Below are 144179 nucleotides of genomic sequence, written 5' to 3' on the forward strand. Positions count from 1 at the left end.
TTCCACTAAATTTTAAAATAAGCTTGTCAAGTTTAGGAAAAACCCTTTTTGATTGGGTTCTGTTTCATTTATCAGTTGCTTTAGGGAAGATTGATATCCTGTCAATACTGCATCTTACCCTCCATGAGCATGTAATACCTCAATATTAGTTTTGGGCTTTCTTTTTATTTCTTAATGAGTTAAAAAAAAAAACCACTAGCATATACTATATTCAAACCTTGGATATTTTTGGAAGGATTTCCATTGCAAGAGCTGTTCTGGGCTTTGATGGATCTTTAAAATGAACAAGGTAGTCTTCTGTTTTAAAAAGATCACAGTCCAGTAGGGAGGAAGGAATTTGGGAGACAAATACACCATTTATTTAATATAAATTAGACTGTCAACAGGCGCTTGGCTGGCTTAGTTGGTAGAACACAGACTCTTGATCTTAGGGTTCTGAGTTCAAGCCCCATGCTGGGCACGAAGCCTACTTAAAACAACAACAACAACAACAACAAAAAACAAATCAGTTCCTCAGTCCTGTAAGCACATCTCAAGTGCTAGTGGGCCACATGTGGCTAGTGTCTACTGTACTGTGCAGCTTTGGAAAATCATTCCTTACAGTTTTAAAAAATATTTATTTATTTGGCACACAGAGATCACAAGTAGGCAGAGAGGCAGGCGGGGTGGGGGGGCGGGAAGCAGGCTCCCCGCTGAGCAGAGAGCCCGACATGGGACTCCATCCCAGGACCCTGAGATCATGACCTGAGCTAAAGGCAGAGGCTTAACCCTCTGAGCCACCCAGATGTCCCCATTTATTACATTTTTTAACATAATTGTGTTGTTATCTACATGAGGGAAAATAGGGATGTCTGGGGGGCTCCGTCAGTTAAATGTCTGACTTATGATTAGCTCAGGTCATGATCTCGGGGTCATGGGATTGAGCCCTTTGCTGGGGTTCCATGCTCAGTGGGGAGTCTGCCTGAGAGTCTCTCTCCCTCAAATAAATAAATGTTAAAAAAAAAATGAGGGAATATATTTATAGCATAGTCTTTTTTTTTTTTTTTTAAGATTTTTAAGTAATCCCCGTATGTACTGTAAGGCTCGAACTCACAAGCTGAGATCAAGAGTCACATATTCCACCGACTGAGCCAGCTAGGTGCCCTAAAGTTGGCATCATTAAAATAGGTGTTTCTAGTCTGGCGTTTTATGAGAAATGTGTATTTTAATTGATAATATGTATTCTGATTGATGATATCTAAAATAGTCTGATATTTTTGGATTGAAGAAAATGCAATTTCAGGGGCGCCTAGGTGGTTCAATTGGTTAAGCATCTGCCTTCAGCTCAGGTCATGATCCCAGGGTCCTGGGATCCCTCTCCCTCTGCCTGTAGCTCCCCCTGCTTGTGCTCTCTCTTTCTCTTTCTGTCAAAAAAATAAAACCTTTAAAAAAAGAATTTTAAAAAATGCAATTTCATTTGCAAATGGATCAGATGGAAGTAATCAAGAAATGGGAAGAGCCTCCTCTCTCAGCAGAGCGCTGTCTAGAGAATAGTTCTGCAGTTGGAAGTGTTGGGCGCTACAGTGAAATTTATGGATTTTCTGCCTCTTTTGGTGGAGCGGAAACTCAAAATTGAGCTCTGTAAGCTCTTTGGTCTCTTCTCAGATCTTTTGTCTGTTTTTCAGCTTATTACCTCCACCTTTTAGCAGTTGAAAGGGATATCGTTGTTTTTAACTCCAGATGAGCAAACCTTGCTAATGTTTTGAAAAATCTACATGTTGTATTCCTGGTAACTTCTGATGATTCCTGTATATATGTGTGTTAAGTGCACACTGGTGTGTGTGACAGCGGGCGTGCCTGCTGCTGGGTACGCTGCGCACGCCATGAGACTATATTAGATACTTCAAATCTGGTCTCTGGTATGGCACTTTCCTCCTTTTGTGAAAGACATCCCGTAATGGGAGGAAAAAAAATCAATGGAATGTCAGAAATATTAACTGGGAGTGTATCAGCCACAGCTGATCTGGGATGAAGCAATGAGACATAGAATAATACCTTTCGAAACTGTCAGCTAGGATGGTGAGTACTTCTAAATACTTCTAAGAAATAGAACCTTCCCTTCCAAAAGGATGTAAGAACTGATTTCTCATTTCATGAAACTTGAAATGCAAAAGTGAAAATCTGGAAATGATTAAAAAAAAAAAAAAAGACAAAGAGCCTTCAGATAGGGGATATAGTCATAATGATGTCATTTTGAATTCAAAAGCCCTGTTTGTTTTCTTTCTTCAGGCAAAGAACAGGAAACAAGAGGGCTTAGAATATAGAGATCATCTTCTTGGGGTTATCAGGAATGCTGGATGTTCCTTCAACTGGTTGGGAGAAGCAGGAATATAGGTCGATCAGGGGATGGGGCAAGTCAGATTCGTATCAGTTCAATGTTAGGTGAGGAGACGTGGAACCGGGGTTTCCAGACGCAGTGAAGTTCTTTCCCATTCGTATTCTCGGCAGTGCCAGCATAGGCCTTTGGTTAAGACAGAGTTTTTGTTTAACCGATCCAATTTACAATTATCCCCATTCTGCAGGGGAGGAGACTGAAGCCTAAAAAGGTCAAATAAGTCATCCAAGGACGCACACCTCGTAAATGAATTTTGGAGTCAGATAAGCCTGGAATTTGGACTCTCCTTTTGCCATATAGTAGCTGAGGACTGTCAGTCAAATCGCATCATCTATTCAGAGGTTCTGATTGCTGCTCAGTTAAATGGGAACATGATAGCACCTACCATCAGAGGTGCTGGGCGGGCAAGGGGTTTGGCAGTAACTCAGAGCTGATACATTAAGTTCCTGGTATGGATAGAGTAGGTTAAATACATAATAGCTATTATCACTTGCTCACTCCGTACAAGATGCTGTAGAGATCCTGTCGGGAGACACAAAAGTATGGATAAAGATCGATAGTTGTCTCATTCTTATGAAGCATGGTATGGGCTTCTCTTGGTCATTTGCCCTGAACATTTGAGGGGTGGCGTAGGGTGGGGCAGAAAGTGTCAACATTTGTGATTCTTCGTATTAGGTATTCTGTTAGGCTCTGTTCAGTCATATGAGATTGCGAAAAACCCTACTTTGTAAAATGAATTAAGATAATGGGGAAAGAGCTCTGGTAAGCATTTTTATGCAGAACATGTGATCTTCAGCAGACTACTACTAATGTTAATTGGGAAATAACTACTACAATTTATTTATCCATTCTGCTGTTGACGACAATTGAGTTGTGTCCAGATGGGGACTATTACCGCGATGAACATCCTTGTTCTGGAGCCTTGTGTCCTCTAGGATATATACTGAAGAGTGGAGTGGCTGGGCCGTAGGACACACATAGCTTCAACTTGAGGAGACAATGCCAAATTGTTCTTCCAAGGGCTTGTACCCGCTTATGTTCTTGCCTCCAAAGTGTGAGAATATCTGCTTAGTCCAGATCATTGCCAGCACTGAGTGTTGCAATGCTTTTTAATTTTTGTCAGTCTGCTTTCTGGGGGGTATAATATCATTGTGTAAACATTTCCCTTTATGATTATAAATTTATACTTTATGATTATAAAGTATATTTGCAATATATGTACTGTATTTTTTGTATGTCTCATAATTTATATAATCAGCCCCTTAATTTGCATGAATGAATGTTTCATAAACAGTCCTTTAGATTGTTTCATACTTCCCAGAATGATGAAACATGGTGATGGACAATCTTTGTCTATAAAATTTTTCCTGTATTACTTCTTTAGGGTAGTTTTTGTTTTTTTTGTTTTTGTTTTTTTGTTTTTAATTATTTATTTGAGGGAGAGAGCGAGCAGGGGCAGGGGCAGAGGAAGAGGGAGAGAATCCCAAGCAGACTCCCTCCTGGGCACACAGCCCCATGTAGGCCTCCACCCCACAACCCTGAGATCATGACCTGAGCCCAAATCAAGATTCCGACGCTGAACTGACTGAGCCACCCAGGCTCCCCTCTTTAGGGTAGGTTTCTAGAGTGGAGTTATTTGGTCACAGTTTACAGGTAAAAAGAAACCATGGGAACACTTGCCTTGAGGATGAAGGGAATTGAAGATTAGTGTAAAGGGAGGAAGTTGGCCTTTAGGTCCTGCTGCTTTGCATTCCCTGGGTGGCAGCAACAGCGACTACCAGCTGCCGAAGCCAGAGGGAAGACGTCAAAGTCAGGCCCAGAACTTTCTCCCTGGTTCTGTTACCAAAATTTGTGATAACAAGGTGTGGAATTAGAAAGCAGCCTTTTCCAGGATAACAATATAAATCCTTGAAGTCTTAATGGTAAGGAGAAAAAGATTACACATGAAGACGGATTTTAGGTTCCGTTTTGTTCTCCTCAGATACTTATCGAGCTCCTGCTTGGAAGTGCTTCTGCTGATGAGTTCCTCTAAGCCTCAGCACTCCCACGAGGGGGCTTCTGGTCTCCTTCAGCTTCTGAAGGAGAGAACTGAGGCTTTGTAGCTGGGAGCTGTTGGCCCGAGATGAGAATCCAGGCATGTCCCCTCTACCCTAGCGCCCTGCTGTAACAGGGCAGGATCATTGACACTTAGTGTGTATGTGAGTGATACAAGTAGCAGATACTGGCAGTATTGAAGGGAGGGAGAAGTGAGTGTGGACTGAAGTGGCCACCAAGGTGTCAGCAAAGCAGCTTCCTTTTTTGATAGAACTGTGACACGGGCTGTTTCTAGATGTCACATGGGATTTCTCTGGCCGCTTCACCTCCCACCATCCTTATCTTGCAAAGGGAACTGATGAGACACAAAGTAAATTCTCTGGACAGTGTGTTCCTGACTTGTAGCTACTTCATCCTTCAGACTCAGTGTGTGCTTAATGAGAAAATTCTCCTGGGCCACGCATGCATAGGCTGGAGTGGAGATCTCCGGAGAGCCACTAACCCTGAGGTCAGGTGAAGGGGGAACCGTCAGCATCATGACTCCAGTAAATGACTTAGCTGAATGGAACACTGTGTGCCTCGTGCAAAGGAAGGCATTTTGTCATTGTTGTGGACCTCTGGAAAACTGCGGTGGCAGACAGCCAAGAGTCCTGTGCAGTCAGACGGGGAAACCCTTCCCTTGTGAATGGTAGGGTCCAGAGTTTAGAAATGACAAAGACTTCATGTTATAATCTGTGTGTACATGATCAAAAATGGAAGACTCAGACCAATATGGGAACCCGCAACAGAACGAAGCACCCAAATTTGTGGAATTTCCTACTCAGCTTACAATGTACATTTTTAGTAAACAACTCGGTATGAAATGAACCTGAACCAAATCTGTGAGCTATAATATATTCTTCCAGCCAAGTCAGGACTGAATTGCCATTTATTCAACAAAAACCTAATAGAATTACTGCTTTGGGGGCACCTGGGTGGCTCAGTGGGTTAAAGCCTCTGCCTTCGGCTCAGGTAGTGATCCCAGGGTCCTGGGATCAAGCCCCACATCAGGCTCTCTACTCAGTGGGGAGCCTGCTTCTCCCTCTCTCTCTGCCTGCCTCTCTGCCTACTTGTGATCTCTGTCTGTCAAATAAATGGACAAAATCTTAAAGAAAAAAAAAAAAGAATCACTGCTTTGTGCCAGTGTAGTGGTGATCAAGGATAAAGGACACTGCCCTTGGATCTCAAGTTCTTCATAGTGGACTTGAGCTTCAGACCCAGTATATGCTGTGGCCCGGTCCCAACGTTGGTGGTCACATCAATCTCTGGCAGTCTCTGCTTTGCCCTCAGTTTCTACAGCTGCTCCCCTCCTGTGATGTAACAGGGGACCCAAACCAAGAAGAACTCTGTTCCATAGGGGATTGCTCTGGAGGAAAAAGTCCCTATACCACCTCCTCCTACTTGTTTCTCCCTCCAAAACCCCAAGTTTTTCTTGTGAAATTTACCATAATTGCACCTAAATTGAAAATGATTTTTATTTTTAAAATTATATTTAATTTTATTTTTTAAATGTTTGTTTCTTTTAGAGAGAGAGAGAGAGAGCATGTGCAGGCAATTGAGGGGAGGAGGAAAGGGAGAGGGAGAGAATCTCAAGCAGACCCCCCTCCCCCCCCGCCCCGTGCACAGAGCCTCACACAGGGCTGGATCCCAGGACCCGGAGATTGTGACCTGAGCCGAAGGCTTAACTGAGCCACCCAGGTCCCCCAAGGACAAAGTCTTTTTAAAATAAAAGAAAAAGAGTGGTCATTTCCAGTTGGAAATGCATCAGGCATAGAAGCTTCTGATCCTCAACATAAATATATACATATGTCTATATATGTGTTTATATATATATACATATATATATGAGATCAGCATGCATTCACCTCAAGCTAGTTGTATAAATTTTTAAATACTGATTTATTCTTTTTTTTTTTCTCTGTCCTTAAATCCTCAGGGGAAAAAAAAATAAAGCTTACTGTACTTTTTGTCTTATGAACATTTCTCCCAGAGGGAACACTTTCTTCTACTATTAAATCAAAATAGAATAGGAAAGGAAATACATTTTCCTTTACTTTGCACAAGGCTTACATTTTTATCCCTTTTAAAGTCAGATTTGTTTTATGTCTGTTTCCTTCTTCCTGTTATAATGACACGGTAAAGCGTGGAACATGTAAGGACGCGAGATTTGTAGACAACCACTGCCTGCCTTTGCCCTCCTACTGAACCAGGGATACGGCTACCTTTACATCCAAAGCAACTTTTTTTTTTTTGACTGTCTGTCTCCCTGTCTAGATGGTTTCAGGAATTGGACCATCTCTTACTCATTTTTGTATCCCCAGCACCAAGCACAGAAGAGCCAGTCACATCATCAGCACTCAGTAAGTCACTGGAGAATTCACAAACTTCAGTAACTAGTCAGTACCTGTAAATGGGTAACAGTCATTATTCAGCAAATTTCATTCTTGTATATTATTCATTCCAACCCCTTGAGGGCAGAAGCTACCTTTTGCGTATGTGTTACTCATTTTTTAAACCCCAGTGTTTGGAAAATAGGTAGACATTTAATGAACACTGAGTTCATCTGTCGTCCAGCATGAACATACCGCAAACACAATACTAATGTTAGGGACCATCAGGAAACACGTTTATCTAAGACAGAGTCCTTTCCTTCTGATAACCTGTAATCTAGCGGTTGGGGAGGGGGAGTGCACAAATTATCACATGAAATATTGATCTGACATGATATTATAACTTCTGTGTTAAAATGAGAAATACAGACTAAGATTGATAGTCCACGAGGTCACCTGGCATAGACTGACCCAGGAAGGCTGTCCAGCTAGTGACCTGATGAAACTCTGCCCTCACTGGGGTTCCTTCTCACTCTCCTCCATTCATGCTGTCCACGCTTGTGGCCTTCTCTTGAATGCCACCCTTCTGTTTGTCTTCTTTGTACTCACAGCCAGCATCATACGCTGTGTTAGTCAGGATTCTTGAAACTGGCTTAAGCAAGAAGAGCAATGCATGTCTTCATATAACTGGAAAGGGGGTCTGGTCACGACTGGTGTGGTGATCTGTCGCCATGGGGGTAGCCAGCAACTTCTCCCACGTCTGTCTGTACACACCATTCCTTTTATCTAGAGGTGGATCCTGTTTCTCCTCCTGAGCTGGCTGGACTTTGTGTTGTTATTGTTGTTTGTTTATTTGTTTTTTGAGAGCTTGCCAGCATGAGGAGGGAGGGGCCTAGGGAGAGAGAGGGAGAATCTTTCTTTTTTTTTTTTTTAAAGATTTTATTTATTTGACGGCAAGAGATCACAAGTAGGCAGAGAGGCAAGCAGAGAGGGAGGAGGAAGCAGGCTTCCTGCCCAGCAGAGAGCCCGACACGGGACTCGATCCTGGGACCCTGAGATCATGACCTGAGCTGAAGGCAGAGGCTTAACCCACTGAGCCACCCAGGCAGCCCAAGAGAGGGAGAATCTTAAGCAGGCTCCATGCCCAGCTTGGAGATGGATGTGGGGCTCGATCTCATGACCCTGCGATCATGACCTGAACTGAGACCAGCCCACAGACACTTAACCAACTGAGCCACCCAGGCACCCCTGGAGGCTGGACTTTTGACTCATTTTAGCCAATATGGTGTGACAGAGGGACACCTGCCAGTGCCAGGCTGGGCCTTAGAGGAGGCTTGGCTGTGTTTGTTCTTCCTGTCTTGGAAGCCAGTCACCACGTGAAGATGCCCCAGCCACTCTGATGGAGAGAGGGGAACCCTGGAAAACACGTAACTACAAAATATAAAATATAGAAAATATAGCCACAGAGACCTGGCCCAGTGCCAGGCATTCCAGCTACCCCCTGGAATGAGTGAAGCCATCCTGTGCTCTAGCCCCAGGCAGCCTCATGGGGAGCCCAGAAAAGCCACTCCCCTGGGAGGCTGATCAGATGGCAGAATCCCCGGCAAATGAATGGGAGCTGTTGTCAGCTGATACTCTTCCGGGTGATTTGTCCTGCAGGACCAGATAATGGGAAGAGCTGGATCTAGTCCTCTGTAACTCAGTACTGAATCTTTCTCCTTGCATGGCTCTGCTTTCTTCTTGGGGGCTGTCTGTGTGGGGTGGCGAGGAGGCCCACCACCACAGCTGGCTTACGTGGCACCAGCTCAGGAGGGCCTGGCACGGCACAGCTTTTCCCCCAGTGGTGGTGAGAAGCCTTGGGGTAACTTCGATGGACTCCCACTGGGGCAGGTGCCTGCCTGGGCACAAGCCTTGGCGACGCCCTCACATTGGCCCAGGCCGGATGGAGTGCCTCTCCCTGGAGGCAGAAGGGGGCTGGGGTCTGCCTTACCTGAACCACCTCCTGAGGGTGGCCGTCAGGGCCGGAAAGAAAAATCCAGCCACTATTGTTGAGAATAAAGGACTGCGTGCTGGGCAGGCAAACCAACAAATACTGTGAAAGTCAAGTGTAATCCTTCCTCTTATTATAAAGCCTCTCTTGTCGTTCCAAACTTCAAACTGTTGCAACTCAGATGGCCCCAGTCCACTTCTTTGGTGCTTATTAGCCTGTGCTGCTTACCGTGCTGCTTATGCCCTGGAAGTAAATTCTTGTTTTACAACCTAGATTTTGTACCTTTGCATTCCTTATTGATATGCCTGCTTTTGTGACTTTTAAAGTGTGATTTTTTTTTTCTTTTTGTTTCTTTTCTTTTTGGCACAGAGAGATTTGGGGGAGGTATCAGAGGCATAGACAATTCCTTTTTTTTTTTTTTTTAAGATTTTATTTACTTATTTATTTGAGCAATAAAGTCAGAGAGCAGAAGCAGGGGGAAGCAACAGAGGCGGAGGGAGAAGCCGGCTCCCCAACCAAGCAGGGAGCCCCACCTGGGGCCTGATCCCAGGACCCTGGGATCATGACCTGAGTCAGAGGCTTGACTGACTGAGCCACCCAGGCGCCCCAAGGAACAGACAATTCTTACCTTGACAGGAAACATTTGTGTTTTCTCTCTCTCTCAGGGACTGACACTGCTCCTACCCATTGCCTCCAAAGGTGGAGACAGGGTCTGCCTGGGTCCTCCTTCCTAGTAGAGGAGCCAGATGGTGATCAGCTCTGCTTGTTTTCTTTTTTTGTGGGGGTGAGGTTTGCTTTTGTGCTATTTAATTTGTGTTTTTAAAAACATTATTTTCTATGAATGTCCCATAGAGCAGCTTTTGGTTTACTAATTTATGAAATAAATGACCTAAAAAAGACATCGTCTACCAATTGACATTCAGGTAAACCTAATGAAGTTTTAATTCACCATTCTCATTGAGGGTCAGTGTTTCCAGGACAGAGTACCAAGAACACCAACACGGGAATAGAAATGGAAAGTATATTGACCCATTGACCCACTGACACACCTTCTAAAGCCCAGCCTTGGTTTGTGAAGGACTTCGCTTAGGCGTGGGCTCTCTAAAGTCATGCGCACACATATACATACAAACACACCTGAGTAGTACACTTGTTATAGCCTTAAATAGCTGGGAAAAAAAATGGGTATCAGATAAATGGTGGGGGGGGGACCCAGAGTTGGACTTTGATGGATTTTCAGAATGGATCTTTGTAAGATTAAGTTGGCTTAATGACTTAATAGCAACAGACTCTCTCGCTCTTATACTAAGCTTTAACACTTACAAATCTTTTATTATATTTGTTTATATGAGCAGATACCCCAACTGGTGATGTAAATATCAGGATTAAGGATGCCATTAGCACATCTGTCCCTTGAATCTTTGTTGCCTATAAAATTTTAAATTATTTGGAAACCTTGTCTGTGTGTGTGAATGAATACGCATCCGGTGTATCAATAGTCCTTTGTTAAACAGCCTGTGCAGCATCTCTCACCTCTCTCCCCTTGAATCCTTCATCCCCCAACCAGAGATACTGCCCTGAAATTTCTGTTTTTCAAGCTCTTGAGCTTCTTAATAGTTTCAGCCATAAATCTTTGTTCTCATAAAAATGGCATTTATTCTTCATGTTTTTTTTAACTTGACACAAATGGAATCTTCATGAACTTTCACGCGGCTTGGTTTCTTTTTGTTTGTTTGTTTCTTAATAATTGTGAAATTCATCCATACTGATTCTTTCAACTTGAGTTCTGTTTGTGGCTTATCTTTATTTTATTATTATTTCTTTTCATAAGTCAAAGTTTAAAAATTTTAATGTAGTCACCTCTTTATGGTTTATGCTCTTCGTGACTTACTTCTGAGGACTTAAGATCATAGTGATATTATCCCATTTTCTTCTGGTAGTTTTAAAAGCTGTGCTTTTTCTACTTCAGGTCTTTAATGTATCTGGTGTTGATTTTTGTGTATGCTGTGAGGTAGGGATTATTTTTTTTCCCCCAAGTGAAAAGGCAGAGCATGTCACTCTACTACTCGGTTTAAAGTTATCTAAATCTTTTTGTGTACCTCAGAATTAAAGTCAAAATTCTTAAAATGGCCTAAATAATTTTCCTGTATTATCAGACCTCTGAAATGTCTCTGACTTCATCTACTCTTTCCAGTGAATACCAGCCTCCCTGCCTTTTTTGGGGGGAACACTCCCAAAATGTTCCTGCTATAGGGCCTTTGTACTTGCTGTTTCTTCTGTCTGAAATTTTCATTTATCTATATAACTGGCTCCCTTAATTCTCAGGTCGCTGCTCATATGTCACCTTATCCTTGAGGCCTTCTCTGGCCACCCTAGCTAAATTCACACACACACACACACACACACACACACACACACACACACACACACTCCATCTCTTTCTTTTCTGCTTTGGAAGGACTTGCCTGAAAAACTCTCTGGACCTAGTGTAGGTGTGTCTTCTACTGGGGGTTGGGAAGGTGGGGGGCACGTCCAGGGGTGTTTTAAACTATTGATTTCATTTCTCGAATGGTGTTAGAACTGTATGGGGTTTTCTATTTCTTCTAAAATTTTAATAAAGTTACCTTTATTTAAAAATACTTTTTAATTTTACTTTTTGAATAGTTAACATATGCACACAACTAAAGCATTCAAGTTTAAAAAGCATATAGAGTGAAAAATAAATCTCCCATTCCTTTCTTCTAGCTACCTAGGCAGGCATGTGGATTCCATTTCTTTCTTTTTTTTTTTTTTAAGATTTTATTTATTTGAGAGAGAGAGAGAATGAGAGGTCAGCGGGAGAAGCAGACTCCTGCCAAGCAGGGAGCTCGATGTGGGACTCGATTCTGGGACTCCGGGATCATGACCTGAGCCAAAGGCAGTCGCTTAACCAACTGAGCCACCCAGGAATTTTTTTAAAGATTTTATTTTTAACTACTCTCTATACCTGACATGGGGCTCAAACTTAACCCCAAGATTAAGCGTTACATGCTCTACTGATTAAGTGAGCCAGGCACCCCCAACCCAGGTTTAAATACAATAACACATGAACAAGGTCAGTTTGGTCCATGCACCTGCAGCAACTGTTCTGTTCTCCTTTGATATTCGTCTGTCTGTGGGGATCTGCTCCAGTCAGAGTCTTCCCCAGTCTCAGCGGAGCCCATGTTTTTTAGATGAACATAGACACCTATCTTTACAGTCCAGTAGCTTTTCTTTGGCTCGGTGGGGACACCCAGTCCTTTATGTTACTTTTAGTTGCGTCTGGAAATCCCTTGGGAATTTCTGCATGGTCAGTGGCTTTCTCTGACCTTATCAGAATGGCTCTTACTGCTTGCTCACTTAAGACTGTGACTCCCCTCCCCGAGAGTCAGGCTTGAGCTCTGGAGGGCTGCTCATGGGAATCATTTGTTCATCCACTGACAGGTATAAATGGAAGCACCTAGTATGTGGCCCCTCCTGCCAATAGTTTCTTGTCTGTTTCCCTCATTTCTTGTTTATCCTCTCAGAAAAATATGCTATGCATATGTCAAACATATACATATATTCTGTTTTTACATCAATGGTGGGATACTGTATGTGTTACTCTGTTCTCTTAACCATGTGTGTTAGAGCTATCTCCGTAGCCATAAAGAGCTGCTTCATTCTGTTACAGTTACTTAATCATCTACTGAATGGATGGATCATATTTTACTTATTCAGTCTCCGGAAGGACATTTAGGTGGTTCTCTAACCAGTGTCCTTTACACATCTTTAATCAGTGCTTCACATGGCTATCAGATAGATGCCCTCCAGCTTCCATCCTCAGATTGTCATTTCCCCCATTTAGAAACCTCCAGGAGCTGCCCAGCACCCACAGAATAAGGCTGAACTCCCTCTTCTGGAAAGCAGAGCCAGGCAGCACGTGGTCTCCACCTACTTTTCCTCTTGTGTCCTCCTATTCCTGAAGACACCCCCTAAACTGGCACCCTGAAGTTTTCGGAAACCGGAAACCGACCTTTGGTTTTATGCTCAGTATTTTTCTTCTGCCTGCGAGACCCCCCCCCCACACACCCCTTTGAAGAGGAGAATCATATGCTCCCTTCCTTCTAGGCTTGTTACCTGGCCCTCTAATTCGAGTTCTCTTTGGAGCAGCTGCAACTACAGTATTTTTTTTTTAACTACAGTATTTTAACTCAGTATCCCACTAGTACACCCTTCATAACCAGACGAGGGTGTTCTGAATGTTGGCTTAGGTACCATATTTAATCGTTCACCAGTCCTTTGTTTTGCAGAATACAAAAAAAAATTTTTTTTTTGAGGTGGGAGTGGGGAGGATAGGAGGAGCAGAGGGAAAGGGAGAGAATCCAGAACAGGCTCCACACCTAGTCTGTAGCCCCAGTGGGGGGCTTGATCTCACAACCCTGAGATCGTGACCTCAGTGGGACATGCTCAACCCACTGAGCCCCTAGATCCCAGATTACTTGTGGGCAGGGACTGTTCATTGGAAATAGAGAATTCTAAAATAGAACAATATATATTGAATTCCAAGTAGGAATCACGTAAAAGTGAGCCAGATATACAAAATTAAAATACATAACTCCATAGACCTTTGTTTAGATGGAAATGGGCTCTGTGCTCAGCAGGATCCTAAGAAAAACACGGGCTTTAAAACAAACAAAATAACCCAAAAAAACTCTGGTCCCCACCCCAGGGTGTGGCCCATAGTAGATGCCCAAGAAGTGCATGTTGAATTAACAAAATAGCATAAAAGAAAGCATTTAAGGCAAGCCTCAACATCTTGCCAAAAATCCATCTTTTATCATAAACATACAAATAAGCTCACAAATAGAGTAGATGTCAGTCAAATTTTGAGGAAAACGAAGCCAGCGTGGGAGAGTGCGGATTCAAGTTTCAGCAAGGGAGCGAGGGAGAGAAGTTGAACCTGGGGCAGGGTCTAGGGCCCCGGCGCGGGGGCGGGCACGGAGAGGCGGGGAGAGGGGAAGGGGGAGGAGACTCTGGCGTCCCTGCCCCGCCTCCCCCACCCCGGTCCCCAACCCCACCCCCAGCGGCGGCGGCGGCGGCGCAGGGCAGCAGCGCGGGTGTCGGCAACAGCTGCAGCAGCCCGCGCCGCCCCCTCGACCGCGGCTCCCAGGGCGAGCCTGAGCACGGTCGGCGGCTCGCGGCGTGGCGCGGCGGCCGGAGGAGACGGGAAAGTTGCCGGGGCGAGCGCCGACATGCCGGGCAGCGACACGGCGCTCACCGTGGACCGGACCTACTCCGACCCGGGCCGGCACCACCGCTGCAAGAGCCGGGTGAGAGGCGTGGGCGGGGCGGCGGTGGGGCGCCGGGCCGAGGGGCGAGGCCGGGGGGGCTTTGGCTCCGGTGTTCGCCAACTCTCGCTCCCCGCCTCTCGCCGCCTTCCTCCCTCCCTCCCCGGCTGCCACGGGTTTGCGCCGCGGGGGCTGGGAATGGGGGGCTCCGGAGCCCGGGTCGCGGTTGGGGGCCGAGCGGAGCCCGGCCCGCCGGACCCCGCCCTCCGCCGCCGCCGGCTCCCCGCGCGGCTGCCGGACCCGCGCGCCCGGTGTCCCCGACGGCCCGCGCTCCGCCACCCTCCGCCAGGGAGCGCCCGCCGCGCGGTGCCGGGACGCGAGGGAACCCCCCACCGGCCGCGGCCCGGGTGGGACGGCACGCTCGCCCTCCCGACCTCCCGTGCTGCCCGCGCCTCCCCAGCCCTCGGGCTTTCGGGCGCGGGGCGGCGGCGGACCGGCTTCCCGGTGTCGCGCGGCGGCTGCCCCGGCTCTGCCCGAGCGAAAAGTCAGCCTTCGCGCTTGCAGCCCCGGAGTTCCCAGCCGTGCCGAGCGGGCGCCCTCTCCATTGTTTGCAGTGTAATTTGCTGTTGCTGATTTTGGCTGTGGGCGAAAATAGCTCTTCAGAGCAAGCAGCAGAGACGAGGCCTGTAGTGCTTCAAAATGAAGACAGGAGGCCGCAGCTTGGGCGCCGGTCCCTCCCGGGAGCGGAGGCCCCCGCCGGCTGGGGGTCCCTTTGCCTTCTGCGCTCTTCAGTCCCTTGGCCGACTGAAGCGCCTTTGCCAAACAGCACGTCCTCCACCTGACACTTGTCTGGCAAAGCTACCTGAAGATGCTCTTTGCTAACCACTCACTTGTTGGAGATCTCAGCATTTGCTTGTCAGCCTCCCGGTGTAAAGTTCACAGCTAGGGTTTTGCGAGAATTCTGGTCTGCCATCTCCCAAGATCCAGAGGCCACTGAATGGGAAAAGTGGCCCTAGTGACAAATGCAGCTCAGCGCCTAGTGCGGCATTTGGGAGTTTAATCATAATTCGGAGAACTAATCAATTATCCCAGTGGTGAAGTAACTAGGCCCTGTTTCCCTTTTTCCTTTAGTATCTGTTAACTGAGTTTACGGAGTGGTTTAAATTTTTACAGATTAAACTTATTTGGTGGAGTTACTGCATCCCCTCCACTCTTCCCTACTCCCGGAAAGAATTCTTTTTCACACTTTTTTTTAATGACGTATTGTTGACCCACAATATTATATTTAGTTTCAAGTGTGCAGAATAGTGATTCCACAAATATGTACATTATAGAATGCTCACCATGATAAGTTTGCCATTTTCTTTATAAGTTTCAGAACAGTTTGTTATGAAAATAACCATAAACTCTTGGAAGAAAGCACTGGTGAAAGATCTTTGGTTACCTACAGTTAGAAATTTGGGGAAGGATGACTGGTTAACACAGAGTTAAGGAGGAAGCAAGGTGAAGCTCGTTTTCTAACGCATTTGTAATTGGAAGAGTCTATTAATGTTGCCGTTGACAGAAGAAATTTCAGACTTGAAAAAAGTGTGGAAGCTTGGTTTCTCTTGTCACAACTGTGATAATCTTTGTGTAAACAGGATTAGTAATCTTTGAGGGAAGGGTGGCTCACTGTGAGCTCATTTAAGTGATTTGGCGAGACTCACAGAACTTTGCAGAAGTCAGTCTTCATAATCTATGAAATGGTAGTGATAGAGTTCATACTTCAGTTACCTGGGTGGCAAGTGGCAAAGCAAACACATAATTTATCTGTAGCTTTAGTTTGTCTCTGCTGGTTCGCCCGATGTTCCATTTCTGCATCTCCCTTTTCTATGGTACAGATGTACCATAATCTTATGTGAAGGGAGTTGTTTATTTTCTTTAAAATTCTACTGACGATTTTACACATACTACCTTATTTTGTTAGAATTGAAATACCTGATTTTGGGGACGGGGGGAGATGGAGAGAGAGCACCTTAAGCAGGCTTCACATCCATCGTGGAGCCCGACCTGGGGCTGGGTCTCACCACCTGCGATCATGACCTAAGCTGAAATCAAGAGTCGGACGCTAACCACTGAGCTGCCCATGTGCCCCGAGACACCTGATTTTTTAAAATAGACTGTGTTTTAAACCCAGGTTAGACACTGTATGTACTGATTATTCTAAGTTAGTTTATTGGGTAAATGCAATCTCATGAGGACTAGATAATCTCAGATCCGAGGTGTAGAACTTTAGTGGACAGTGACAGCATGTCTTCTAGCAGCAATGCTGAGATCCCTCTTTACACTTCTTGACTGTCTGCTTTTAGGGTTTTACTGTTCAGATGGCAGGGAATGGAATTGGAGGAAATTTTGTAAACTCATGACTTTCCTCGAGGGAGGCCGATGTAATTTTGAGTCTGTCCTTGAGGCTTCCCTTCCGTGCTATAATGAAGGGAAACTACCAACAATTTTTCCTGTGCAGAAAGTATTTCTGCTTTCAGATGATTCTGCCTCCTGTTTTGTGGAACTGTTTTAGATTTAGCTATAAAGACGTGCTTTTTTCTACACTGAGAAAACATGTGATATAGAAGGAGAACATCAGGCAGTATTAGGGTTTAATTTCTTTTTTTTTTTTAAAGATTTTATTTATTTATTTGACAGAGATCACAAGTAGGCAGAGAGGCAGGCAGAGAGAGAGAGGAGGAAGTAGGCTCCCTTCTGAGCAGGCAGCCCAATGTGGGGCTCCATCCCAGGACCCTGAGATCATGACCTGAGCTGAAGGCAGAGGCTTTAACCCACTGAGCCACCCAGGCGCCCCTAGGGTTTAATTTCTTGATGTCACTGTCCCTTTGGCAATAAACCATCTAGTATAGGATTGTAAAAGGACCCTCTTGTGGGCTCACCTAAAAATACTCTGATGAGAACTAAAGATGCATTGGATGAGTTGAGTTCACCTTTCAGAGACACACAGTTTCCTCGAAGGAAGGGGCTAAGACTCCAAGAGGTCAAGTTCTTGGTTACTGAAAGGTCATTTTTTAAGTTCGAAATTGATACCTGGTTGCGATAACAGGAAAAATACACATCTCTCTTGCTGATTTTGGTTAAGCCTTTGAGACTAGAATAATAATGAGGCAGTGTACTATTTTAACGTTGCAGGAGTCTATTTTTATAGCCAGGTGGATTAACCTAGATTTCCTCCCCTTGGTGAAAATGTAATATAACTAATGAATTCCGTGATCATCTCTAAGTTGACAAGTCAGGATCATTCACGTTTTTAAATTTCATCACGGTAAAACTCAGAAATGGTGCATGTTAACTCGACACACAGAATAATATGCCCAACTTTACAAGGAAAAGCACGCAGAGTTTGAATCCTACTTTAAAGCCTGCAGGCAGTCCACTTCCTATATATTAACTAGTTTTTATTAATTATGTGTGAATCAAATTTCTGTTAGTTCTAATTTTAAATGTTCTAGAATGGCACCTTCAGCCACTTGTGGATAGTGGTCAGCATCTGGGGCTCTTGCATCAAGTGACTTGGATCGTATTCTGGCCATTCCCATTTCCTAGCCGAGGGAGCACTAGCCAAGCTCGAACTCCCTGAGGCACCAGTTTCCCGTCTGTAACAGAGGTGATAATAGTCTCTACTTCTGGGAGAGATCATGAGTCTTCAAGAAGAGAGCATTTGTTTAAAACAAACAAACAAACAAACCAACCCCAAAACCAAAAAACAGTTGTGTGCTCTCGAGGTTAGATGTTTTTATCCCTGGGTAAGGTGAATACTTTTTTTCTTATTCTGTGGGTACCACTGCTAATCAGAATCACTAGTCATCCTGAGTGTTTACCTTCTTCCCATCTCTCATCTGTCGGCCATTCCACTGGGTCTCTCTTGGACTTTTCTCTGGAATTGGTTCCTTCCTCCCTTTGGCTCCCAGTCATCTCCTACATTATTTTAGCCACTTAAGACCCCCCGGAATTGATCATGGTACGCTAGCTTCCTCATTGCTCTCCGATTTCATCAACCCTTATCCATCCTGCCCACAAGGACCGGAGTATTCCGCCTAGAGAGCCACTTTCATTATGCTAGCTCCCGAAGACAGATCCTGCACCAGTGCCCTTATGGACTCTATAATCATTCTGAGTCTCAGTTTTTAAGAACTCAGTAGATGGTAGCTGTTTTTGTTACCACCCTATAGGAAGTGGTCATAAGCTTGAGAATGGGAAGTCTGCTAATTTTGTGAACAGAATAGACTTTTTTGGGGCATTTTTAGCATTTTGTCCCTCCTCTGTCATATGTTCCTTATCACATTGACTAAACAATATTTGCATTTGTCACTTACCTGTTTATAAACTGTAGACACTGGCACTTTGAGAACAGGAGGTTTCATTCATTCAGTGAATACTTAATACTTGCTGAGCACCTTCCTGTAAGCTAGCGGCTACCTTAGGCTTCAGGAGTGTAACGGTAAATGTAGCAGGCAGCCTGCTGTCTCTGGAAGCTTAATATCTGGTGATTGTGCTTTATTTACACTTGTGGCCCAGAACTCCCCTCCTATTTTATAGGAGGAAATGGTAATAAGTACAGAGGTCTCTAACATCTGAAGTAAAACCTGTGTTGGGCATAGTGGCTACCTGTAGCTCATCATTAGGTGTTCTGTGGTTTGGAAATAGACCTTGAATTACATGACGAGTAATGGCCAACAGCAGTCGAGGGGAAGAGGATGTCATAGCCCTTCTCAGAGTGGAAATGGCTGGGCAGTGATGTAATAAGTTCATGATCGCCTGCTCACTTCCAGAGCAAACACAAGAGTGAGTGGGCACAGACTTCTGTCCTGGGGGCCCCTGACCTGCTGGAGGGCTGTGTGAATACACTTCTGATCAGTGATCGGTTTTAGTGTAAGGAGTTCATTAAAAGCATGGTGAATAATGATGAGTGTCTCTAGTCTGATTTTTCTTAAATTGCGGCTGGATGGATTGATGGGGTGTGTGTATTTTGAGCTATGCTTTGCCACGGGCTCACCGGCTCTCCCTTCAGAGGAGAACAAACTGCCAGCACACCCGCTTGTCACATCCGGGCTGAATACCAAGACAGCTGCTACCAAGTTGGATCTAAGATGTGTTTCGCTTCAGTCCCAGGGCCTGAATTTCCAGGGCTGCTCTTAAGGTCAGAAATCATCCTGATCTTTCTGGATGGAAATTGCCTATGTCTTGACTTGGGACAGGCTGCAGCTTTCAGCCCTGCTGTTTCTTTTCTGTGTTTTTATGTTTTTAGTGGAGGGGGCTGGTTGAGAGAGAAGGGAGAGAACCATGAATCACTATACCGTGAATCAGAACGAGGACTTCACATGCCTTGGAAAAGGAGTACCAGGATGTATGATCTGAGCATGAGCCAACTGCTTCCGCTACTTGGGGAGAAGGGGTTGCTGCTTGAAGGAGAACAGCTTATCTGTTGATTATTTCTCCATAAGGAGGCAAACAGAAGAATGCAGAAACAGTCTTAACAGCCAACGTGCTAATTCCTTACTGTACCCCAGGCACAATACTAAGCTCTTCGGATGCACGATCTCCTTAATCCTCATCATATCCTATTTGCAGCTGGATTTTTACAGATGAGGAAGTTGAGGCCCAGGCAGTTTATTTGTCCAAGGTCCTGTGGCTATTAGGAAATGGTCGAGCTAGGATCTGGTGAACCCAGATCTAGTTGCAGAACTTCCCTTTTACCCACTTCGCTGGCTTCTACCTCTGAGATGAATCCTGGAGAGCAGCTCAGTCTTTCGGAAACCCGTTGAGGGCTGGAGCACGGGTGTGGTCGGCTTCTGCGGGGTGCCCGGCCACACTGTGGGTTCGGGATTCTTCCCATACAGAGCTTTGCTAGTCCTTTGTATATCGTCTTATGTGCCCAGGAAACCGTTGACGAATGAATGGCTTAGAGTGATGATTTACGAAGTTTTTATAATGCCTACGATACGAGATTGTTGCCACTAAATTTGAAGAAGTCTTCAAGGCTGTTAAATAAGCTCATGATTTAAGAACATCAGTAAAGAACCATCTTCCCGCCTGGTATTTGGTCTCCAGAGCATGAACACTTGAAAGACACAACAAGGCTGGTTCTTCCTTGTGACAGTCAAGTCACAGTCTGGCCACAGCAGATCTCCCAGTAGGACTTCAGCTTCCCTGGACTGAGGACATTTGCTCAATATGTGGGGCAGAGTGCTGGAAAGTAGATTCAAGGGTTTTAACACGTTAGAACTGAAACAGGAATGTAGACATAACTCCAGACCATCCCATCTGCAGAAGAGTGACATCCAGCCAGGCTGTAACCAGTGAAATGAGCTAACTAATACTGGCTGGCCAGGACTAACCATTATGCCAGCTTCTGTTTTAAAAGAGAATTCCTTAACAGAAAACAGTCTTAAATATTTTCAGATACCAAGCTAATTGCTAAGTTATATGGAATACATAAATCAAAATTTAAATAGAATGAGAATTTGAAGTTATTTGCAATAGAGAATTGATGGACAGATTTTAAATTTTGTGAGTTTTCTAGGTGGGGAAAAAAATGAATTTGAGTGATTTAGTGTTAGGCCATCATCCTTATGAGTTTGTTAGCAGATTTTTGATGGGACTAGATGGGAAGAGGGGGTGACATTTCCTGTATCAGACTGCTTAGCTACAGGAGCTCTGTTGCCACTAGTAAAGATGATCTTTTCTGATTTTATTGTTGGTTTTTTTTTCCCCAGAATAAAGTTTTGCAAAATGAGTTCATCTTTGTCTTTACCTTCTACCTGTTGGGATTGGATATTGGGCAAAAATGTGTGCCAGATACATAAGTCATGGAGTGTATTACACACACACACACACACACACACACACACACACACACACACACGAACTTAGAATTCAGACCTGGTGTTTGTTGCCTCCGAATCTTTCCATTCCTGTGAGACTCTCATTGAGGGCATCTTCCAGCACCAAGTGTTTTCTGCATATGTAATTTTCATGCAACACACCAGAAACAACATCTGGTTCTTAGCCGTGCAAACAAACGTCTGCCCCAGTGGTAGTGGGAGGACAGGGATAGGGTCCACTAGCTCGTTCAGTGCCAGTCCCCAGTGAAGGGCCTCCCTGAGGGAAACTGAACTCTGCCTTCCACGGCCCAGGAGTAAGGTGGCTTTAGCACATAATGAAGGGCATCTTAAAGTCCATATTCTGGACTTTGTTCATTCTCTCAGATTCCCCCCACCCCCAGCCTGGAGCCTAGAATACTTGCCCTGTCCAGCATGTTCCCAAACCAGATGCCTGGTAAGCTCTCAGGGCCCCCTTCCCTGGCTTACCCACCACATCCCCTGGGTTTCCTTCTCAACCACCAGCATCACTTTCTTAGTTTTCTTCTGGATTTGAAGACGATGAAGGGTTAAGAGTATGGACTCTGGAGTCAGACTTGATCGTCCACTTCTCCACCTACCTGCCCTGCGAACAGGCATGAGAAGTGTGAGGAAACCCATTGTTCTGATGTTGAGTCACTCGTGCGCCCCAGAGTTCCCCAAACTCCAGTCATTCCCACACCTACGCACAGCTTCCTCGCACCTGTAGAACGATTTACTTAATATTTCCAAAGCCATTCACTCCTTGAAACTTAAATTTATTTTTAAAGTACTGATGTTCCTCTTGTAGTTAATATTGGCTGAGCCCCTGAGGGCTTACAGTACAACATGGCGAAGAGGAGCCCTTGCTGGAGATCAGTAGAGCTGTTAGCTCTGAACAGAGACTTTCCCGAGAATCACCTGGATGGCCTTGCGGGTGGTTTTCAAGGGAATCGTTGGCTCACAGTGATTCTGTGTTACTGCTTTCGCTTTATGTCACCAAAAATAATTCAGAATCATTTTGGAAAACACTGGGTGTTTGTATTGTATCATCTCTCATCTTTTTAGAAATACTTCTTTTAGACCCACGACTTAGAAGATGCTTGGAAATATTTTTCTTCATGGATTATGAAAATTTGAGTGTGTGGAGATGAACAGAAGCCCACTCTGGTGATTTGAAGGCATCCTTGTCCGGGTGGGACTACTTGGAAGAAGTTAGAAAAAGGGGGAATTGTACGTGTTCCGGGCCGGAGCTCCCGTCTTGTGATGACCTGAGAGAAACCGAGGCCGTGGAAGGCCTTGGGCTAAAGTGCAACACCAGAAAATAAGGACTCCTGGAATTTCAGGCAGGGACAGAAGGTGGGTGGAAAAGAAATTTCAGCTCTGTGTTCTGAAGTAAACTTGAATTTAATTAAGATGTGTATGTAGGCTTGTTGTAAGGAAATTAAATGGTAACTTGAGCTGCAGCCTTTCACAGAAACTTGAGATCGGTGCTTGTCCAAAAATAAAGTATGCCCTTGGTGAAAGCTACGCTTTAGCACCTCAACACGTTTACTCCAGTATGTGCGACCGTGCGTTGGGGCCAATGGTCCCTTTTTACCATCTTTGTGAAGAGACTGTGGTAATCCAGAAGGCGTGGAACTCGGTTTCAGTCAGTGGTATACTATTTTAATCTCACTAATTGGAGCAGGTGGCCTCTATTTGAGACTGAATCTCTTGTTGGCATAGATTTTAATTTATCTGAAAATCCGAGGCCCATTCAGCAAGAGCTGTTCGGGCTGTGTATTGGCATCAGGCGAAGTGCTTGAAAGCTTCAACCATTAAAAGCACAGAAGGCTGAGAGGAAGATCGAAGAAATGGAGCTTAATGGTTTGCTGCTTTGATTCAACTCTTCATCGTTGGGTGTAGAGCTAGTCGGGAACATGGCGGAGTGAAGCCTGTCCAGGTGCTTGAGAAGGCTACTTACAAGTATTTCTCCAGCTGAAGACGGCATCTGAAGTATCTCCTTTGAATCCATCCCACAAGATGGCAGGGTTGAGGAGGACTTCACGCAGACCTCATGTTTTTATGGGCATTAGCACGTCTTCAGGCATGAGCTGAAGGGGTGTGTCAGAGTGACTCAGCTTACCACAGGCACTCAGCTTGGGATACTTCGAGACACCTCTAATGAAGTTGGAGACGGTCTCCAGATCGTGAACTTCTTCAACTGGACCACTCCTTCTCTTCTCTTCTCTCTTAACAGTAACCATGTGCTTCGCAAGATGTCTTATGAATATCGTGCTTTAAATCCTTCATCCTTCCAGAAGACGGGATCCCAATTTCTCCCTCTGACACCCAGGGTCTCTCATCTGACCTTTGTCTCCCACCCACCCTCAGCCCTCGAACTCTGGCTTCCTTAGCAGATCCCCCGGCTCCCGTCTGTGCCTGTGGGCACCTGCTCCCTCCTTTCATATGGGGGGTTGAGGGGGGGATGGCTGTCTTTGTTCATCTACACGTGGATCCTGGTACATGGCTGGGGCTTTGTAAAAACCGTCAGAATGAGTGAATGTGGGTATGTTGTAAAATTGCACCATCTTGAGAAGCTGGAACAACCTATTCCACGCTTGAGTCCTATCAATGCAGATTAATCTAGTTTATTTTAAAATTGCTGTCCAGGATTCCAGTTTATGGGTATTCCATCATCTAATTATTATGAAAGGACACATTATTGCTTCTAGGGTTTGGTTTTACGGGCACTTCGGTGACTGCCCTCGGACAGGCTTCTTTTTGCAGGTGGGAAGAATATGTTAGTGGGCTAAATCCTTAAAAGTGCAATCGCTCTGCAAAAGAGTGTGTGTATTTCAAGTTGCAATGTTGCCAACGTAAATTATACCTACTTTGTCCAGCCCTGGGAGGTAGGGATGCAGCAGTGAATATATATAAATCGAGAGCATTTGTATAACCATCCATGTATGAATAGGCCTCGACTCACGTTTTTCTGACACTGTCTATCACAAAACTTTTTGATCCTTGCCAATCTGATAAGTGAAAACTGGTAGCTCATTTTAATAAATACTTATGATACAAATGAGATTAATCATATTTTAAAGTCTTTGTTTTGAAATAATCAAAGTCTTTGTTTTGAAATAATCTCAGACCCCCAAGAAGTTACAAAACATAGTTTGGAGATGTCTGTGTATCCCTCCCCCAGATTCTCCCAGTTGTTACATCTTATGTAACAAAAGTGCAAAAGGTTGATCTTCATGTTCACATGCTTAAACATGTGCGTTGTGACTGTTAATATATTCTGGCCATTTATCTAGTGGGTTATTAATTTTTTAAGTTGTTTTGTAGAAGTTTTGTGCTGATTGAGTAAGCTGTTTTGCACGTACATTTTCTCCAGTTCCTCATTCCCGACTGTATTTTCTACTGTCATGTAGGAAATTGCCCTAGGTTTGCACCAAAATGCCCCTGTCTCTCATCTCATGGTTTCCATGGGCCAGGGATCCCGGTGCAGCTTACCTGCTGCCTTCTTCGTGGCAGGGTCTGATTCACTGTTGACTCTGTGCAAACAGTCCTCCACTCAGAATTTCATTAGCCTAAGTAAAAGCAAGGTGTCATCTAGGACTGCAGTCTAGTCTGAGACTTGGAATCCCTTTCTGAAGTCACTGGTTGTTTATATGGAATTATGATCCTTGCAGCTCTAACTAAGACTGAGCCCCTTAGCCCCAGAAGCTGCCCACTGTTCCTTGCTGCTTGGCTCTCTCATAATGTAGTTTGAGAGAGCCCCAACTCTTGCATTTTGTCTCTTCCTCGAGACCCTCTCATAAAGGGTTTACCTGATCGGGCCTGGCACACCCAGATCAGCCCAAGTCAACTGATTAGGAACCTTAATTACATCTGCAAAATATGTTCACCTTTGCTATATAACATAACCTAATCACAGGAATGAAACCCTGTCGCGTTCAGAAGTCTTGCTCACACACAGGGGGAGGCTATCATACAGGGTATATACACCAGCAGGGAGGAAACTTGGGAACCGTCTTAGCAGTCTGCCTGCTACTGCTTTGAATGATTTGCTGTGTGTGCGGAGTATGGAGCCTAGCGTGTGGCAAACACTGAATAAATAGTAACCAGACCTTGCCATGAAGAAATTTAAAAATTTGAGGGCTTACAGGATTTATGTCATTCTTATAGTGAATCTTTGAGATTCTTTTAAACACCCAAACAGCATGTTCTTCTAATACATTTTATGATTTAATAAATTTTATCTTTGGCCCATTTTTTTATAATTTAAGTAAACTCTACCCCCAGCGTGGAGCTTGAACTCATGACCCTAAGATCAGGAGTCTCATGCTGTACTGACTGAACTAGCCACGTGCCCCAATCTTTGGCCTGTTTAGAATTTGGTTCCCCTTTAGATGTCTGCACAAGAATGACCGTTAACCCTGTAGCAATTTTCGCATTGCTAGCTGCCTCTAAAATATACTGCTGTCTACATCTGTAGTTTTATAAATGTCTAATTTTTGTCTAATTTAATCTAATTGTCTAATTTTTAAATTTCTAATTTTGTCTAATTTAAAAAAAAATTTTTTAAACTATTGAATCAGAGGTTATGGTTTTGGTACATTTTTTTTCTGGATTGATACCCACCTCGCCCCTCAAACTGGGATTTGAAGTGAACTTTTTTTTTTTTTAATATTTTATTTATTCATTTGACAGACAGAGATCACAAGTAGACAGAGAGGCAGACAGAGAGAGAGAGGGATAGGGAAGCAGGCTCTCCGCTGAGCAGAGAGCCCGATGCGGGGCTCGATCCCAGAACGCCGAGACCATGACCTGAGCCGAAGGCAGAGGCTTTAACCCACTGAGCCTCCCAGGCGCCCCTGAAGTGAACATTTTGAGAACTCTAGCTCATGCACTTAAAACTTTCAAGTAGGCACGATTCCAGTATCCCTTACAGTAAAAAAAGGCTGGAAGGTAGAGGGGAAGAGAGGGTGAAGTTCATTGTTTTTAAAAAATTTGCTTTCAGTTCTCTCTTTTGAATAGATGTTGCCTTTGAACAAGTTCTATTTAACATAGAATCCCGACCTTCCACATGTTTGCAGAAGCTGTTACAGGACGAAGAATGTGTACTGTTGCTTCCTAATCGGGCTTTGCTGCCTTGATCACCTGTAGTCCACCGTCCCAGCTAGGGAGGTGGAAGAGCAGGGACTCACCTAAGTCTGTGCTCTGCTGGGCAGAGCCCTCCTTCAAGCTTGCCCTCCTCTCGCTTAGGAAACATGTTTAGTGCCCTGTGCTGTCCTCCTACTAGAACACTGATGTTGATTTGTCACTCACGTTAGGATAGTAAATACAACAGATTTTGTATTTGTAGGTTATAAGCTGTTTCTCTGTTTGGCTTGATTATCCCTATTTGTAAGTTACCCCTGTGGCTTGCAAAGGGGGTTGTTATTAACGTGTGTTAATAACTGAGAGGCTCACCTGCCTTGTAATCTTTGTATTTGACACAGAGGGAGGTTAAAACTGTTGTCTGTGTCCAGAAACTAACACTTAACATTTCGTAACCTGACCCAAGAGCATATGAAAGGTGGAATGAATGTGCTTTTATTATGTGTGCTTTCATTTGAGAAAGGCATCATGCTTGTAAAAACCTCCTGACTTCAGCAACTACCAAGTATTAGTTGCTGGATGAAGGTTATGTCCTGTGCGGAGCAGTTGAAGCTGTTCGGTGAATTGGCATGTGTTGGGTAAGCAGGCACCAAAAGTAAAGCAAGAGTCGTCTTTTTTTCATTCTTGTCCTCTTACCACCAGGGAGCCACGAGGGCTCTTAACACCCAATCGTTATGTTTCCAGCCCTCGGAAATGCTCCCCTGTTTGGGTGAGTGGGAGCATATTAAATTCTACCATTGAGATATTTGACTGGCACTCTGGCCACTTCAAATGATCTGATGGCAAGACAGTGTTTTTACATCCTTAGGGCTCAAATTAAGCTCTTATTAAAAATTTTTGTTTGTTTATTAAGTAAACTCTCCACCCAGTGTGGGGCTCGAACTCAACCACCCTCAGATCAAGAGCTGCATGCTTCCCAGACTGAGCCAGACGGGTGCCCCTAATTTATTTTTAAAGCAAGACTTAGAGTTAAAATTTCAGCCTCGTTGCTGTTTGAGGGACAGTTTTGTAAACTGAACCCACTGTTCCAACAAGCCTTGTTTAGAGCTTTTATTTCTTTGGGCAGATAGGAAATGAATGATGCAGTTTGGTGTTTCTGTAGCTATCTTTAAATGTTCCTGCCTCCTCAGCCTTCCTTTTTGAAACAATCTGTTGCACATAGGGGGTAATTTTAATGGTAACAGATTTGCTAAATAAGAATAATGCATATAATGTTGAAAGAGACACTAAATCCATATAGGAAGATTATTTTCTGTTTTCTGATACTTTGGACATTTCTAAAATCACATTTGCGTTGTTAGTAAATGATTCTTTGCAATAACTGCTCCCAGGGCTCCTGGCTGGTGCATTCGGTTAAAGCTTCCAACTCTTGGTTTCTGCTCAGATCTGATCTGCTCAGGTCTGATCTCATCAGGACCCTGAGATTGAGCACTGTGTTCATGTCCGGCTCTGTGCTCAGAAGGGAGTCTGCTTGTGATTATCTCTGTCCCTTTCTCTCTCTCTCTCTCTCTCCCTCTGAACCTCCCTCCCCCTCTCAGATAAATAAATCTTTAAAAAAGAAAAAAAATTAAATAATTGCTCCTTAGTTTATCTACACAATAGCTTAAAGTGAGCCTGGATATTTTTCTAGGGCCACTAGCTTATTAAATTCTCAGTGGATTTTAATTTTCTGAAGTTTATGCTTGCTTTGGTTTAATTAAGGTTGAAGTTAATGTTCTCTGGAAGTAACTGCAGTGACATCAGATTCTGAGCTTATAAGGTAATGAAATGGTCCGTCAGAAACTGCAACTCACACCATACTTAGAAAGTAAACCAGATTCGCAGACGGGAGGATGTTCTGAGCATGCGGAAAATCCGTATCAAATCATTAACCGCATAGTTCTGGTTAAACAGTAGACATTTATTTTTAATTACTAAATGCGTCAGACATGGAAAAAACATTTTGAAAAATATGATACCCACATACCTACATCCTAGATTAACAGATGGCAACATTTTGCCATGTTTGCGTCAGATTTCTGCCACTTGTTTTTAAGAAATAAATGGTCCCAGATGCAGCTCTCTGGATGCTTTCTCCCTTCCTATGCCCTCAGGAGTCTCCAAAACCTAATGTATTTGGGTTTCATTCCTTTGCACGCTTTTATACATTGAATGAACTTATAAACAATATATGGTATTGTTTTTTGTATTAAATGTTTATATAAATGGCCTCTCTTTTGTGACTTGCTATTTTTTTCAGCATGCTGTTTTGATCTAGTTAAGCTTTTAGGTGTTTGGGTCTTTTAAACTTATTTAAATTTTTTTTAAACTTTATTTAAATTTATTTATGTAATTTTTACACCCATCATGGGGCCTGAACTCACGACTCTGAGATCAAGAATTGCATGCTCTTCCAACTGAGCCAGCCAGGTGCCCCCCAGCATAATGTTTTAAAAATTTATCATACTTCATTTCCATCTTTTTTTTTTAATTGCCGTATGTGATTTCAGTATCTGAATAAACCAGCGTGTTCGTAGCCATTCTCCTAGTGATGGACAAGTAGGTTGATTCAGAAGTCCGTATGCTCGTTGGAGAGTTTCTCTGGGGAAGATGCCGAGAAGTGACATTGCTGGGGCAGAGGAAGGAAGTATCTTCACCTTTACCGTCTATTCTTAAGTAGCTTTGTCAAGTCCTTGTACTTATAAGAGTGATCTGCTAAAGCCACATTTTGATGTATGTCACAGGAAATTTTCATAATGAATGCTAGATTTTCTATGGTGCTAAATAGTATTTAAGTTTGTGTGCATTTTAATTTTGCCTGAAAGGAAATATGAAGTTATTTTGAATTTGCTGGCAGGCAGGTTTTTGCACCTTGTCAAGAATTTAGCATCTCTAATATTCAGGTCTGTAAAAGTTGGTGTGTCAATATTTGTGTATTGAGATGTTGTTTACATATAGTAACCCCCTTAAGTGTAGAGTTAAATGTTGACTCAGTTTTGTAACTCTCATTCCAAATAAGATACAGAATATTCCCATCACCTCAGAAAATCCCCTTTTGTCCCTTTTTAGTCAATACTGTGCTGTCCCCCAGCAGCCATGGGTCTGATTTCTGTTCTCATGATCTTGTCTTTCCAGAATGCACTATCAATGGAATCAGATGGTATGAATGTAGCCTTTTCGAGTGTGGCTTCTTTCACTTAGTGTAATGCTTTTAAGATTCCTCAGTGTTGCCTATGTTATGCTTTATTCCTTTTCAGTGATCAGTAGCGTCAGTATGTTTTTAGGAGTACTGAAGTATGTGAGTGTGAGCAATGATGAAAAATGACTTCAATCCCATGCAGCCTGTGTGACTGAATTTATCTGTTTTTTTCATGTCACTCAGCATTAGGAGAAGTTTAGAGCATCAGCTTCCAGTTAGAAAGTACATTAATTTGTAATCCTGTTACTTCTTGAATGTTCTATTACCTCAGAATATTAAAAAAACATGCGTGAAATTGGGGCCAATGTTCTGTGTCTTAACCTGGGACTTCTGGTTTTGTATATTTGTACTTTCCTTGGCAGGGTTCTCGGTGGTGGCAGATGACCTTTAAAAGAGATGAAGAACCACAAGTCTAATGTAAGCTCTTGTTTCTGAATTAAAAACATCAATTTATAGAAGTAGATTTATTGACATGTCATTGAGTCGTGCTTTTATATTAATTGGAAACGTTTACCAAATACTGGCACAGAGAACTCGTTTTTGTTTATAAAGTGGCACGAACGGAGAGAATATTGGTAGAGTGAGCCTAAGTCCACAGTTCTGCCTGCGCTGCGACGAAGGCTTTCCAGAGGTTTCCGCAGCCTTACTGCAGTGCCGGACACGAGGTACAGCCCTCTTTGGCTTACCCACCGAGAATGGAGCCTCGGGCAGTAATGGACTTGTGCAGGGTCATACCACAAAGACGGGACAAGTGTAGGACCTGAACCCAGCTTGTTCTGCATTCTGGAGCCTTTATCCCTAACCCCTGGGCAAACTGCTTCCACACCTGAAGGGGCAGTGACCCAGACCCCCAAGTGTAGACACTTGTCAGGTGCTTTAGTTTCCTTCCTCTGGCTTTTCAGAATTTTCATGGCTTTTCTTAAACAAACATGTCTGCAATGAAATGTAGCTACCTGATGAGATTTTTTAAGATCTTTGTCCTGAAAAGATAAATCAAATCCGTGCTCTGACTTTCTGATTTAGTCTTTGTTTTGTCCTGGATCTGGGGAAGGCTCCTGAGCACCCCGATGGAAACCAGGAGCAGGGCTCGCTGTAGATACCCCAAGTGACACAGCCTAGAGCACGGATCTGGAATTCTCCCCTGGCTAGTTTCTCAGACAGGGCCTATTTGAAGCAGGTTCTGCTCAAACTCAGTACAGAGTATAAAGAGCAGCTGGCTGGCTGCCTTATCCCAGAGCCCCTGTCGCTGTCCCCACTGCTTCCTTGGGTGCCCGGCGCTACTCCAGGCCCTGAGATCAGTCAGACGCGGGCACTGCTCTTGAACAGTTCGGTCTGGGGACGGCAGTGCTGCAGGGAGCCCTGGCCTCACGGGGACCCTTCTGGGAGGAACCAATCCAGAGCCCACTCCAAGAAGGCTCTAGACCAGAAGGGGTAGGTGTCAGCTGTTCGGCTTTTCTGGCCCAGACTCGCTTCTCACACCCTGCCGCAGGGCTGCTCCTGGTAGTTGTTTACAGGACCCCACTGGCAGAGGAGGACAGATGGTACCAGTTTTGAAGGTTGCCGTTCACCTCCGATGAGCCCTTTGGTATATATTTTGTGTGTGTGTATTAGACATACGCTGTCCTCGTGCAGAGGAAGCACTAAATCCTGGGCAGGACGGAGAGCTTCGATTTGACTCAGATGAAAGAAGGATGCTGCAGGAAAGGGAGGAACGGCGATGTTCATTGTCATGGCAACCAGCAGGTTTTTATCTGGAATGTCGCCTTTGTAACCTAAACCAGTCACCTTTTCTCTCACTGAAGGAAACTGACTGATGCAAACTCAAGAAATTACAGTGCCATGGCTCAGCGGGGTTTTCTTTGCTTCTTAGAAACAGCCTTGCAAGGACTTTAGTTCCTTCATAGAATTTCAGAGCTGAAAGGCACCCTGGTGCCTTCTAGAACTTTATGAAGTCAGGTGCTCCGGGATTTCCTATTATGACGCGTCACCCCATTTCCCCCCCTACCCCCTGCCCGGTCTTGCGCACACGGCCAGGATTTTCACAGGAGGCTAGAATGAGGGTGAGTTTGGAGTCTGGCAGACAGGCGCTCCGTGACAGGGGCTCCTCCTCAGGGGACAGTGTTCCATTTGCCATCCTTCGGACGCTTCTGCAGCTCCTCCTGGAGATGCTGCCACGCTCGCTTCTCCTCCGCCCATCCACCTGGAGACTCAGCAAGCGCTGAGATGCTGAGTCCGCCTCACTCCTGCCTGTCCCCTGTAGGCGAGCTCCGAGTCTGCCCTTCGTGGTCTGAGGACTCCTGGAGCATTGAACCCCTGTGGTTTTCTTTTAGTAGCTCTGGTGAGCTACCGTGGAGCCCGGTTATAACAGGCCAATGTAAGAAAATACCCCTTGTGGGGACAGGTGGAGCTCAGCCTGGGAACATAAGGAGTTTCTTGAACACCCCAGCAGAGTGTGTTGTTGTTGTTGTTGTGTAGCACTGAGAAGGCAAAAAAATGTAAGCTGCCCTTTACTTCCCCTAATTTCTTTGTCTGAGGAGTCCCCGTCGCCCTGGGTGACATTGACAGTGCTGGGACCACTGGTCCTAATGGGCTTCCTTGGGCAGTAACGTCAAGATCGATGGTGTCTGGGTCCCCACAGCTTGTGGCACAGGAAAGGCATCACTCAGGCACCTCTTCGTGGCACTGGATTGAAGAATGAGGTCCCTTGCAAACCTTGGGTTGGCTTCTTCCCACCCCTTCTGCCCAGGTGTCTCCTGTTGCCTCCCTCCCAGTGGGTCGGGAGTGTGCTGTGTGGAGAGCCCATTCATAAACAGCCCAGGTATGAATCATGCTTGTAACCATTCTGCTCGCAGCCTAATTCAACAGATACATAGCAAGCACCTACTATGTGCCAGGCATCCCAGGAACCCAAGTAAAAATCGCCCTCATCAAGCTCATATTCTGGTACAGCAAGGTAGGCGGACCAGACCAATAGGTAAAATATACAGTGTGTTAATGGTGGTTAAGTACAGTGTTTGGATGCCAGTCGCTGCAGGGGGGCTGGGGAGACCTTGGGGTGGGGGGAGAAAGAAGCAGTTGTAAATAGGAAACTCAAGGAAAGCTCTTCTCAGAGATGTCACGGAGGGAGGACCTGAGGAAGTAGGCAGTACATTTGTCTGAGGGGAATTGCATTCCAGAGAGAGGGAACAGCAAGCAGACTCCCTGAGACAGGAACATGCCTGTGAGGCACATCAAGGAGGCAGAAGCAGAGTGAGTAAGGACACAAAGTCCAAGGGGTAGTGGGAGGCCAGTTAATGTTTTCCAAGGTTGCCTGGGCTCCCAGACTAAAGGTGGGCGCGAGCTGGTGTAGAGGGACGTGTGACAGTGACTTGGGTGGGGATGCTAGCCGTGGAGGCAATGAGAAGTGATTAGGTCTTCTGAATGCAGGCCATTGTCAAGCCCTCCTTGCGTGTGCTTAGAGCTCGGAGGGGGCAGTGTGGTACCGGCTCTCCAGGGAGGTTAGGCCTGGTTTTTAAATTCTTACACACTGCGTGAGCTCCTCTTAGACCATTTCCTCAACCCATTCAAGCCAGTGTCCTCATGTGAAAAATAAGTATGATTCTTTCCTTAGAAGGGTGTCTAAGGCTTCTAAGACAATGTACTGAAAGGGTCTTCCCTGACTCCCGTTCTCCTCTCCCACCTGACTTGGGTGCTCTCCCACCCGACCTGTGCCCAGGTCTGTTGTGAGCCTTCATATTCTTGTCACTTGTGGTTCGCTTGTCTCTCTCCCCACCAGAAAGCCGGCAGGGACTGTATCTTCTGAGCTTGGCACAGAATGCATAGTAAATGTTTGGATGGATAGAGAGGGAAGGAAATGAGGAAGAAAAGAATGAATTAAGAATTTCATGCATCGGTACTACTGTATTATTTGAGTTTATACACTTCCAACAGATAGGAGGATTGTCTTTTCTGAGTTCATTGTTTACAGACATCAAATGAGGAGTTTAAGGCACTGGCTACATTTGTTATTTAAGTAAGTCTAATTAGGAAGATGTGTACAATTGTTTTCATATTTTAAAATTTATCTTTTCCTTGCTCTTGGCTTATAGAGCAGTGTTTGTTCAGAGATACTAATTGGTGTTTTTACTTAGGTGCTCTTTAAGAATGAAGATTTCATTAGCAGATTTCCTCAACAGTCTAAGGAAATTTTCCCTGAACATTTTATTATGAAAACTTTGAAATGCATAAAAAATACAAAGTTAGTAACAATCTACGTTAACCCTCTCAATATACAGATAATCTAAATCCCTACAGGCAGGTTTTCTTTTGCATTTGGAATGCTTCTCTTACCTGTTATGATGTGGAAAGTCTCAGTCCGTTAACTCTCCTGTTAGAAAAATTCTGTATGACCCCGTGACCCCTCTCTCACTGTGAGACCCTTTGACCTTCATCTGGAATTGCTGCATCATTTACATTTAAAGTTAGGGTTATGGGTTGAATTGTGTCCCCTCAAAAAGATATGTTGAAGTCTGTGATACTGTGATTTACAATAAGAAATACAGTAGACCCTTGAAGAGTGCAGGGTTGGGGGACTGACACCCCCCTTACCACAGTGGAAAATCCACTGTGTAACTTTGGTCCTCCCCACCCCCAAAAATAACTCCAGGTACCCTACTGTTCACAGGAAGCCTTACTGATAACCTAAACAGTCGATTCACTTACTTTTTTAGGTTATATGCATCACATATTGTATTCTTCCAATAAAGCAAGTTGTGGAAAAGAAAATGCTGCTAAGAAAACCATGAGGAAGAGAAAACATAATTACAGTACTGTACTATAAAAAATCTAATATAAGTGGGGTTGAGTCCTTCCAACTCTTTGCTCAAGGGTCAACTGTATATATTTGGTCTTTGTTTCCATCTCTGACACAAAGCTCCTAAAACCTTTGGAATTTCCTAAGTGATTATAATGATAAAAGTGAAATGGTGTCTTTTGTGATTTAAATAGAAGGCCCCTTTCAAACGAGGCGCAGTTTGTTAATTAGGCGACTTTCGGGAAGCCCCTAAGGATGGGGCCTGTTGCCAGGGGAACCAACCTTGTTGAGATTGAAATTTTCCGTCCCACCTTCCACCTCTGGGGAGGGGAAAGGGGCTGGAGGTTGATGTAATCACCAGTGGTCAGTGGGTTAATCTAGCAGGACTTCATAACAAAGCCTCCATAAAAACCTGAGAGGCTGGGGTGCGGAGAGCTTCTGGGTTGGTGAACACTTGGAGATGCGGGGAGAGCGGCTCTGAGAGCGGGCACAGAACACCTGCGTCCCTTCCCTGGACCTTGCCCTGTGCTTCTCTTCCTTTCGGCTCTTCCTGAGTTCTGTCCTTTTCTAATAAACTGGTACGGGGGAAATGTCTTCATGAGTCTGTGAGCCACTCTAGAAAACTGACGGAACCCAGGGAGAGGGTCAGTTTGTAGCCAGTGCGTGAGGATCGCAGGTAACAACCTGGACCGGGGACTGGTGGCTGAAGCCAGGCCTGGCAGACTCGTAGTACTGATCCCTTCACCTGTGTGAGCCGATGCCGTCTGCAGGCGGATCGCGTCAGAGTCGAGTCATAGGCTGCCCAGCTGGTGTTGGAGGATTGTGGGGTGACCAGCAGTGTGGTGGTAGGGTGAGAGAAGATACAGGAGTGACTTTGCCCTTTACCTCAGAGTATGACCTTGCTGAGAGATGGGGTCTTTACGGAAGGAACCAAGTCAAAATGAGGTCATCAAGATGGGCTGTGACCCAGTGTGCCGGGATTTAGAGACAGGCGTGCACAGAAGAGAGATGATGTGAAGACCCGTGGCGGAGTGCCTACAGTGTGAGGACTGACTGAAGGTTGGTGTGATTTATCTGCAGGCGGAGGGATGCCTGATGAGGCTTGCAGAAGCTGGGAGACAGGCCTGGAGTGGTCCCTTCCCTAGCACCTTCAGAGGGAGCCTGGCCTTGCTGACCCCTTGATTTCAGGCTTCCAGAACCGAGACAATAAATTTCTGTTGTTCTAAGCCACCCAATTTGTGGTGTAGTCCCAGGAAACTGAGAGTCAGCCATCGTGTTTCCTGCTGACTAAAGAAGTTCTAATACCTGGGCCCAGCGTGAATAGAAGCACAGACGGTCTTGAAATCTCAGGATAGTACTTGGTTAGCAGCTGGTTATCTCTATGTTCTCCCAATACGGTTACCTTAATATTCTTTGCCATCCAAGTAAATATATCATTTAAAATTGTTCATAGCAAACCCGTAGAAGTTCCAAGAATATGCCTGTGGAGGCAGTTTGAAAACCCCTGGTGTAGGAGGAAGAGAAACAGCCCAGACTTTGGTTCTGAGTTCATATCGTCTCTCAGCCCCTTGGCCACCCGCATAGTCTTTGAGTCTTCCATACCCACAGAATGAGAACCGCCTACCTCCCCTGTGGACTGTGGGCTTGAGAACTAGAGGGCATGAACACGGTCTAGCATCAAGACTTACATATAGCAGGAGCTCAGAAATCGGTTGAGGAATGGAAACAGGTGAAGGGGAGAGGCAGACAAGGAATACTTGGAAAGATTCTGCTAGAGTAGGTGGTCTGACCCCCCTTGTTTGTACATGGAGAGGTGTTTGTGCAAATGGTTTTCCCACCTCGAAGGGGCTAGGAGAGGACTCCCGGTTCAGGCATGAGTCTTGTTTCCTGAATGAGGCACAGAGACCCCCAGAGACAATTGACTTGTCCAAGGTCAGGCAGTCTCGTGGCTTGGGCTGTTTTCTTATTTAAAAGGGCAACCAAAAACAAAACAAAAAACTGGTTGTGTTGGTTTCCCCCCCTTTTTTTTTCTTTTAAATAACAGCTTTATTGAGATACAATGCACATATCATACAAGTCGCTCATTTAAAAGTGTGTGAATTCATGGGTTTTAGTATATCTGCCGAGTTTGCAGTCACCGCAGTCCATTTCAGAACATTCTGGTCACCCCCAAAACAAACTCCAGACCCATTTAGCCATCACTCTCCATTTCCTCCCTCCAAACCCCCAGGCCACGCTGGCCCCTAATTTACTTCCTGTTCCTCTGGATTTGCCTGTCCTGGACACTTTGTGTAAATGAAATCAGATGTAATGTGGTCTTTTGTGCCTGGCTTCTTTCAGTCATCTTGAGGTTTCCAAGATTCGTCTGTGTTGTAGCCTGTCAGCACTTCAGCCCTTTTTTTGCCCGAGAACCTTCCACAGCACTGCCCTCCGGCATTTTGTCCTGTTCAGCATCTGACGCCCACTTGGGTTGGTTATTGCTGGTTTGGGGCTCTTAGGGTCACTCTGTTTCCCTAAACATCCGTGTACAAGTGTCTGGGGGGTTTACGCTTTCTTTTGTCTTGGGTCGAAGCCAAGGAGTAGAATTGCTGGCTCCCCCTGGGAGCTCTGTGCTCCACTTTTGGGAGTCTGCCAGAGTGTCTCCCAGGGGGTGCACAGGTCTGTGTTCCCACCGGGCTCTCCCTGCACTCCCTTCCCCACCGCCCCCCCCCCCCCCCCCCCTTCGTTTCCGCCCCCCCCCCCCCCCCCCGCGCTCCCCCACTCCCACTGTGCTCCCACCACAGTCCCGACACATTCCCATGTGCTCCCACTGGCAGTGGACGAGCACTCAAGTTTCTCTGCATCTTCACCAGTGCTTACTACTGTCTTCTGACTATGGCCCTCCTGGCTGGTGTGAAGTGGCATCTCTTTGTGGTCTTGGTTTTGAAATTTCTTTTAATGGAAGTAGTTGTATTTATTATATGATGAAATAAGTGGACTATCTCTAGCCGAAAAAGGTGGTGTGATTAATAATATAGCTTCTGAATTAATTTCCATGCTTTTATAGATCCCTTCTTTAAGTCTCTCTCTCTCACTTTTTTTTTTTTTTTTTAAGTAAGTTCTCCACCCAGCGTGGCACTTGAACTCAAGGCCCTGAGGTCAAGAATCCTGTGCTCTTCCCAACTAAGCCAGCCAGCACCCCCCACTCCCCATATTCCTTCTTATTAGTCATTTTTGGAAGCCAGTTCTCCCAGTCCCATGTTGGGTAGAATAACTTCTGAGTTTGCATGTAGTGGCTTTTACTTCAACACTGAAATGCACAAGACAAGGCACCTGGAACTTCTGAGTCCCCTCCCACCCCTGTAGAGTCCACGGCTGGAAGGCCTTGTCAGCAGCCAGTCTCCTGAGGGATGGTGGTAGGTGTCTGCCCCTTGTCATCTCATCTAGGAGGCCAGGGCATTTACTCAGGATTCTCCCAAGGGCTGGCTGCTGCAGGGCAGATATGGTGCTCATTCCAAATGGGTACGGCCCGAACCGGCCCCGTGGGCTGTGCACGTAGACTCCATGCCCTCTTCACAGACAGGCTTTACAGGCTGCACGTTCTGTCGTCAAGAACAAGAAGCCGAACAGGACGCACAGCACCTGTGAGGCCAGAAACACATGTTGGTCAAATGAATGAATAGCATTGGCTTTGGAAGGCAGACCGCGTTCTAGCACGGCAGCTTGAGCAAGCTTTTAAGCTCAGAGAGCCTTGGTACCTTATCTCTAGGAGAGAGATGCGGAAGTGCCTCTGTTGCCGGGGTCCCTCGATGATAGGGAAGTGCCCAGCCCGTGGTTGGCAGTCCGCACAGGTTCATTCTCTTTGCTTCAGTCCCTCTGCTAGGCTCTCCAGGTTTAGTCCAGTTCCAGACAGGACAGAACACAGGATCGATTGTACCATTTGGCTTATCTTTTCTTTACAGAGAGATAGTGAGCTTTTTGGCAAAAATTAAGTATTGGTGGAAATGAATATTGTAATTTGGTAGCTGCTGATTGACATATGTTTGCTAAAAGACTACTCAAATCTAAGGAAGCTTGCCTTGAGTTAAAAAAAAAAAAAAAAAAAAAAAAGAAATCCCAAGAACAGCTTTACCCTCTTTGCTAGGTACTTATTTATAAAATTGTCTTCTGTGGAATGTCCTAGCTGAAAATTTTTTATAAAACACTGGCTTGCTCTGTCTCCAGAGTTCAAGTTAGCCTGCATGAAAGCTTAAACTTCAATGGATGTAAAAAGGTTGGGTCTTTTTTTGGAGCCTCTTTGCCTTGGATTTTTCTTTTCTTTTCTTTTCTTTCTTTCTTTCTTTCTTTTTTTTTTTTTTAAAGAAAGGGCTGTTCTTTTGGTCACTGGCTCTTTTTTTAGACTCGCAGGGAAGTCATAGTAACAGGCTCCATGTCTGATTGGGTTCCATGGCAACAAGGGTTGTGACTTTATTAGAGAAGAGTCGAGCATGCCAAGAAAGATAAAAATCGGAGTATGGAAAATGTCCGACCAGAAGAATGTGTTTTTTGGATCGCGTGCCCTGGAACGGAACAGTTTGCCAAGTTGGCACCACTCTCTGTTACAAATTTGAATCCCACTGGGTTATCATTAGGTCATAGGGAGCAGTACTTGTTTCCGAAAGAGCTGCCTGCATCTTTGCTTTTATTATCTCATTCATTCATTCATTCACCCTTTTCTTATACGTTGGTATATTAAAAAAAGAAATCAAAACAGCAATGGTAAGAACCTAAGCAGAGATGATTCTGATTTCAAAGGTAGAAAAGAAATTTAGCTCATTCTTTGTGGCACTGATTACAGCTGTAAATTGTGAGACCGCGTGGGAGGACCAATTAGAGGCAATTATAACTCGATGGAACCCCCCCTGAATTAAAACTTACTGTGTGCATTCCAATCTGGGGGTTTTGTTTCCCTTGCCTGTTCCTCGTTGAAGCGTGTAGAGATACTGGTTCCAGGATGAGGTCGCAGTCTCCGTAGGAGACGCCCTCTTCACTCTCCCACAGCAAGGTGCAAGCTGATGCTCTCACCCAAAGTGTGATAGAGTCCTTTTTGCCAAAGGTTCTAATATTTGGAGAAGAAATAGGGAGACTTTCAAATCCTCCTCGCCGGGTTATAAACGTATAGGGCTGTCTTTACTTTTCTATCAGTTGTGCCACTTTTTTTTTTAAAGATTTTATTTATTTATTTGAGAGAGAGAGATCACGAGTAGGCAGAGAGGCAGAGAGAGAGGGGGAAGCAGGCTTCCCTGCTGAGCAGAGAGCCCGATTCGGGGCTTTATCCCAGGACCCTGAGATCATGACCTGAGCCGAAGGTAGAGGCTTAACCCACTGAGCCACCCAGGTGCCCCCCCCCCTTTTTTTAAATTTCTCCTCATCCTAATACTGAAAGTGGAAAAACTCCCAGGGCCAGATAGATGTTCTGACATGCCCTGTGGGTTCAGACTTCATTAGTCACTTACCTGCAGCCTCATGGTGATGAATCAGAAACCGCGCAGGTACTCGTGATAAACATTAGTAAGTTCCGTTGGTATAAGAGGAAGAAATGACTTCGCCAGGTTTTCGATGTCCCAGCTAATCAGGTATTAAGTCTCTCGGGGAAATTATTTAACTTTTTTGGACCGTGGTTTCTTGATCTTAAAATGAGTTTGACCTGAATTGGTGTGTCCCAAACCTCCCCATTTATAAGAGTAACCTGGGGCGCTGCTTTCACACACGAAACCTCTGTTAGAGACTTTGCTTCACTGAGTCTGGGGTGGGGCTGGGATAGCAGGAGCCTGAGATGATCTTACAGTGGGATGTTCACGAAATACCAGACTAGCTCAGCGGTTATGAAACTTCACTTGGGCATAAGAATGGTGCGGGGTGGGAGGGAGCGAGGAGGCTGTTTAATGCACATGGGCTGGTTTGGACCCCGCACTGCTGTCCAGGTCAGGAATCAGGTGGTTGCCGCCATCACTTGAAAAACACTGATCTACGTCCTTTGAACTCCCTCCCAGCCCCAAAGATGGCTCTAATGCATTACTGCCCCTGTCAGCCACAGATGAGCCGGAAGAGTTGGGTTGATGGCAGGGCCTGGAGGGTTCTGCGTACACCCACTGCTACTCCAAACACCGTATCACTTTTTTTAAAAGTTATTTGTTTTAGGGGTGTCTGGGTGGCTCAGTCGGTTAAGTGTCCTACTGTTGATTTTGGCTCAGGTCATGATCTCAGGGTCGTGAGATTGAGACCTGCATTTTGCTCTGCGCTGAGCAGGAAGCCTGTTTGAAGTTAGTTCTCTCTCTCTTTCTGTCTCTGCCCCTCGTCACTCACACACTCAAATAAATAAATAATCAGTAGTGAACACCTCTGTTGACAGAATTTTCCACTCTATGCTGTGTTTCCTTTGGATAAGACATGGTGTTTGCTAAGCGTAGTTACTTCCTGTGTGCACGGCACAGTACCAGCAACATAGGACTTACCTGGGGAGCTTGTCCAAAATACAGAGATTGGACTCCCAGACCCAAAGATTCAGTAAGTCCTATAAAGGGCCTGAGCATTCGTCTTGCTTTTTCTTTCTTTCTTTCTTTCTTTCTTTCTTTCTTTCTTTCTTTCTTTCTTTCTTTCTTCTTTTTTTTTTTTTTTAATTTGAGGGTGTGTCTGTATTTCTTTTTAAGGTTTGACAAAAGTGGGCTTCTCTTTTCCCAATCTTACTCCATTTTCCAGAGTAAAACTGATTTTAAGTGTAAACACATGTTTAGCACAAGATCCATAGTTTAATCAAGCCATTTAGATTATAGAAGAGTCTATAACACATAGAGGAGGTGCTTGAGGAAAAAACAAACTCATCTTCTGAGATGAACTCTTCAGTTCCTATAGTTGAGTGATGAAATCATTAGCTGTTAGAGCAAACACATTTTATCATGTATCTGCTCTCTTGAGTTTCCGTTTGTGCCTTGCTTGTTCTATTTCCTGTTTAACAAAGATTGAATAATACTGAATGTAGAATGTAGTAGAGCTTTAAGCCTAAATACGAAGGTTCGCTCCCCCCCCCACCATTAACCAGCTAATTTAGAGTGCAAGTTTATAGGAAAAAATCCCATAAAGGACGTAAGGTGGAAAATGTTCTAACTTATAATCTTTATACCCAGAGATAAGAACCATTGTTTCTTACGTATCCTTTACAGAAATGTTTTCTGCACAAAATGTATCCTTTATTTAACCAATCTCCTATTGATACGCAATTTAAGTTCTTTCTAGGATGATTTTCCTTCTGTGTTTATTTGCTTTGTTATACTCCACTGAATATTTTTGTACATCTTTTTTCCTGTAACTATATGTGGTTAAATTTCTAAAAGCGGCCTTGTTGGGTCAAGGGGTGTGTGTCTTTTTAAATACAGAAAGATGGGAACAGAATGTCTTTCCAGTTTTACCAATTTAACTGGTGAAATCTTTTATTTTCAAAAGATGTTCCTGGCCCGGTTTGTTCTGCTGCTGCAGGTGAGCGGCTGACTGTCCTGTCTGCTTAGCGTGAAACCCGAGACTTACCTCAGGGCTGCTGGTCGGAGGAATTAATAAATATATTTCATAAAAAAGAATTTAAAAGGTATCTAAGGAAGGGAGGGAGGGAGAAGAAAATAGAGGAGGAGCTTAGTAAAGCAAGTAAGTAACCCTGAATTTGCCTGTAGAATTCTTTGGGTCAGATGAAGTCACAGAACCTGAATTGGGTTCTGAAGAAAGGAAGACAATCTTGGAGCATAAAGTGATTGTGAGAAACTGAGGCCCTAGATTACGGTTCCCTGGGTATGAACAGCTCTCTCGGTAGATGGAGTAGGACAGTTCTGAGTGAGGCATCGCGGTGATGAGATGCTCTTCGTTATTCGTAACCTCTTATGCCTTCATGGTCTAGTTAGGGGTATGTGTGTGTTTCAAAGTGATGTTTAAATTGAAAGAATTACTTCTCAGACATCTTCTGACCCACACTGCGTGCATCTCCTGGCATCTGAGAGAGAACAGTACGGATCAGGAGCTATGTGCTCTGGGGATGCTGCTGCTGTTGCCCCAGATGCCAGATGCCAGCTGATCTCGCTGTCCACCTGCCTCTATTGTGCCTCCTACTGGCAGCAAGATGGGAGAGGATCTCTCACACACACAGAAAATGAGGTGAATCTATTCAGAGTCTGGGAAGTTCGGGTCTATTCAAGACAGCAGTAGGAGGTATCCTGGGTCTGTAGGTCAGTGAGAGTTGAAATCTTTTAGAGGCTGGCTAAGAGGGATGGCCAGGTATATTGTGAGTTTATTTTTTTTTTATTTTTTATTTTTAAAAAATTTATTTATTTATTTATTTGACAGAGAGACAGCAAGAGAGAACACAAGCAGGGGGAGCGGGTGGGGGAGAAGCAGGCTTTGCGCTGCGGGGCTCGATCGCAGGATCCTGGGATCATGACCTGAGCCGAAGGCAGACGCTTAACTGACTGAGACACGCGGGTGCCCTATATTGTAAGTTTAAGGGGAGCCATCCAGAGTCCACACAGTCTGGGAGCAGCAAGAACCTCAGGTTAGATTTGGTGTGTTGAGGAGTGGGTACTTGCTCTGTCCCATCACTCAGGGACCAGAGCGCGCTCTCAAACTGGTCATGCTTGAGGCAGGCCACATGCGGTCAGGTGGAAGACAGGAATCAAACAGGTTCTGAAAACGATAGCCCTGAATTGAATCATTCCCGGTGTTTAATCAAAATTATTAAATGAGCCAGCTACTAGAGAGCTGGGAGGTGCTTGTCACCTGTCCCTGCTGAGCAGGGGAGCCTAATGCAAGACTTGATCCCAGGACCCTGAGATCATGACCTGAGCCACTCAGGCTCTGCGGCCTGATTTTTTCATGTGACTTATGGCAATTCAAATATTTGCAAATCTGTTCATGCAAGGGAGGTCAAAAGGGATTTAAAGATAAATGACTGACAGCAGGAAAGCTTGTAATCTGTTGCAGGGTTATAATGTGAAGCAATATATGATCACAGTATATGATCACAGAAGGGCAGGAAAAAATATGAAATATCTTGTGTCTGGTATGACAGCAGGTCCTTCTTTGATTTTTCTAGGAGGAATTTCCTCAGACGAGATCAGAGTCTCAAAAAGATTAATTTATTTGCCCAAGGTCATATAGCTACTAAATGGCAGCGGGGATTTGATCAGATCTGCCTGACCTTTCAAGTCCCTGCGTAGCCCCCTCAGTAAGTTGCCCCCGGGCATTGTCGTCGTGGGCTCCAGTTTTCAGCCCCTTCCTCCCTTGGGGCTCATCTGGACACCTGTAGTTACTTGGACGTCCCACAGGAACCCCAAATCCATCCCCATCTGAAGCGGAATCCTACTCTACTCCCATGTCCTCCTCCTGCCTCTCCCTAGTTTTCTGTCTTGTGAATGATCTTATCGGCCACCATTAGGAATGAAAGAGACATGGGATTTTCCTTGACTCTCCCTTATAATCCCCACATCCAGTTTGGGGCAAATCTTTTTGACCCTGCCTCCTTGGTGTCCCTCGAGCGCACTCTCCTTCCCAGTACTGCCCTGCCCGGCGTCCGCAAACTCTCGCCCTACAGTCAGTCCTACACCAGGCGCCAGTGTGTTCCGCCGGACTGCTCCCTCACAGGGACCGGTCTGACCCCGGGATCTGGGCATCCTAATCCCGTTAGCAGCTGTCACTCGTGGCCTGTGGGGTGAAATGCAGACCCCCTAGCACGATTGCGCAGGAACCCTCCAGGTCTGATCCCCGTCATCGGCCGCTCAGTTCTGCCTTCCTCACCTGGCGCTGAGTCCCCCGGGTCCTCATCTGCTGTCCGGCTGACCAGTTCAGAACTTGCTTTACCTGAAGCACCTTCTGAGTGACAAGTTTCTTCCTGCCTTGTCTCATTCTCATCCCTTCCCCCCAGCCCTCCTCCCTGCCCCCGGGGCTGGACTCCAGGCTGTCCTGTCCTCAGAGGCTGCCATTGTTTCTCTGGCTGTGCCCCCTTGCGACACTAGCACGCCTCACTGTGCCTGACACTCAGAGGCACCAGGGAGTGTCTGCCTCGTGAATGAGGCCACAGAGCAAAGAGTCTCCCGACTCCTCTCACTTTTTCTGAGCCAATGCCTTTCCCAAGGCGTTGGGACCATTTCCCACTCGCTCTGCCATCATTCATGTTGGTGTTTCCTGTGCTCAGTTCACTGCTCTGCCCGGACTCTGCCTGACCAAAGTTTGTTGAGTTGAGCCCATTTCCTCATCAACAAACCAGGAGTGCCAGACTGAGTGTCTTCTGGGGTCCCCTGGCCATCCCAGAGTTGTGGGATAATGGGCCTCCCTTCCAGTCTGCACCCCCCCCCATAGAGAGCGTCTCGCGGCAGCACAGAAAACCCATTGGGGCAGCGCCGGGTCCCACACGGTGTCTGATGGCCGGCTGCTGTGCTGCTCACGGTGCAGGGCGTGGAGAATCTCGGAGGCAAACACGGGAATGCCCAGAGATATGCAGGCGGTATCTCCAGAGTCTGGGCTGAGTCACAAGGTAGGTGCTGTCGAAAGACGCAGCCTGCCCGCCCTGCAGACTCAGATGCCTCTCGGGCAGGAAGGCACGCTGGTCGCGGTCCGGGTCTGCCCTCTCTCCTGTTGTGCGGTTTTGGTAAGTCCCTTCACCTGCTCTCCCCTTTCAGCCGCCTGTGTAACTATGTGTTGTAGAGCTTTGTGGTCATTCAGAGTTTATGAGGTGCTTAAGAGAAATAGAGATTATTTTTGTGCTTGCCCCAAATCCTCCCTCATTGCCCCATGGGTTTCTAGGTATTTAAATGGCCTAAACTCCTGAACCACCAAAGCTTGTAATGCTGGGTCCTTTAAAAATGTCCATGCAGCTTGTGGGATTTAAGAGGTGAGCAAATACTTGGATTGGAGCGGTGCCAGCTCCTGGCTGGAAACCGAGCTGGCTCTCTGCCCGCTTCCCAGACACCTGGGAGGTAATCCCGGAGCTAAACAGGCGGAAGTGGGTCTGACCTTGTACTCTAACCCCGAGTCCTCTCAGAAGTGGGTCTCCTTGAAACCTCCCTTTCCTGGAAACTTGGGGCTGGGTAAAACAGACTGTGTGGGACAGTGTCAGCCACTGTCTCTCCACAATGAGGCAGACGGGTGTGGTGGCCGTCCCCCAGCCACAGCAGGGCTGGGAGAGGAAGCAGCAGTGGGGGAAGTGGACATCTGTATCACCCAGGGCCCCTCTTGCTGTCCAGGGACACCGCCCCTTGGTGATGGAGGCAGGGCTCCCCGCGGGGTGGCCAGTGTTCTGTTTTGCCCTGCCCCTGGGAGCTGCCTGATCTCCTGGGAATGTCTGTTCAGTTTGTGACTGTGTGTGTGTGTGTATGTGTGTGTGCGCCTGTGCCATGGACTGTTTCTGTTCATCGGTACAAAACACATACAGTCTTTCTTCCATTTCCTGGACCTGACAATACTTGAACACATTTATTCAAGTAATTTGTTTCCAGTGAGTTTGGCATCAGAGGTTGATCTAGAATATTGCAAAGGTGGGCTTACTCTTGGTAATGATTCCCAGTCTTTAGAAACAAATTATTGAGGATGGAAGAGAGGCATGGCAAATGGGAAGAATTTTCTGGTTATCATTAGATTTTTTGCATCTTGGAGATTAAATTTCTGTTACTAAAAAAAAAAAAAAAAAAATGGAGGGCCTGTTGTTCTAACAACAAACCATCTTAGTAGCCTCCCAGCATTGTGAGTGCAGTGGTTGTATACCGTTTGGGTTGGAATGAAAGGGCAAAATTACTTCCCAAACCACCGGAGAACTGGTTATAAAACTACCACTGCCTCTGTGAGGGACTCTTCAGAAGGAAGGGGTCTTTTCTTGCTGCTGGTTGACAAGACTTTTCTGGAGAAGCCTTCTCAATGTGGGCAGGCCCCTCCCAGCTCTTCTTCCTCCCGATTCCCATCCTGCAGCTGGCCCAGGAGGAGTGGGTTCCTCCAGTGCAAATGAAGGTGGTTTGCAGGCTGCCTGGGGGTTCATCTGTAGGATGAGGAAAACTGGGGGCTCTCACTGTTTTGACTACATCCTTTACCACTCCTGGATGTGACCCAGAAAGGCCAAGTCAGTCCCCACTGGAGTGGCCCAGAGGCCTTTAAGTCCAGATCACAAGTTAAGTCGGGTCCTCAGATTTAGACATTAACCAAGAGTGAAGTACAGAGCCAGACACACCAGTGGGATTAAAAGATAGATGTTACTCATCATGTAACTTAAACATATGTACACACAGTGTTTATTACACTGTGTATCTTATTCTGTGGTGTTTATTTTTAAATGTTTGTAAATTGTAAAATGCTACACCCAAAAGATATTTCATTTAAAAAATAACATGAAACATTCCTGCACCTAAAACCCTGGGTAAGAAGTTGAACTTGACCCTATGACTTTTTCCCCGATTGCATGTCCCTCCATCACAAGCCTCCCCTCCTCCAAGAGGTCATTCTGTCTTAAGGTGTGTAACCATTCCCTTGCTTTTGCTTTGTCATTTCACCACCTGTGTGTTTATACCCAAATAGGAGTTTGCCTGCGTTTGATCTTTAGAAAGAGGAATTCATACTTCATGTGGTTTTCTTTGATTCATTTGTTTAGAAAAGATTTACGTTTTAATTCTTGTAGCTATGGTTCCTCTCATTCCACTATACAAAAGCATCCAGCGCGCGCGTGCGCACGCGCGCGCGCGCGCACACACACACACACACACACACACACACACATATTCTATTGCCTGTAGACCTTTGGGTTATTTCTGGGTTGTGGTGGTGGTTTTCTGTTGTGAACCTTGCTGCTATGAATGTGTTTAATACACACTTCTTTAACATGGGCACTTGTTCCTAGAAATGGAATTTCTGGGTCTCTAGGTGTGTGCCAAATGATTTTTAGTGTTTTGAGAATTTGTAAACATTTAAAAAATATCTTGTAATCTGATTTCAGCATTGCTTTGTTTAAGTTCTGGAACCCTCAAAAAATGAAGTAGTAGTAGTCATATCCTTTTTTGGATCCCGAGAAACTTTAACCTTGAAGAGATAGGCCTTCTCAAAGGGCAAACCCAGACTTTAAAATCTGAGAATTACAAATACAAGAGACTGGCCCTTAGGAGCCACGTGCTCTGTACGCAATCAATCACCAGATAGTCTTTCTGTAAGATTCTCTTTGACTTATCATCCTGAATACTTAGGCCACTTAGTTTGCTATTTTTTTAAAAATATATATATTATTTGCTATTATTACTAAAATCATAGGGCCTAAGAGGGGACAAGGAAGTATCTGGAGTGTGCTAATGAAATTTTAAAGGTGTTTGCATATTAGTCTCACTTGGAGGGTATAAGCACCAGGAACTTTGTTAAAGATCTGAAAATAACAAAATGAGTAAAAACAAACTCTACCAAAAAAGAATATAAAACAGAATGTATTTCTGCCCCCAGATTCCCAACCCTGTTCTTCAGAGGTAACTACCGTTCACAGTTCCTGAGATATCCTTCTGGAAATTTCCATATGAGTAGAGTACACTTTATTTATATAAACCCCAACACTGTACCTCTCTTTAAGCACAAATGAGTGTGTATAGACATAGCTCTGCATCTTGCTTTCCTGCCTTAACAGTTCAGCTTGGATAGCTTTCCATGAGGGCCCATTCACATTCACTTCCCTACTTAGCAGCTGCCTTGTTTTCCATTGTACTAGAATTTTCTTAGGTGGTTCCCCATTGATAGGTATCTGTGTTGGTTCTAAAACAGGAAATAGATGATGGCAGTCGTGGTCATGGTGATGCAAGGAAAATGTCCTGTTAGGAGCAGCAAAGAATAGGAAAAGAGGCAAAGACCTGTAAATATTGGATATCACTTCTGTTCTTTAAATCTCTTGGATTTTTTTTTTTTTTTTTTTTTTTTTTTTGCCTATTGTCATCCTTTGGAGAACTGTATGGAAATGAAAGGGCTAGGTTCTTTCCTCCATGCCCTTCCTTCCTTCCTTATGGTCATTGTGGTGGAAGAGGTTGTTTCCAACGGAAAGGAATGTATTTACAAGTTACTGCCTGAAGGACTGGGGGACTCCAGCAATGTTCCCTCCACCCCCCAGCTGTAGTGCAGTCAGCACCCTATTGCAACGGGAGGGCTATACCCGATTAGCAAACATTTTTTAAAGATTTTACTTATTTTTTAGAGAGTATGCAAGCAGGGGGAGGGGCGTAGGGAGGGAGAGAAACTGAAGCAGACTCCCCGCTGAGTGCAGAGCCTGACGAGGGGCTCAACTGAATTGAAAGACCCGTATATCATGACCTGAGCCAAAACCAAGAGTCTGATGCTCATTGGACTGAGCCACCCAGGCGCCCCCTGATGAGCAGCTTTTCTTATGCTAATTCATCTCTTTGGACATTGAGGGTTCTCACTGTACATAACTTACCATTGCATTAATATTTCTCTAGCAGTTTATTTGCAAATAATAGCTTGCCTGTGCAAGCACCATTTCTTTCCATTTCTCCCTGGTTGGCTGAGCCAGCTCCTGCGATAAAGGCTGGAAGTGTCAGATCCTGCTTCCACAGACTGCTTGCAACTAGTGCATGGACAGATGACTCAGTCCTGACCAAAGGGACCTAAGGGGAAATCTGCTGGGGAGTTTCTGGAAAATGTTTCCTCCCTAATAAAATGAGAAAGAAAAAGCAGTAAACTTGTCTGCCACCAGAAATTGTCTACATGTGATTCTTAGAACCACAGTATCTCTTTCACCTCTGTGAGAGAATAGGCAGATGTCCTAGGGGTAGTGGAAGGAAAAAAGGGAAAGAGCCTGGGTCTTTGATAACATATTCAAGCTGCCAAAATTAGCCCTTTCATCTGATCTTTTCAGTTAGTGAGCTCAGAAGGGCCCTTATTATTGAACTTCTTTTGTTCAGTTGGTGAAATTAACATCCCTGATAGGGATTTCACCCATTGGAATAATATCAAAGTATAAGACAACTCTTATTATAAGAAGCTGAGTGCCTACTATGTTCAAAGGACATCGTGAGGCCCCAGGACTGCAACAAAGGGGGGGGTAGAATAAGTTATAATATGAGGTGATAAGGGAGTTATTGCTGCTGGGAGGACCCCAGAGCAGCAGGAGTTCTGAGAGAGCACTGATGCTTAGACTGGAGGTGACAGGAAGCGACTTTGTGTGGAAAGGTTAACATGAGCCAGATGGAGGGAACCCCACGGTTTTGGTAGATAAAAAGTTGGGGATGGCAGTCGAGGAAGCCTGAGTGTTTAGAACAAACACAGGCTATGGCCTCAGACCTGAGTTGGCACTCTGGCTCATCACCCACTGGTTTGTGACCTTGTTAAAGTCCTTGACTTCCTTGATACTCTTCGTGATAGACTAAACATAACCGGTAGAACCTGGGCGAGCACTGGAGACAAAATAGGTCTGATAACCTGTCCTGCCGAGAGGCGGGCACTGAGTAGATAGAGGTGGGAGGGGTGCTGAGACCATGCGTGGGGGGAGCTCGTGAGGAAAGGGGAGGTGAGCTGGTAGAAACAATGTGGACATGTCTTTTTGACTTGGTCAAAGTTCACCTGGATCAGGCCAGTTGGTCTATAGGCATCAGTGTGCAAATACTAGTGCCAGGTTTGGGTCAAGACGTAGAGGGCCTTGATTGCCAGTGGAACGAATGGAGACCGTATCCTGTGGACAGCCCATGTGCTGCCGCAGGGAGGGACAGCCTGAGACGGTAAGATGCTGTGGGAGGTGGTTGTAGTGGTCTGGGGTGAGGCATTAAAGACCCATGCCCAGCAGGGATCCAGCTTAGGAGTTGGAGAGATGATCCGGAAAGAAAGAGAATTGAGTGATGTGAGACAAGGGGGAGGAAAGAAAATTAACAAGGAGTCCTAGAGACTGAAGGCCTGGGGTGCATGGGTGGCTCAGTTGTTACTCGTCTGCCTTCAGCTTAGGTCATGATCCCAGGGTCCTGGGATCGAGCCCCACCTGGGCTGCTTGCTCAGCAGGAAGCCTGCTTCTCCCTCTCTCACTCCCCCTGCTGTGTTCCGTCTCTCGCTGTGTGTCTGTCTCTCTAATAAACAAATAAAATCCTTAAAAAAAAAAAAAAATACCGAATGCTTGTCAGTTGCTTAGTGTGAAATTCAGAGTAGACTTTGTAATACATGCAGATAATCTAATCCCCAGGTTGGGACAAGAGTACTTGGTAAGGTTTATTGAGATTTTTGATGAAAGATGTTATGTAAGTGGAAAATAAATGATGGTGCCCAAATCTGCTTGTCACTTAATTTTGCCTACTTATGTTTGTCACTTTCCCACTGTTTATATATAAAGTTTTGTTCTTCTGAAAAATATGCCTGTTAATAAGATAAACATAACCTTGCCTCTGAGACGGGACTGAGCACTTGGAGTCAGTCCTGTAATGTGAAGTGTACAGTCACCGATCGTCGAGCACACGTTGATCCAGGATGAAAAGCAGTCGGGCATTTTGTCTCTGGCACAGGGATTGTGGTACTTAGGGCTACATATTTATGTTGCCTGATTAATAGAATGTCAGTCCTAACCACAGCTGAAGTAATGAATGACATCAGAAGCCTCATCAAGTACAGCCGTCAAAGACATTTCAGGTCATCAAAAATTCAGGGAAGTATCTTGGGCTGAATGAGGTTTCATCTTGTTCTCAGTGATTATTGAACAGATGGTTCTTTAACATTCTGAGACGCTGAGTAAGGTAGGTGGGCTTAGTTGAATTAATGAAGTACGCCACACTGGAACACTCTTACATCCTTAGCAGCCCTTGGAGTCTTTGTAAGGCCATCAGCTTTCCCAGTGTTGGGCACAAAGAAAACCTCATTCAGATATCTTAGGGAACCAGGCTTGAGTAAAGTCTCTCAGGAAAGGCATTCTTCCGACTGAGCAATAAAGTAAGGTTTCCAACTGTAATTGTGCACATAGGCAGTTCTGTCCTAAGCTCGGAACAGGTGTCCTGTCTGAGAGTTCTTGTGGTCTCATTGGAAAGTCAGGGCTCTGGGCCAGATACGGACTCAGGATTTGGTTCATTACAGTAGCCAGTGAAGAGAAGTAAAGTATCTGGCATTGAAACTTTCCAAGGTAGCTTTCTTTTCTTTCTTTCTTTCTTTTTTTTTTTTTTTAAGATTTTATTTATTTATTTGACATCACAAGTAAGCAGAGAGGCAGACAGAGAGAGTGGGGGAAGCAGGCTCCCCACTGAGCAGAGAGCCCGATGTGGGGCTCGATCCCAGGACCCTGAGATCATGACCTGAGCCAAAGGCAGAGGCTTTAACCCACTGAGCCACCCAGGCGCCTGGTAGCTTTCTTTTCTTCACGTGCCTTTTTTCCTCCCTTTACTAACCTGATTTGGATTTAAAAATTTTTTCAGGTGGAATTTGAGTCATAATAGATCTACAGTGTGGTTAGATATAATATGCTTTCCTACAGGCAGAAAAATCTGGGATATTTTCCAACTATGCCTTAGAGTAAGCAGAATGTAATTTCCGCAAACACGGAAGGATTTCACTTTTCAATCCATAAATAAAAGACAAAAGGAATCCTAGCCGTCAGGGAAGTCAACTTTAGCTCCTGCCTTTTCTTTCATATTAGGTAAAAATTTTATCCTTTGTAATCTGTGGAGCCCTCTGACAAAGCACCAGGACCGCAATCAGTGGAATGCGTTCAGCCTCTCATGTCTCCAGAAGAGGGAGGAGTAGAGATGGCATGAATTATGTCAGTATTTGTGAGGCAAAATGCCTGGTTTCTCATCATGGGGTGGACATTATTATCTTAGATGAGAACTCAGCTGTCCTTAGCCTCAAGTGATTTTTTTTTTTTTTTTAAATAGTGGGTTTGCTTGTAGGATCTCTGCATCTCACAGAGAGGCCCACTTAGTGTTGGTCTGTGATGCAGTGTGAGTGTGCAGGAATATACTGACCAAATCCTACAGATTAATGGAGCCTTCCTATGTCCCTGTGTACACAGCACTCGAAATGTATCCGAAATCCCTATGTCCGGTATAACCACATTTCTGTGTTTTTAAGAAGTTAGGAATCTAAACAGTGTCTGTATTTAAGGGAGGGTTTTATGGGTGATTTTCTTCCCCCTAACTTTTTGATATCTCCAGATCTCTATTTCTCAGTATATATTTTAAGGATTTTATTTATTAGAGAAAGCATGTTTGGCATTCACACAAGGGGAGGGGCAGAGGGAGAGGGACAGGCAGACTCCGCGCTGAGCACGGAGCCCAATGGAAGCCTCAATCCCAAGACCCTGAGATCAGGACCTGAGCCAAAACCAAGAGTCAGACACTCAACCAACTGAGCCACTCAGGTGCCCCTATTTCTTAATATTTTTATGATTAAAAAAAAAATCCCCACTTACTTTTAAAACCCTGGCTTCCCCTGGTCTACTCGGTCAAGTGTCCAGTCTTGTGTGGCCTGCAGAGCCAGGCTGTAGGCTGTGTTCTTTCTCATGCCTCTGCCTTTCAGAAATACTTGCCCTGACTTCTTTTTCGTCCTAGTCCTCAACTGTACCCTGATTTAGAACAACCCATTCAGTCCTTCTAAATTCCAGATACCTCAAGAAAACCTATTTGTTTCCCAAATATTCTACTTTTTGCCTCTGTGGGCACATTGTGTTCCTTGCTTGATTCTTCTGGGTGATTTTTGAGTCTCCTCTTCTGTGTCCAAACTGAGTATCATCCTCTTCAAAGATGTTTCACCAAAGGCTTCTGGTGACTTATTCCTTTTTATTCCTTATGGTACTTAACTGCATTCTTCTGTAGTGGTGTGGTTCTGTGTGTCTTCCTTGCCCAAGCGGGAGCTCCTGGGGCTGAGTTTGTCATAATCACCTTTCTTTCTTTTTTTTTTTTAAAGATTATATTTATTTATTTGACAGACAGAGCACAAGCAGGAAGAGTGGCAGGCAGAGGGAGAGAGAGAAGCAGGCTCCCCGCTGAGCAAGGAGCCTGATGCGGGACTCGATCCCAGGACCCTGGGATCATGACCTGAGCCTAAGGCAGATGCTTAACAACTGAGCCACCCAGGCGTCCCCATATTCACCTTGGTGACTCAGGTACTTTGAGCATACCGCCCAGCTTACAGAAGGTACCCAGAAAAACATTTTTTGAGTGGAAAATACGTATTTGGGGGGCTTAGTCTGAAACTTAAATGGATCAGTTCCATTAACTATCAGTCAGTTCCATTAACCTAAATTAGTCAATTCCATTAACTATCATAAAAACATTTGGCTTAAGTAAATGAATAAGCTCTAATTGTACTTTGTGTGCTTTTAGTTAAATTTGAGAAACATTGGCATTCTAAATAACTATTATGTAATGAACCAGGGCATTTGCAAGCTGCATTGGCAGTGGGGTTTTAGATGTTGCTGCAGTTTGCAGAATTTAGGATTAAATATCTTTGCATCTAAATCTGGTATGTTTCATTATGCCCCAGATATTAGTCCTTTGCTAGTATGCCACACAGATTCCTGGGCTTTCTCTTTTGTTTTGTGCATTTGCATTTTATTTTTTACCTTTCTGAGGGATAACTTGCGGTAAAGTACACGCATCAGAAATGTCCACCTGGATGATTTTTACTTGGGTGTGCACGGCCTAGCTGCCACCTGGCTCAGCACTGTTGGCCCGCTGGCGCTCCCTGGTGCTCCATTGTCCCGAGGTCCCCGACTCACCACCTAGGGTCAGGAAGAAACTATGCCTGTGTTCTGTCATAGTTCAGACCTGGTCATATGGAGGAGCCCAGTCAACGGGGAGGCAGTCTTGGGATAGAAATCTGCGATCAGCAAGACTTAAAAATGTTGGCCCTTAAATGGTAAGGATGTCAATTATCTAAAGATTTCAAAAACATATCCTTGTTAGTACCAATTAAATGAGGTGAAATTTATTCTTTTATGAGAACCAGTTCTTTTTTTTTTTTTTTAAGATTTTATTTAATTTGTCAGAGAGAGAGAGAGGGAGAGAGAGCAAGCACAGGCAGACAGAATGGCAGGCAGAGGCAGAGGGAGAAGCAGGCTCCCTGATGAGCAAGGAGCCCGATGCGGGACTCGATCCCAGAACGCTGGGATCATGACCTGAGCTGAAGGCAGCTGCTTAACCAACTGAGCCACCCAGGCATCCCATGAGAACTAGTTCTTAAAGGAGAAGGAAGGGGAAAGTTTTAACGAGAGCATGTGCTTATTATGACTTCTGCAGTTTCCTCGCGTGGCCTTGATCGTTGGCTGTTCCCAGGTGTAGTCATTTTAGAGCCTTGATGAAAAGCACAGAGCTTTTCCTTAGGATGAGAAGTCTTAGGGTAGTGATACGCAATTAATGAATCATTGAACACTACCTCAAAAACTAATGATGTGCTACATGTTGGTTAATTGAATTTAAATTAAAAAAAAAAAGGTTTTACTTTGCAAGTAAAATGTTCCTTGATCAGAGCTACCTTACTGCTAAGGAAGTAATGATTCACTGAAAGTTTCATGGGAAGAATGTTGGAGGATAGATCAGTAGACTCAACAGTGGAAAGTTTATTGACTCCACCGGACAGGAAGTAACCATAGAACATTCTTCAGTACATTAGAGCCTCCTTAAATACAATTATCAAGCACAGAAACATGTGGGTTGTCTTTTTCCTAATTATAAAGCACTGTTTTTCAAATAGGATCGAGTCTCATTTATTGGTCATGCCAATGAGTTTAATGCATAACAACTATCATATTTTTATATGGAAAAGTAGAAGGAAGAGTACAGCAAATACCCATCTGCCTTATGCAGATTTAACAATTAAAGTTTTTGAATTTACTTTATGTAATGTATATGCAATCCGTTTCAGAATAAGTCATCTGCAGACGTCAGGGTACTTTGTTTCTGACGTGTGTACAAAAAGAAGTTTTTCTACATACTAAAATTAACATACCCTAACAAGATTAATTATTTCGTAATATGCAGTGGTCCAAAAAAATGAGCTAACCTCTATTTTTTAAAAATATGCTTGTAGTTAGGTTGCATGTAGCAAAGATAAGTATTATTTCATAAAACTTGTTTCAGTTACATACATGTATATATGCACACATATATGTATGTGTGTACTGATCAATACATATTCTTAGTGTGGGTCTCCTTCAGAATTTGGAACTAGAGCTTTATAGCGGTAATAAAGCAATATGGAGAAGTTGGTTATGTAAATAAGTGTTCACTGCTCAATGATACTCCTAGTTCTGTTCTGAGTGTCATATGGCATCTAGAAAGAGTGAGTACTTTCAGTAACCTAAAAATCCAGCAAGGAAGATAAAACAAGTAGGGTCCCTCTCAATAGTCTTAATAAGAGCCAGAGTGGATCAGAAAGGAGCGGAAGTAAGATGGGCAGGAGTCGGTGGAAGAAATCTTGCAGAGATGGTAGGATTTGGATCAGGCAGAGTACTAGGAAAGGGTATGCCAGAAGGGAATGACGTAAGTACTAGGGAGGAAAGGTGGTGCAGAGATGTGTTCAGTGCATTGCGGTGCTGAGGCCCATCGGGTAAGTGGTAGAAGGACGGAGGGAGACCGAGGGTAATTGGAATAGGAAACATTACTCAGGGACTAAGTACCAGCAGGAGGAAGAACCCAGTTCCTTTGTTAAAGGAAGAGCCATTGTACAGCTTGTCCCGTGCTCTCACTGGAGGCAAGCAGAAGTGGAGAAGGTGAGTGGAACAGCTCTCCATCCCCGTGCAATGTGTTTAAACTCTTGCCCTTTGTCTGGATGAGGAAGTGGGGTTGTGGGGTCAGGAAGGTGGATCTGGGGATAGCAGGGAAGGCTCGATCTAGGGAGAAATTATTAGGCAAAGAAGTCAGAGGATTTGGTGATAGCATGAGTCAGGCGTGGAGAGAGAACCTGGATAAAATCAGATCGTGATGCCATTGAGAGAGTTCATGGAATTCACTCTAGCCTGGTTTGAAAACGCACGTATCTGTAAAAACAAGCTTCCATGAGCTAACGCGCTCAAGAGTTAGTTTAGGAGGGCTTCTTGCGGGAAGGACCAAGTTACAATCATTAGATAAGTTTTTCTAATACAGTTTTTCCTTATTTTGCTTAAAGCCTTGGGGATTTGTTAGACTTCTCCCTTTAGAGCCTGAATTTAGGGTCCTCCTTTCATCAAAGTAACAACATAGGAGACGATGATCCCTATGTAAAAATTTAAGGACCAGATACTGAGATTTTAAATTTTAGTCATTTGAGGTCTTGCACCTTTTCAGAAGTTGGATTTAGTCCCTCAAATACTAGATGTTCTGCTTTTGGGTAAATGGGCATCTTTTGGAAAAGTTCTCTTTATTGTTCAGTTCATTGAAACTGCATTCTGAAGGGGCCTCCTGTGTGTTTTGAGACTCTGCTTGTCTTTGCCCCTCCTGCCTCTCCCCTGCAGGGCACACTTGTGCACACAAGCAGATTCCATGAAGCGGGGTGGTGAGGGAATTATCATCTTCCACTGGAAAAGCTTAATCATGGTGACAGCCGTACTGTGGCTCTTGGCTTTGGACTTTCTGAAGTTCCCACTCACTTGGGGTACGTCGTGTTGGACAAACGATAGCCTGCACTTAGAGCACCTAATTCTGCACAAGGTCCTGTTCCAAGCCCTTCACAATTATTCCTTCATTTAATCATCACGATTGCCCTCTGAAGTAGGTACTACTGTCCCCACTTTACAGATGAGGAAACTGAGGCATCGAACAAGCAATTTGCCTGCGATGATACATTTGATATGGCAGAACTGAGATTTGAACCTATGCAGTCTGGCTCTGAATCCGCTTTTAACCACTAATGTGCGCTACCCCTGGGATATCATTAACCTCTGTTCAGGACACGTGGCTTTGGAACTGGGGCTTTCCTGGGCATCTCCGTGGGCTGGTTGCTTGCAGGTGTTTTGAGTAGGCCCTGGAAGGCTGTGCCCTCTGTTTAGAAAGAACTGTCAACCCAGATAGAGGCCTGGGAGCTTAGAAAGATCATGGGGTGGCATTTATCTTAAAAATCACAATCCACAGTTCAGTTTATTTCTTTCTAGTGATTTTTTTTCCAGATTATAAAACAGTGTGTTCCTAGAGGACTGACCTCTATCCGAAATACAGATCTTCAGTGCTTTTAAACTGCTGTGGCTCTGGGAGGAAGAAGCCTGCTCTTACCTTTGTCTTGGTAGCCGAGCTTCTGCCTAACAGGGCTTCAGCCAGAAGGGAGACTGGATGTGCAGGCCTGTTTCACTGGCATTGAGAATCATCATTAGTGGTTGAAACAGAAGCAGCCGACATGTTTTATTCAGGATATCTTGGGGTTTACGCTAGTTTCTTTTCTGACTTATTAATGTCAAATTGAGAACATCTCCAGTAATTGCCCCGCGGCCCCAGGAACTGCCTAAATCTGTTTGTTCGTATTTGCTCTTCTGGTTGCTCGCCCATACGTGTTTTCACTGAGCAATATTTAATGGACACACAGTGATTTAAGTAAAGTAAATGTTAGGGGTTGTCAGGGCATGGGAAACTAGGAAAGGGTCTGGCATATCACAGTGGGCTCCCGGTGGAAGGTGGGATGCCCGCTCAGACCTTGGAGCCCGCTGGACTCCACGCTCCGCTGCTCGCTGGCTTAATGACTGCAGACAAGCCACTTGCTTTTTCCATCTGTAAAGTAGGAGTCATTAATCTTGTATTCTTGAAAAGGAAAACTAAATAATGTATGTGAAGCATGTAGAAAATTATACGATGCTTAAGTCTTTAACTGTTAAGTCTTTAACTGGTAGCGTCTCTTTTTAAAATTAATTTGTACTATTTTGCCAAGTTCCTACCCTCTCTCAAACCATTCTTTTTGAGGCCTGTGTTTGTCCTTTAAAAGAAATCATTGCCTTCTCAGACTTTGGAGGGTAAAAGGACTCCTTTATTTTGGGGTTCACCTTCTATCATGATTTCCTAGGGAACAGGGAACTACACTTGTTCCTGTTGCTGGTGCTGTAGATCTGTTATTTTTTCCAGTTTCTCGTGTAATGTGGAGCAAGCCTGCACACATCCTTAGGCCATCACAAATAATGGACTGTTGTGTTAAAGGAAGCAGGCACGTGGTCTCAGCAATAGTTAGGACAGTGACCACAGGGAAACTGTCACTTAGGAAGGGACTAGTACACCTGCATGTTCTGTACATCGCGGATCTTAATATTTGTCTTTTATTAATTGGTCACTTGTATTCCCTTTGGAGGAACACACCATGCGACACATCGGTTTTTGAATATTTGATCTTTGGCGTGAATCATGGGCCATTAACCTCCTGCCGTCCAGTCTGTCTGGAAGATAATCCTGGATAACCAGGTTCTCCTTGATCTCATCGCTAACAGCCGAGAGACTGTGAACACCTGGGACACCTGGCTGCCCCAGCTGGCTGTTTATCTGCCATTGATTGAGCAATAGAGACTAAGGTCCTATTGAGGAAGGAACGTGGGACAGGACACAGGTGGCTTCTTAGACATCACATCCCTTTGAGGCTGTGGTACATTGGGGTGCAGAATGTTCTACAGATGCTTGGGTATGTAGCCAAGTAAGCACAGTTAAAGGGGTAAAGGCAAATTTTGTGGAGAGCGAAAAGGAAGCAATCGGTTCTCGCTGAGCATGAGAGTGGGGGTAGCTTTGTGGAAGAGGCCATGTCTGAACTGGTCCTTGAAAGGTGAATTAGGGTGGAGGCATGCGAGGCCACACTAGGTGAGGAGCTAGCAGACATTTAACACGCTGAAACAGGCAAGTGTACGGAGCATTCAGGGGCTCATTGGAGTAATGGAATAAGATACAGGCCAAAAGCTGAGAGTCTGGTACAAGTCCTGGTTCCTGAGTAGCTATAACCACAACTTATTTGATGTCTCCCCATTCAGTCTGTAAAGCACACCTATGGATACCTACTTCGTGTGGCCCCACGGGAGTTAAATGAGTGGATATAAAGCTCCAGCCTCACGCTGGTACCTTGTGCGTAGATGTGCTCAAATAGCATTGTGGACATATCTCCTGGAATATGGCTAAGACAGGGCCCCGATCAGAGAATTCCACACTTGGTCTTAGCCAAAAGGCCGAAAAGTGATAGAGAGTTCTAAATTCTTTGCTAAGGATTTCACTCTTTAGGGAATTTTTTTAATTACTATTTTTTATTTTTTAAATAGGCTTCATCCCCAACATGGGGCTTGAACTCATGACCCTGAGATTGAGAGTTACATGCCCGACTGACTGAGCCAGCCAGGCACCCCTAGTCTAGGGAATTTTTTAATGTTTTCAGAAGGAACCCAAGACATGATCTGGTTTATCTTTTAAAAACATAGTTTTATTTGGCCCAAGGCAGTCAGTTTTAATACTGCTTGGCCTCATTTGAAGCCTAACACAACTTCTGCACAAAAAATGAATGTGTTTTTCATGGGCATTGAAATTTTTTTCCTTGACTATGATGGTATTTATAATTTTGTAGAACGAAAGGGGAATTTTTATTTCTAATTGCTGTTTGGTGATAATACCCCTGGCTTACATTAGAAAAAATAAAATTGTATAAAGGAAGTAAGTTCCATATTGCAGAAGGGAAAGAAACTAAGAAAGGTCAGTTTTTTCTATTTCAAAATTAAGTATATTATTTCTAAGCCCTGTCTGATGGCTAGTTGTGTTCTGATCTATTTATAACAAAACTGATACTGCAGATTATCAGTACATATGCAGTTGGTGGTTTGTTTGTTTTTTTTTTTTAATAATACCCCCAAAATTCAACCCTGACCCTCAGAGAATAACTTAACGATGAGGCTTAGGTTTGCTTTGGGAATGTACTTTGGGGCCCGAGTATCAAGTTCTGTTTCCTGGCTCAGTCTTATTAAGCAACTTTTTGAAGGATATGAGCCAAGCTGTTACCTTCAGTGTGGCTTTCTCTGGGTGCCCTGGCAGTGCAGGACAGAAGTAGCTCTGCCAGTTTTTGAGCTGGGTTTGTCTGACCACATTCCCCCTCTTATGTATGGGAGTGAGAGCGTAGCCTTCACAGCCAGGCAGGATGATGTACTGTAGTTTCTATAGAGTAAGGGCTGCCTACCTCTTTCTCCTAAGGGGAGATAAGGCAGATGGGAAATAGAGTAACAATAATACCCCCCCAAAAAAAATTTAAAAAGGAATGCAAGGCTAATCACCAGGTCTAACAGTTACTCATTTGGTTCTGAGCTTCCTAGCACCCAAGGCACAAAGGGAAACATGATGATTGTTGTCTGATGGACACCCCTCTCGTGTTGACTATTATCTTCACTTTATGTATTTGTCTAAGAAGCTGTACTGTAGTAGACAAATTACTTTCCCTTGTAGGAACAATTACTTTTCCTGGGGAAGGTACCTTAATGAACAGAATGTGGATTGAAATGAACGTCTCTCGGGTTCATCATCAAGCTGCTGGTTTTTTTTTTTTTCAACGGGCATTAAGCCAAGTGAGATTTGCAAGGATTCTCTCAGGGCTGAGAGTCTGACTTCTGTTGCAGGTCAGCCCCCCTCATGTGAAGTTAGTCATTGTCATATGTGTCTGAGAGAGTGCTGAGAAGTCCTCCTTGGCCTCGTTTGGATAGGAGATGCCAGAGGACTGACTGCAAGACAGTGCTGGCTCAGGGTTATCATTTGGAAACGTAGATTAAGCGCATGTTCTTCCCAAGAACGCCCACCCTCTGCCTTCTAGGGATGAGAGAGGCAGTGAGTAAAGCCCATTCATCTTGTTCACTGGCTAAGGGCTTGCACACCCATCTTTCACTCCTCCTTCAGAGCTGCCTCTCCTGCCTTGGTTCCCGGCATGGTTCTCCTGGTGTGTCATGTGAAATTTCCACCTCTCCTCCAGCTCTCAAGGCAAGCGCTCGATCCTCTTCCCGGGGTAGGTTTTAGGGATACACACTGCCAGAAACTGGTGCAGAATAACCCGTGGGGGGAAGGGTTCCATCCTGCCCCCCGGGAGTGGGCAGTTCAGTGCCCAGGGGTTCTCACACCCCTCAGTTTCTTCTAAGTGTAGGAAATAAAAGCCACAATAATGTTTATTCCGCATTTAGTCCTAAAATTGGGGTTTCCTGCCTCCCTTTCTTTACAATGCAGAATCCCACATGTCCCCACCAGAAGGAACTATGAGCCCTTCCTTTCAGAAGGCTGTAGAGACTCTACTGTAGAGGGGAGAAGTAGGAGGTAGGGGCTCACTTCCTTTTCCCAAACTTGCCTGTCTTTGAGGTACAGATGATGCCCAGAGAACTCCTTTCTCCTGGAAATAGCCCCCTTTGGGTGTCGCTTGCCATGCCTGTACAGTCCCTACCACAGGGAACCGTGGCTGTCCTTTACCTGCTGTCGGTATTTGGCGTACCTTGCCCAATTTTCATTCCCCTGGCCTTCTCCATCCAGCCTTCCCCCCACTTTCATTTAATTCTTCTGTAGATTAAATGACATCCAGTAAATCTTTACCAGGTCCGACTCATTTCGTAAGGGATGAGTTTGTATTAATCAAAAGTGTGAGTTAGAAGCTATTTTGAAGATACCTACATTTTCGAGTGCATGTAACTCAAAGTAGGTTACCACTGCTGCCTGGTAGAGGCTTAATGAGAAGCTAATTATTTCTGATTACAGTATCAGGTGTTTGTGAGTGCTTGAAGATGCTTGAAAAATTTGTTTTTGAGAGCCTTAAACACTTCATCTAATCGCCTTCCGTCTGTTAATTCACAGCGTCTGGATGAAGGGTTGGGCCAGCCAAGGGTCCTGTGCTCCCGCCCCTGCTCCCAACCATCGTTCATCCTGGAGCAATGAGAAGAACGTTGCCTGCAGGCCAGAGCTAGAACTTGTGATGCTGTCGAGTTTCTTTTGTCATTGATGCCAAGAGAAGAGGAGGCAGGGGAAAAATTAAAGCTCCGTGATAAAACCAGTGACTTAGTTCCTGTCCTGGACGCCGTGAACTTTAGAGAAGTTCAGTCCTTTTCCTGGGAAGGTTGTACTGACGCACGCTCCTTTCAAGTTCACGGCGTACTCTTGTGAGACCTGAACTACAGAAGGGAGTGTTCTTTGTCTAAACTAATTAGAACAAATATTTTATGAAGACACTTGACCGGCAAAATATCCTTTGGGGCACTGTATGGAGGGCGTTAAGGGTTTTCGTGTGTCGCAGGTAGTGGGAGGCAAAGTGACATTCTGCTAAGCTCCAGGCCTTGACTATTCCGTGTTGGAATCTACGTGAATGTGTTTACTGGGTCGTGATTAGGGTGCTCGGCAGGCCTCCAGACTTCTCCAGGGCTGGTTAGCTCATTTAGCGCGGAAACGAGGTGTTGAGTGCTAGGGTCTGGCGGCTGCTTGGGCTTCCCTGGGTTCCATGTTTCTTGAGTGACGCAATACTTTGTGAGCCCACGTCCGGTTACCACAGAGCCGCAGGAGGGAAGATGGCTTAGCAGTGTCGTCTGGATTCCTAGCAGCAAAGTGAGAGGCAAAGCTCACATGTTTTTGTTAGAGCATAAAAAAGGTATCCCCGTGCTGGCCAGCACCTTGTTCTCTCTGCCGAATCACTCGGCCTAGGGACAGGCTTTTCTCCAGGCAGATTCCTGGCTCATCTGCTGAGTGCCTTTCCCCACGTGCCCCCAGAACTGAACCCCTCAGTCGCTAGGGCCTCACATGTGGCTTGCCTCTCCTCCACAGGTCTCTCAGCTCCCTTCTCTGGGTTTTGCCTTGTTTCTCTCATTCTCTTTCTTGTCTTAGTGACCATCCGTGCTTGCATGTGATTGTGAGAAAAGCGGTGATTTCGAGTTTAGCCTGCAGGAGGAGCGTGCTGGCTGAGCGGTCTAAAACAAACACAGAGTGTTCCCACAAGTCTGGGTCACCTGCAGAACCATGGAAGGGATGCTGCGGAATGGGTTCTCACACAGTTGGGGGCCGAGCTTATCTTAGAACATCTTTCATATTTCATACATCGGAGTTAAGCCCCAGCTAAGTTATTATCTATGGAGGACCTCAAGAAACATATATATTCTTATTTTTTTTGGAAGATTTAATTTATGTATTTAACAGAGAGAGCGAGCACAGGTAGGCAGAGGGGTAGGCAGAGGGAGAGGGAGAACCAGGCTCTCTGCTGAGCAGGGAGCCCAGTGCGGGGCTCGATCCTAGCATTCCGGGATCGTGACCTGAACCGAAGGCAGACCCACTGGGCCAACCAAGTGCCCCACATATATATATATTCTTTATAAACCTTGCTTTTCTTATCAGATAGGATTAGCATGAAGAATGTATAAATACTAAAACTATGTAGCACAATGCGTGACTCATCTCCCAAGTACTCCGTCATTGGAGACAGTCAGCCTGCGTTTCAGTCCTTACTCGACCGTTTACTAGGGTGTGCACTCGGGAACTTCCCTGGGCCTAGTCTTCTCATTTGTAAATTACTTCTCTGCCGTGTATGGCCCTTGAGATCCGCTAATCCCAGTGCAGTGAGCAGGGGAATCTGTAGGTGTCTCTGCTGCTGGGAGTCTAGGCCCCAGCAAATGATTCGCCAAGTCCCCAGCTCGGCCCTGGCCTCTGGCAACATTGCGGAAGGTCAGGAGACCCCCACACAGCCCGGGGCCCTGGGCTCATTGTCAGCCATCTTGTTAGTATGCGCAAGAAAGGAACCTTTTCTTTTTTCCCTTTTTTTTCTTTTTTTAAGCCACCGAGATTTCTCCATTATTCTTACAGCAAAGCCTAGCACATTCTGATTGGCATTGCCACAGGAACAGCCCTACCTCGGGACTTGAAGTTAGATTCTGGCTGAAATGAGTGAGAGTCCAGAACGTCAGCCGGGTGGGCCCAGACACCCGGCCACAGGGACTTGTGGGTGCCTCAGGATACTTGTAGCTCCTCTCAGGGCCTCGAAAGCACCCTCATGCGTGCTGGGACATATCTGTTAACCTGGGAACTAACAGCCGGTTTGAAGGACCTGGCGCTTTCCTCATATGACTGAGCTCCAGCAGCTTTCGTTAACGCCAGAGGTTCCTTGTAACCTCGGTTGTTCTCCCTCCCTAGTTGTGACCTCTCTGTACCTCTGCATGTTTGGGCCCCTCTGTGACCCCCAGAGCCTCAGTCCGTGCTCTCTAGGCGCCCCCCATCCTGGTTCTTCTCTTTCCCTTTCCCTGTTCTCTTGGGTGGGGTTTTGGATGGTGTACCTGTGCCTGGCCGGTCCTTCCCTCTTGTTCATTTTCCTCTGGAGCTTTTAGGGGTTAATTGTGAACCACGCTGGAGAGAGCCTCTTGGAAGCCTGCCCAGTGTGTTGGAGCAGCGCTGTAATGGACTGAGCTGGGCCTGGCTTCCGGTGGGCAAGGTGAGCTCACTTACATGGTGCTGGAAGCTTGGATTGTTGTAGAGATGACTCACTGTCCGTTTTTGATGTTCGTCCAGGACTTAGGCTTTTCTGTAGCCTTTGTTCCAGAACACTGAGGTGACGGGAGAAATGTTTCTGCTGCCGGAGGGAAAACATTATTAGGGATGGCTTTTCACTGGGATGCTGGTGGTCTGCCTTTCACATAAACTTAAGAATAACCAAGTAATTACAAGAGTACTGAAAGGGGCTAGCAGTCATTTTTTTAAAAATAGCATCTATTCTGCTGAAATGATAATTCGTGTTTTTTTTTTTTTCTGAGTTGGAAAATATGGAAACATCCTAAAAAGAATGACTCTTCTTAACCCCACTGTGCACAGATAACCATTGTTTGGAGCTTGTTTTCCTTTCCATTTTTACATACAGGTACATTTTTAAGTGAAATCAGAATGACAACAATAGCAAGCCTTTTTTGAAACCACTCTCTGTGCCAGGAACTCTTTAAGTACTTTCTGTGCATTATGCCATTTGTTCCTCACACCTCTTGGAAGAGGGATTATCTCTATTTGACAGGAGAGGAAACTAAGACACAGAGAGGTGAGGTCATTTTTCCAAAGTCACACAGCTCATAAGAGTGACATCAAGACTGAAACCAAAGTACTCTTATCTCCAGAGCTCAGGGTCTTGACTATTTCCTGATAATGTCTCACAGAAAAGATAGCTTGAATTAAATTTCATGGAATTTTGCCATGTTAGCTCTGAGGGGTCTGGCTTGATCTCTTGATAGATGAGGAGGTTGAAGACTACGAATGACTTGATTTAGCTAAGAACACAAAACCAATTAATGTCAGTGCCCAAACTGGACCGTGCGTCCCCTGATGCGCGCAGTTCATGTGCAGATCGGCTCCGGGTCTGCTCTGAACCTTTGTCCTCCCTGGGTCCCGCCCCGAAACAGCTGTGCCCGGTGAGGGCCCTCAGGGCTGGCTCCCGACTAAATGGAGGACGGAGGACGCCCACAGCTTTCTCCCCTGAGATGAAATTTCACTTTGAGTTTAGGGAACGAATGGGCATCTATCTAGTAGTGATGTGTACAGCTGGCTCTTAATTACCCTGCAGAGTGAGGGCTATAAAAGGCTGTAAAAAGGTGCGGCCCAGCAAAAGTTTCAACCTTCTACCCTTGTCAAACATTTTAAACTGAGATTTGCTGACGAGCAGTAGGATTGATTGATTTGAGCTTTGAATGCTGTTGCTTTCCCCAGCCTGGACTCCCGAGGACATGCCAAGCATTGTTGCGAGTTTAAAGTGAGCCAAAAGTCAGGCAGCTCTCTGTGTGCGAACATTCCTGAGTGTTCGAGGCTGTCCTGGCCCAGCTGACTCCAAGGGACGAGGCCGTCGCCTTGGGTCGCCAGTGCTGGAAGGTCCGCGGCTCTGGGGAGGAGGTTTGAAGGAGGAAGAGGCGGGGACCTACCACTGCCTTTGGGAGGGTAAAGGAGAGAAACTTCTGTGTCTTCCAACGTCGCGGACTTCTCAGTACCAAGCAGGTTTGGGTGGTTTTTCTTAAACTCACTCTATCTGATCTTTGAGCTCCAGAGGGCAAAAACAGTTCTTAGGCAAAAACAAAGTGCAGCAAAAAAGACAAGAAGAGTGAGTGATAATTAGTCAAAACTAAGGCGTGCTGCTAGAGGTGAAACGCATGGTTACCCCCAGCGATGGGGGTTCTGGATTTATGATTGAAGGGGGCATGGGGAGCTTGAGTTTTGCTTTATTGGGCTTTTTTGTTCGTTTGTTTTTTAGGGAGGGAGGGAGGGAAAATTAGGGAGAGGGAGAATTAGGGAGAGGGAGAGAGAAAAATCTTAAGCAGGCTCCATGCCCAGCTCAGAGTCTGACTCAGGGCTTGATCTCACAACCCTGAGATCATAACCTGAGCTGAAACCAAGAGTCAGAGGCTCGACTGATGGAGCCACCCAGGCACCCCTTTGTTTTCACTTGTTTGTTTTGTTTTACTGGATCCTGGTTATGTGTTCTTAAATGTGTTCTTTTCTGTGTGAAAATTATACCTCAGTTAAAGTTTAAAGGTCTTTGTTTGTATTTGTGTTACCTTGTTGCACACAGATCCTCAGAAAAATCTCCATTTAGTTGAACCCGTTTGAAGTGATTTAGAACTTACTACCCAGCTGTTGGGAAAACTGCTCTGCCTGAAATGATCAGATCCATATGGGCAGAACATCCAAGGTCATGTTCCTGATTCTGTTCAAATATATCTTAAGTGATTTCAGTGTGACTCTCCCAGAATAAAGAAGGATATCATTTGCGTTCAGCAAACATTATTGACAGCCTGTGGTGAATAGGGGCAGAGCTAACAGTACAGACCAGGTGTAGGTATGACACGTCTCTCCCCTGAAGGAGCCTGTACTCTGTAGGGGATAAAATCCACGGGTCAGGGACACAAGGACACGTCAGGTGGTTCCACAAAAGCATCACGGATGATCGCAGAAAGAATGGGCCACTTTCTGATGGACTGGGAACAGCTCATGGCAGTAGTAGGATTTTAAGTGGATCTTTGAGATTTTAAGTGGATATGTGAGATTTTGATAAGCAGGAGTGGATGGGTGGTAGGCGTCCTTTATATGAGAAAATCCATAGATAATTCACATGCATTCTGGGAACTTTGGGTTGGATGGCTCATCAAGATGAATGGCATCCATTAGCTGTAAGGTGAGGCCTGAAAGGTAAACCAGGCCTTATAGTGGCTGGATTGTATTATTTAATTTGGGAGGCTTTGGGGAGCCAAAGAAAGTTTCTGAGAAGTTAGATGAGCATAGTCAGATCAGTGAATATCTCCAGTGAAATCAGATTTGTAGCCTCATGATTGTACGGTTACCACGGATTGCCCTGTCTGCCACAAATAATCATTTTCTAGATTCAGTGCATTCTGTGTTACTGTAATTTGAACCTATTCTGTGGCTAGCGAGCCACAGGTACCTGGTTCTCTTGAGCTCCCCATCGCCATCTTTCTAGGACTTGAACATGATGGTCATACACCTTCTTTATTCCCTACCCCCGTCCTTCCATCTCGACCAGCTGACGTCACCATTTTTTTTTCATCCGTTTTCCTAGTTTTACAAGTGATTTGGCATTTATTTCCTTCCAGCCTTTCCTATGTGATGTTCTTCTGCCAGATAAAAAACATTCATAGCAAAATTGTGTGTTGGAAAAGAGGGCCCAAGAAATAATGTTAACAAACTTTTGTGAGTTGTGTAGGAGGACTGACTCACCAACCTGGGACTGTGTCCCACTGTGCCATCGGGCTCCTTTCTCTAGGAAAAAGCACTGGGGAGGATTTTTTGTGGGACAAAGTGTTAATACTTCATTGATGGAAATGAACGCATTCAAGTCTGGGTCACTTGGGCAGGGGAGGAAGTATGTTAATATCTTATTAATATTTTGCTATTTCTGCCTACTGTCCCCTAAAACATTTACAAGATGACTTGTGCTGAATATTGTCTCCCATTTGGTCTCCATTGAGCCAGTGGAGTCAAGGCTCCTCTGTGTCAAGGCATCATTTTAATCAAAGGGTAGTTAACTTGAAAGGTAAGCTGCGTCAGCTGAGATGTTACTAGTCTTTGTTCAGAAATTGCATTCAGACCCTATAAAGGCTTGTCTTTAGTCCTTTGGGGACACCTTGATAGGGTGTCCTGGTGTAGAACAAGAACCCAGTTAGCGTGACTTGTATTCAGATCCTGCCTCTTGCTGTCTCAGTTCCTCTGTAGATGGGTTTAACGTCGTCTTTACCTGGCACCCAGACTTACCTTTGCCTTTCCTTTCTGGAGCAGAAACTAGTTACCCTCCTCGCCACGATGCTCAGTGGTCCTTTGTACTTCTTCCCAGATGGCCCCCAAGTGAGAAAGCTATTTCCCTTGGTATTACCACTTGTTCTTGTTTTTTAATCACGTCAGTCATGATTTGGGGTTGTTCATTTCCACCTCTAAGTACAGTCGTAGTACTCAGTAAAGTTAATCTTATCACATCTGTTTAATGATTCCATTAAGAAGATAATTCCTTGGGGCGCCTGGGTGGCTCAGTGGGTTAAAGCCTCTGCCTTCGGCTCGGGTCATGATCCCAGGGTCCTGGGATCGAGCCCCGCATAGGGCTCTCTGCTCGGCGGGGAGCCTGCTTCCTCCTCTCTCTCTCTGCCTGTCTCTCTACCTACTTGTGATCTCTATCTGTCAAATGAATAAATAAAAAAATCTTTAAAAAAAAAAAAAAAAAGATAATTCCTTGTGTTGATGAAGGTACCTGCTGGAACTGTTTTCTCCGTCTTCTGTTACGTGAGCGGGTTCTGAATTGGGTGAATCGCCCCCCATGCTGCAATTCACATGGAGCGGGGCGTGGTAGACACCCCAGTTACCCGGGCATTTTGGGAAACTAGCACTGCTTGTTAACCTTGTGCCATTATGCATTTTCTACCCTGGCAACTGGCAGTTGTCATCTAATGACACAAAACATCAGACACCCTGTGGGACCGGCCTCTCATAGTTAGTTAGTATACGTGGATGCAGGACAGGGTTGGTCTGTCGTCTCTTCCACTGGAGAGGATAGTAGGGAGTTTTTATCTTAGGAATACCTGTAGTTTAAAGATTTATTTATTTGAGAGAGAGGAAGAGCACGTGCACAAGTGGGGAGCAGGAGAGTCTCACAGAGGCTCCCTGCTGAGTGCAAAGCCTATCACGGGGCTTGATCTCACGACCCCGAGATCATGACCGAGCTGAAACCAAGCTTCTGACATTCAGCCAGTGGAGGTCCCCAGGTACCCCCGAATACTTGCAGTTTGAAAATCTGGGACATGAAGTATGTCTGTTGCATGTACACAGATTCTGTCACAAGAATTCTGCCTTTGATGTCAAACCTTAAAGTGCTTCTTCCCTGTCTCTCGTGCAGGTAGAACGTCATGACATGAATACCTTAAGCTTGCCCCTGAGCATTCGCCGAGGGGGGTCAGACACCAACCTCAACTTTGACGTACCAGATGGCATCCTGGACTTCCACAAGGTCAAGCTCAGTGCAGACAGCCTGAAACAAAAAATTCTGAAGGTGACCGAGCAGATAAAAATTGAGCAGACGTCCCGAGACGGCAACGTCGCCGAGTATCTGAAACTGGTCAGCAGCGCAGACAAGCAGCAGGCCAGCCGCATCAAACAGGTCTTCGAGAAGAAGAATCAGAAATCCGCTCACTCCATCGCCCAGCTCCAGAAGAAGTTAGAGCAGTATCACAGAAAGCTCAGGGAGCTCGAGCAGAACGGAGGCTCCAGAAGCGCCAAGGACATTTCCAAAGACAACCTCCACGCTCTGAGAGATGCCACCGCCAAGTCTCGAACTGCCCCCCACAGCACGGAGTGCGCGAAGTCGGGCATGCCAGGCGTGTCCCTCACTCCGCCCGTGTTCGTCTTCAACAAGTCCAGAGAGTTCGCCAACCTGATCCGGAATAAGTTCGGCAGCGCCGACAACATTGCGCACTTGAAGAACTCTTTGGAGGAGTTTCGGCCCGAGGGCAGTCCCCGGGCCTACGGGGGCAGCGCCACCATCGTGAACAAACCCAAGTACGGCAGCGACGACGAGTGTTCGAGCGGCACATCGGGCTCCGCCGACAGCAACGGGAACCAGTCCTTCGGGGCCAGCGGCGCCGGCGCGCTGGACAGCCAGGGCAAGCTGACCGTGATCCTGGAGGAACTGAGGGAGATCAAGGACACACAGGCTCAGCTGGCCGAGGACATCGAAGCGCTCAAAGTGCAGTTCAAGAGAGAGTACGGCTTTATTTCTCAGACCCTGCAAGAGGAGAGGTACAGGTACGTCCGCTTCTTCTCCCGCCTTCTTTCGAGAGCCCGACTTACCCTGACTTGCGGGATGGCCTCCGTGACAGGGATGTCCTGAGAGTTGTATTTTCCACGAGTGTGGATATGGATCCAAAACGTGGAAAATCAGCAGTTTTCCCCCCTGCTTCATGGTGCCAAACTTAATAACTTGTGACTTACTCTTTGACACTTTAGAGCAAGTTGTGTGAGTCTTTTCAAATATCGCCGTGTGGTCTATGGCACGTGCACACCCTGCCCTGATTCAGGAGACTGTCGTGAAGAGGTTTCGTTACACCAATTCACAGATCTCTGTTTTCTTTTCCTCTGTAATAACCGTCAAGGAAAAAAAACCACTGCATTGCTCATCAAGGTCGATTTTCTTTGCTACCTTAATCTTAAAGTCTTTATGTAATGAGTATTTCTTTATATACTGTATTTTACTTTGGTTAAACTTTTCTCCTTAAATGAAGAGTTTTCAAAAGAAATCTTAAGAGTAGAATATAAATTCAAATCTTTGAATTACCTTAGCTAATTTTAAAAGGTATTTTATAGGCTGGCTTTTATGTTATTATAACTTACTAATAAAAATATTAATAAAAGTGATTTTCCACCATTTCCCCAGTGAAAAGATTCCTCAAGGGTTTTTTTTTAAAGACTTGATTTCTTTTTTAAGTTATCTCTCCACCAGTGTGAGGCTTGAACCCACAACTCTGAGACTGACAGTCACACATTCTGCTGACAGAGCCAGACAAGGTGCCCCTGAAAGTTTTGATGGTTTTTTTTGTTGTTTTTGTTTTGGCCAAAATGAAGATTTAACTTGTAAAAATATAGATTAAAAGAAATTCAATGCTCATTACATATTACAAGATTAAACTTTAAATTTTACTTACACATTTTATATCTCCTACATGGTTTTAAATCTATTAATTTAGAAATGTGGCTTTTTTCAGCTCTTACACTTTATGAAACAGTTTTTTAAAACTTGGTAGCATACATCTTTGGCTTTGGTTTCTTTTTCGCATAACTATTTTTGAGTCACAGGTTTTCCAGAGAATATTTAATTCCAACTGAATAGTTTGGGATGCAGAACTCTTTGGATCCAAATTTTATCCCAAATCACAAATATCCATTTACATAAATTTAGGACTGTTCTTGTTCTCCTTTGCCATCTCGTCATGTTTGTGGTGTTCAAGAGTTAGCCCCTGACTGTATTGCTTGCAGTAAGAGATCTTTAAAAGGCTTTTTCGCCAACATTGGATACCTGTGAAGTCCTCCTATCTGAGAATAATCATTAAATCTGCATTTAATTTTTCTTCGGTCTTACTTTTTTTCCTGAGGTATAATGGATATATAACCTCTCAATTTCCCTCCCTCCCTCCTGCTCTCTCTCACCTTTAATGATTCTGTCAGGTGACCTCTATAAGCATCTAACACAGACTTCGATAAGACCAGTCCCTCTTCCATGAGGAAAATGGGAGGTGGGAATGGGAATCTTTGTTCTTCTGTTACTTAGGATTTGGACTTTTGGAAAGGCCACCCGATGAGCCATTTATAATTTGCAATGAGCTTCAAGTTTTTACTGGCACTTAAGTTCCCAGAACTGAAACATGTTTTCATAATTAGCGGATGCATTGGGAAATGGTGGAGTTGGCTCTAGCGTAGAAGTAGGTTCTATCTTTGTGGGCTCTCTGGCGTGTGCGAGCCGTGCCTGTGAACCAGAAGGCTCTGTGCAGGCAGGAGACGGGGGAACCCTGGGGTGCCAGACAGCCCGGTCTCTTGAGCAGCCCTAGTGAACACGTCAGGTCTGTTCTGTCACCAACCACAGCCCGTGAAGGTGCTCGTCCAGTGTGGGTGGAAATGTGGCATTCGGTGTACGTGTCACCTCAGGAGCTGAGGCCAGAGAAGTTAAGACGGCAGAGACCAGTCCTTTCCAGAGCTGGACTTCAGGTTCTCCAAAAGCATGTTCCCCACAGCTAGACGTATTCTTTTTTTTTTTCTTTTTTTTTTTTTTTTTTTTTAAGATTCTACTTATTTATTTGACAGAGAGAGAGCATAGCATGAGGAGCAACAGGCAGAGGGAGAGGCAGGCTCACTGAGCAGGGAGCCCAAGGTGGAGCTAGATCCCAGGACCCTGAGATCATGATCTGAGCCAAAAGCAGATGCTTAAGGACTGAACCACCAGGCGCACCTCGATATATTCTATCAGAAACATAGTCTTCCGGGGAATGAGAACAAGGAGACCTGTGAGGTGTCACACTCAGAATCAGCTCCTTTCTTTGCAAAGGTACGAGCGCCTGGAAGACCAGCTCCATGACCTGACTGACCTGCATCAGCATGAGACTGCCAACCTGAAGCAGGAGCTGGCCAGCATCGAGGAGAAGGTGGCCTACCAGGCCTATGAGCGCTCACGGGACATCCAGGTACGTTCCTCTCGTCATGACACACTCCTGCGGGCTCCTCCCAGCATCAAAGTCAGTTAACAAACCGTGAGTGCGTTACCCCTCAGCCCTAAAGCATTTCTGGCGTGTTGTTTTCTCCACAAAGAGCAAAATGTTTTTTCCACAAACGTCCTCCACCTTACTAGCCCCATTAGCTCGTGTTACACATGTCACTGAGTAAACAGGCTATTCTCTGTGTACCTTTTTGGGTTAACAAATATTTATCATCTATGCAGGCCCACCGCCTATAACCTCTTCTCCTCCCCCAACCCCACCACCAAAAGTGCTTCAACTTTCTAAACATGAGGCTGACCTTGCCTTTGAGACGCTCACTGAGCGGGGGAGGGGGTAGTCAAGATTAGGTAAACCGCCAGACAGCTCAGGGAAACATGAGCAGGGGCCAGGTGACATGGCACAGACGGTGAAAGCCACGGGATTCCGACCCACAGCGGCCAACAGGCAAGGAACTGGTGGGGCGGCCGGTCATTCCGTGACCAAGCGATGCATTTCAGTCTCAGGTCTGGCATTTCCCATTGTGTAACCCTGAGCAAGCCTTGAATCTGTTTACTCCTCTGCAGAATAATAGCTTTGACAGCTGTAAGAAGTTCAGGGACTTGAGTGCACCCCGTGTGCCACACGCTAGCAAAACACTCTCCATGCCTTTTTCCTCCCCATCCACTCCTTACAGCAGCCCTTTAAAGCAATTTCAACCATTTTCCCCATTCCTCAGATGTGGAGACTAAGGCAGAAAGGTTAAGTGACTTGGACCAAGGTCTTGCAAACAGTCGGCGAGTAAGGAATGTGCAAGAACGTCCATGTGGGTGGGACTCGCTGGGATGGTGGGATCCGGATGGTTGGCAGGAAGGGCTTACTGCGTCAGTATGCACAGAGGCATGTTCCAGTATTAATGTGATGGTGTCACTGCAGTGAAACAGCCCTCGGCTTCTGGAATGCTTTTTTTTTTTTTTTCTACTTCCAGAGGGGCTCTTTCTTTTCTCCCAGTTTTACTGAGATATAATTGACATATCACTTCACATTGAAGTGTACAACATAATGATCTGATGTATATATTATATCTATAGTGACAGGGATCACCACAGTTAGTCCGGTTAACGTCCATCATTCACAGAGTTAACTCATTTTTTTCTTGTGATGAGAACTTTCAAGACCTGCTCTCCTGGCTGCTGTCAGATATGTAAGACAGAATGGTTAACTTGTCACCATGCTGCACATTACGCCCTCAGGACTAACTTACCTTATAACTAGGAGTTTGTCCCTTTTGCCACTCTCACCCATTTCCCCTGCCCTTCCCCCCCATACCCCCCGCCCGGCTGTGGCAACCACCGGTCTGTTCCTGTGAGTTTGGTTTTGTGAGATGCTACATAGAAGTGAGCTCACAGAGCCTGCTTGTGTTCCTCAGTCTGACTCATCGCACTCACCATCCTGCCCTCAGGGCCCATCCATGTTGTCACCTGACAGGATTGCCTTCTCTCTCCTGGCCCGGTAATACTCGGTTGTGTGTTGTGTGTGTGGGTATCCCATTTTCTTTATTCATCCGTTGACGGACTCTGGGGTTGTTTCCCTGTCTTGGCCATTGTGAGTAATGCTTTCGGTGAACATGGGGGTGGGGAGATTTCTAGAAACTGATTCCATTTCCTTCAGGTATATATACTCAACAAGTAGAATTGCTGAATCGTATAGCAGTTCTATTTTTAATTTTGAAAGGAACTTCCATACTGTTTTCCATAGTGACCGCCACAATTTACGTTCCCATTGAAAAGGCAAAAAAGTATACTCTCCAAGTAGTGCTCAGCTGCATTTTTACAACTTTTCTTTGTAGGCCATGGTTATTTTTTCCAGCCCCACTCTAGGAGGGAGAAAACTGAAACATGAAGGGAGATTTTTTTTTTTTCCTCGCAGCGTGTGAGCTGGAGTCTCAGCCGCCCACGTTCTGTTCTACTCCGTGTCGTGGGCTGTGAGTCTGTGCCAATCCCAGGCGACGACTTGGACAGTTCTGGGAGCTGGAGCGCCCAACAGAGCTGATAGGGGACATTGGCCTCTGGGGACCGTGGTGGAGGAGACACTTGGGGGATTTTGCCCCTGCTCTGGGTTAGGACATTGTCCTCACGACTGACTGGTTTGAAGAATTTGACCCACTTAAACGTCAGGTGTTGCAAGGTGAACAGTGCAGTCTGTTTTATTAGAACATTCTGTTTTTAGAACATGCCTGGGATGCCACTGGATTATATCTAAACATGTGGTTTTCTTATTTAGGGGATAGTTTGGGTTAATGTTGTTCTTCCTTTTTTAAGTGAACCCCCTTTAGGGATGCATGGGTAAGACAAAGGGACATCACAGGGGGAGCATCACAATTTAGAAGAGTTCATTTGAACATTTTTTGGCTTTCGTCTCTAACTCAAAAGTGCAAGGAGGACATCTGTGAGCGACTGGACAGTCGTCTTTGTTAAGAGAGGGAGAATCCTCTCTCTACACTGTGTGATCCCGGACAAGCTGACTCCCTCTGCCTCAGTTTCCTCATCTATAAAATGGAAATAGCAATGAGCTTCCCCTCAAAAGGTTGTCAGGAGGACTAGAGAGGATAGCACAGAAAGCCCTTAAATCTTTGCCTGATGCATAGTAGGCAGCCGGAAAATAATTACTATACTGGTGAGAAGCCGTGTTCCTCGGGGCTCTTGGCATTCGGGCCTGCTCAGCTCTGTCGTTAGTTCTCGGCTCTTTCGTTCTCACAGGCAGGGCTCCGTGGCAGGCCAACTGGTGCGGCCAGGGTGACTGTTGCCCCAGGGACACCAAATTTTAAGAAAATGAGTTTTGCTTTTTATCACCCTTGACTTCCCAATTTAAAAAGGCCTAAGGATAATCTGGTCTGTCCTCCATCCTCATCCCCATAAGTTAAATACTGGATCCAAGAAAGTACTAAAGATCATGGGGCCAAATAGCTCTGAGTGGGAGCTGTAACTAAAATTCCTCCCCATTCACTAAATTTTCTTGGATTTTTTTTTTTTTTTTTTTTTTTTTTGATAAAAAATGGATAACGGTTCCAAGGCCATTCAATTCTCGGATCAGTCCATTTATATATGTAATTCATGGACCCAGCTAAAGATAAATGAATTTGCCAAGGACGCTGACCTTCTGTCTTGGCTGTCCCCTTTTCCGTGGCGTGTCTCAAGTGGAGGACACGTTGGGCTGGGGCAGTTGTTTCCGGGACAGGTGCCTGTCCTGGAGGCCAGCGCTGCTTCGAATGTGAACACCTTCTCTGTGCTGACTCGTGTAACGGAAGTCACGATAGTGCCAGAGAACCCTGATCTCTGGCGCAGAGAGCACGTCCCTCAGAAGAAAAGCGAATCCATGTCACAGCTGTTATGGTTGTTTAAAACCCGAGAAGACGGCTGTGTTGTAACTGAGCAAAGAGTTCTCGGGAAGTGAGTCAGACGGCAGGCCAGAGCGCTCGGCGGGGCTCCCTGTGCTGCTGCCAGGTTCTTCTCTCTCCGGCCTCCCAGCACCCTTCCTGGCATGCAGCCCGCCCCCAGGGGACAGCCACCCCATGCGGGCGCGCAGCAGCAGGGCCTGGTCCCCATCCTCCCGAGCTGTGGACCGTAGGTCGGGGGTGGGAGGGCTGGGGGAGACTTCAGCCTCTGCTGGGGCCAGACAGGACAGTGGAGGAGGTGGGAGCTGGCAGGGGAAGAGAAATCCAGGTGAAGAGGGGAGGGAGCGGGCAGGCAGTCATTTCAGGCACAGTCCAGAGGCCCCTAACCGTGGTTCTTTTCTGAACTTGAAAAAGCCTGTATGGCCAGAGCATGGTGAGCTCGGCAGGGGGCTGGCATTCTGTGAGGCAGGAGGGAGTGGGACGGAGACCGAGGTGAGAGAAACGGACCCCTGCAGATAGATGCTGGCTATTGTGTCAGTGGGGCTGAGTGACACATCAGAGGAGAGGCGGGTCTGGTTGGAGGAACTGGGTAGGTCAGGTGCTATTTTCTGAGGAAAGGAAGAGCGGAAAGGGAACAGGTACAGGAGAAGGTGTGGGACGTGAAGCCACATTGGCAAAGGCTGCATCTGAGGTGATTTTAAGAAGCTCAAATGGAGAAGGGCGCCTGGGTGGCTCAGTTGGTGAAGGGTCTGCCTTCGGCTCAGGTCACGATTCTGGGGTCCCGGGAACGAGCCCCACGTTGGGCTCCCTGGCCAGCGGGGAGTCTGCTTCTCCCTTTCCCTCTGCTCCTCCCCCCGGCTTGTGCTTGCTTTCTCTCGTTCACTGTCTCAGATGGAGCTGTCAAGGAGGTACGTAGATATGTGAGTCGATCTTAAGAACCAGAGAGGTACGTGGACTCAGCTGTGACTTCGTAATTGAAGTGTTGGAAAGAATGAGATCTAGGAGAATGTGTAGCCTTGGACGGTGTCCTGAGTAATAGCATTCAAAGAGCAGGTGAAAGCAGAGATGCCCCCCGTCATTCCTGTCTTCGTCCCTTCTCCCTTCATCCTCTGGAGTTTGCAAACGGCCGCACCCACGGTCTGAGCCGTGGAAATAAGGACTGGTGATCCGAGCTACCACCTGCTCTGTGGCCGAAGGTCGCCCACTGTCCCAAACCGGAACCCCACCGCTCCTCTCCTTTGACCCCGAGGAGACCAACAGATGCTAGTATTTTACGTACTTTATTTCAGATACAAATAGACTCAAAATACTCAGCTGTAAAGCCCCCATTTGTGGTATTTTATGGTTGTGTACACATGCTCATTCTGTCAAGAACAACAGCGTAAATGAGCCTGGGGATTCTCCTTTTACTTCTTTGCCACCATCCTCATCACCGTCGTCATCCTCACTGCCAGCTTGGCTGTTGGCTCCTGCCTTGGCCTCGAGCAGCCTGAGCTGGGGCCTTGGTGCTTGTTTGCGCACGCGCTCCCCCGCGGCCCCTGAGCCCAGCGGCGTCTGACCCCCGCTCTCCCTCTTGCCCGCAGGAGGCCCTGGAGTCCTGCCAGACGCGTATCTCCAAGCTGGAGCTGCACCAGCAGGAGCAGCAGGCTCTGCAGACAGACACCGTGAACGCCAAGGTCCTCCTGGGAAAGTGCATCAACGTGATCCTGGCCTTCATGACCGTCATCCTCGTGTGCGTGTCGACCATTGCCAAATTTGTCTCGCCCATGATGAAGAGCCGCTTCCACATCCTCGGCACCTTCTTCGCCGTGACTCTTCTCGCGATATTTTGTAAAAACTGGGACCATATCGTGTGTGCCATAGAAAGGATCATAATACCCAGATGAAGCCGCCGGTGCCCGTCTTCACGTTCACTCACGTTTCTGTGTTAAGGAAAACTCTGTGCTTACCACCAAATCTGAAAGCGAACCGTTGTGCTGACTAGAGCCCACCAGCTGGGGCCGCGCGTTGTAAATATCTCCAGGCCTCCTCGCGCCGCAGCCGCCGCCGGCTCAGCCCCTGTGCTTGGTGAACGTGGACCTGTTGCCAAGCTCGCCCCACGTCGCTCACTGCCTTAATCAGACCAGATTTCCTGCCCACCTGACTAGCCCAACATGGTAAACCTCTGGTCCTTGAGCATTTGGTGTGATTAATGACCCACAAGAAATGGGGTGTTAAGTCTCTGTCTCCCTTAAGTTTCTGTCAAAATTGAACTTCATAGTCGCTGGTGGTGGTGTTTTCCCCAAGTCCCATAAGCAGCAAGGCTGTGGCAGGACTTGGGCAGGGGACAAAGTGTGAGCGTTGGCCACGGGGAACGTTTGTGGCCTACGGAAGTACAGTAGATCCTGTGTAATCCATTGCGTTGGTTCCCAGATGACACTGGGTCCCAGGTGTTCCCCTTGTCCGCAGTGGTCCATTGTGCGGGGCTCGCCCCAACGTGGAAATCTTACAGCACACCTGTCTGTCCGTGAAAGTCTAACTTAGGTGTTCTCTTGCACTTTAAATGGTAAGACAGGAAGATCCAAGAGTGGGGCTTTCTCCTCCTTACACCCAGGAAGCCGCACGCCCAATTCTATCTTAAGTAGAAGGCTCTCGAGTGCCTGGCCTTTAAGCACGTAGAAGTGCTTCCAAATCCCACATCAGACTGCGGCTTGAGCGTGAGTGTAGGCTCCGGAGGTTTGCGCTGCGGTGAGTCTTGATTGTGATAACCCCCTGTGGGGGTATGGTTCACTTTACTCATCGGCCTGGGGAGGGTTGTAAAGCTTACCACACAGGTGAACACCAGTGATGCTCGTGTTGTGGGGTTTTTTCTCCCCCTTTAAGAAGGACGAGAGAATTGTACCGTGTGAGGTGAAAGTGCACTGTGGTAGGGGCACTGGAAGCGGGAGGAAAACAGGGCATGTGGTCTCGGGGGGTGGCAGTCAGATGAAGACCAAGAAGGTCTTCTGAGGACCCCCGCTGAGACCAGCCGCTGTCTGATGAATTAGATCCAGTGTCTACACCAAGGTTGTCCATGGTCTCTTAGGGGCTCACTGAGGTGCCCCGGGAATGGAGTGGCCATGCTTCTTCCCCTGAGGTGAAAGCCTTCAGAAGTTAACATCTTCTGCCTGTTTGGGTGATGCTTCTTACTACTTTCAGCCCAGATGACACTCCCCTTTAAATCTTTTTCTCTCAGATGAGACTCCCCTTTAAATCTTTTTCTCTCTGCACCTAACGAAGACGAAGATAGAAGGTTTTAATGGAACCTGCTGTTCAGTCCCTCCTCCCACCATCCGCTCTGTTATCTGAAGGCGTAAAGATGTATGTTAGTGTACATTTTCTTCCAGAAAACATCGAATCGCCTGGATTTAAATTAAGTGCAATATTTTGCGAACAGCTGCTCTTAGGGAAACTCCTGAAAAAATGTGACAGTGTGCCGTGGTTTGAGAGAATGGAATAGTCGAGCATTTGGTACAAGTCCAGTGTGTGTGAGACTCAGACAACTCAAGCTTTCTTCTTCATCTTTTTTTAACTTTACAGTTCAGTGGTTTTAGTAAATTCACAAATTTATGCAACTCTCCCCACTATCTAATTCTGGACTCGAGCTTTTTCAAACAGTAGGCATCACTCGACATCTCCGGCTGTACAGATTGTGGACTCAGGGACGAAGGAGCTCCCAGCCCTACCCCCATCTCATGGCTGTGTCCCCTTCCACTGTCAGACCCTCCCTTGTTCTGCCAAGTTGGCTGTAAAAACACTGTGAGCCATCGAATCCAGGGGACAAAAGAGTTCCAGATCCAGGGAAGAGAGGGAGAGAAAATGGTGTGCTTCCTTTTGCTTCTACATTTTAATGGCCACCATTCCCCATTGCCTGTGGGCATCAGGCTTCATTTGGCCGAGGGCTGGCTGCCCCTTCCCTTGGATCAAGCTGGACCCTGGTGGGCACCCTTCATGTCTGTGAATCTTTCTGAGGCACTCTGGATATGCCAGGGCTTGCAGCGGACGTTGCTGCCGCTGTTAGTGTAGAGAGAGTGAGGGAGGCGGCTAACCCGCAGGCCGCCATGCTCTGCTCATCGCTGGCTTTGACGCTTCCCAGACCTTTCCAGATGCTTTCCTGATGCTTCCCAGACCAGTGGGGAGGAGGCAGCATGTCTCCTCCCCACTGGGAGAAGCAGGGAAGAAGATGGAAAGCGGCACACTCCATGCTCTCCAGTCTGGAGCTGTGAACAGAAGCTGCTAGAAACTGGCTCTGATCTGAAATGTTCTAGGGTCTAAATCATCCCACCTGATCATGACTTCTTTGCACAGAATTTGTATTTCCAGTGATTCTCATTAGATGTCAGATAATCTTATTTTCACCTGGATATGCTCAACCTACATGGCATATTTATTTTTGAGTCTTGTTGAAAGTTCATGAAGCTTTTTAATAAGCTGATACACTCCAAGAAGACCTTTCTTTACTCGCTGCAGTTTACTGTTCTCTTCTTAAGGAAATAAACCCTCCCGTTGTGTGTTTTCTTGCCTGCGTAAAGGGAGTAAATAAAATTTTATAAATTATTCAATTAAAAATTGTGATCCAGCTAGGACATATCCTGGAATCGGTCATTTACATTTAAGTCAACTAATCCTTTCCCCCGACCCTTCGTTGGTAGGAAACCTCTTGTACATACCTGAGGACAGACTCAGTCGTGAGGTGGGCAAACACCTGCTCCCTTAGCGAACTGGACATTGCATTCTAGCACGGGATTTTTTGGTGACATACTGTTTTCATGATCACCAAGATAATGATAGTTTGCTGGGGACAAAACAGAAACCCAAAAATACTCTTCTGTGGCCTTTAAATTGGTTACTCCAGCTTAGGTTTTGAGTATGGTGGAGCCAGAACAAAACATCCTACCTCCCCTCCCCAATTCAAACCGCAATGAAGCAGTAAATAAAAGTACTCCATTGCTGGTTTTGTGCGGAGAGTGGGATCAGTCCCAAGTTTCTGGCATGTACCATTAGTGGTTTTGCTTCTGTGATCATGGTGAGCTATTGATAGATTCTCTGAAACTCCCCCCCCCCCCCCCCCCCGTAATGCAGTTACCCCATCAATCAATTAGCATCCATGGGACCTCAGCCCCTCTGCTTTGTCACTCTTGTTTTCATGGAAATATTGCCCTGCTAGGTATGTTGATTGCCCTGCCATTTCTCCAGCATATCAGGTTTAATTATGGGATCGGTAACAGTGACGGGAATTGGATTCCCTTGGGCACCTAATTATTTGTGTCCTTTGGGGTTGGATTTTAAATTCCAAATTGTCTTGCATCAAAGAGGAACATCTTTGTGTTGAATCTAAGTATAGTTGCATTGGTTTGGAAAAGCATTTCAAGGTGCTTAATAATATGAAAACGTGTGATTCAACAACCTGTTTTACATATTTCTATAATTTTGAGGAGTGAGCCGGGGAAGAGCAAGATGGCATTATTTAAAATTCAGAACTTTATCTGGAGAGAGGAATTTCAAAAAGTTTAGCCCATGTGTTAAGGAAGGAGTTGGTCTAAAAAGATTAATCACTGAAAGGAATGATATTGGTCTTTTTACATCAAAAGTAGTTAAGAAGCTAAAAGGTACAGTTAACACGAGTTTGGTAACCCAAAAGATACAAAGCAGATCTAACCTATAATTTTCTAAAGTCAGTGCAATCCTTTGTTTATAAGAAGCTGAAAAGTAATGTACCTTGATTGTTTTAGGAATAGTTTATGTGTTACCATTTTAATTTATTTAAAACGTGTCTCCTGTCTTTGTCCTAAGAGAAATGTTTCAACAAAACGTGCTCTGTGTTTAAGATATGTTTAGGCAGTAGTTAGTTCTGAAAATGGAAACTAGAAATGTTTGTTGTGAGGTCTTTTGCAGAATTTCCATTTTGTGAGATACTGTGTAGTCCCACGTCAGCCTACAGTTGTAAATCCCGTGTAGATCATCACCCTCTTCAAAGCAGGTGCCATTATTTTTTTAAATAAACATTTGATGTTAGCTTTGATGTTCAATAAAGAGTTGAATTTCTTAAATTTCTGTATTTGTCACGGTGCATCTCAGTAACAAGTGTGTGCATGTGGGCACGTGTGTAATAAATCTTTTAATGGATTTTATTTTTTACAAGAGTTTTAGGTTCACAGCAAGCTTGATCAGAAGGTACAGAGATTTCCAGGGCACCTGGGTGGCCCAGTTGGTTAAGTTTCCCACCCTTGATTTTCTGCTCAGGTCATGATCTCAGGGTTGTGAGATCGAGTCCTGCATTGGGCTCTGTGCTCAGTGGGGAGTCTGCTCGAGATTCTCTCTCTCCCTCTGTCCCTTCCCCCTCCTCTGAAATAAGTAAATACATTTTTTTTTTTTTAAAGAAGATATAGAAGGTGGGACACCTGGGTGGCTCAGTCAGTTAGGCATCTGCCTTCAGCTCAGGTCATAATCCCAGGGTCCTGGGATTAAGTCCCACATTGGGCTCTTTGCTCTGTGGGCACCCTGCTTCCGCCTCTGCCTGCCTGTCCCTCTGCTTGTGCTCTCTCTCTCTCTGACAAATAAATAATCTTGAAAAAAAAAAAAAGATATAGAAGGTACAGAGATTCCCCATTATCCCCTGTCCTTACACCTGCATAGCCCCCCTACTATCAGTGCCCCCTACCCCGCCAAGGGTACATTTGTTAAATAATGGCCTGTAGCCTGCACTGATGCATCATTGTCACCCAGAGTTCACGGTTTGTACAAGGGTTCGCTCTTGTACATTCCATGGGATCGGACAAACATATAACAGCATGTGTCCGCCAGGCCATTAGTATCACCCACAACAGTTTCACTGTCCTTAAATTCTTCTGTGTGCCACCTGCTCATCCCTCCCCCCTCCACAATAGCCCCACCACCCTGTGATCAATTTTTAAACTAACTTCAAGTCTGTTTCATTGAAAGTTGTTGGTGTGGGATGTACGGCCCATTCCTTAATCCCCACGTGGAAGGAAGGATGGTTTCCTCACAGTGCCCGGAATGGTAGGAAATCTGTCCCAGTGTCGTGGAAACGGGGAGCATGGAAGGATGCTGAGGACAAGGCAGAAGCCTTCGCGTACTGGAGTAAGGAAGAGGGCTCTGCTCGGACAGCTGTGTGCACAGCGGGTGGGGGAGGGGCGAGCAGACCCCTTCGGCTGAAGCAGTCTGCCTAGTGGGGTTTCTCGTTGGTGCGGTGCGCTCATCTGGACCAGTCCTATGATGTGAGAACCATCATCCCCATTACCTGGATGAAACAAGCTCAGGCATGTGAGCTTTCCCCAAGACCATCGTTAGCGAAAGGGAGTCAGGATTCTCGTTGCTTTTGCTTCGGATCCTGCCTCGTTAGTTCTCTGCTTCCCGTTGGCTCCACCTCTGGAGCCGTTTTCTCCTGGTCATCCAGTACCCACCCTCTACAAACAAAACAGAATGCTTACATGATGGAAAAACCGGAACAGCTCAGCACATCCCCTGCCCTAGAAAACAGAGCACACTTGAATCTTAGGAAACCTTACAGGGTTCACTGCTCTTTCGCACAGCTGTTGCTATTTGATGTCTGAAGATGGAAAGACGGGGCATGGGAGTGATTGCATTAATGCGTGTCCAGACCAGCATATTCCTAAATGTTGCTTTCAGGAAAACACCTTACCGAGTCTGTATTGCCTTAAAAAGGAGATTGAAAGTTTAATTAGTGGATTCTAGCTAATAATGAAAATAATGCTATGGAATAAAGCAGTGCTTTCTAAGGTTGAGTAACGTGTAGACTCCCAACCCCAAATCTGGGATGCCTGGCGGTGCGCAGAGTCACAACTTGACGAAGTTACATAAAGCCTAATAACCTTTCATAAAAGCTTTTCTTTTCCGGAAGTCCTACTTGCAAACTTACTTTTCTTTTTCTTTTTTTAATTTTTTTTTTTAAGATTTTATTTATTTGGCAGAAATCACAAGTAGGCAGAGGCAGGCAGAGAGAGGAGGAAGCAGGCTCCGTCATGAGCAGAGAGCCTGATGCAGGGCTCGATCCCAGGACCCTGGGATCATGACCTGAGCCGAAAGCAGAGACTTTAACCCACTGAGCCACCCAGGCGCCCCTTTTTCTTTTTTTTTTGCAAAGTTACTTTTCTTTTTAAAGATTTTATTTATTTGAGAGAGGGGGGAGCAAAGGGAGAGGGAAAGAGAGAATCTTAAGCCCGATGCGGGGCTCCATTCTACTCCCCCTGCTGAGATCGTGACCCGAGTTGAATCCAAGAGTTGGACACTTAACCGACTGAGCCACCCAAGCACCCCACAAAGTCACTTTTCGGCTATGAGATGGAGAAATTTACAGGACAACATGGCGAGAGCAAACAGCAGCTCTTTGGGCTTTCACGGGCCGGGAGGACTGCTCACAGCTCATGTTCTTTGAGCATTTACCGTGTACTATGATGCTATGTGCCGAAGGCTTTGCATATAATATCACATGTCATTTTTCCAACACCCAGTGAGTTAAGCGTCATTACCCCCTGCTTAACAGATGGAGAAACAGGTTCAGAGTGGCTATGACAACTAACCATCTCTTTGGCCCCACGCTCGCGTGACCTGAGAGCCTATCCGGGGAGCCACTATTCCGTGTTGTAATCAAAGGGATTGAGCAGTTGGCTCGCAGCTACTCACTAGCTCCCAGCTGCGTGAGCCATGGGAGTCACTTGGACTCCTAGGACCCAGAAGTCTACACGGTGGCTGCCGACCGTGCATTTACACATTCGCCTCATTGGCACGCTGTGCGGAGAGCAGTAACCTGGGCTGACGGATCTGTGGCTTAAGAGAATGGAAAACTGCTAATTAAAGAAACTTCTACACCCCTCTGGCTTCCTGAGCTGCTTTTGGTGTAATACAGGCAGTTGGCGCGGCTGAGTATTTATCAGCTTTTTTGCTTAGTTTTGAGACGGCGAGGCCCCTGGTAGCTTCTGCTCTGTGCTCTGTGGCATCTGCTGCTGCCCTCGGTGACTACCTCTGCTACGGTTTTCCTTGCAGAGCCGGCCAGAATTTCTCTCCTGCCAGTCCTTGAGCTTAACTAAAACAGCTAACGGGAATGAGTGTCGGCCACATTAACAGCTGTTTTGTTAGTGGTTGTTTGGCTCTGGCCCAGGCATTGGGAATTGGATTTCTTTCTTTCTTTTTTTTTTTTTCCCCGTTCTGCTTAAAAATAAGCTACTGAGTAGTAGAAAAAAGCAAAGTCATGCCTCGATCTGTAAGAACAGTTAAGGGACCCCAGTTAGCAAAGAAACTCATGGACACCTGGATTCTTCTCTGATTCTTGGGCCATCCATTTACAATCAAGGACGCTAACTGACTGAACCCCAGGGGTGTTCCCTCCCCAAAGTGACTTTGACAACTATTCACTCATCAGACTTCCCCCGTGGTTTGAAGCCCAAACCCTCTAGCTGTGGGCAACAGAAGTATAACACAGACAGCCAAAATTGAGGTCTCGGGCGGGACAGGTACACCCCCCCTACACAGCGGCTCAAGCCAGCAGCAGCACAGACACAGGCCGGATTCCCCGAGCGGTGGCCTTCCCCAGACGGTGTGGTCAGAGTCGTTGCAAGGTGACTTCCCGCTGGGTGTCGGGTCTCCCCTTGTCAACAAGACACAATTACCAGAGAGACCGGAGGAACACTGTGTGCGGAGTTGGAATGAAGGAGCCCCATTCAGCCGCTCAAGTCTTTTTCCTAAAAGGAAGAGCTGGAAGGATGGAAGGAGGCTGCAGGCCGGTGGCTGGCTCTCCCGGAGAGCTGGGGAGTGGGCCGCAGGGACCCCGACAGGCCACCAGCAACAGGTCTTCTGTGTGTCCAGTTCGCGGAGCTGGTGCGTGGGCTCCTGGAGCGTACTCGGCTGTGCAGGCTTCTGGCCACCCTGGGGGACATTTGGTTTTCTGAGTGGCCCTGTCCTCCTGGAGAGGGACTGGGCTGGCCAGCTGGCCAGAGCATTTCAGCTCCTTGGAAGCTGTTTATGTTTGAGTGGAAATCAGTACATTTGTCTCTTCTTGTCAGGGATGTCCTCGGCAGGGTTGGATTAGCAGGGATCAGTTTCACGGGAGGAATCACCTAATAAACTCTGAAGTTGTTTCCAAACGACTGCACGACCGTGTGGGAAGCCCAGCTTGAAACGGCAGGAGGTTTCCCCCTTCCCTGCGATCTGATTAACCCGGGGAAATGTTCCACCTCTCACGATCTCCCTTTCCTGAGCGGTGAGGTGCTGAGAGGCCTGGAAGCATCAGGGAAGGTTCTTGCAAACGGAGTCGTCATCATTTCATGTGTTTCTTAAACAGCGGTCGTGTGTCAGGCTCCGTTCTAGGCACAGGCTTACCAAGAGTGTTCCTGTCCTCGTGGGGCTTATGTTCTGGCGGGACAAGATAGGTGATAGACAGAAATATAATATTTGACAGGGGGGAAAGGCTGTTGCTCGGAGCACTTAACCTGAAATTAAAATTTATCTCCATATTTTTAGAGCGGAAATGAACTTCCTGAGTGTGTGTGGTTTTTTTTTTCCTTCTCAGCTCAATTTCACAGACAGCCATGTGGGCATGACTGAATAGAGCCCTTTAAAAAGGAAATATGTCTAAGTCAGAGAGACTCAGCCCAGCAGCAGGCGCACTCAGAAGATCTGGGGTGGTTCTGTTTGGAAAGGGGGTGAGATGCTCCTGGTATTCCTGCTCATTTGGGCTTGAAATGAATAACATGCAAATGAGCACCTGGGTCTGAGTCAGCAGTGAGTAACCCCCTCTGCTGGGTGCTGAGCTGGGAGCACACAGGGCCTCCCTGCAGGCTCCTCTGAATCCCCAAGAGCTACTGTCCCAATCCCCGCTCCACCCCGGACTCCAGCCCTTGCCCCTGCCCCCCCCCGTCCCCCAGGCCACCCAGGCACAGCCCCGCCTCAGGCCACCTGCTCCCTGCACCTGAGCCCAGGCCCCTGCTGGAGTGATACCTGGGAACCCTGGGCCTCTTCAACCCTGGAGCCTGGGTAAGCCCTCAGGCAGCAAGTGCCAAGGACAACACTCGCTCCCAGAGCTTCCTTCCCTACTAGCTCGCCCTCCACAGAGGCTGGGAGCCCCACTCCTGGGGCTTAAGCTCTCTCAGCGGCTCCCTCCTTCTCCCCTTCTTTGCTCACTCCCAACAGTGGTCCCGCCTCCTGCCTCCTCCTAGAGCTTGCACCCGAGTCAGCCAGCCCCCAGCCACACTGCTGTTATCCCCAAGCCACTGAATCCTGCCCTTCCTCATCTCTCCTCTTCCCCTTTACCTCCTTGTCTCACCTCCCTCTTCCAAGACATCTTCATCCACTGAAGCCTCGCATCAGCCCCCGGAACTCCCCTGGAACTCGCGTCAGGGGTCACCAGGGACCCGTTTCCGTCTCTGGCCCCCAACCCACAGCCTGTATCTTCATTTAGTGCCTGTGCCTTTTGCCTTTGCGATGCTCCCTTCGGTCTGGAGCCTCCTGCTCCCGTTGGGTCTCTCCCTGCCGCCGTGCTTCTGGCTCTCCCCCCACCCCTTGACCACTCTGCTCTGTGTCCACTCACCTCCTTTCTACCGACCTTCATGGTTCAGCCGCCAACCTTGGGACCAATAATCGCCATCTCAGGCAGTGAGTACCTGGCTCTTTTTCCAGCCACAGACCCCTCTTCCCAAGATTCACCTACCCCTCGTTTCTACATTGATACCTGCAGGGCTCCTCAAAATATAAGCCCCAAACCATTGTTTTGCCCTTGTGTCAACTCTGCTCTTCCTGTGCTGCTGTTCACGGCCCCACCCCCACCCACTCCCCTACCTGGACTAGGACCCTCGGAGCCATCTGTCCTCACTAGCATCAGCCTTCCAAATAAACCCCCAAATCGCCCACCTCACTCTACCCCACCTGCCAATACCATAGTTCGGGGCACCATTATTTCTCCCTAGGACAGCCATAATAGCCAGTTTTGCCCGCACCCAGTCCATCCCCCTTGTGCCTGGATCTTCTAGAATACAAATCAGAAGGTCTTGTCCCACTGCTGAAATCCTTCCGTGGTGCCCCACTGCCCACCGCCAAGTCTGAATTTCCAGCCAGCCCAGCTCCCAGCTTCATCCTGTCCTCCTGCCCCACGCCCTGCACGAGCCCTCGGAATCCAGTCTGCAGTGTCACCCCCAGTGCCTCCTTCTGCCTGGGGTCCCACGTCTCCTGATTATCAGTCTCCCGGATCCTCTCATAGTTTCCCTCCTCACGGTTTCCTGTGAGGGAATGCTCTGGTAGAAGACCTTTATCCTGATGCTTGGGAGGTGTCTGTGTTCTGTCTCTCTCCTGTGGTAAATGGTGAGTTTGTGGCCAAGCCACACCCCACCCCGAGGACCTCACCCAGTGCCAGGCGCGGGGGTGGTGGTCAAAGACGCAATGAGTGTAGGGATGGACACTCTCTGGCGCTATCTTCCCTCCCCTCTATTCTGGGAGCTCTTGGGCTGGGACTCTAGCTCTTTCTTCTTTATCTGCCATTCCTAGACTGTTGTTCCATAGCCATTGTTGAACATGGACTGAGTTTACTCAAACTTTCTACCAGAAACTCTTGCCAATGTGAAGGGATAAGGATATCTCACTAGAACAGCAACACTTTTTTTTTTTTTTTGAGATTTATTTATTGATCAGGGAGAGAGAGAGAGAGAGGAGGGGCAGAGGGAGAAGGAGAGAGAGAATTTCAAGCACACTCCCCGCTGAGCACAGAGCCTGATGCACGATGCCCGGAGCCTAGGACCCTGAGATCATGACCTGAGCCGAAAGCAAGAGTCTACCACCCAACCGGCTGTGCCACCCAGCTGCCCCGGAACAATGACACTCCTTAAAAGCTTCCCTTCGGCTTCACTTTCCCTGATACTGACCTTTACCTCACCCTGTCCCAGAAGAAAGTCTAGGACCATAAAGCAGGTCTCATAAAACCTTGCTGGGGTCAGAAGTTGCTCCTGGCTAAAAAGAAAGCACACCTCGGAGCCAGGCCTAGGCTTTTCACTTTTATCTAAATGGCCAGCCACATTTCTAGACTTAAAACAAGGAAATGTGAACTTTTTTTTTTTTAAAGATTTTATTTATTTATTTATTTATTTGTCAGAGAGAGAGAGAGAGAGAAAGAGAGAGCGCACAAGGAGGCAGGCTGGCAGGCAGAGGTGGAGAGAGAAGCAGGCTCCCCGCTGAGCAAGGAGTCCGATGCAGGACTTGATCCCAGACCCTGGGATCATGACCTGAGCCTAAGGCAGCGGCTTAACCCACTGAGCCACCCCGGCGTCCCAGAAATGTGAACTTTTAACTGATAAAGAAAAACAGTTCCTGTTCTTAGTTAGACCTTGTCATCTACCCGGCTCAGGGTGTGGGGGCTTTCGGGTTATGTGCCTTCAGCTACCGCTCCCCGCTCCCCCCCTGCCCCCCGCCATGGCCCTGGGAGAAGTAGCTGCCCTTCAGTGTGAAGGGACCAAGAACAGCTCTGACGGTGTAGAACTGGGACTCAAACCCTCCACTGTCTGCCTCCAACCCCTCAGGCCACCAGAAGAGCATGAGGCTGTGTCCTGAGTTGGGGATCCTGAAATAGGAGAATCTCTGGGATTTCAGTGACTTCTGAGGACCGTGGGCAGAATGTTGGAAATTTTGAATTTCTGATAGTTCTGAGTTTTCTAGGATTTTTGGAAGCCTTCAGAAGTGGGTGTCTAGGTGCCACAGCAGGGCCCAGCCTCCAGCTGCAGTCACCTGGCCCTCCCAGCCTGGCCCACCTCTCTAGAACTTTGGAACCGCAGGGTCTTGCCAGCCACTGTTTTCCCACCAGGAGGTCCAGGTCTGTCTCCAGGCCCCAGAACTACATGTTTACACATGTGGCATGTTCAGAGGCTATCAGTGTGTTAATATGTAGTATATAATCACATATATTACATATTTAGGGATATTTAATTCAAATATGTAAATAGAAACACTTTCTATGTTTTAGAAATAGAAAACACTATTTTTGTGCTTTTTTTTTGATGAGAGAATTTTTTTTTAAGTTAATTTATTTATTTGAGAGAGAGAAAGCACAAGCAAGGGAAGGAGCAAAGGGAGAAGCCAACTCCCTGCTGAGCAGGGAGCCCAACACAGGACTCGATCCCAGGACCCCAGGATTATGACCTGAGCTGAAGGCAGACGCTTAACTGACTGAGCCACCCAGGCACCCCAAATTTACTGTTTTTTTAAATATTTTTAAATTATGAAAAGATCACAAACAGAGAAAAGTTGGATATTTACTACAGAGAATTATATTTTTCCTAAACCTCTTGAGAATAAGTTGCCAACCTGATGTCCAGTCACCTACAATACTTTAGTGTGTAATTCCTGAAGATAAAGACATTCTCCTCCATACAAACCCTATAACCATCAACAATCAGGACATTAGATGCATATATTACTGACATCCAACTCTCAGACCTCAGTCAAGTTCAACAACATCCTTCATAGCCAAAACGTCCCATTCAGAATTATGAGTTGCATTGGGTTGTCACTTTTGTCCTCTTCCTATCCTTGATTTTTGTGATCTTGGCACTTTAGAAGATGACAGGCCAATTACTTTGGCCAATGTCCCTTCTGGTGGGTTTGATTCCATTCAGGTTATCTGTCTTTGGCAGGAACATCACAGAAATGGTGCTGTATCATTGTATCCTCTCACATGGGCTACAATTTTGGTTTGTCCCGTTACTGATGATTTCACTTTGACCCCTGGATTAAGGTGGCGTCTGCTAGGCTTCTTCATGGCAGAGACGGTTTCCCCCCTAGTAATTAATAATTATTTGTGGGAAGGTACTATGTTCCTCCTAGTCAGTATCAAACTTTCAATTTATTCACTTTTTATATCAGTATGAAATCATACTTCCTCTTTGAATCTAAGGGTTAAAACCCATGATTATTAGTCTTCATCACAATGGCCCATTGTCCCCTGTTCCGGGGGAGAACTCACTCAAGCTGTCTTTTGTGTCCTTCTGACAGTCCTTTTGACCCACCTTGCTTTTCGCTCCAGGCTCATTTTGTGCTTTCCCTTCCTAGCGCTGGAAAGGGCCATTTTCTGCACGGAATCCGACTTTCGTAGAGTGGAAAATAAGTATGTAAAAGCCAAGATTTGGGTGCTAGTTTGGCTCTTTGCTACTGAGGTATTGCCCCTCCCAGGCCCCCCTCATTGTCGGGGGCAAGGAACCCATGTGGTTCTTGTATATAGATCGAGGCATGGTATGTAATATAAAATATGATATATGTTCACGCCTATACATCTGGTGGACTGAATGTTGGTGTTCATATGTTGAAGCCCCTACCCTCCAGTGTGATGGTGTTTGGAGATGGGGCCTTTGGGAGGCAATTAGGGTTAGACGAGACCATAGAGAGAAGCCCTCCGGATGGGATTAGTGGCCTTATCTATACCAGACGTGAGAGATCTGTCTGTCCACACCTGGGTATGCTGAGGAAAAGCCAGGTGAGCTGAGAAGGTGGCTGTCCACACCCCAGGAAGGGCGCCCTCACCAGGAGTCAGGTCTGCCACAGCTCGCCCTTGGATTCACAGCCTCTGGAACTGAGAAGTAAACGCCCACTGGTTAAGCCACCTCATCTGTGATGCTTTATTTTAGGATCCCAAGCTAAGGCTACATCTCTGTTTGCTTAAACACAAATTCATATAGATACACGCTTAGTTCTAAGCTTGTTTCTGCCTCTATCTGTATTTTGAAAACCATGAGCACACACCCACATCTCCGATCCCCATAACTCCTGTGAACTCATTCTCCTCTTCTTTTTCCTGTTTGCAAAGTCCCTTCTCCCACGGTGAGACGCTGGCTTCCATTGCCTCTCCTATACTCGCCCGCTTGCCCACCCCCTGCGTGTCCCTGATTTCTGTCTCTGCTCCCCACATCTCCCCCACGGGTGGTTTTGGGTGCTGACGCTCCTCGCCAAGCCGCCTCACCCTCCCAACCCCTGCACTCAGAGCACCCTGGCTGGGTGGCCCCCGCTGCAGGGATGATCTCTCCCTTCCCGGGCAGGCTTTGAAATACAAGGAAGCTGTCTTCACCCCTCTGGGCTCTTGTGTCCTCCACCAGTCTACCCCCAGCTGTGTCCTCTCCCTCTGCTTGGGCTCTACTGCCCCACTCAGGGCCATCCACCCCTCCCTCCCAGATCCCCATCCTGCTCTGGTCTTCTGCCTCTCATGGCTTTAGGACTCAGTTGTTCAGTTCCTGAATGGGGCTGGGGGGGGCAGTTTTATCGTGTGTGTGTGTGTGTGTGTGTGTGTGTGTGTGTGTGTGTGTTTATTTTAGTAGTACATAATGATTTGGAGATACAGAAGAAACAAAGAAAAAGATTTTTTTAAATGCCCCTTAATTCTTCCACCAAGGGGAAAAAAAAGTTATTATCCTTTTCCCTCCAAAAATGTCAACTTAAAAAAAAAAAAAAAAAAAAAGAACCCAACCCACTGACCTTTTAGTTGAAAAAGGAACACTTGTGTAACACCTGGGTGACTCAGTCGGTGAAGCATCTGCCTTCGGCTCAGTTGATTCTGGGGTCTTGGGATCGAGTCCCATATCTGGCTCATCGCTCAGTGAGGAGCCTGCTTCTTCCTCTGCCTCTGCCTGCTGCTCTCCCTGCTTGTGCTCTCTTGCTCTATCTCTCTAACAAATAAAAAAGTAAAATCTGGAAAAAAAAAGAAAAGGAAGGAAGGAAGGAGGAAAGGAAGGAAGGAAGGAAGGGAGAAAAAGAAAAGAAAAAGGAATACTTGTATACAGTTGAGAACTTGGGAGGTGAGAGTCTCCTCCCCCATACACCCTCCCCCCTCCCCGCCCCCGGCGGGGCCGGTGTCCACCCTGCTACTTTCTGTTCGTCCTAGGTCACTGTGTTTAGATACTTCCGAAGTATTGTTTTAAATGGCAGTGGAATTTCCCATCCTATACATGTTTTGTTTGTTTCATCTCTCGTCGGACGCTGACCGTTTTTCCCTCTTACAAGCTACCAGCTTCAACGTGACTGTGTCAGGAGCGTCGCGTAGCCACTCGGCCTGGCGAAGTTGCTGGGCGGCTTTCCGGGCGGCCAGGTGATAGACGTGAGCTAAGACAATAGGGGTTTATTTTTCTCACTAAGAAGCATTTCCGAGGTGGGTGGTTAAACCCCAGTTTTGAGCAGGACACCAGAATACAGAAGGTCACACTGCAGAGCCAGGCTGCCATGCGCAGGTCTTCCAAAGAGGGTGACGGAGGACCTCTCCAGAAGCTCTTGAGCCACTCCCAGGAGGGAGAACACAGAAGGATTGGGAGGGGAGAGACAGAGCTTCCTCAAACAGTTTTTCCTTCAGATTTTTTCTGTGGTGGCTAGGGTAGGGGTTCTACCATTTTTACCTTAAAGCAGGTCTCAAAGAGAGTTTTGACTGGTAAGTGAGAAAGCAAAAGAGGCCTGTGGCTGGCAGAGAGATGGGCTTGTGTTGGGGTCAGCCCCAGGGTGCCCAGGGCTTCCCCTCGGTCTGCCATGGGCCCCACAGGAGGCAGCTTGGCATGGGCTGACTCAGACTGGGTGAGGTGGTGGGTGGGGGGAGTCACAGTGAAGGAAGCTAGAGGGGGGCACAGCCTTGGGGCCGAGGAGAGAGACCCCAGCACTGATGCCTCTCCTTAGGTCAAGGGGACCCTCAAAGAAGAACCCTCAGATATGGGAATATTCTAGGACTATTCTGCCCTCAGAGGCACCTGCAAGAAAGTCAGCTTTCACATCTGCCTTGACCAGAAAGCCTCAACCTACTTATGGCAGAACCTGTTCAAGAAAGACCCTCCCATTCCCTCAGGGATCAAATGCACCTGTGAAGGCTGGTAGAGGCGAGTCGGGTGCACAGAGGAGAAATAAGAGGTAGTAAAAGAGAGAAGCCAGTGATGTACTACTTTCCATCTCAGGCTTTGGGCCTGACACAGGGCTGGTGGTGGAGGGGAGACTTGATACAAAATCAGGTTCAGGCTTTTTTTTTTTTTTAATATTTAAATTAATCTTGGACCATGCGAATTCCAGAATTGTGACTGCATTTGTTGAGAGTGACTTCAGACTGTCTGTCACCTAAGGGTCTGCCATAGTTTTCATCTAGGAGTATGGAGGTGTGATCTCCTCTGAGTAGTTTCCAGGGATGGTGAGAAACAACTATAAAGTCCATTTTTATCCCATCTCATGCACAGTACATTCAACATACCATTTATAAACAGAGTAATAGTGGCTTGAGCAACAGGGACTTACTTTCCTCACTTAAAAAGAAGCGGGGAGGTAGGTGGCTGCAAGGTTAGTTCATCAGCTCAGTAAAGACCAAGGATTGAGCTCGTGTCATCCTTCTGTTCTGCGAAACTCAGTGTATTAATGATGTCTCCCCTCCCGGTCACAAGATAGCTGCCCCAGCTCCAGCCATCACATCCTCACGGAAAACCACAATTAGAGCTGTAGGCTCTCCTTAATCCTTGCCTTTTACTGGGAGGGGGGGATCTCTTCTACAAGACCCTCAACAAGACCAACCTTAGAATCCCTGGGCCAGAATGGCTCATGTGACCACACCTCTCATGTTTCCCGAAGAAACATGTTCTACTATCTCATTTCCTAAGACGTCTCAAACCATTATAAAGTAGAATCAGTGCCTCCCTCCCATCAGTGCCTCCCTCCCCCAAAGAGTGAATTTTTTGTTGTTTTTGTTGCTGAGTAGTGTGTTTAAGAGATAATGTACCCATCTCTTAATATGAACCTTCACGCAGTCCCTTATTTGTCTCTTTCACTTAAAACTGCTTTTAAGTTTTAAGATAAAGCAGCATTTTGAGTAATTTCATACAGGGTGTTATAAAACGGTCCCATGAAACATCTTGTAGGTCAGAATGGTCACATGGAACAGGCCTCCCTCAAATGTGCCTTTGAGGTAAAGACATGCAGAGGCAGGAATGTGTGGAGTTGGTTAAGGCTGTAGCAAGTTGTCCCCTTTGGCCAAGTGCACAGGCCCTGAGCCTGGAGAGAGGGTGAGGTCGGGGGGGTCTGTCTGCACTCAGAGAATGGGTGATCTGAGGGTAGGCCGGGAGTAAACTATGTGGAAAGCAGGGCTTGGGAAAGATAGAACCCTACTTTCCCAAGTGGGGGGCATTCTTGGGCTCCATCTCATTTAGCCTCTCTGTCCTCAGCGTACCTCCTACTTGACTTCTCCCAGGTCACCCATGGGACACCCAAAACGTGGCTGTCCCCGTGTCACACGGGGACCGTGTCCATCTCCTGCACAAGGTCTGAAGTCCAGCTTGGGGTGTAGGAGCGGTGATCTGGTCAGGAGCAGGGCTAAGACTTGTCTTGAATCTCTCGATGTTTCTGGAGGCTGCTGTTGGTTGCTCAGGGGACTCATCAAGCAGAATCCCTACTGCACCACAGGCTGAGGAGATGCAAAGCTGACATCCAGCTCAGGGAGAGAATAGAAGAAGCAGAGGCCACTGGGGACAGTGCAGAACTCTGAGCCCCTTTGGAAGCACGCCTGCTCAGACTCAGAAATGTGGATTGATTCGAGCGCGTGTAGATAAAGATGGTGGGCTATCCCAGCATCTTTACCGATGGACGAGACTGGGAAGAGAGAGTGAGGCCTCCATCACACAGTACAGAATCTCTGGGGCCAGCAGACCCCTAGGTCCTAATCACGAGACTGCCCCCCCAAAGACAATGGTCCCTGTCCCCACACTTCACCACTCCTCAAACTGCCCCGGCCACGTAGCTGTTCTGGCCACAGTATTTTCCAGGCTTTCTGAGACACCACTCATTGTGGCTGGTTAGTTATTGCTGAAGAAACTGTTTCGAGTCCCAGTGTTGAAGAAATGCCCTTGAGCAAACGGAGAGAAATATACTTAATAAATGTTCAGTTATTAAACGTACAGTTAATAACTGTTGGCCACTGGAGAAGTATCATATTTGTTCACATCATTTCTTCTATTTTTTATCTTCCTCTTAGAGAAGGGTGCTCGGGGGATGGGTATTTCCCCCATCAGACCTGCCCGAGCGAGAACTGCATGTGTGTGTAGGCTGGGCGCAATCTCGTCCCAGGTCAGCCATTTCCGTGTCTGGGGAACCAGTGGGTTCCCTGGGCACAGCTGTCCTCATAGCTGAGCTTGCAGCAGCCTCTAGGGGTTGCCATGGGCTACTGAGTGCTTGGGACTGGTGTCTCAGATGGATTTGAAGCAAGAATTGTCAATCAGTGTCTCCTCCTGGTCTCCCCCGGGGGCAAAGACGATCCCATGGCTGGACCACAGGACCACCTCTGCTCACTGATGGGGCCTGGACCTGGTTAGCAAAGGTGTAAAGGAAGGAAATAGGCAGAACCCATGGACAGTCAGCTCGCTAAGATCCACCTGGGAATTACTCCAAATGCACGTGCACGTGCCACCCCCGTCCCAGCACGCATGCACATATACATAGACATGCACACATGTACACGCATATGCACACACAGGCAGGCACACATATGTATGTGCACACACAGCAACCTGCTCTGAATGGGGCCCACATTCAAGGGTCACCCCTCTCATCGAGGTCCCTCAGGCTTCCCCAGTTCCCCCCAACCCCCCCTCCGGGATGCCAACCTCCCCATTCTCCCAACACAGGTGGGCGAGGCTCCAGAGAGCTGAGCAGAGGGGCGTTGAGCTGTTCCCTGAGCGTCATTCCTGGGCTCCAGTTTTTGTTTTGTTTTTTTTTTTTTTTAAGATTTTATTTATTTATTTGACAGAGAGAGATCACAAGTAGGCAGAGAGGTAGGCAGAGAGAGACGAGGAAGCAGGTTCCCTGCTGAGCAGAGAGCTTGATGTGGGGCTCCATCCCAGGACCCTGGGATCATGACCTGAGCCGAAGGCAGAGGCTTTAACCCACTGAGCCACCCAGGCGCCCCCTGGGCTCCAGTTTTTATGATTTGTATGATTCATCTCAGAGTCAAATCCGGTCCTGTCCCTCCGTGCTTAGGGGCCTTCAGGGCTATCCCCCGCCCACTGGGATGACAGTGAGGCTCCTCAGGGTGACTTCCGAGACCCGTTTTCCCGACCCACCTACCTGCTGGGCCTCTAGTCTCCTGACACCATTCCCACGTCTGAGTTGCAGGGATGCCCTCTCCTCTCCTGAGCCTCTGCAGTGCAGCCCCCTTTGCTCACGGCTCCATGTGCTGCACAACTTTATCATAATTAGGGGTGTGTGTGTGTTTGTGTGTGTGTGTGTGTGTGTGTGTGTGTGTGTGTCTGTGTCTGTGTATGTGTTGTCAAATATTTGGCAGGACACCTGTGATTTGCCCACTGCAGAGTCCTGAGCACCTGCTCTAGTAGATATGAAAGGAGTTTTGTGTTTTATTAAAGATTTTATTTATTTACTTGACAGAGAGAGAGAGAGAGACGGAGTACATAAGTGGGGCAGCAGGCAGAGGGAGAAGTAGACTCCCCACTGAGCAGGGAGCCTGAGGCAGGGCTCCATCCCAGGACGATGAGATCATGACCTAAGAAGGCAGATGCTTAATAGACTGAGCCACCCATGTGCCCCCAAAAGGTGTTTAAGATACAGCTCCTGCTTCCATAGAATTTCACCTCCTTGTTGGGTAAATAAGATATGAACACACGAAACAACTAGAAACCAGGGATTGCAAACTGGTAGCCCATGGGCTCAACCTAGTCCTTAAATGTGTCTTATTTGGCAATAACAATTGTAGCCACCAAAGTCTCCCCCACCCTTTTTTTATTCTAGTGAAATATACATACCATAAAATTTACTATCTTAACCATTTTTAAGTGTACACTTGAGTGCTATTAAGTACATTTGTAATGTGCAACCATCATAGAACTTTTCTGGTCTTGCACAACTCTGTGTCCCATTAAACACTAACTCCCCGTCCTTCCCTCCCTGCCCCAGCCCCTGGCAACCACCATTCTACTTTCTGCCTCTATGATTTTGACTACTCTAGGGATCTCATATAAATTGAATCCTGTAGTAGTTGTCTTCTTGTGAAATAAAATAATAAGCCTGACTCATTTCACTCAGTGTATTGTCTTCCAGGTTCATGCATGTTGTATTCATCCAAATGGATGTGTTCATCCATCTCCTTCCTTTGGAAGGCTGAAGAATATCCCATTGTATGTATATACCACATTTTGCTTCTCCATTCATCTGTCAGTGGACACTGGGTTGCTTCCACCTTTTGGTTATGAACAGGGGTGTACAGATATGTCTTTGAGACTCTGCTCTGCTCTCAATTTTGAGTATATACCCAGAAGTGGAATTGTGGGATTATATGGCTATCTTATTTTTAATTTTTTTAAATGTATAAATGGTTTTATTTTTAATTTATCTTTTATTACATTATGTTAGTTACCATAAAATTAGTTTTTGATGCAGTGTTCCAAAATTCATTGTTTATGCACCACACAGAGTGCTCCATGCTATATGTGCCCTCCTTAATACCCACCACCAGGCTCAACTATCCTTCCACCCCCCTCCCCTCTAAAATTCTCAGTTTGTTTCTCAGAGTCCACAGTCTCTCATGGTTTGTCTCCCCCTCCGATTTCCCCCAACTCACTTCTCTCCATCTCCCCATGTCCTCCATGTTATTCCTTATGCTCCACGAGTAAGTGAAACCATATGATAATTGACTTTCTCTTCTTGACTTATTTCACTCAGGATAATCTCCTCCAGTCTCATCCATGTTGATGCAAAAGTTGGGTTTTCATCCTTCCTGACGGAGACGTAATACTCCATTATATAAATGGATCATATCTTCTTTATCCATTCGTCTGTTGAAGGGTATCTTGGCTCTTTCCACAGTTTGGCAATTGTGGACATTGCTGCTATGAATTTTTGAGGAAGCTCCATACTCTTTTCCTTAGTGGCTGCACCATTTTACATTCCCACCAACAGTGCACCAGCGTCTGGAATTTTCCACATCTCTGTCAATACCTTTGTGTTTTGGTAGTATCCATCCTAATGGGTGTGAAGCAGCTAGCACAGTTTTTAAAATTTTTGAATAAGCTGTCAATATTTAAAAAAAACAGATTTCCTGTGTTGTGTTTTGTTTTGTTTGAATGGAGATTTCTAGCTTCTTTTGAAAAATTGGAAAATTCTAGCAGCTCTGGTGACAACTGGTTGGAGCCGAGCAGTGCCTACCCCTGTGCCCGGCTCGCCTTGGCCCCTACCCACATGCCCCTGCACCTGGAGGATGGGCGCAGGGCCCTTGCTCCCCTCCTTCTGCGGCTTTGACCCATAGCACTGCCAGGGAGGGAGAAGAGTGTTTCTTATACCCGTCCTCGGTGGGAGGTGAGGAAATGGAAGGCAGACGGGATGACTGGGAGCAAGCTGCTTTTTGTGACCGTGTAGATCACGTAAGTGCAATTTATGCACATGCAAACACCGCGTTTCTTATACTTGAACCCTTTACTTCCTGGCCCCTGTAGGTGTTAGGGTTTGTGATCCTTGTATTAAACTGGGGTGACTCTCAGCCACCAGGTTTTCTGAGACAACGGCTGCACTGTGATCTGGGCTCACCAAAGGCAGTTTGTGAAGGGGGTAGAATGTCACCACCCTGGAGGATGGTGTATCTTTTTGCTGCCATAACAAATACCCAGATTGGGCGACTTCAGCAACAGAGCCGTTGTCTCCCACTGTTCTGGAGGCTGGAAGTCAGAGAAAAGGTGTCTGCAGGGCTGGTTCCTTCAGAAGCCTCTCTCCTTGGCTTGGAGACGGCTGTCTTCCATGTCCGTCTTCATATCACCTTCCCTTCCTACGTGTCTGTGTCCTAATCTCCTCTCGTTGTAAGGACACCAGTCTGGCATGAGGGGCCATCCCATGACCTCATTTTACCTTCATCCTGTCTCCCAGTACAATCCAAATACTTCATATACAGCTTTCTGAGGGACTGAGGGTTTGACTTTCAACCCATGCATTTGGGGGACACAGTTCAGCCCATAGCAGATGGGTAGGACTAGCGGGGAGCAGGGAAAAGGCCCCGTGGGCTTGCATTTCATCATCTGCTCAGGAACTCTATTAGTTTCCTTCTGCTGCTTTAATATTTATTTATTTATTTATTTATTTATTTATTTATTTGACAGACAGAGATCACAAGTAGGCAGAGAGGCAGGCAGAGAGAGGAGGAAGCAGGCTCCCCGCAGAACAGAGAGCCCGAGGCGGGGCTCGATCCCAGGACCCTGGGATCATGACCTAAGCCGAAGGCAGAGGCTTTAACCCACTGAGCCACCCAGGCGCCTTCTGCTGCTTTAACAAATTGCCACAAACCTGCTAGCTTAAGTGATATGCATTCATTTTCTTACAGTTCTGGAAATCGTAAGACCCCATGTTGGGGGGCACCTGGGTGGCTCAGTGGGTTAAGCCTCTGCCTTCAGCTCAGGTCATGATCTCGGGGTCCTGGGATTGAACCCCGCATCATTGGGCTCTCTGCTCGGTGGGGAGCCTGCTTCTCCCTCTCTCTGCCTGCTGCTCTACCTACTTGTGATCTTTCTCTCTCTGTCAAATAAATAAATAAAATCTTAAAAAAAAAAAAAAAAAAGACCCCTTGTTGGCAGCGCTGCAGTCTTCCTGCAGGCCATTGGGAAGAATCTGTTCCCTGGCTTTTTTCCAGATCATGGCGGCTGCCAGCATCCCTTGGCTCAGGGCCCCATTCCTCTGATCTCTGCCTATAGCAGCACATCCCCTCCTCTTCCTCTGACTCTCCCGCCTCCTTCTTTTTTTTTTTTTAATATTTTATTTATTTATTTGACAGAGAGAGATCACAAGTAGGCAGAGAGGCAGACAGAGAGAGAGAGAGAGAGAGGAGAAAGCAGGCTCCCCGCCAAGCAGAGAGCCCGATGCGGGACTCGATCTCAGGACCCTGAGATCATGACCTGAGCCGAAGGCAGAGGCTTATTAACCCACTGAGCCACCCAGGCGCCCCTCCCGCCTCCTTCTTATAAAGACCTCCTGGGGGCACCTGGGTGGCTCAGCTGGTTGGGCCTCTGCCTTTGGCTCGGGTCATAATCCTGGGGTCCTGCTCAGCGGAAAGCCTGCTTCTCCTTCTCCCTCCCCCACCGCTTGTGCTCTCTCTCCCTCTCTCAAATAAATAGATGAAATCTTAAAAAAAAAAAAAAAAAAGACCTGATTCTATTGGGCCCACCTGAATAACCCAGGATAATCTCCCCATTTCAAGATCTTTTGCTTTATCTTGTTCATGAAGCCCCTTTGCCATGTAGGGTAACACATACTCGGTTCCAAGAATTAGGGCTTGGACATCTTCGGGAGACTGTTGTTCTCTCTACCACAGCCCCCCCTCCCTTCTTCCCTACTCCAACCTTGAATGTCTAGTGGGGAGCTACACCTCACGGTCCTGGAGTGGCCACGTGATCCAAGCTGGCTGAGTCTGAGTCCCTTGAGGGTTTCCCTCGAGTGGCCGCGCTCTGGGGTTGCTGGAGATGAACGGTCCTCTAAGGGTGAGGCGTGAGTCTGCGCTGGTGGAGACAGAGACCGAGCTGTGGAGAGAGTCCTGGGAGCATGTAGTCCATGGTTCTGGTTGTTCCCGAAGCCCGAAGTTTAGGAATCAGTGTATCCTTCGTTCAGTTGGTTTCAGTTGGATTACTGTCCCTGGAAATCAAAGCCGTCTTGACATGTACATAAGTTATTTTGCATGATGGCCAGACAGTGGGGGGTGGGGGTCCAGCAGGGGCAGAAATGCCTCTCTCTGGAAGCTAATGTGGTGTAAGCTATAAGGCGTCTCATTCAGGGGAGACCCTCCACAGCCCTGGCTGGGACCCCAATTCATATGTTCCTGCACCATTTTTAGGAGATACGTTAGCTGCAGTGAGGAGGACCTCGTCAGTTTCCATCTCCACTTCCCCTCCAGGAAATCCTCCCTCCCCCTAGCTTGGCCGTGACCATGGGCATTTTTGAAAACCAAAGAAGAGGAAGTTGAGGTGAGAATACATTTACTGTGTGTTAAATGCGATATGTTTCTATGGCCTCCAGTTGTTTTGTTAAGTTTGCCTGTTGGCCGGGTGTAGGGATGGTTTTTAAGGATACTCCCACGGCACTGACTCCCCCAGCCTGGTGACAGCAAGGAGCAGGGCCGGTGGTGGCATTGTGATCTCAGGGTGTACCATTGGCAATTGCCACCAGAAATATGTCGGGTGGGGAGGAGAAACGAGTTGGAAACATACAGAGTCAAATGTTAGTCCTTTGAAAAACTCTTCAAATCATCAGATGTGTAGAATCATAAAATGAGGGATTGAATTCTTGACTTCTGGCCAAAATTTAAATTCTCCTCTATCAAGAATATACCACATAAAGCTACGTAAATGCACTATACATGCTTTGCTTTTTTAATGGAAATTGTGGAAGAATGGAATTTTTCAGGATTCCTATGGATTTCATCTTGCAAGATTAAAAAAAGAGTGAGCGCGCATGACTCGTGCATTCTAACGTATTGGACCTGGTCTTAGCAAGACATCACCAATAAAGCACTTTTCTAAATGATTAGCCATGCTGGAAAAAAGCCAAAAGTCTCTCTCTATGCTTCCTGCCGATCACGGTATCTCACACTTGCTATCGTTGTCATACAAAGAGACAAAGAGCCTATAGCCAAAGGGGAGGGGGATCGTGTTTGTTTGTTTGTTTTAGATTTTATTTTATTCATTTGACAGAGAGAGAGAGAGAGACAGACAGCGAGAGAGGGACACAAGCAGGGTGAGTGGGAGAGCGAGAAGCAGGCTTCCCGCTGAGCAGGGAGCCCAACGTAGGGCTCAATTCCAGGACCCTGGGATCATGACCTAAGCCTAAGGCAGACACTTAACTGACTGAGCCACCCGGGCGCCCCAGGAAAAAGTATTTAAGAAGCATGTCAGACAACCAGCACAAACTAATATGTAATTCTTCTGTATTTGGTGTTTCTGTGGGTTTTCCAGCTTTTAAAACATTATGGTTTTTGTTATGTTCTCCGCCTATGTATTTTCATATTTAATTTTGGACTGGTAATTCTGTATTCATCTTCTTTAAAAGAGGAACATGACTCAGGCCCCAGTCAACCTGGGTGAGCCCCCACGCATGAGGAAATGGAATGACCAGCCTGCTGAGGGCAGAGGCTGCGAATGAGGGAGAGAGGGGGAGGAGGGAAACTCCGATGATGGAGGCCGTGGAATGCCAGGCACGGGGAGAGCGGGCCCACTGAGGTGACAATAGGTGCATAGTGTGTGCCTTGCATGGTGTGTCAGGGACAATGACGTGGCGGGTGGGGGAGGAATCCTTTTCTCTGGGAACAGATGCTCTCCAGCTGCTTCAACCTTCTGCACCTGTAACGACTGGAGAGATGATTAAAGACCAGAGCAGGTGGTACATTCTGGAATCCTGAAAAAGAGTCAAAAAAAAAATGTCACTTTCTGAAACAGAGATTTATAAACGCTAACATCAAACAGATGAGGGTTACCACAGTTTGGGTACTTTCCAAAATCTCAAGATTCTTCAAGGTATAGAGTTCTCAGTTCTTCAAGAGTTGAGAATCCTAAACCCCATCCGGGAAGCACCAATTTCAACGTAATTAGTAAAAGACGCAGCTTTCAAGAATACTGCTAAACACAGAATGACATCCAGTCAAGGATTTAAAAGGTAAACTAGAAGGGAGAGCTCTCACACACACACACCTATGAATGCAGTCGGCCACAAGTATTCTGTAAGACAGAGAACCATGGCTTTATCCGAAGGCACATGGCATCTGGGGGAAATATTTGTGTCCTCTACCACAGCCAACGTAAATTTTTCTAATATGTCAGTGTTCCTATTGATTGATTTTTTTTTCAAAAGCCAGCCGTCTAACAGAAAAATGGGCAGTTCATAAGAAAGGAAATACAGATGCCTCTCAGATAATTGGAGAAATAGTGACCCTACTCAAGAAGAAAATGCAAAATAAGATTACACTGCAGTATTTCTTATTCAACTATCCAACTGGCACAGATCAAAGAAAGTTCGGTGAAGGTGTGGAGAAACAAAGTCCCTCGTGAATTGTTGGCAGGAGTGTGGACAGAGTTTCTGTCCAGAGCACTTTGGAAATATCTATCCACATTACAGGTACACATGCCCTTTGACTCAGCAATTTGACTCCTAAAGATTTATCCTATAGATGTGATCATATATGCACAATGTATCATCTATACAAGATTATTTGCAACATTCTGCAACAACAAAAGATGAGGGACAGCCTGTGTATCCATCTGACCAAACACAGAAATTCCTGCACTGATGGGCAGGAGTGAATTCCATATGCTGGAACATTGCTCAGCCATAGGAAAAAAGGAGGAAGCTTTATTTGAGCTGATGAGAAATGATCTTCAAGATATACAAAGGGAGAAAATCAAGATGCAGAAGGAACGTGCAGTACTCTACTATTACTTTTTTGGAAAGGACAGTTGGGAGGAATACAGCTCTGTATGTGTGTTTGTTTGAATAAACATAAACTATCCTTAAAGATACACCAGAAACTCCTACATCAGCTCCTCCAGAGAGAAGCTCCAGGTGCCTGGGGCGTGCGGATGGAAGCCTCGCACCTTCCTGGACCAGAACGGAAGCACAGGAATTGTGACTGACTCCGCAAATGTGGGTTGAGGGCTGGAAGTGGCCGTGCTCTGGAAGGAAGGAAGGGAGGGAGGAAGGAGGGAAGGAAAACTCAGGGACTTTGAAGAATGTTAAAAATGGTATGTGGGGAGAGTAAGTGGGGGTGGCCGATCTGTTATTTCAGGCAGGGTAGGGTAAGAGAAGCTCTCATGTCCAGATAACCGGGGTAGGGGCATCAAGGGGACACATGCCAAGGCCTGGCATGGGGAGTTTTGAGGAACAGTAAGGAGGCCAGTGTGACATAAGCAGAGCAGCAGTGGGGGGAAGGGGGGGGCAGAGGGACAGCAACAGGTAATTGAAATGTGTCCCCCCTTCAGGAGCAGCACAGCCCACCTGGCCTGCCGGGGGTGCTGCCCGCCATTCAGAGATCCCCAAGGAAGACAGTTCCCCTTCCATGCTTCAGACATTCGATCAGGACAGCTCTCAGACTGTGGGAGATAAGTGCCTTGGTGGTACAGTCCACATTCTGGGGTGATGTCTATTTTTTCAATGCTGGGAATTACTTTTTTTTTTTTTTCTGAAATAGATCAAGGCAGCCCTTTGACCAGTCCAGTTTCACATCCCAAACCTAGTATTTTGCCCTCACAGCACCAAAGCAGCCCTCTGTCATCCTTGAAGTCCTGTGTGCCTTAGAAGGAAACAGATGCAAACACCTAGTACAATGGTGGCCGGCCGTGAGCCCGTGCATGGTGCGCAGACAGGACAGCCATCTGCGCTTCCGAAAGATGACCAGGTCCCCGTGGGACCACGGCGTCCCCAGTGGGAACATTTTCCCTGTAGGACACGTGCTGTGTAAACTCTCTGGTCACACTGGGTCCTTGCTCTTTAAGACAACAAATCCCCAGAGGACGAGGCTTACATCTTGCCTAATTGGACAGTTGGCTGTATCCGGAGAGAAGTGTTTGCAGAGCACACTGGAAGGCAGCCCGGGGACCCACATGTTTGCTCAGCATCCACACGGCAAACAGCGAGAGCCTTCCCTGAATGCAGGGGTCAGGAAGGGATTTTCCTCAAATCTGAGCAAGCCTCTGGGGTGATGGCTTATTCAAAAGTCCATAGTATAGGGAAGGGTGTTCTGGAATATTGGTGCCAGGCCTTCTTCCCATCTGAGATGGACACAAAGAATCTTTTCTCATTTTGCTTTCTTGCAGCAGAGTCCACCCTGAATTACTGAGGGGGTCCCGGGCCTTTTCCAAGGTCCAGGTGTCTGGAATCAGAGCCCAAAAGCCGGCTGTGGGGAGCGGGGGGTGGAAGGAGGGGGGTAGCCCACTGGCTGTGTGGAAAACGAAGACCCAGGGCTTTTATGCTCATGATTAGTGATGAGGAGCTAGTTGCCTGGCAACGGCAGCCCCTTCCTCCTCTATCCGTACCCCTCAGGCTGTGTGTAATGTTTGGTGACATTTTTCTTTTCATAGCAGAGACAGGGAGTCGCCCCCTTAATTAGCTGAAGATGCCCCCCCCCAACTGGCTTATTGATCAGACTCCTGTTCAGAAATTATCCCCCCAAAGCACTTAATTATTAATTGCACATTAATAATTGCTGTACCCGGATAACTCTACAGATAGCTGTTCATGTAAGTGAAGAGCTTAGACTAAGACCTGACACATGGAAATGCTGTAAAAAAAAATTAGCTGCTCAAATAATTAACATTGTCTCTTTCTTCTAGGAGGTTCCAGTAGTGAAACCTACACCGGGCAGATTTTGCTGTTTTCAAAGAGCTTTGCTATTTTCTCTCAGACTCTCAGAATGCCATAGTCAGAAGGGTCCTCAGAGAAACCCTTCCCCTTCCCACCCCCCGGCCCAGCTGCCTCCTTTTGCAGCTGGGGAAACTGAGGCCTAATGAGGTAAAATGACTTTGCCAAGGTCACACAATTCACCATGCCACAGAGACTGAATCCAGACCTCCTGGTCCTCAGCCTCTGTCCACTGCTCCTCTGGCTTTCCCAATATAGTGCTACAGAGAATATTGCCAGGAGTCCGTCAGGAATGACCATGTGTGGTCACCGCCCTCCTTCCCTGGCCTTCCCTCAGGGACTCTGCCCCTGCAGCAAGTTCCTGGACCCTGCCATGTGTGGGGAGGAGGCTAGAGCAGGCTCAGGGGGCACCTCAGGTTCGCTCAACCTCCTCAAGCAAAGGATGCAACCGCCAGAGCAAGGTCACTGTTTCCATTTACAAGATGGGAAGCTCAAGGCCAAGGAAGGTGAATTTCTAGTCTGAGAGTAGGACTTGAAAGCCACATCCCTCTTCCCACACAGTGCAGGAGAGATCACCCACCCCCTTTGCTTTCCCACATGGAGGTTTATCCTAACCAATCTACTGAGAAACTCTTTTTAACACATAATAAGATGGATGTGCTAAATTAATTTCAAATACACGAGCCAGAAGCAACATCTGAGCCTTTGGGTCGGTTATCTACACAGAACAGGCTGATGGGGGTTAGGGGCTGGAGAAGACGGGGTGTGGGGATGACAGGCCTTCTCTGTTCGTGTCCTAGGAGGAAAAAAAAATGACAAAGGAGACTCTGAGGCGCCGGTGCCCGAGTGTGGGAGTGAACACTAGGGGGCGCGGTTAGTCCAGGAATGGGAGCGCCAACGCACTTCTTTGGTTTTCAGGGAGGTTTTGAAAGAGCATGCTTGTAGCGTGAAGGGTCATTGCCTTTAGTACAGCCTTAGTCAATAGGTTTCTAATTGGGCTATTAATCTGGAAATAAGTGTAAAATAAGAAACCCAGAGGGTGGGTTGAGCGTGGATGCAGTGTGAATAATGAACACCCCAGGAATGATTTTTTAAAAGGGTCAATAGTCCCATAATCTTTGTTCTTCTTTAATGTGAATTGACTCCTGACCACGACTTGGCAATTTGTCATAAAGCAGTAGGTCTAAGTATTAAGAAACACGAAATAATATTTTAAGAGTTTCTGGTACATGGTCTCTGCAAGTAGAAAACATAAACGGTAATTGTTTTTTTTTTTTTTTTGGCAAAAGTAATGTGTTTGTACCAATCCATAGCCACTCCTCCTCGTACCTGCTTCCCACCCTGTCTCACCATGGAGCAAGTGGTGAGAAGAGGTGAGAAGAAGGTCACCACAGAGGTGGAAGGACCTCAACAACACACCAGGTCCCCCGTGAGGGAGGTAACCCCGGGAATACGACTCAACCCTCTGAAAGGCGGTGATATTTGGACCTAGGTGAGTTTAGCCATGGCCTAAGGATAGTTGCTTATTTAGAACAACAATAACTACTATATAACTATAGTTAATAATACCATATTGCATATTTGAATGTTGCCAATAGAGCAAATCTTTAAAGTCCTCATCAGGAGGGGCGCCTTGGTGGCTCAGTTGTTAAGCGTCTGCCTTCAGCTCTGGTCATGATCCCAGGGTCCTGTGATCGAGCCCCACGTCTGGCTCCCCGCTTGGTGGGAAGCATTCCCTCTCCCACTCCCCCTGCTTGTTCTTGCTCTCGCTGTTTCTCTCTCTGTCAAATAAATAAATAAAATCTTAAAAAAAAAAGTCCTCATCGGGAGGTTTAAATCACAACTATGTATGGGGACCGATGTTACTGTGGTGGTCGTTTGGCAGTATATACAAATATCTAATTACTATGTTGTACACCTGAAACTGATGCTATGTTACATGTCAATTATGCCTCAATACAAAAACAAAAGCCAAAATGAAACAGCTGCCATCAGTGAGAACTCATTAGGTGTCAGGCCCTGGGTTTTGCTTACGTGGTCTCGTTTAAGCAATATAAACCTATAAGACAGATACTGTTATTATCTTCTGATTTTACAGGTGAGGAGACTGAAACCAAGTTAACTAAGTTGTCCAAGATTGCCCGGCTAGACGGTAGTAGTTCATCCAGGACTCAGATGAGACCTGACAGCAAAGCCCAGGTTCTCAGTTCTGATCCTTCTGGAAGACTGACCAATCCTATACTGATGGAAAAATCCTGGGTCCTGTACTCTGACACTAAATCCTTTTTTTTTTTTTTCAATTTAAAATTATTTATTTGGGGCGCCTGGGTGGCTTAGTAGTTAAGCGTCTGCCTTCGGATCAGGTCATGACCTCAGGGTCCTGGGATCAAGCCCTGAGTCGGGCTCCCTGTTCAGTGGGAGGCCTAGTTCTCCCTCCCGCTGCCTATGTTCTCTCTCTTACTGTCTCTCTCTCTCTCTCTCTGTCAAATAGATAAATAAAATCTTTAAAAAAATAAATAAAATTATTCATTAGTTTGAGAGAGCAAGTGAGCAAGTGGGAGAGCGTGCAAGCCGGGGAAGAAACAGGTAGACAGACAGGCTGACTCTGCGCGCTGAGGCTTGGGGAACTTGTTCCCAGGACCCTGAGATCATGACCTGAGCAGAAACCAGGAGTCAGTTAACCAGCTGAGCCACCCAGGCAACCCCCGTCTCCTTTTTAAGATTATTTATTTATTTATTTGAGAGAGAGAGAGCAATTACACTACATTCTAATCTGAGCGTGGCGCTGATTTGGTGGGTGGTCTTAGGAAAGGGACTCTGCCTCTCTGTCAAATCTTAAGATCTTATAGTGAGTTACTTAATAATGCAAGTTGTCAAAATAAATGTACTATGGAGACATTTAGGGCATCAAGAGCCCAGATAAATGTACAGAGACTGGGGTTACCCCAACTCTGGGATCTGCGGGAACCTGGCGCCGGCGTCTAGCGGATAGAAATGTAACAGGATGGTGTGAGGCGAATGGGGTCATCCTCTCAAGCTCTGGGCTTCAGAATAGGGATGGATCCTTCTGCTCACAAGCCCTAGAGTCGGGGGCCGTAGACATGCAGGAAGATGGCCACACGCTGGGCAGAGCCGTGCTCATTGGAGTAGAGCTGCACAAGGCTGTCCGCGGGTGGCAAGCTGGGAGAGGAAGCCACGTTTCTCAAGGGACCCCCGGAAGCTGCTCGGCACTGAGGGGGGCACTTGGTGAGCCATGCAGACCCGCAGTTCTGCCACAGATCACAAAAGGCCATATTCAGCTTTCCCCAGAAGCCAGGGGATAAGCAGGAAGGAGAGGAGTGGGAGAGAGGAGGCCATGACCTCACTCCCCTCCCCACCCCCAACTCTTCTAAAGCCTGCAGCCTCTCCTGCACTGGAGGCAAAGAGGAAAGCTTTGAATCAAATAGAAGACTGAAATTTTAAATTGGACAGAGCTGAATCTTAATAACTGGGGAGAAACCATTCTGATAACTAAAATGATGAAAAGTTGTAGAACCGGACTGGGAGAGAGAGAGAAAGAGAGAAAGACACACACACACACACACACACACACACACACACACACACCCCTAATGGGGGCTGCTACCCAGCGGGAAAGGGAGGTTTCACAGAGCATAACTGATAGATTTGAGGGGGGGAATCTATTTCATGTTTATCCCCCCAGAGAACTGACAATCTTCACTAAACCTCTTACTCAGAGGAAAATCAATAAATATTATATATTCTGCCACAGGTGAAAGACTGCAGCGCACGGCTAGGTGCCGGGCGGACAGCGGTCCCACGGCTCTCTGGGACTCCGGTCTGGCCGGGGCGCCCCGGGTGCCTCAGACAACTGTGGGAAAAGCCATGTTTCTCTCCTTATCAGGATTGTAATTATGGCCCTTTTGTCTGTTCTCCCAATAAATGCTAGGTGAGGATACTCATCTTTTTAAGTGCTCTCCCCCTGCTCAAAGCCTTTTGCCCTCGGAGAGGTCTGGATGGATCCCCCCATGACTCCCTCCTGAACTTTCAGAGCTCATCTTGAGTCTTCAGAGAAGCTATGCAGTATGACCTTCACTTGCAGACAGAATGGCGATGATCTCACCCAACCCTGAGTTTCTTCCACCCATTGCCTGTGTAGGTTTGGGCCGTGCAAGAACCCACAGACAGACACATCAGTGGAGCAAAGGCAAGAACCGAGAACCAGACCCGAGGACTGTATCACAATCCACTCTGTGATAAAAGGTGATACCACTAATCCACGGGAAAAGGAAAGAATATTCCATTAATGGTGCTTGGATAATTGGTTAACTACATGCGGAAAAGCCACCATTTAAATTCTTACTTCACATTCATCAATTTCCACTGGATTAAAGACTTAGAGATAATAAATGCAAGAACAGAAATCTAGAAGAAAACCCAAGAGAATATGTATCAGACTTTGAAACTGGGGAAGAACTTTAACAGCATGACAACAATAAAGAAATCGCATAGGGAAAAAATGATAGCTTTGAATATACAACACAGTTAAATGTAAACCAAAAGACAATAGAAATGCAATAAAAAAAAAAAAAGGTATGGTAGTAACACTAGCCAGTAATCCTCATTGTGCCAGCTGGCAGCGAGCCAACAGCCGATATGTGAGCGAGACCTTCCTAGATCATCTGTTCTCTACCCATACCACCAGCAGACAGCAGATGTGTGAATGAGCCCAGCAGAGATCAGCCATGCCTGGTCCAGGTCATCAGACCCATCCTGCTGACACAGATTCATAAGCCATAATAAATGCTTTTTGGTTTAGAACACTGTTTTAAGGCAATTTGTTATGCAGAATTAGATAAGTGATGCAAAAGGGAAATGATAAATTGGAACAAATAAGTGTAACAAATATGAAAGATAAAGATTAAAATCTTTAATATGTAATGAGGCCTTATAAATCAATAAGAAAAACAAGATCTGCCTTAGAGCAGTCGATAGAGGACATGAGCAGACAAGTCATTAAGAAAGAGAAATGGCTAATAAATGAATAAAAAATATTAAACCTCACAGAAGCAAAAGAAGTGTAATCCAAACATTAAACCACACGCATATATATATATATATATATATACATATTTATATATATATTTTTACTTATGAAATGAGCAGCACTGTAAAAATATTCAATAAAGACGAATGTGGCAGTGTGACAGGCACTCTCAGATCTGGGGATGGAAGTCAAATTAAACCCTTCTGGAAAGCGATTTAACAAGATTTAGAAAAAGCTTTTGGGGCAGATGTCGTTGGTCGGCGTGGAATATTGTGGTATTGTTCCCAATTCTTCATCACGTTCTTTGCATGATTCTGTAGTTCCTTTCCCTAGAAACAAAGTGTATTTTCTGGCAGGTTGACGTCGCCCTTGGCTTTATGGCTATTTTTGGGTGAAGCAATGTTAGTAGATCTGTGCTGGAAGCAGAGGCTGAAGCATCCTCTGGCTTGCAGTTTGCTCTCTTGCATTTCTGCTTTTACCACACCGGCCTGTGTATTTCTCCTGTGTATATTCCCGCCCCTCAGCCTGGGTGCCAGAGTGAACACACGGATTGGGGAATACGAAGGGTTAGGGTCAGAATAGTGTTTAGCACTTGCGTAATCTCCACAGAAAAACAGAACAATTAAAGAGCACAACCAAAATCCACAGGCATTTCCAACAGAGCCAGGTGGGAAGGGGTTCCCACGAAGTCGGAAATACAAGCTGGTGGGGCTAAGTCATTGACGGTCAGGAGAGCCTCGTGGTCTCAGCAGCCTCATGCCCGAGGAAGCAGAGAGAAGCAGCGGGCCATCTAACAAACCTGCCAACAACCCCCCGCCCCCCGCCTCCGAAATATCCAGGACACATTCCCTGGAAAGCTCAGCAGGCTCATTTTAGAATAACAGCTGAACCCGTTTTGCCTGCTCCAATTAGCAGGTGCGTGCAGGGGGCCTGTGGTAAGGTCTAGAAGTCTGGAGCAGCATAACCCCAAGGAGCAATCAGAATTCACTCGCTAGGGGAGCTGGCCTTTCAGGACGCGGCCCATCCCCGAGGATGCTGCTGGGAGCTGAAAAGCCATGGTGGAGATGAAGGAAAAGAAGGTCCCAGTAAAAGTGGGTGAGGGGAATATGGCCAGGAAATCTCACAAATATTGCACTACATGAAACACAACAGAATAGGTAACTTTATGAAGAAGAAAACTTATTCTGAACGAGGCTTCCTTCTGAATGTTCGTACTTAATTCATACAAAAATGATCAACAGAAATGTATTGAGACTAAATCTCATACAAAGTTATTGTAAGAAAAATGAGAAAATATTATGTCACCACGGATAATGAAAGCAGGCATAAAGACTTGCTTTAAAACATGAGACAGAAAAAGGAAAAATGAAATTAATGAAATATTTCAAAATGAGCTGAAAGACTAATATCTTCAGGAAAGAAATGTCATTAAGAAAATGATATAAGGGGTGCCTGGGTGGCTCAGTGGGTTAAAGCCTCTGCCTTTGGCTCGGGTCATGATCCCAGGGTCCTGGGATCGAGCCCCGCATCAGGCTCTCTGCTCAGCAGGGAGCCTGCTTCCCCCTCTCTCTCTGCCTGCCTCTCTGCCTACTTGTGATCTCTCTCTCTGTCAAATAAATAAATAAAATGTTAAAAAAAAAAAGAAAATGATATAAAACATGAAAGAAAAAGTTAATGAGAAATAGAGAAACTCAGAAGTGAAGGGAGAGAGATCAAGAAAAATACAGAAAAAAAATGGGTACTAAAGTATGAAGAATCCAGTGAATAAACACACAGATATGGCCTTAAGAGAAGTAGAAGATGAAAAGAAGGGAATTTTAAAAAACATTTTATTTATTTATTTGAGAGAGAGTGAGAGAACACAAGATGGGGGAGGGTCAGAGGGAGAAGCAGGCTCCCCACTGAGCAGAGAACCTGAAGCAGGGATCGATTCCGGGACCCTGGGATCATGACCTGAGCCGAAGGCAGATGCTTAATGGACTGAGCCACCCAGGTGCCCCAGGAAGGGAAATTTTAAAAATAAAAGATAAATTAGAAAGCGATAAAGAGTTGAAAACCAATACAACTATTGAATGAGTTTGGGAAAAGAAGATCCAACATATGGTGAGCAGAAGTTCCTGGATAAGCAAACAGAAGCAAGAGAATTGAACAAACACTACATGGTATAATTGGAGAAAAATTTTCTGTAATAAAATAGATTTGAAAGCACATATTAAAAATGCACACTATGCATATGAAAATATTGAACTGAATGGCCAACACTAAGACATAGTCTAGTGAAATTTCTAGACTTTAAAGAAAAAGGCTCTTTAGGCATCTAGGCCAAAAGAACATGTGGTTTATAAAGGAAGGAAGGAAGACTTTAAAAAGATTTTTTAACTTAAATTCAATTTAGTTGACATAGAGTGTATTATTGGTCTCAGGGGTAGAGTTTAGTGATTCATTAGTTGCATATGATACCCAGTGCTCATTATATCAGGAGCCCTCCTTAATGCCCATCACTCAGTTATCCCTTCCCCCCACCCAACTGCCTTCCAGCAACTTTCAGTTTGTTTCCCAGAGTTCAGCATCTCTTAGAATTTGCCTCCCTCTGAATTTTCATCTTATCTTATTTTCCTTTCCCTTCTGCTATGTTCATCTGTTTTGTTTCTTATGTTGCACATATGAGTGAAATCATATTTGTCTTTGGTATTTGTCTTTCTCTGACTGATGTATTTCGCTCAGCATAATACCCTCTAGTTCCATCCATGTCATTGCAAATGGCAAGATTTCATTCTTTTTGATGGCTGAGTAAAATTCCATTGTGTGTGTGTACCACATCTTCTTTATCCGCTCATCTGTTGATGGACATGTCAGCTCTTTCCATAGTTTCGCTATTGTGGACATTGCTGCTATAAACATTGGGGTTCATGCGACCCTTTGGATCATTACATTTGTATTTTGGGGGTAAATACCTAGTAGTGCAATTGTTGGGTTGTAGGGTATCATTAGACTTTTTAATGTGATACTTTGTCAGAAAAAAATATTTGGATACTTAAGAAAATGTGACATTCAAGTATAAAGGACACGGACAAGTTGTTATGAATATGCAGGCACTTAGGGAATATTATTCCTGTGAGTACTTCCTGAGGAATTTATTAGAGAACAAGTTTTAGGCAACCAGGATAACTAGAGAGAGAGAGTTTTTGTTGTTGTTGTTGTTGTTGTTGTTTTAAGTAGGCTCTACACCCAATATGGGGCTTGAACTCATGACCCTGAGATCAAGAGTCACATGCTCTACTGACCAAGCCAGCCAGGCATCACTAGAGAGAGTTTGAGAGAAGGAATTGAACTGGCAAAGTTCTGTTTCTTAACCTGGTTGGTAATTACATGGATGTTTATCTTATAATAATTCACTAAGATAGATATAGCTATATCTATATCTATATTTGTTTTGCATTGTTTTCTTTACATTTTATTTCACAATAAAAGGTAAAAGCAAGAACAAAGTGACCGTGCATAGAACAGACCTGAGCCCAACCATAGACAAGTTTAGCAAAACCCAGCCTAGTTTAGTCAGTTTTCAATTGTTCCAAGATGTGAGCAAGAAAAAAAAAATGCTTATTATTTTTTAACTCTAAGTTCGTGGTGATTTGTTATCCAGCACTGTTGTGAGTTTTGCTATCTAATGTAATTGAATCTTCAGCAGCTCTATCAAACCTCTTATTTTTTTTAATGAATCTGGAAAGGACCAGATCCTTGTTTTCCTAGATTCCCTAACAGTTAATGAAGGTTATGTGACAAATATTAGAAATGATCCAGTAAGAAAATTCTGCTAGGTTTATAGGGAAGGTTTTCTTTCCTAATTAAGGATAGCGGTGTATGAGGAGTCTTGTCTCTGTCTTGTCTTCGTACACCTCTGCTTTCCTGAGTCTTGCTTATGTGACAGGGGAGAATTGCAGCCGTCTTGCTACCATAAACAATAAGCACATAGATAAAAAGTCAACATTCTGAGGATGCTGGAGCAAAAAAACATGAAATTCTGATTTCTCTACCTTCTTTCAGACTTCTTGGTTATGTAAGTAATAAATATCCCAGCTGTTAGCTAGCTTTTCTGTTACTTGCAGCTGGCTTTCTATTACTTCCTAACTTAGCTTTAAAAATGTTTGTTGTCAGGATGTGGGGGGCTCAGTCGGTTAAGCATCTGCCTTTGGCTCAGGTCATGATCCTGGAGCCCTGGTGTAGAGTCCCATGTTGGGCTCCCTGCTTGGTGGGGAGCCTGCTTCTCATTCTACCTGCTTCTCCCTCTGCCTGCCCCTCCCCCTGCTTGTGTTCTCTCTATCTCTCTGACAAATAAATAAATAAAATCTTTTTTAAAAAGTTTATTGTCTTAAAACCAGTATTCCTGGATCCATCAACCTAGATTAAGGAAGGATTCCAAGATACAGTAAAAAAAAAATTTATCAAAGCATTATCTATAGAGAAGCAAAATAGGAAGTGATCTAAAAGTTCAATATAAAAGAATGATTAAATAAAATCAATTCGATGATACATTATGCATCTGTTAACATCCATGTTTTTTGGAGAATATTTAAGAGTATGGAAAATGGTCATGCATAATAAAAAATTAATATTTAAAACTGTATAGGTGAGGGGTGTCTAGCTTCCTCAGTCACTAGAGTATGTGACTCTTGATCTTGGGTTTGTGAGTTTGAACCCCACATTGGGCATAGAGCTTATTTAGAAAAAAACAATAAAACTGTATGGGGTGATGTCAGAGAAAACAGCAGAGTAAAAATGTTCAAAATCTTCTCTTCCATAAAAGCCATGAGAAAACTGGCAAAATTGTCAAAATCAACCAGATAATGTTAGTTTAAGAAAAATGATTGGATTGCAATAAAAGCAGTGAGCTTTGTAGCATTTTAATTTGCCCGATTCTCATCCTCTTCTTCCTAGTTCTGCAGTTGCCTTGAAAATGAACACCCACAATCATATCGAAAACCAGCAGACTGGCAGCCACCAGAGGGAGCAGAATGGTACTGGAACTCCTTCATAGACCCAGATCCAGAGAAGTGTCATTATTTGACCTGTCCGGTGGTTCCCTGGAAGATACTACTCACAAAGCTTTGTGATGTGACCCAAAGGTAAACCATTGTTAACAGCCTTTTCCCCAGAGTCATTTGTCTAGAACAATCAGAGATAACTGCTTAACATCAATGGGTGCCTTAGTTGGTGGGTTACATTGGGCAAACAATAGGCTAACCAAAAAGCTTAAAAGGAAAATCTAGCGAATGAGATCATCATATGGGACTTTGAAAAGCTCCAAATATTTCTGGGAGTCAAGAAGGCTGTGTTCATGCATATGTCTGTGCATATGACCAGGGCTGTGTGCATGCTCAAGAAGACACAAGAAAGGCCTAAGCTCTCACCTCTGGCTAACCTTAAGGCTCTGTGAAAGCAGGAAGTGAAAGCTGAGGCAGAACTATAAATTGCCTTTCCACTGTTTGAATGTTGAAAGCATTCTCCCCAATATACACACAGAGACCCTCAACAAAAATTGGGCAATGTGTTGGTTTCAGACATTTTTGGGGGGGTGTAAAGATTTTTTTATTCATTTATTTGAGAGAGTCAGAGAGAGCATGGGCAGTGGGGAGGAGCAGAAGGAGAGGGACAAGCAGACTCCCTGCTAAGCAGGGAGCCCGATGCGGGGCTCTATCTCAGGACCCTGGGATCATGACCTAAGACAAAGGCAGAAGCCTAACCCATTGAACTACACAGATGATGCTTGGTTTCAGGTATGTCAAGAAATTGACCATTAAGCTAAGTAGACATTGCAGTGGTCACATACAACAAAGAAATCAGACTTTACAGAATTGGGTCACAAGGCCACTTGACAAACAAACAACAACAATCAGAAGCAATGACACCAACAAAACCTGGGATTTCCAGAGTTATCTCATCATATTATTTTGAAGTATGTTTGGTTATCAATAAAAAAGGAGAAACTCAAAAAACATACCTAAGAAAATATGGCACTTTTAGATATATACTTAAGAAAAATGAAAACATATGTCCACATAAAAACTTGTTTATGAGTGTTCATTGCAGTATTATTCATAATAGCCAAGAAAAGTAGAACAGCCCAAATTTTCCTCAGCTGGATGAATAGACAAATGAAATGCAGTATATCCTTACAATGGAATGCTATCCACCCATAAAAAGGAGTGAAGTGCTGATAAATGGTATGGCAGGGATGAGCCTGGAAGATACTACCCTAAGGGAAGGAAGCCAGATACAAAAGGCCACATATTGTGTGATTCCATTTATAGAAAATGTCCAGAATGGGCAAATCCATAAAGACAGAATGTTGATTAGTGGTTTCTGGGGATTGGAGGGGAGGGAAAATGGGGTGTGATTGCTGATAGATATGGGAGTTCTTCAAATTGATGAAAATGTTTTGGAATTAGGTAGTGGTGCTGGTTGTACAACTTCGTGAATACACTAAAGACCATGGCACTGTACACTAAAAAAGGTGAATTTTATGGTATGTGAATTATATCTCAATGATGAAAGTAACCTGTGTGGTATGGTCCCAATTTTGTTTAAAATACTGTTTTTGATACAAATCTTGTGCAACTTCTGAAAATCTCCTGACTGCCTTCTTTCACTTTGTTGATTAGTTCATGACACTAAGTGGCCTCTTCACTTCCAGACTCTGTTGAAATGTCACACCATGAGACATAGGATCTGGTTTCACGTGTAGCCACTAAGGGGTTGTTTGATGTAACTTGGAAGTTGTGGAAAGTTTGTTTCACATGGGTGAAGCTTGATCAATAGGAATTAGGTGACAGAAAGGAGTGAGGCAGTAATTTCCCATATTTCTCCATTCCTTGGACGACTCTGGTGTGTAAACCTTTGCAAACCTCCCAGAGTCCCTCATGCCGTGTGAACACATCTGCCAAGTGACAAGCTGGGACTCTGTCATGGCTTGTCATGAAATGGTGGCCAACATGATAAGGCCTCACAGGGAAATACTTCCCATCTCCCCTTGCCTCACTCATGTCCCCTTTTCTCTTTACCCTGCAACTCTTCTAAATAAAATGTCAGCATTTCAATACTTGTTTCTACTTTTCAGAGTACTCAGACTAAGAAAAATGCATAAAAAACATACATTAAAAAACTCGAATTTATCTGTGTGTGATGTAGGAAAATGATCCAGTTTCATTCTTCTGCATGTGGCCCTCCCATTTTTCCAACACCATTTGTGGGAGAGACTGTCCTTTTTCCATTGGACATTCTTTCCTGGTTTGTCAAAGATTAGTTGACCATTGAGTGGAGGGTCCATTTCTGGGCTCTCTATTCTGTTGCATTGATCTATGTGTCTGTTTTTGTGCCAGTACCATGCTGTCTTGATGATGACAGCTTTGAAATAGAGCTTGAAGTCTGGAATTGTGATGCCACCAGCTTTGGTTTTCTTTTTCCAACATTCCTCTGGCTATTTGGGGGTCTTTTCTGGTTCCACACAAATTTTAAGATTATTTGTTTCAGCCCTGTGAAAAAAGTTGATGGGATTTTGATAGGGATTGCATCGAATGTGTACATTGCTCTAGGTAGCATAGACATCTTAACAATATTTATTCTTCTAATCCATGAGCATGTAAGGTTTTTCAATTTTGTTGTGTCTTCCTCAATTTCTTTCATTAGTGCTCTGTAGTTTTTAGAGTACAGGTCTTTTACCTCTTTGGTTAAGTTTATTCCTAGGTATCTAATGGTTTTTGGTACCATTGTAAATGGGATTGACTCCTGAATTTCTCTATGTTCTGTCTTAATGTTAGTGAATAGAAATGCAACACAAAGATAAACTCAAAATGGATGAAAGTCCTAAATGTGAGATAGGAATCCATCAACATCCTAGAGAAGAACACAAGTAGCAACCTCTTCGACCTTGACCACAGCAAATTCTTGCTAGACATGCTTCCAAAGGCAAGGGAAACAAAGGCAAAAATGAACTATTGGGACTTTATCAAGAACAGCCTTTGCAGAACAAAGGAAACAGTCAAAAAAACTAAAAGGCAACCTATGAGATGGCAGAAGATATTTGCAAATGACATCAGATAAAGGGCTAGTATCCAAGGTCTGTAAAGAACTTATCCAACTCAACACCCAAAAAATAAATAATCCAGTCAAGAAATGGGCAGTAGACATGAACCATGTGGACTTTTGGTGGTGGGAGTGAGGATGGGGGAGATTCTAGGCAGAAAGAATAGCAAATACAAAGGTCCTAATGTTGGACAGTGCTTGGCACGTTTGAGAGGGAGTGTCAGTATCTTAATTGAGAAATAGCAAGGAAGTCAGTGTGACAGGCAGAGAGTGGTAACAGAGGAGGTCAGAGTGGTAGCAGGAGGTAAGGTTTTGTAGGCCTTGATGAGGACTTTGGGTTTGACTGTAAATGAGACAGGAAGCCATTAGAGGCTTTAGAATTTCTTGAATAAAATTTACCGTTCTCACCATTTTTAAGTATACAGTTCAGTGGCATTAAGTACATTCACATTGTTGTGAGACCATCATTACTATTCATCTCTAGCACATTTTCATCATCCCAAGTTGAAACTTTGTACCCATTAAGTAAAAACTTTCCATTACCTTTCCCCCCAGTCCCTGGCTACCACTGTTCTACTTCATGTCTCTATGAGTTTGACTATTCTAGCTACCTCCTATAAGTGGAGTCCTACAATATTTGTCCTGTATATCTGGCTTATTTCACCAGGCATGATGTCCTTAGGGTTCATTCCTGTTGTAGCATGGGTCAGAATTTCACTGGACAGTTTTGAGCTAAGGAGTGATAGGACTTTATTTACATTTCAGAAGGATAACCTCTGGATGCTTTGTAGGAAGAGATGGTAGGCAGCAAAGGTGGAAGCACAAAGATCAATTATAAGGCTGCTATAATCATCTAGATGAGAAAGGACAGTGGACTGGGCAGAGATGGTGAGACATTTCAGAATCAAGCTCTTTTGAAGGAAGAGCTACCCAGATTTGCTGATTGATTGGATATCAACTATGAGAAAGGGTACAGGTGAGGATGACCCAAGGAGTTGTGCCTGACAACTGGTAGCATGGAGTAGTAATTAACAGAAATGGCCCAGAATGCAGGTGAAATAGGCTTTGGTGGAGGTGGCGTGTGTGTATGTGTGTGTATGTGAAAATTCAATACTGAACATACCAAGTTTGGAACAGTGATTAGGCCTTCAAGTAGAGATAACGAGTAGACAACGGATATACAAGTGTAAAGGTCAAGGGAGAGGAGAGAAAAGTTAGGGCTTGAGATACATAACTTGGTGTCATCCTCTCATAAAAGCCCTGGATCTGGATAAGATCCTTTGGGACCCGAGAACAAATCTAGACAAGAAGAGGCCTAAGGATGAAGGCCTGGCACCATCTGTCGCTCAGAGGCCAGGAAGATAAAGATGGAGTGACCCAACGAATGAGACTGAGAAGGAAGGGACCATTCATTAGAAGCACAACCATGAGAGAGAGGGTCAGTGAAGAGAATGTGTAAGGAAAAGGGAATCATAAATAGGTGAGAATTACAATGGGAAAGTCTTCTGGGACCTTATCAGGAACGGTTATTCATTACGATTCCCCATTCCTCATGAAGCCCTTTTGGGAGCTTTCCTTCATTCTCCTACAGCACCTTCAGAGAGAGTTGAAGAGGGTGAGAAAATGTCCTAAATCTAATGAATGCTACTTCCAAAGGTCCCCCCACCTTGCACCCACTTTGAGTTGCTCGAGACCTTGCTGCTGAAGTCAGCGGTTGCGTGATTCCCTCAACTAGGTCACCTAGCTTCTCCTTCCCATCACTCCATGGATCACAGACTATCCAGCGTGTTTAGAGTTTGTCTTTGTGACCCCTGCCCCTTGCCTTATCAAGTTTGACTTCCTCCAACTCTGTCTTCTTGGCTATTCACATCCATTCAATGTTTTCTCTTCTCTTGCCTCTGACCAAATGTCTTCTCATAATTTAAATTGTATTCCTCTCTATTTCCTGCCACCCACTGCCAGACTGGGAAATGTCTATTAGTCATTCTGTGAAAATGTGTGAATGTCTACCGTACAGAACCCTGTCATAGATGCTACACACTACACCAATGATTTTGACACAGTCTTTGTCTTCAACTTCCTTCCAAGGTAGTTTGGGAAAGCAAAAAATTAACATATAAAATGAGAGGTAATAAAACTAGACAATAAATCATGTTTTCTAAAAATTACCATCAATTTATATTGATACCAAACGAGAGTCAGGGAAGTTGGCAGTTGAGCTGAGACATTGAAAGATGAGAAGGATTTGAATAGTAGGAAGGAAAGGGGTGGGCAACCTCAGAGAGGGGTTTTTACAGAAGTAAAGCCCTGTTGACAGGAAGGTGCAAGGAATGGTAGATTCAGTCTGTATTGTGGAGTAGGAGGCGAGTCGTGCAAGATATTTAATGATGGGTGCTCAGGAGTTCTTGAATAATGTAAAAGCAGCGCTGGGAATAACTGGTCACCACAAAGAGGAGACAAGGGGACTGGTAAAAGGACTAGTGTGGTGGTCCAGATCTGACAAGGTAAGAGTCTGGTTTTGGACTGGTATAGACCGAGAACACCTCTTTTCCTCAGAGCTCAGCAGCCCGTTTCTCACTGGTCAGGATTTGGTCATGAGCCCATCCCTGAATAAATCTCCGTGGCCACAGATATCTGGTGATCTGATGGGCTAGGCTCTGGACCTGGAGGTAGGGCCAGCTCTACCCAAGCAAGTCTGAGAGAGGCCTGATCCCAAAGGATAATCAAGACAGTGTTTCCAGAAGGGAGGATAGATGCTGAGAATTAAAACCAGTCCTCCTCACCATCCTCAATTCATTCTTCACCTACCACAGGCGAACCCACACTCCACCGAAACCATTCTCACCAAGATCACTCCTAGTTTACAAAGCCGAAAGACCTTTCCAGGCTGCCAGAAGACCTTTCATAATCTGACTTCTGGGCTGCATTTGGCGCTGTTCTGTCCTCTGTTTCCCAAGTTTCCATTTGCAGCTCAGGCAGTCTTCTCCTGGTCTCCCCATTTTCTCCGTCCTTGCCTCTCTTGGAAGAATTAGGACACTCCGTCCCGCCATCTTGGATAAGCCTCTATTGATGCACATTGCCCACTGTATTGTGATTATCTGTGTGTTGCACAGTGTATCTTTGTAGCTCCAGCACCTGGCAGCAGGGGTAGAATCAATGACTAGAAGTGGGGTATGCAAGCAACAGGATGAACGAAAAGACAAAGACGATGTCACGATTTTGAGCCTGGGACTCACTAACAGAAACAAGGAAGTCAGTTTTGGAGAAAAGAGAGTGAATCTGACTTCAGAACTGTTGTGTCAGGGATGGTGGCCCCACCAGACAGAAACAAATGGAAGGGAGACCATTGGAGATCCTGTGCGAGGAGCTGCTGCATGTTTCCTGAGAGTAGAGAACTTGTCTGTCTTCTTCTAGCTTCTAGAACATGGCACAGAGTTAAGTACTTAATATACATTTGCTGAGTTACCGAAGTAACTGGTGAAGCCACGTGAGTGACTGAGTTTCCTAAGAATGGGCATAGAGCCAGGCCTGGCACCAGGGGAAGCACTGAATGGAAGGGATGAGGACAAGAGGCTCCCAAGGCATCTCCTGCCGCCAGACATGTGTCCAGCAAAGAAGGAGAGAGGCCTTTCTTTCCTTTTTCCATCGCAAAGAAACCTTTCTTAGATGCCCTCTATCAGATCTCCCCACATTCCACTGCCCGGAATCAGGTCACATGTGTGTGCTCGGCCCCAAAAGAGGCTGAGGAAGCAAACGCATCTGTGGCATTTTCAGACTCTATAAAGACTCCACACTTTGGTTTGGAAAACCAGGAGGAAGAGGGGAGGTGCGGAGATGCCTGAAGGGTTCGATCTGCCTCCCAGAGAGAAGGCAAATTTTAAATAAGGAGGAGGAAGAGGTACAGAGTTTTTAAAAATACAGACCCACTTTGGGGACATTCTTGCAGTTTCAAAGCGTTCTTCCAAATTACTTCTACTCTAGTAGACCACGTGCAAATGACCTGGGGGAAGAGACAGCCCCTGCTATTTACATCCTTCTGATCGGTGGCATCAGGGACTTTGTGGGAACACTTAAAGCAGCATGGCGATGTTTGTTTTCCTCCAGGTCCGGGAGAAAGTTGAATTTAAATACCTCCAGTTTGGAGCAGTGGTGCACTACAGAGGAGTTGACTTAGAGATTCGCTGCCAGATGGGTCAGGCCTATTCGCAGTCTTGAAAAGGCCTGAAATCCCAGCCTCGACACAAAGCGGCAGGGAGTAGAGAGGACAGGCTTCCCCTCCGAAAAACAACATTAAATAAAATCTTACCACAAGAGAATTCATTTTCCTATTCCTTATCCCAGTTTGCAGTTGGGCCTAGACTCCTGTTCCTGGGGGACCTAGTACAGCTGTGGAACATGGGAAAAGGAAAGGAGCCAATGACTTTTTCATGCTGTATTTATGAACCGAAGAAGGCTATGATAATAGCTAGAAACCAGAAACAGTGCCCGCCGCAGGAAGCAACCAGGAGAACCACTGGTCTGATTCGGGCGGGGGAGAAGCCACTCCAGACTGACAGCAGGACAGGAAAAGGCCCAGCCAGGGAAGGGAGAGACAAGCCGCCAATGTCAAGGTCAAGGTCAAGGGAGCTTTCGCTCCCATATATGTGGAATCTTTAAAAAAAAAAAAAAAAAGCTGAACTCATAGAAACAGAAAGAAAAGGGGACATTACTGGGGGCTTCTGGGGGGCAGGAGGAAGGGGGAGATTGGTTAAAAGGTACAAACTTCCAGGCGTGACATTAGCAAGTCCTGGGGCTCTAATGCACAGCATGGCAACCACAGCAAATAATACTGTAGTCTATGCTTGAAAGTTGCTAGGAGAGTAGATCTTAAATTTTCTCACCATACACACACAAAAAATCATTACAGGATGGGATGGGGGTGCTAGCTACTGGTATGGTCAGTCATTTTGCAGTATATCAGTGAATCAAGTCAACACGCTGTACACCTTAAACTTACAGGATGCTGTATATCAGTTCTACCTCCGGAAAGCTGGGGGAAGAAAAGACGGCCTCCACAACATCAGGCTTACAGTGGAAATGTCTGCCCAATGCAGCAGGCTTCACTGTAATAGCATTTTTGGAGCCCTGACTATGCCTGGCACTGTTCGAAGTTTTTACTCATATTATTTCTCTAACTCAGTAGGTAGTTTTATTTCTCTTATGTTGCAGATAAAGAAGCAGAAGCAGAGAGAGGTTAAGAAGTCACTGGCTCCAGGTTTCCTAGTTACCGAAGGGGGAAGGCAGGCTGGGAAGGAAGGCTGTCTGACTCCTGTTAGCACTGTGAACAGCTTTGCGGCCCTGCTTCCAGCTTGGTGACGAGGCCTCCTTATCACCTGACAGAGGCTTCACTGGTCACATGGGGTCGGGGGCTGAATTCCTGGGGAGAAATGAGCATCCCCCCTGCCAGTCTGCCTTCCTTGCTTATGGCTGTGGAGGGGCAGATGGGGACGCCGGTGCCTCCTTCCAGACCAGGCGCAGAGCGCGGGCTCACACTCCTGATCTCACCTGACCGTCGTTTGTACGGGGAGGGGCTCCAACGTTGCGCTCAGGGACACGGGCTCTGGGGCCACACCGCTTAGACTGAAGGCTGCCTCCACCCTCCTTAATTCTGTACCCTGAGCAAGTTTCTTAAGCAGCTGTTCTCTAGTTTTTCATCTGTAAAATGAGGTTGATAATAAAATCACCTGCCACATAGTGCTGCTGTGAGGATGGACTCTATCTATCTCTCCATATTTTATAGAGATAAAATGATATATATTTTATATACTGTATATTTATTAGTTTAAACATATATATGAAATATAGAGATTCTACATATAAAATCTATGTATATGTATATGTAATTGTATTAAATTATATTTTTATATACATATATATATGTAAAAATTCAGAACAGGGCCTAGCACATTGTAAGTGCAATGTAAGTATTAGGTTTATCATCACTAGGACATTCTTACTCTGAAGGGACCAACATCGTGGAGGAAGCTTGGAAGTTCCTGCATGACCCGAGGACCCCACTTCTCTGAGCCCCTGAATCGTTTCTTCAGCAGACGCAGTGTGGCCGCCATATTGTTGCACGATGATTCTAAGTGACTCTGAGAGTTTAGCTGGTTTGTGTCTCTGGCAGAGGTGCTAATGGTAAAAGCATGGACATAGGATTCTCTCTGGTATTTTCTCCTACGAATTCATGTTTAGAAATTAGTTCTTCAAGATGGTGACTACCCAGGTATCATTTACATTCCTGGCCTGGCTCCAACATGAACATTTCCTTCAAGCTTTCCTGATTCTTGCTTTGAAAGAAACTTTCTGTATTCTGGGCTTCATTCCTTACATCTCTTGTGGCACCCATTATCATTTTAAAGGAAGCTTTGAACATTTTTATATATCCTTTGAGGTTTAGGGAGGTATCCTTTGGGTACAGGTAAAACTCATCCTTTTTAGTAGACAGCTCTGAGTTTTGACAAACACATTCAGGTGCCAACAGCAGCAGAGTCACGTGGTGGCACGCATCCAGGGCCCCAGAATTCCCTTGTAGGGAGTTGAATATAATTTCTTTTGTAGTCAACCCCTCCCACAACCTGCCAGCCCCAGGCAGCCAGGGATCTGTTTTCTGTCACTGAAGTCTTGCCTCTCCCAGAACGTCGTAGAAGAGGAACCGCCTAGGGGGTAGCCCTTCTTGGTGGAATTCTTTCATGTGGCCTGGTGCCTGAGAGCCCTCGCGGTTGGTGCAGGCTCCCGCTCCGTGCTGAATGGAATAGTAGCGCATTCTGCCAGGGTGGATGCATCACAGCCTGTTTACTCACTCGCCTGTTGAAGGGCATCTAAGTTCTCTCAGGTTTTTTTAAGCTAATGAGTAAAGCTGCTCGTTTGCAGACAAGTGTTTGTGTGAATACGTTTTTCTTTCTTTTGAGGAACTCCTTGGAGTGGGATCGCTGGATCACGTGGTCAGTGTATGTTTCACTTGGTAGGAAACTGTCAAACCGTTCTCTAGAGTGGTCGTACCATTTGGCAAGCCTGTCCAGCCCAGAATTCCAGTTACTCTGCACACTTGCCAGCACTTAGCATTAGTCACTGCCCTTCCTCCCTCCCCTCCCTCCCCCTCCAACTCCCTGTACCTCTCCCCTGCCCCCTCCGCCTTCCTCTCTCCCTTTCCCTCTCCCCCTCTTCCCCTTTCCTTCATTGACACTGTACTAGGTGTGTCCGGAAGCAAACTTTGTTGAGGTATAATATACATATTATATGTACCTATATGTATTATATAAAAGTGCACACATCGTGTGTCAAACTTGATGAATGTTTGTGGAGTGAATCCCCCCTCTAACCACCACCCAGATCAGAAACCAGAGCATTACCAGTACCCCAGAAACACCCCTGTGCCCTCTCCCAGTGTTATGGACTGAATGTTTGTATTCCTCCCCCAAAATTCATATGTTGAAATCCCAACTCCCAAGGGGATGGCATTAGGAAGTGGGCCCCTTGGGAAGTGGTGGGGTCATGAGGGTAGAGCTCCATGAAGGGGATGAATGCTCCTATAAGAGATGCTACAGAGCTTGCCTCCTCTCCCTCTGCTCCATGCCAAAGGCAACCTTATTCAGACTTCTGTCACCATAGATTAGTTTTTGAACCCCCGAGAAATGAAATCATACACTATGTACTTCTTTGTGTAGCTTCCCTTGTTCAATATTGCATTTGAGAGATACATGCATATGGTCCCGTGCAGTTGTACTTCTGTTTATTTTCTTGCTCTAGAGTACTCCGCCATACAAACCTCCATGGTTGGTTTATATATTCTACTGTTGATGGTCATTTGGGTTTTCCCCCAGTTTTTATCTGTTACGAATAATGCTTCTGTGAACATTCTTGTTGCTCTCTGAGAGGTACCCCAGACCCTCCTTGGGTTCAACAACGCACTGGCAGGGCTCACAGAATTCGGAGAGAAAGCTGTTATATGCACAGTTATGGTCTGTGACAACGAAAGAACAGAGACTAAAATCAGCAATAGGAAAAGGGTTAGAGGGCAAATCCAAGAGAGTTCCTGGTGGGGGCTAATAGTTGTCCTCTCCCAGCACTTACTTCTCTCAGTAATGACGGATAACAACAGGCATGGAATATAGCGAACCAGGGGGCAATAGCCTTTGTGTCCAGGAATTTTTCTGGGGTGGGGGGGATAAGTTATGTAGATATGGTGACTGCCGTGTGGCTGTCCTTAGACTATAGCTCTTCCAGATGTCAAGCTGATACCAGGTGGCCCAAGGACCTAACCATAAGTCACATTGCTGGCGTAGGCAAGCTGGTGTGGCCCAGGAGAGCACAGACACTCTTCTCAGGCAGGACATTAGGGGGGCTTAGAGGTTACCTCCCAGGAGCTGGTGAAGGAGCCAATCTTTCTTTGGGCAAGGTCAATCATTTGCTGCACACTTTTTTCTATGTGTCTTTTGGTGAACACATCCAGCATTTCTGTTGGATGCACACCTAAGAATAGAGTGTGTGTCATAGCTTAAGCATATGTTCCACTTTAGTAGTTCTTATCACCACTTTCCCAAAGTGGCTGCATCCATCTACATTCTCAGCAGCGAGTGTGAGGGCTTCAGGTGGGCTGTGTCTTCTCTCACACTTGCTGTTACCGGATCTTCATTTGATTTTTTTTAGCCATTCTGGTGGGTGGGTGGTAAGTTCTCATGCTTTTAATTCACATGTCTCTGCAGAGTCATGATGATGAGCATGTTTCTGTGTATTTATTAGTCATTTGGATACCCTCGGCACTTATTATCAATTTCCTGTATTGTAATTTATTTTTTTATTTTTCATTTTTATTAACATGTAATGTTACCCCTTTGTTTCAGGGGTACAGGTGTGTGAACCACCAGTCTTACACAATTCACAGCACTCACCACAGCACATACCCTCCCCAATGTCCATCATCCAGCCACTCTATTGAAATTTCTTTTTTAAAATGTTTTATTTTTTTTTTTAAGTAATCTCTACACCCAACATGGAGCTCGAACCCACAACTCCGAGATCAAGAGTCGCATGCTCCACCGACAGGCACCTCTCCTATATTGCAATTTAATTAGAGTCATTTTGTTCCTGGCATGTGCCAGACCCCCTGTGAGACAATGAGGAATGTGACAGTGAACAAAATGTAGTTCGGGCCTCTCACCCACACGCACACACACACACACACACACACACACACACACACACACACACAGAAGCAGCTCCTTATGTATTGATATAGAAAGACCCCAGAGGGACTCCTGGGTGGCTCAGTCGATTAGGTGACCAACTCTTGGATTTGACTTGGGTCATGATCTTGAGGTCATGAGCTTGGGGTCATGGGATCATCCCCATGGCAGGCTCTGTGCTCAGCAGGGAGCCTGCTTCTCTCCCTCTTCTTCTCCCTCTGCCCTTTCCTCCACTGTCTCTCTCTCTCAAAATAAATAAATAAAATCTTAAAAAAAAAAAAAAGAAAGAAAGAAAGCTCCCTGAGACATTCTAAGTGAAAAAAGGTACAGCAAAATGTGTATGGCATGCTAGCATTTGTGTGAAATGTTTATAGGAGAAATGAATAAACACGTAGTCTTGAATATGCATAAACAATTTCTAGGAGAGAAACAGAAACTATAATAACTTCTTGTAGAAGAAGAAAACTAAGTGCATGGGAAATGGTGGGAGGAGGGGAGAGAGACTTTTCCAGGATACAGTTTTATACTCTGATCTGTGAGCATTGTCAATTTTCTTTACCTTTAAAAATCATTGTATAGAAATATTTAAGAAAAAAACCCAAATACTGCTTGTGTTTGGTTTATAGTACAGTTGGAAATGGTTTGTGGTCCAGTTGGGAGTGATTGTGATGGAGTTATGGATGCTAGTGTGCTAAGTCCTGCCAAGGGGAGAATTCAGGATTCCTTTGGGAAAATATACACGGGCCACCTAATCCAGGATTTTTTTGAGGCAAAACGTTCCCAAAGGAATACACGTCTAAGGTGGGACTGAGGGGCCAGTGGGACTGAGTCTGGGACAGGAAGTGGGAAGAGGAAAGGGTGCTGTTGATGGAGAACCCATGCAGGTCAGAAGGTGGGGTGCAGGGCTGTGGGCTCCAGGCCAGGAGCGTCCCAGGTCAGGTCAGCCGTTGAGGGGGGAGGAATGCAGGCGGGGGAGGGGTAACAGTCAACTCAGGCCACATCTTCACAGTTCTGTAGACTCTGGAGGCCTGAGGCTTAGGGAGCTACTTTAGGGTATTTAAACAGGAGAATTTCAATGACAGAACTGTGGCTGCAGAGAGCACAGATGGTAGGACAACGGGTAGGAGAGGCTGTTGGGAGTGTGGCATCGCAGGGGAGTGGGTGGGCTTTGCTGGCAAACCCACTTCCCCTGCTTCTGTAAGTGGAAAAAAATAGCAACTTCCTCAGAATTATTAGGGAAGTAGAATGGGAAAGTACTTACAGGGCCATTATCGCACTGCCTAATACAGAGTAAACTTACAATGAATATTAGCTATTACTGTGATATTATCCTGAGTCTGACCTCTTGTCACCATCCCGACCCTCCATTTCTAATCCCAACTGGCATCTTCTTTCACCTGGAGCATTAGCGTGGCAGTCGGCCAGCTCTGCTGGATGCCTTGTGTGGCCCGAGTCGGTCTGTTCTTTACAGAAGCCAGACTGATTCTTCCAACATGTGATTCAATCACAGACAAAGCCTTATTTGTCTGGTAGGTGAAGAACTACAAAACGACTGACAACCCAGCAGAAAAATACGCAAGTCACAGAAAAGAAATCCTATTGGCTTTAAACTAGATGAATAATTGATCAACCTCACTCATAATAAGAAAAAGGCAAATTAGGGGCACCTGGGTGGCTCAGTCTGTTAAGAGTCTGCCTTCAGCTCAGATCATGATCCTGAGATCCTGGGACTGAGTGCCACATAGAGCCCCACATCAAGCTCCCTGTTCAGCGGGGTGTGCCTCCCCCTCTGCTCATGCTCACTTCCTCTCCCTCTGTCTCTCTCTTAAATGAATAAGTAAAATCTTTGAAAAAAGAAAAAGAAAAATTAAAACCATCTTTTCGGGGCACCTGGGTGGCTCAGTGGGTTAAGCCTCTGCCTTCGGCTTGGGTCATGATCTCAGGGTCCTGGGATCGAGCCCCACATGGGGCTCTCTGGTCAGTGGGGAACCTGCTTCCCTCTCTCTCTGCCTGCCTCTCTGCCTACTTGTGATCTCTCTCTCTCTGTCAAATAAATAAATAAAATATTTTTTAAAAAACACCATCTTTTCACCTATCAGATTGACAAAGACCAACAGCTTAATAATAACCCTATTTGTTAATTGCAAGTAACATATTACCAGTGGGATGATAACTTGTTACAATTTGGTAATTGTAATTAATACCAAAATACCAAAGCGCAACCCTTACATAGGATAGCACAGATCCTCAGCCACCTCTTTGACCCAATCTCTTATTGCTCTTTCCCCTGGAGCACTAAACTCAAGCTACTCCGACAAACTTACTATCACCGAACTTGCCAAACATTCTGCCTCAAAGCTCTTCACATGCTTCCCTCTGCCTGGAATGTTATTCCCTCCCCCTGAAACTCTGTTCCCTCAGAGAGCCAAATGGTTTAATCTCTCTCTTTGTGCAGCTCTCTGTTCAGATGTTCTCTCTTCAAAGAGACCTCCTCATCACTGTTGATTTCATTGTAACACTCCCGCAGCTAGCTTTTGCCACGTAACAAAACATAACCCAAACCTACTGGTTGCAAACAACAAATATTTATTATTTTTTTTAACCATCCTGTGGCATGGCTGACAGTTTTTCTGGCTTGAGTTGGCTTGGCTGTGCCTGGATCATCTAGGGGCCATATTCACATGTGTAAGACCTTAGGACAGCTGAAATGGCTGGGACAGTTGGGACTAGTTGACATGGTGGCAGAAGTATTCTCAGAAGCAAGAGAAAGCAAGTCCAATATACAAGTATTTTTTAAGCTCTTGCTTGTGCCATGTTTGGTAATGTCACATTGGCTAAAACATGTCCTGGAATTAAGCCAGAATCATTGTGGGAGGGGAATACCTAAGGCATGATTGGGGATCATTACTGCAATATTGGGCCATTGCTTGTTCATAGCACTGATCACGGTTAGACCTTATATTATGTACTTGTTTGTATTTTAATTATATCCTTCTATGACAATGGAGTCTTCACGAAGGAAGGGGCTTTGTTTTGTTTACTGTTTACCTCTCTAACACCTGAAAAAGTGGTTGGTATATGCTGGGCACTCAGTACATACTTATTGAGTAACTAAATTAATGAATAGAGAGTTAGGAGGCTTTTGCAATCAAAGAAAAGGGCTGGAGAGGTATTACGTGGAAATGTAAACAAAATGTTGTGATTGCTTGTTTGTGGGAAGTAAGAGAGAGAAATCAAAGATATACCACGCTTCTGACATGGCCAGTATATTTATTAATAAATGCCCTTAAATGCCAATGACACAACTCCATCTTGAAAAGTCCAAGCAAAAGGGTAACCCATTAGGAAGATACTGAGGCAGATCAAATCAATGAAGGTCTTATAACCAAATGGCAAAAGGGAGGGGATGAAATTGTGTCTTGGGAAAACTGGATGTGGCTTCAAACATGACCATGCCCCTCTAATTCTCTTCACTGTATGTGTTTTTGGGTATTTTCTCTCACTGCCAATTGGTTCCCTCTTGATTGCCACTGGCAGTTCCTATGTTTCACAATGTAGGGACAAGGGCTTTTTTCTACTTTCAGTTATAAAGAATTCTATGGTAGAACTCTTACTCTCCTATTCCTCCACCAGACAGCTGTGGCCAGTGGGCTGGGGTACCATGACAGGCCCAACATAAGTCAGTCACTCACTGTGGACTAACAAGGGCAGGGGGTTGGGACCATGAAGAATTTGGTAATATAACTGTAACCATATGGTTGGTGTAAGAGGGAAAAGTTCACTGAAGAAGGGGCTGCCATGTATAGGCTCAGGAAGCTCAGGAGATTTTGGATAATATATGTGCACACTGAAAGACTATCTGATGCTGGGCTCTGAGGCAGAGTCTGTGTCTGATTCATTCCTCACAGAATCTCTCTCTCTCTCACATACACACACATGCACACTCTTCATTAAAAAAGAAAACTTAGGGGCGCCTGGGTGGCTCAGTGGGTTAATCCTCTGCCTTTGGCTCAGGTCAAGATCTCAGGGTCCTGGGATCGAGCCCTACATCGGGCTCTCTCCTCAGCAAGGAGCCTGCTTCTCCTTCTCTCTGCCTACTTATGATCTCTCTCTCTCTCTGTCAAATAAGTAAATAAAAATTTACTTATAAGTAATATTAATAGTAATAGCAGTAAGTAAATTTTAAAAAGTAAAATTAAAAAAATTAATAGCACCTGCAGATTGAGCTGATGGCACATGGCTCCAGGCCCCCTACCATCAAGTCACGCTGGCATAGATGATCTGGTGTCACCCAAAGCCCCAGGTAAACAAAGACACTCTTAACAGACAGGGCATCCCAAGAGCTTAGAGGTTACTGCCCAGAAGCTGGAATCAAAGGCCAGACCTCTCTTTGGTTATGGTTAATTCTTTGCAGCAGAATATGTAATATATTAAAAAGTATACATATATAACACACACACACACACACACATATATATAAACATCCTAATAATTGTATCTTTTTAAAAAAACAGCTTTATTGTCTTTATAATAAAAGAACACATGCCCCTTATAAGAACAACCAACATAGTAAAGTGAAACAATGAGCGAAGTCCATCCGAACTCAGTCACAAGGTAATCATAGTGATCAATACATTAGTGTATGTCCTTGCAGACATCTTTATATTGCTGTTTATATGCACAAAAGGTATAGTTTCATGTGAACAAAATGATTCTATTTATGTTGACTAATGACTGTTTTCTGGATTTTTAAGTTCTATCATTTTTTTTTTAAGATTTTTTACTTATTTATTTGACAGAGAGAGAGAGCACAAGCGGGGGAACATCAGGGAGAGGGAGAAGCAGACCCCCTGCTGAGCAAGGAGTGGATGCGGGACTCCATCCCAGGACTTTTGGGATCCCAAGATCTGAACCGAAGACAGACGCTTAATGGACTGAACCACCCAGGTACCCTAACTTGTTTTTATTAACCATTGACTAGATACAAAAAAATTTATAAAATAAAAAGAAACACTTTTATCACCTAACACCCTTAACTTACCACCAAGGGAAAAAAATTAAACATTTTTGTTACATTTAGAGCCCCCTGCCTGCCTCCTTCCAACCTCCTCCTCCCTCCCCTCCCTCAGGGGGAACCTCTATCCTGAGTTTATGTGTCTCATTACCTTGTTTTCAGTTTCACCACATATATGTTCCTGTAAACAACATATGAATGAGTTTTGCATGTTTCTGAACTTTATACAAGTGGAATCGTGCCGTATACACTATTGCTGCCGCTTATTCCTGAGGTCACCTGTGTCATTGCCAGTGGATGTAATTCACTCTGTGGCATTGTTGATTGACAGTTGGGACTGTTTCCGTTTTCTTGGTCTTACAGTGGGGATATGAACACGTGTGCAAAGGTTTCTCTTGACTGTGTGCCCAGACGTGAAACTGCTGAGTCATAAGAGAGGCAAGACTTCAGCCTTATCAGATCGTGTTTGGAAGTGGTCATGCTAGCTTACCTTCCCACCAGCGGTGTGAGAGGTGTTTCTTGTCTTTGCATCCCCAGTGACACTTGATATTGTATGTTTGTAACTTGCTGAACTACCATGCTGTTCAGAGAAAAATTGGAAACTTATGATAACTATTTCTAAATTGCTCCTCAACAAAGTCTTACCAGTTTATACTCCCATTAATTATATTATATGAAAACCTGTTTCCTTATACCATAGCCAATGCTGAAATTGTAATTTTTTAATATTTGCCAAATGGCGAGGTGAGAAAGTTACTTAATTTGAGTTTGCATTCTTTGTTTACTAGAGAAATTATATAGTTTTAATGTCTTTGATGTCCCTGTTTCTTGTGATATATCTATTCATATAAAATTGTGTTCATAGATCCAAGGTCAGGGATATGAGAATTGAACCCCCTGAGTAATGAGAAATTTTCAGGCAGAGAGTTAAGAGTCATGGTTCTGTGCAGCAGAAAAAGACACAAAATTAACTCTGGAGACTTCATTATTTCAGTTTTCCTATGGCTCTTTCATCCTAATTGAAAGGAAACTAGAGATATTAGATTTTGACAAACTAGCAAATTAAATTTTGTTTTCACTGTATGAAACTTATAAATCATATAGTACAGAATTAGAAAGATATTTAAAAATAGCATTTACATAATTGGATTTGATATGAGTACATCTACAAATAATCTAAACTTATCCATTTTCTCCAGTGATCCCAAAATAATCTCCACATTATTTTTATGTTTTATAATGAAAAGACTGAAAAAAGGAAGATAAATGATCTTTGCAAGGTCACAGCAGGTCAATATCAAGGTCAAGGGTAAAATTAATTTTCAGTCTATCATTATGGCCCAAACTCTTCCAAAGCCTTGCATTTTTTTTTTTTTTTTACTTATTAGGAATTTAAGCGCTTTGAAGATGAAAGATGTCAGCCAAAGAATTGTTAGTTAAAATAGAAAACAAAAACATTAGCATTGAGAGTTTCTAAAGTGTGGAAAGCTAAGTGTTTTAATGCTAAAATCCTTGACATTTAAGATGCTCAGGAGCCAAGCTTCCTGAAAGCCAACTAACATGCAAATTATAACAAATTATTTCTCTCAGGTCTTGGCATGCTTCTTTTTGGTGCTAGAAGTAGAGTGAGGTATTTGCGATTCAAACTCTTCGGAAACTTGTATAAATTGGAGCTGTATTCTCTGTGGAAGAACCTCTTTTTTCCTATTCCCTCCTCTCAGGAACTGGAATTTACAATCAATTCTGGGTCAGTATGGAGCGCTCAGCTGTGAGCAACATCCACAATGAGGTCTAGAATGTGCTAACGCAAAATATAGTGACTTGGCTCATTGACTATTTTAAGCTGCAGAAATGTGAGAAACAGCCTGTGCAGGAAGGACTTTCTAACCTTCTCCAGAAGCAGGTCATAAAACCCTTATGTGGGAGGTGCCTTCCCCATCATCATAAGGAAAGGATCATCCCTGTCTCTGAAGACAAAGGGACACAGAGGAATCTGAGTGAACTGCTCTTGCTGTCTTGTCATCCCTTTCCTCACTGACCACAGTTCATCAAACCTGAGGTGAGAACACTCAGGTAATCATTTTGTTGGCTCTTCATTTCCTTATGAAGGCTCTTGTGTCATGTAAACCGTATTTAACATATATTGATAAGCCTTTCTTTTGTTAATCTGTCTTGTTCCACCCCCCCCGCCAAGAACTTAGAAGGGTACAAGAGAAAAAAAACATTTTTCTTCCCCTCCATCTAAGTTTCCTCAGGCTACCCTCCCAGTGCTTCAGGTGTGAGTAGCCTGTGCTGCGGCCTTCTGTCCTCCTTTCTTATAAGTTACTTAGACATCATCTTAGTGCCAATAATTAATGAGTGACAATGAAATGCAATGTCGATTCTATCCCAAAAGCTAACGTTTTGGAATCATGTTTGCTCTAAAACAACTTTCTGAACACCTTGAGGACTTGGTGGGCAAGGATGTGACCGGGAGTATGTTTTCCTACTTTTCAGGATTTAACCGTCACTCCTGAGGGAGTCAACACCGTGCTGTAGTGGTCTCTATCTTTTGTCCTCCCCACAAAGCTAAAGGAGTTTGCAGGAGAAGGTAGATTTGTGGTTACTGGGGGACCCTTCCAGTTCCATTCAATCCTAGCCCATCTCCTCTGCCCTCATCTCAAACTTAAGGTCTTGGGAAATTCAGGCATCGGTCTAGAGTCAGAACGAAATCACCTAACTTGGAATCATCTCGAAAAGCTAAAAATAAGGAGGTAGTTAAAAGAAGTTTTGGTGCAAAATAATCCTGGGTTGGGAACCTGGCACTAAATTTCTTTCCTCCCTCCCTTCCTTCCTTCTTTATCTTTCCTTCCTTCACTCTATTCGTGAGTGTTTATTAAGCACCTCCTATAGGCTCCTAAGCTTTGAGAATGTAGAAATGAGAAAGGCAGGTATGATTCCTGACCCTATGAAGCTTCTAGTCGCTACGGGTGGGGGAAGAGAGTGGATTACGGAGGCCATAAGTGCTTTTAATAAAAACGATATGATCAACTGAGAGGTCCAACAGGAGACCACTTTAGATAAGGCAGTCTCTAGGAAAGATGATATTTGAGCTGAAACCCAAAGGATAAAAAAAAGCGAGCTAAGAAGATGAGCGGAGGGAAGTTTGAGATAGTTCATACTGTTAAAGTCCCGAGGCAAAAAGGAGCTTGATGTGTTTGAAGTGTTGAAGACAAGACAGCAGGTCCCAAATGGAGTCCGTTATGGTGGGCCCCATGTCATCAAACCAAGACTTAGCTGAATTACATTTTCGGCTGCTCCCAGAAATGGAATCTTAACCCAGTCAGTTAGGAATTAGCTGATCAACACTAGTGAGGTCATCTGCCCAACGGACCCCCGACATCCAGCCCCTAAAGGAAAATGAACTCGCTACAACCAGCCCACTTTTTGCTCGTGTACCTTCCTTGTCCTGTTCCCTTCTGCCTCTAAAAGTCTTTCATTTGGTTCAGCTCCTTGGAGCTCCTTTCTGTCTGCGAGATGGGATGCTGCCTGATTCATGAATCACTGAATAAAACCAATGAGTTCTTTAAAATGGACTCTGTTGAATTTTGTGTTGAACAGAGGGGAAGGAAAGAATATTGTGACGACAGCAGAATGATGGAGAAGCTGGGCAGGAAGGAGGAGCTAGCCCACGTCGGGCCTTCTAGGCTGCAACCAGGAGTCCAGATTGTATATAAGCAATAGGGAATGCATTGCTAGCTTGGAAGCTAGGAAGGTCCAGTGTATGGCTTCTGAAAGCTCATTCTGGCTGTTCTCTGGAGAGTAGAAGCAGGGGCTTTGGTTGGGAAGTCACTGACTAGGAGTCTAGGGAAAAGACAGTGGTCTTCATTACAGTGGTGGTAAAGGAGATGAAAAGAAGTAGATTTAAGATAGATCTTGGATATAAATGTGACTAATTTGTTTCTACATTAGCAGCTGGGCGGGGGCGAGGGGGGAGGAGAAATCAAGGAGGACTCTTAGGGATTTTGGTTCCTGTATCCGTTTGGATAATGCTGCCATTTACTGAACAGGAAAGACTGAAGGACAGGAGTTGTACAAGATTTATTACCTTTGAAATATTTATCAGATATCCAAGTGTCAAAGAAGCAGTTGCAATGCATGTGAGATGTCTGGGGTGGGATATGTACATTTGGGAATTAGCAACACATAGAAGGCATGTAAAGTTGCCGGACTGGAAGAGATCATCTGGGGAGAGAGTGCCCAGGCCTTAATCCTGGATGTGCCGGCATTTACAGGTCAGGCAGAAACAAAGGAGCCGACAAAGCATTTGCTCGGGAAAGTGGGAGGAAATCCAGAAAACTAGAGAAGTGTTTTAGCAAGTGGTCAACCGTGTTGAAGGCTTCAGTTTGAGTACTTCTTGTGTGGCTTACTGTAAATGGCTTCATCTCTCTCTCTCTCTCTACACTCAATTTCCTCGTCAGTAAAATGTGGACAAAATTAGTATCACACTTGTAGTGTTGTTGGAAGTATTAAAAAAAAAACAACAACACCCAAATGTATGTAATGTTTTATGTGTCTGGTGTCTAGTAAATGATAGATGATAATTGCTGTTAGTCTACTGCTGTTGAGTTCTGAGATCTAGAAGGGGAAGTCTGTGTCCGGGAGAAGGGTACATGTATTTAGTAGGTAAGTTCTGAATAAGGGATACCCAGTTTCTTCATATCCTGCAGATCATTCTTTCATGTTCCTTTTAGTCTTTGTGTCTTTTTAGCTCTTCTGGAGTCGGGACTTAAGATATGACAATTCCTTCTTCTCTGGGTAGTCAAAAGTTGCTATGACAACTGCCTGGAAATGAAAGTCCTGCACTTTATTTACTTATCTGAGGGTGATGGGCTGCAGAAAGAGGGAAATGCGATTGCCACAAACATTGCCTCACAACTTGTAGAAAGAGGACACGCAAGGACCGTGCTCTCCTGTGTACTGTCCGTGTCCTTTATTATTTATGTGAGATTTCCTGTCTTGCTCTTTTTCCACAAAGTATTTGAGGTCGTTGATGATACTGAGTTACATATAAGTTGAGGCAGTTTAAGGAAGATACATCAAGAAGATTAAGTGCTGTTTGGAGGAGAAGTAATCTGTAACAAACCTACCAAAAAAAAACCCAAATCTAACTTCAGGTATTCTGGAAGTAAAAAATGGAAAACACGACGGTTTAAGGAACTGTCAGTCAAAAATCTGCTTCAAGGTCACAGGCAGGTTCACCGGAGAGAAAAACTTTTCAACGGATACATGTTGCTACTTCCTGCTCTAATAATGGCTGACACTTGCATTCTACTTGACAGTTGATAAAAAGCACTTTCATGCTTTAGGGAAGCTGGGGTTGCAATGGTCTTTTTTTTTTTTTTTTTTTCCAAAACCATAGAACAGGTTAACACAGATAAAGAGAACTTGAATCATGATTTTTTTTTTAAAAGATTTTATTTATTTATTTGACAGAGAGAAAGACAGTGAAAGAGGAAACACAAGCAGGGGAGTGGGAGAGAGAAACAGGCTCCCCACTGAGCGGAGAGCCTGATGTGAAGCTCGATCCTAGGACCCTGGGATCATGACCTGAGCCAAAGGCAGACACTTAACAACTGAGCCACCCAGACACCCCGAATCATGAATTTTTACTTCCAAAGCCTTGCTCCTTTTAATAAGCAAGGAACCAGCTTCCTTAATAGCAATTTAAAAAATCATGAAATATAACATTTACAAAAGTACGTAAAAGTATTATACATACTATAAGAAATAACTGCAAAGCAAACATCCATGTAGTCACCATAAAACTGAGAAATAGAACACTTCTGGAATTCTAGAACATGCTCAACATGTTTGGTCCCGAGATCCCCTTAAGCTTTTACAAATTATTGAGACCCTCAATGACTATGATGCCCTGGGATCATGACCTGAGAGGCAGACAGATGCTTAACCCACTGAGCCACCCAGGTGCCCCCTTTTTAGACCTCATTAATGCAGTTTATTTACTTTTAAGTAAGCTCTGTGACCAATGTGGAGCTCAAACTCACGACTCCCAAGATCTAGAGTCAAATGCTCTACCAACTGAGCCAGCTAGACCTCCCCTTTAATATTCAGTTTACTAGGAGACAACTGGGATTCTCATCCCCGATTCTGCATTCTGTCTAGTGTGATGTGTTGTTTGGTTTGAGGGGGTCTGGGGCAGGCTGCCCTAGAATGTGCCACTTTGGCCTGTGGATTATTTAGACCTAAAAACAGACTCAGGAAGAGCTACTCATTTCCTCCTTAACTGCCTAAAAGAATTCAGATAGGGAACCTGTACCAGGAAGACAGCTCTTACCAAAAATAACTTTTTAGATCTGAAAGACTTGTCTGCATGGCCCGGCATGGCAGACATTTGTTTACTGAACATCTGCTCTTTTCAACTTCCTGTGAGTTATCTCCCTCCCCTTTGCAATCCCCTACTCCTTGGCTCAGAATGGTATATAAGCCTCAATTACTAGCCTGCTGGAGGGTCCCGTGTCTTTGTGTGGGCTCCTATAAGCACAAAATTAAATTTGTTTTTCTCCTGTTGTTTTTCTTCTGTCAATTTCTTAGGCCAAAGAACCTGGATGGGAGAAAGGGAAAGGTTTTCCACTCCTGTAGGTTAAGGTGTATGAAGAAAATCTGGCATACAGATATGTAGTTGAAAAAAGGGGGTGGGGTATTTTAGTGGCCTTTTCAGCTATCTGTGGATATTCTTCGTGCTACACCAGAACTCCATAGGTAGTGGTTTTGTTTTGTTTTGTTTTTAAGGTTTTATTGGAGAGCAAATGAGCATGAGGGAGCGCACAGAGCTTGACCCTGGGCTTCATCCCAGGACCTCAGGACCTGAGCCGAAGGCAGATGCTTAACTGACTGAGCCACCCAGGTGCCTCCATGGGTGGTAGTTTTTGAAGGTTAGTCGCAGTGTGGAATCTGAAACCTTACAGTACCCTGTTACCTTAAAATCAGTTGATCTAACTCGTTCTTTGAATGGTTCTGTCATCCATACATGATTTTGTAACATTATACACTATTCATCTGGTGAATACTGGCTGAGTTATACAGATCGCCAAGTGTTAACACATTTGATTATACAATATCTCCCAAATCACATTTATTAATATCACTACCAATTTACCACAGAAATCTCTAATATTGGTATGGAGTCAAGCTCATTATGGTAGATACAAGTTTTCCAAATTTCAGTTTTCCCTTGAAAACTCAGATTTGATCATTGGCATCTAATATTGTCACTTGTTTTCCTCGAAGTGACTGGCTCACTTTATTTTTGAGAGGCTGTCTCCCAAATACCCAAGTCTAAACAGCCACTGTGTCAGCATTCTTTCAAGTAAAAAATGGTGTTCTATAAAAAAAAGTGACAAAATTAGCAATTCTTTTTTTTTTAAGATTTATTTATTTTAGAGAGAGAGAGAACGCAGGGTGAAGGGCAGAGGGAAAAAAGTAGACTCCTTGCTGAGCAGGGAGCCCGATGTAGGACTTGATCCTGGGACTCCAAGATCATGGCAGGAGCCAAAGGCGGACACCAACCAACTGAGCTACCCAGGCGTCCCTACACTTGATTATGAAATCAGAATCACTGAGGGTGGGACCCAGACTGTCAGTATTTTCCTAAATTGCCCTTTTGAGTCCAAACTGCAGCCACTGCCTTAGGCCATCTTTCTCAAACCGTTCTCAGCTGTGTCCTTGTCTGGTGCTGAACTGCAGTTCAGTGAAATGGAGATCTCGGACAACTTCACGGAATATTAATAACTAGTCGACTGCTGGTCGGAGAAAAGTCAATGTGTTTTCAGACTCATATTCCCATCTTGAATACTCAGGAAATCCCAAACGGTGAACAAGAATATGTTCTAGGAGGACTCAGAAGACTTCGGATTAGTTAAGCTTCTCTATTAGGGATAGGGAAATCCTGGTGGACCTGGGTCTCTGATTTGGTTCGCACTGATGCCCCCTTTTCAGCCACCGGGGCTTGCTTTTCTCCATAGCCTTCATTTTCCCACAGACTGTCTTGGACTAGCAGTTTTCACCCCTCTAGGACTCAATATTTCCACTTTATCATAAATATTTGTAACACTTCTTTACCATCCTCAAATGCAACAAATATATATAAAGCAACCTACCTCTAATCATTAATATATATGCATATAAAATGCCCTAACTATAGTATAAAGGATAAATAAAATGAGGTTAATTTGTAATAAAAATTCATATTGCAGTATGTAAATTCATGGGGAAAATTGGCAGACATAATGAAGTTGTCAGGTGCTGGCATATGAATTTTATAAAAAAATTTTATTATGAAGAAGGTTAAACACATGCTGAAGTAGGAAGAAGAATATTGTGATATTATGAGATAGGGTTTCTGGCATAGAGCTCCTAAAAACCTTGGGATTTCTTAATGGAGGAGGGCAGCGAAGGTGTCTTTTGTTAATATTAATGGGGTGACTTTGGCAATGCATCTAAGGATGGTGGTTGGTCACCAGAGGAACTATGTGATCAGAGAGTTGGAGCTTACTTCACCTCCACTGCTCCCTCCTCCCCTAGCTCTGGGGTGGGGAGAGGTGCTGGAGGTTGAATCGATTGCCAATGGCCAGTGATTTAATCAATCATGTCTATGTAATGTAATAAAGTCACCACAAAAAGGATGGGGTTTGGAGAGCTTGTATGTTGGTTGAGGGTTGAACACGTGAAGATTCAAGGTGGGAGGGGGCCCTCGAGAGGGCATGGAAGCTCTGTGCCCCTTTCCCGTGACTTGCCCTGTGCATCTCTTCCATCTGGGTTCTCCCAAGTTATATCATTTTGTGATAAGCCAGTAATCTAGTAAGTAAAGCGTTTCTCTGAGTTCTGTGAGCCACTCTTGCAAATTAATCAAACCTGAGGAGGGAGTCATGGGAACCTCCAATTTATAGCCTGTCAGTCAGAAGCACAGGTGATAGCCTAGATCTGCCATTGGCATCTAAAGGGGATGGGGTTGGGGACTCAGTCTCGTGAGACTCATCCCTTAACCTGTGGAATCTGAAGCTGTCCCCAGGTAGACAGTGTCAGAATTGAGTTGAACTGGAGGCCACCCAGTTGGTGTCTGGAGAATTGCTTGGTGGTTAGGGAGACCCTGCCCTCCCGCACCATACGCATGTTGGTTCAGAGTCATATTAAGTATAATGAGCTATATGCTGGGGGTGCCTGGCTGGCTGAGTTAGTAGAGCATGTGGCTCTTGATCTCAGGGTTATGAGTTGGAGCCCCACATTGGGCACAGAGCTTACATTAAAAAAAAATTAACTGCATGCTTAATATCCAGCTTTTTCAGTGATCACTTATCAATAACCAGTCTTTTTTGGGCACCTGTGTGGCTTAGTGGGTTAAAGCCTCTGCCTTCGGCTCAGGTCATGATCCCAGAGTCCTGGGATCGAGCCCCACATCGGCCTCTCTGTTCCGTAGGAAGCCTGCTTCCTCCTCTCTCTCTCTGCCTGCCTCTCTGCCTGATTGTGATCTCTGTCTGTCCAATAAATAAATAAAATCTTCAAAAAAAATAACCAATCTTTTTCATCCTCAATGAGATGTGACCCTGGGACATGCAGCATCAGTGTCACATGGGATATTGTTAGAAATGCAAATTCATTGGCCTCACCCCAGATTACTGAATCAGAATCTCCGAGGTAGGGCCCAGGGATCTGTGTTTTAACCATCTATCCAGTCGATTTGTAGGTCCACTAAGGTTTGAGAACCACAGATCTGTATACTATCCCACTTGTTCAGATTATTTTAAGACAAATCCCAGATAGCACCCAGATGTATTATTTCATTCAGAAATATTTTAATTTAAAAACAACCACACACCACTGTATCACTTAACAAAAGTCTAACTATAATTCTTGAATATGATATGTTCAGAATTTAAATAATTTTCTCAGATTTTCATTTTTTGTTTTTTACAGTTGTTTGAATCAGTTTAAACAATTGTCTTGGTTGATATATCTCTCAAGTCTCTCAATCTACCATGATTCTTCTCTTTTTTATTTCCTGCCATTTATTTGTTGAAGAAACTGGGTCATTTGTCACATAATTTCTCGCATTCAGGATTTTGCTGATTATGTCCCTATGTTGTCATCTCGTCGTGTTCCTTTTACCTTTGTAATATTTACTATAATCTGACTGTTAGATCTAGAGGCTTGAAGATATTTGAATTTTATTTTGGGGGGGCAGGAGTTTTTTGAAAGATTATAATTATTTATCTGACATATAGAGATATTGTGAGAGAGAACACAAGCAGGGGGAGCTACAGGCAGAGGGAGAGTGAGAGGGAGAAGCAGGCTCTCCACTGAGCAAGGAGCCCGGCTCGGGGCTCGATCCCACATGACCTGAGCTGAAGGC

The 144179-nt window shown here is 45.4% G+C and overlaps 1 protein-coding gene across 2 annotated transcripts; it reads left to right on the forward strand.

Moving 5' to 3' along the window:
* Positions 1-14019: 14019 nt before the first annotated feature.
* LOC111142281 (transmembrane and coiled-coil domain family 3) lies at positions 14020-82045 on the forward strand. Of its 2 annotated transcripts, none has more exons than XM_022495335.1 (4): positions 14020-14097; positions 69320-70224; positions 72515-72650; positions 77637-82045. In XM_022495335.1, exons 1-4 carry the CDS (start codon positions 14020-14022, stop codon positions 77937-77939), a joined length of 1422 nt encoding a protein of 473 aa, XP_022351043.1. In that variant the 3' UTR covers positions 77940-82045. The 2 variants fall into 2 exon arrangements, with proteins under 2 accessions (XP_022351043.1, XP_022351042.1); XM_022495334.1 differs by lacking the exon at positions 14020-14097 and adding an exon at positions 44605-44699.
* Positions 82046-144179: the final 62134 nt, after the last annotated feature.

Source organism: Enhydra lutris, unplaced genomic scaffold (assembly GCF_002288905.1).
Source record: "Enhydra lutris kenyoni isolate GAN:26980312 unplaced genomic scaffold, ASM228890v2 scaffoldscaffold7, whole genome shotgun sequence".
Taxonomy (NCBI): domain Eukaryota; kingdom Metazoa; phylum Chordata; class Mammalia; order Carnivora; family Mustelidae; genus Enhydra; species Enhydra lutris.

Excerpts from the sequence above, each read along its gene's own strand:
- LOC111142281 (XM_022495335.1), top strand. The coding sequence starts at position 14,020 with ATGCCGGGCAGCGACACGGCGCTCACCGTGGACCGGACCTACTCCGAC. Across the intron at positions 14,098-69,319 it reads ACCACCGCTGCAAGAGCCGG|GTAGAACGTCATGACATGAA; the intron begins GTGAGAGGCGTG and ends TCTCTCGTGCAG. Across the intron at positions 70,225-72,514 it reads CTGCAAGAGGAGAGGTACAG|GTACGAGCGCCTGGAAGACC; the intron begins GTACGTCCGCTT and ends TTCTTTGCAAAG.